Source organism: Callionymus lyra, chromosome 17 (genome assembly GCF_982586985.1).
Source record: "Callionymus lyra chromosome 17, fCalLyr1.hap1.1, whole genome shotgun sequence".
NCBI lineage: Eukaryota > Metazoa > Chordata > Actinopteri > Syngnathiformes > Callionymidae > Callionymus > Callionymus lyra.
The window spans coordinates 13,090,000-13,234,178 of NC_141834.1; the positions used below are offsets into that span (position 1 = coordinate 13,090,000).

The following is a 144,179-nucleotide window of genomic DNA, read 5'->3' on the forward strand; positions in this document are numbered from 1 at the left end:
GTCGCAAACTAGCGACAAAAATATTGCGGATGCAAGTCATTTAAATGATTCTTTTGACAAAAAAGACTCAAAGTAGAGCCGCTGCTCTTCCACACCAAGAGAAGCTGAAACATATTTGTACTTTTGAACAATGTTGTAAACAGTGAAGATGTTTATCTCTGCAGGAATTCCTCCACGTTTGACTGGTTTAAGATATGCAAACATGCCTGCATGAGTCGTTCAAACTCCATTTTAAAACGTGAACAAACTCCAGGATTAGTTGTTTTGTTAAAGAGACGACTCATGTTGCGAGATCAGAGGTGTTAATGCGAGTGTTTGGTTTACTAATCTCTGCATTGAATCCAAGTATCTCGCAACCCAGACTTGATGGCGCTTTGGCACGACATGTTTTAAGACTGCAGTTAGCAAAGAAAACACGTCCAAGAAAACACATTAATCAAGCGAACGCTGAGTCTGTCGTCTTCAACCAGCATGACTACGAAAAGTCCTCGAACTTCTTGGAGTCGTAACTCATATCACTGATAGGTGGACACTTTACGACCATGTTACGCAATTGTAACGCTACACGAAATATCACTTATGTCTTTCATCGTCATTTTTTTGTTTGGACTACTACAATTCTGATGAAGTTTTCTGTTAGATAAATTCACCTCAATTAACTGAGAGGAAGTATCCCTTTCAAAATAAAATAATTTCCGAAAAGGATTTTCTATATTACTATGACTTATGATTCGTTAATTTCATACTGAATGAAGCTACAGTTGAGGTCAACACAGAAGTAAATTTTATGATTTCAATGTATAAGTACAGTGACCTTGAGTGTCCAGAGAGGCACCTTAAAATAAATGCATTATTATTATTAGCATGTATAGCATGTAGCCCACAGACTTGACGGTATATGGAGGATTCCTTCTATGGATTTGAACGAGAGTCGACAAGGTCGATGGAATTTAAAAAACCTCTAATTTGCTCACCGACATGGAAAAAGAGTCTCTGCTACTGTGGACTGAACTGCCTGAATATAAACTTGCTTCTTTTGGTTTAAAAAATAAATTAAACACTTGAGTTATTTAACTTTTATATTCCCACTTTACTGTACCACCTTGTTTTATTGTATTTTAATCATCTAATTGTATTTATTTAATTAATTTTCTTCACCACATGCAATTATTGTGTTGTTTTTACAATACTGACAATTCATGTTCAATTGTTTCTGATATGACAATGAAATAAATGACAATGACAATGAATTTAAACAATTTCCTGAAGGAGACCTCCTGAGGGATCAATAAAGTTTTACCTTACCTTAAATATGACTTATGTTTTTTATCTTTAAACAGATATTATAATTGTGGTTATACATGGGCTGTGGCAATCATATTGAGAAATAATACCTCATAGAAACATGTAGAAAAAACCCACTATGAACTAGTTCATTTCTGTTGCGATCCAATTATGACCTATGAACTATGAAGGATTGAATTGGGGAACTGAACTTTGAACTAGTTCCGATCGAAAGTAAACAATACATCTTTAGTATACTGGTTGAATAATTCAGAGTTATAGCCCCACCTACTGGTGACCGAACCCAACGTGGTCGTCGCTAAAGAACGCAGAACTTATTTTTTTTTTTTTTCGACTAGTCATTGCAGATTTTTACAAATATATTTATATATGTTGTGTTGTTCATGATGGAACTCATCGCACACTTCCAGACAGAATTAACCACAACTCAACAGAGACGCGTCCGGTGGAACCAAGTTCATTTATTTTTCCATTTAAGTGTGTTTTAGTCTTGACTCAGACACGTCTAAACCGTCTGCAGGTGTGAGTGGTTGTTGACGTGCCTTCATATCATCCACAGTGACTCAGAAAAAGTCCACCTGTTGTTACATAAAGTGTGGCGATGAATCAAAATTCAATGTATCCAACATGACAGGGGAACATGAAAATTAGAAAGAGGACCATCGTTTGACTGTACAATGCTTAGGTGCACCTGTATTTGTCCAGTACTTCAAGGTACTCCAGTGTGTTATCTAATGTTGTTACCCCTCCAACAATGACACACACACCTCTGGTCCTGCCTGAACACGCTCGTCTTCTCTCGCAGCCAAACAACTCATGTGTGGGTTTGGAAGTGTTTTTGAAAAAAAAAAAGCTTAAATGGTGTATTCAATTTCAACGGTGTGTGTGTGTGTGTGTGTGTGCGTGGGATTAAGGAGAGTGACAGAGAAATATATATTGGCCTCGGGTGGAGAAGTGTTTAGTTTGACAGCTTTACTGACCTTTAACTCTTTTTTAGGAGCGATAAAGCACATTTAGAACACAGAGTTTCTGTACATTTTTACGAGTGTGTGTGTGAGGAAGTGTGTTGCAGGATGTACTGTAGGTTGGTTGTGATGTGCAGAGGTGCTGAGGGAAGATGGGGAAACAGCTGTTCGGGGAGCCTCTTCTTGCATTGGCAAACATTTTCTAAGCATTTCTGCTTATGAGTACTTTTTAAAAAACTTTATTGCTCCTCAGGACGACTTGATTTATTGAAGGTGTTGCTCAGCATCTTTACGAGATTGAATTAAGCTTTTATTGTTATGACGGTGATCAAAGGCGAAACATCTGGAGTCTACTAAAGTGGAGCATCCTTCACTTCAGGAGCCTGACCTTGTTTTTTTGGATACTTTGGTGAACGTGTCTGAGAAGATGTTTCTGGTCCACAGTTGACGACGTAAAAACACAAGTTAACTCATACAGTAGTGTAAAGTATAAAGCATTTTTATATTTATTAGTTCACAAAACTTTAGAACCAGGCAAGAAAAACAGAAAATATTGATACACTTAAATATTGAGATATTTTTTCCATGATATTGCATCGATATCCAAAACCCCTGTAATGAGATTTTGTCTTTATCATAGTTTTTTATTGGTTTATATTCCGATAAAGTGTATGGAAGATAAAACATTTTGAATTCTTACCAAATATAAAATGCTTTTTTTGTTTTTGTTTGTGTGTGTTGCAATTCAACTTCTGTCTGCTAGATGGCAGCAGTTATTACAACCTTACGCAGCTAAAGGAACAATGAAATCCGGGGAGGTCCTGGAGATGACTGAGGACGAGAGGATACAGATCGGTTGAGCAGCTCTTAAAGCTGATGTTTGGACATATTTTGGTTTCAAAACAAATTAAAGCAGTTACGAATTTCATGAGTCATGTAGTCAGTAAGATTAAAGTACTTTGGGAAAATACTACAAATATATCCTTGAGTATCACAATATATCTTAATCTTATCCCTGTAATGTGATATTTATCGTATCGCCTAAAACAAAACATATCCAGAATTTAAGGAATTAGCATTAGCAATTGTTTGTTCAAACTAAATCTGCTCAAGTGCTGCAAATGTTTTTTTAACGACATAAGGATTAGGAAAACATTACACAAAAATGAATGGAGTTTTAGAGAAAACAGTAACAATATTAGTTTTGTTGGAAACCATCGAGGGAGCATCTTGTACGTATTAAAAAATAAATTAAAATAAACACATAAAGAACAAGATTTACACTGTAAAATTAGGAGAAAAGTATACGTTCAAGTTAAATAAAAGCTTAATGGAAAAAAAAACTAAATTATATCAGAAAATAAATACAATTTATTTATTTATTTTCCTTTCCAGCTTATGTTTTATAGCGTTTTAACGAATAATATATAATAATATATTGAGAAACAAACTCTCTGCATTAAGTTGATGTGTTTAACTAAATGACTACATTACCTACTAAACAGATGGATGAAGGCTTTAAACATAGAAGCTCGTTCATAGTGGACCCACGGCTTCTGTAAGCGATACGGTGAACTATGTCGCCATCTAGTGGTGGATCCTTACTCTTGAGAGTATGAGTTAAAGTGGAAAAACGGAGCATAAATGTAAAACTTGAAAAAAGACGTCATTAAAATTTGAATTTTGCACTTAATATGTTCCAATGATGAATTTTATTTTTGATGCATGTTAAGTTAATATTTGACTCAACATTTTGGAAATTCTTTGGTACTTTTGAGAACAAGATGTTTAGGATTGAATCACCGTCCTCGGCCTCAGTCACCTTGTTGTTGTTTTTTAAGTTGGCACGTGAGAAATGTCGTGCGTGACAATTAAAAAAAAACGAGTCCGACCTGCTGCGACACACTTAGAAATACAATGACAAGCTTGTTCTTACACGCCGTCTAAAAACAACATGCTTGAGCAGAGATGTCACTCTTGTCATACGAGAAGAGATGTGTTGCTACAAAGACAGTCACTCATCAGTCAGACGGTGACAAGTGAGAACAGAGGGTTTGACTCATCGGGTCATCGAGGCCGTTCAACAACTATTATCCTTCTCTCTGATCAAAACTCCTATTATTTTTTTAATTTAAGTCAAATTTTATAAGTTAAATCCTCATAATCATTATAAATAAATGGACTACACAGTAGAAAAACTGATTTACAAAAGCAATAGATTTTGCATCTTTGAAAGCTCAAAACTATTTAAGAAAAGGAAAAAAAGAAATGTAAAAAAAAAAGATTAAAATACGTAAACGACAATAAACTGAACCATATATTTTATTTGTTTAATGGCAGAATATTTGAATAGAAAACGAGAAAGAAAATCGTTTTTGATGAATGATAAAAAACGAATTAATAAACAAAAATTTCACCGTCAAATAAATAATACAAATGATCAAACTATTACTAACTAAAAAAATAAATGGATGATAAAATTATATTATTAAGATTAAAACAAACAATTATTAAATACCAACTATCCCAAGTACTTTATTTTAATACAGGAAAAAAGGAAACTATTGAATTTAAAAATAAAAAATATATATACAACGATAAAAAAACTAATATTAAAAAACAACTATCCCAAATATTTTATCTTCAATTGCAGAAAGAAAACATTTATTTTAATTGATTTTATAATCAATACAACTATCCTAAATAAATAATAATAAAAACTATTAATTCACCACAACTATCCCCAATGTTTTCTTTTCAAAGCAGGAAAAACTGTTAAAAACTATCCCAAAAAATCATAGAAACTATGATCCAAATAAATAAAAAATGACAAAAAATAATAATAAATAATGATAAAAATGATAAACTATCCCAGATAAATTAATGATAAAAAAAACAAATAATGCACAATAATGAAAACCTCATAATCATTATGAATAAATGTACTACACAATAGAAAAATTGATTTACAAAAGCAATAGATTTTTCATCTTTGAAAGCTCAAAACTATTTAGGAAAATGTAAAAATGTAAATGTAAAAAAAAGATTAAAATACGTAAACGACAATAAACTGACCCATATATTTGATTTGTTTAATGGCAGAATTATTGAATAGAAAATGAGAAAGAAAATCGTTTTTAGAAATGATAAAAAACGAATTAATAAACAAAAATTTCGCAATCAAATAAATAATACAAATGATCAAACTATTACTAACTAAAAAAATAAATGGATGATAAAATTATATTATTAAGATTAAAACAAACAATTGTTAAATACCAGCTATACCAAGTACTTTCTTTTAATACAGGAAAAAAGGAAACTATTGAATTTAAAAATAAAATAAATGAATACAATGATAAAAAACTATTAAAAAACAACTATCCCAAATATTTTATCTTCAATTGCAGAAAGAAAACATTTATTTTAATTGATTTTATAATCAATACAACTATCCTAAATAAATAATAATAAAAACTATTAATTCACCTCAACTATCCCCAATGTTTTCTTTTCAAAGCAGGAACAACTTTTAAAAACTATCCCAAAAAATCATAGAAATCATATAAATTATGATCCAAATAAATAGAAAATGACAAAAAATAATAAATAATGATAAAAATGATAAACTATCCCAGATAAATTAATGATAAAAAAAACAAATAATGCACAATAATGAAAACCTCATAATCATTATGAATAAATGGACTACACAATAGAAAAACTGATTTATAAAAGCAATAGATTTTGCATCTTTGAAAGCTCAAAACTATTTAGGAAAATGTAAAAATGTAAATGTAAAAAAAAGATTAAAATACGGAAACGACAATAAACTGACCCATATATTTGATTTGTTTAATGGTAGAATTATTGAATAAAAATGAGAAAGAAAATCGCTTTTAGAAATGATAAAAAACGAATTAATAAACAAAAATGTCGCCATCAAATAAATAATACAAACGATCAAACTATTACTAACCAAAAAAATAAATGGATGATAAAATTGTATTATTAAGATTAAAACAACAATTGTTAAATACCAACTATACCAAGTACTTTCTTTTAATACAGGAAAAAAGGAAACTATTGAATTTAAAAATAAAATAAATTAATACAATGATAAAAAACTAATATTAAAAAACAACTATCCCAAATATTTTATCTTCAATTGCAGAAAGAAAACATTTATTTTAATTTATTTTATAATCAATACAACTATCCTAAATAAATAATAATAAAAACTATTAATTCACCACAACTATCCCCAATGTTTTCCTTTCAAAGCAGGAAAAACTGTTAAAAACTATCCCAAAAAATCATAGAAATTATGATCCAAATAAATGAAAAAATGACAAAAAATAATAATAAATAATGATAAAAATGATAAACTATCCCAGATAAATTAATGATAAAAACAAAACAAATAATGCACAATAATGAAAACCTCATAATCATTATACAACACAATAGAAAAACTGATTTACAAAAGCAATAGATTTTGCATCTTTGAAAGCTCAAAACTATTTAGGAAAATGTAAATAAAAACCAGATGTTTGGCTCAAAACTATTTAAGAAAATGTCAAGAAAAACCGGATGTTTGTCCTCAAGTCTTCAGGGTGACTAGAGGAGTTTCTGCATCCGTGACTCTCCCTCCTGACTCCTTAATCCGGCTTGATCGATGTCGGCCTCCCGACACCTCGCATGATTTATCAGCGGCTTCATCCAGTCGAAACGACTGGGTTTTTTTTTTTTGGCATCAACAATTTGGGGGGTCATTGAGCGAGACGGAGATGCACAAGTCATTTTTTTTTAATGTTGAATATAAGAACATTCCGCCAGCAGAGTCCGACCCACACCTGACACACATCCTGGTGGATAAACAGAAGGACAATCTCTGAAAGTTTACATTCTCAAAAAAAAAAAAGGAAAATTCTACATCTAAACGCCCCAAATTTTTCTCCACTCGTATCCGTTGTTAAAAGCTGAATAACTGACATTCAAAGCTCGATCTATCCTCTAGTTTAAGGCCCACTTTATTGCTGTTTTATTTAGCATATGGCGACACAACTTTAACCACGGAGAGCGTCTTCTAACAGCATATCGACACATCACCTGTTCTAGAGATGCAGTTTAGATATGAAAGTGCAAAGAGTTTTCACAATTTTTTAAACATGTCTTAAGTTGTTTTGTGTCTTTTTACAGCTGATATTCAATTGAATGACCTAAAAACTCAAGAACACATCATAGTTTTTGTCAATAGATGTAAGATATTGGAGGCAGAGACTGATCCATCAGGAAAAACCTAATCGACTTTGATGAATGTTATGGGAGTTGTTGCAGTGCATTGTGGGAGTTTAGTATGAGTGACAGGAAGGTAACTGATAATGAAGAGACATTCTTTTGCTATAGCCTTGAATTTGTCATGTGTTAAAGCAGCACTAAGTAAGATTTAAAAGATTGTTTTGAGGGTCGGAACTGCAATGTCGTGAAGCCTCCGTTGCAACATGTGAAGTAGTTTTGTTGCGTTTTCTCTTTTCTCTTTATCTGGCAACTTCAAAAAGTCTCTCTCTCGGTACTTTATATGACTTCATCGTCTCTGACCCACTGCTGTAAAAGTTCAGCGGTCATGTGACCAGGGAGGTCGTCCAGACAAAGTTATGTAGAGAAAATAATATTTAAGTCTACATAGTGCTGCTTTAACGAAGAATATCGTACAACAACTTTACGTAGAAGACTGAATTTTACACTTTGTTTTCCAATCATGTTGTTTTAGTAGTCGTGTGACTGTACGACCTTGTTATTTACAAACGTAAGCGTAGTAAATCGGAATAAATCCATTCAGACATTCGTAACGATAATGACAAATCGGGAGTTGTGTGCGTAACTGAAGCCCTTTTTTCTCTCGTCGTGTTAAACATCGCATTCGCGCGACGCCGTAACGTGGAGCTGATTTCGAGGAGCTCTTTGACTTTGATCGCAGGGGGTTCATTGTGAAAACGGCACGGCGGCGGCGACGGCGAAGCGTGTTTATCCAGCGGAAAAAAAAACATCCCACGAGTGCTTTTGAAATGCAAATCCAGACACGGAACAGAAGGACCTGCGAAGACCCGACGAGACCTGAGAGCTGAACGGATCTAATTCAGGCTTACAGCGCGATTGTAGTTTCTGAACCGAAGAAGAAGAAGAAGAAGAAGAAGAAGAAGAAGAAGAAGAAGAAGAAGAAGAAGCAGGAAACATCTGAGCTGCTTAACATTCTAGGAAAAAAAAAAAAACTCTTGCTACGACACCTGCATGCAAACATCTGTCCTCCAGGCAGCAAATTAAGGCGAGTGTGAAGGAGATTGTTTTACTTTCACGTTGAAAACTGACTTTCAGGTAAAAGAGGTTTTTGACTCGAGGGATGATATTTGTGCATAGGCTTGAATCAGTCACTGCCAATGAATATGGACCTATTTTTTAAAAGTATAAAAACAAGATGAAACCGTATTTGTTCCGATAATATATTAACTCTAAGTGTTGTGCCGAACTCCTGAGTGACCAAAAGAAAATTGTGAAAGAAAAAAAAAGATTAAAATATGTAAACGACCATAAACGTACCCATATATTTTATTTTTTTAATGGCAGAATTATTGAATAAAAAAATGAGAAAGAAAATCGTTTTTAGAAATGATAAAAAACGAATTAATAAACATATTTCGCCATCAAATAAATAATACAAATGATCAAACTATTAATAACTAAATAAATAAATGGTTGATAAAAATAATAAAACTATCCCAAATAAATAAAGATTAAAACAGGAAACTTTTAAAACAGGAAAAGAGGAAACTGTTGAATTAAAAAATAAAATAAATAAATAAATAAAAGGATAAAAAAATAATATTAAAAAACAACTATCCCAAATATTTTATATTCAATTGCAGAAAGAAAACATTTATTTTAGAATTAGTAAAACTATCCCAAATAAATAAAGATTAAAACAAACAATTATTAAATACCAACTATCCCTAGTACTTTCTTTTAATAAAGGAAAAAAGGAAACTATTGAATTTAAAAAATAAAATAAATAAATAAATAAATACAATGATAAAAACTACTATTAAAAAACAACTATCCCAAATATGTTATCTTCAATTGCAGAAAGAGAACATTTATTTTAATTTATTTTAGAATTAATAAAACGATCCCAAATAAATAAATAATAATAAAAACTATTAATTCACCACAACTATCCTCAATGTTTTCTTTTCAAAGCAGGAAAAACTGTTAAAAACTATCCCAAAAAAATCATAGAAATGATGATCCAAATAAATAAAATCATAAAAATGATAAACTATCCCAGATAAATGAATAATAAAAAAAAAAAACTAATGCACAATGAAAACACAAAAAATATCCCAAATATTGTACTTTGAATTGCAGATAAAATATTTTTTATGTGTTGACGTTAAATCTGGACATTCGTTTGTATTTTGCTGATGAATTTATACAAACTATCTGAAGTAATGACGTCATCCTGGTAAAAAGAAGGTAAATAAGTGAAGTCATATCATGATGAAATAATCTAGTGACATTATTATATAGTAACTAGTTTATTCTTCCGTCTCAAGCTAGTGTTTGGATTTGTTCGCGCACGTCTGGATCGTCACCCTCCGCGGCGGCGCCTCCTCGATGATCCGATTGGCCACGAGATCCTGAAGCTGCAAAGCTCCGCCCCCGAAAAAGCAGAACGCCGGACACACGGGCGCCGAACAGTCCAGGTGACCCTCCCAGATGAGGCGCAGCGAGTGGGCGTCGTAGAACGTGACGCGTCCTCGGTCGCAGTCCAGACAGACGCCGAGCCGCGGCGGCAGAAGCGCCGTGTGATGCTTCGCGCCGTGACTCTGAGTGTCCCCGAGTTTGTGTCCGTGTGGGATCAGGATCTTCCCCATGCCCATGGTCAGGAGGCAGAGGACCGGGGCGTCCTGGCCGTCCTCCGCCTCGCTGTCGTGGCCGCTGTCGGGGTCACAGCTGAGCGGGAATCAAACAAAATATATTAAGAAATTAGCTGCTCTTATACTTTGTCAGGTTAGTTAATCTGACTTTTACTTAAACAAAGAATAGAAATCAGATCTGGTTTAAAGTATTGCAATAGTTTTCATGTCTTAACAAGAAGGATCTGTCTCGCCTACAGTTTATACAGAACTCTGCAGTGAGAATTCTGAGCCGCTCTAGTAGAAGAACTCACATTTCTCCGATCCTTAAAACTCTTCACTGGCTTCCAGTTTCTTTCAGGATCAACTTTAAAATTCTGGTTCTTACTTTCAGATCTATTCATGGTCAGGCTCCTCCTTACATCACTGATCTGATCCAGCCTTACACCCCAGCTCGGGCTCTGAGGTCTGTGGATCAGAATCTACTGATGGTTCCTGAACACGGTTCAGGACCAGAGGAGAGAAATCTTTTCAGGCTGTTGCTCCTAAGCTTTGGAACGATCTTCCTCTCTCTTTGCGCTTGATGGATCTACTGACTCCTTTAAGAAACATCTTAAGACCTTTTTATTTGTTCAGGCTTTTCCTTGATTTTCTGGAACTCCTGTTGTGTTATCAGTTTTATCTTGATTTTTAAAGTATATACTTTATTGAGTATTGTTTTTGATTTTTTAAGCGCTTTGTGACCCTGGTCTGGAAAAGCGCTATATAAATAAAAATTACTTACTAACTTATGTTTTACTTGTATACAGGTGAGAACAATACAGAGTTTACATGTCTGTCTGATCTTCATCCCAGTTTCACAAGTCGATATTTGTCTAACTTTGAAAGTTTCACCAAAAACCAAACTTGGATGAGTTATTATCCTGAAGGTCAAAGTGGCGTTTACTCTGTCAAGAGGCCAGTTCCTGGTAAAAAGATCCTCACATTCCTTTTTTTCACACATGCAGTGATAAAAACACCAGCAGTGATATAATTATAGTCAGAATAAGAAACGAATATTGTCAGTGTTTTAAACACAACATGGGAATGTGTTTTGGTATCAGTACAGAATAAAAGAATGAAATAAGATAACGCACAAAAAAGCAAAAGAAAAACAGAAACGAGCAAAGAGGAATCCATTCTGTGATTACATGTAAATTCAATAAACATAAGGAATTTCCTGTTGTACTGCTTTGTAATAAATGCCATTTTAAATGTATATTAAATCTTTAAAATACAGATTTTCTCTTATTTTTATATTTCTTCATTTTTTTTTACAATTTTGGTTATTTGAAAAATATAAATGTTTCATTTTCTGGTTCATGTTTTTGGCCTGTGTGTAAATTAAACAGTTACGGGTAGTTATAGAAGAAACAAGCAAAACTAAAAGGTTACATTTTGAGTCAAACTAGAAACTTGTGAGAACGTCAGAGGAAGGAAGTCTGTACGTACCGAGGGCTGGCCATGTCCTGGGGGATGTGAAACCACTCCTGGAGTTTGACCTCCTGCCCGACACCCACCTGCACCAGAACCAGAAATATCACTTACTGGTTCCACCACTGAGAAAATAACTCAAAAACGTATGTACGCATTTGAAGCAAGTATCGGATATTTTGTTGGTGTATGTAATACCATTACTTTAATCCACTAGTTTGTGTTGCTGTGAGTTATGGAAACCTACTGCCCCCTACTGTCCCATTCAGCTCATTGCCGTCGTTGATATTTAAAATAAATTATATTATTGAATCAACATTTTGCAAAAAATAAAATAAATCTCAACATGATATAAGAGCCGCTTGGCAGAGGTCTGCTCTCTCTTCGTGCTTTTTCGGTTTGACATTTTCTATATCGTTTATGTAATAAATGTGTTTTTTTTCCTGTTGTTTTCTGTAATGCAATTATTTCCTATTGTATGTTTTTTTTAACGAATGTATTATTCATTAGACATGATAAAAATAATAATAATATTTGTTATGATGAAAAGAGAAACAGTGTAAAAAAAATATAAAATGAAAAATCTTATATTTTCTTTTGGTAAGTGTGAATGCATAGACATAAAACGAACAAATATAAAGTTTGTTTTATTGTTATTTTTTAGAAATATTACTATTTAACTCTACAAATTTGGTAGAATCTGTAGATTTTGTCCATTAAATGTCTTTCATTTCTTTGGATAATTGGTTGTAAAATGGAAAATAACTTTAAATATTGCAGTTTTTAACCACGTTTTTAATATTATTTTCTTATTTTGTCCCTTTTTAGCGCTTTATCCCGGGGTCGGGGTCAAGAGTAGACTGGAGCCTATCCCAGTATCATAGGGCGAGAGGCAGGGGACACCCTGGACAGGACGCCAATCTTTTTTTTTTTAAATTCCAGTTCTGGTCCAAAACTCCTCACCTTGACCAGATAGGACCCGGTCTCCACCGAGCACACCCAGTAGTGCCGGCCTTGACTGACGGCCACGTCCCCCACGATGAGGTCGGAGGTCAGGTGGCAGCTGGTGAGCATGCGGTCGGCGGTCTGCAGCAGCGACAGACCGGGAACACTGCGGGCGTAGGTCAGGCCTTTACCCAGAGCCACCCTGTCGGCGTGGAGACCCCAACGAGAGTCCAGGGAGAAGCTCAGCACTGTCGGGGGGAGAGAGAGAGAGAGACCCGGACACGGCACGACACAGAGGTGAAGCAGTTTCTCTTGGAAGACTTCGGAGTGAGGGAGGAAAAGAAGGAGAGAAATGACCGCATGGGAACAAAAACTAGAGTCATTTCTTTGAAAAGGCTTCTTATCATCGTCATGGCAACAAGGAAGATGCAGAACAGACCTGGACCAACACAGAGTCAGGGGTGAGACTGGAGTCAGGAAGAAAAGAAAAAAAAGGAGGTGTTGAAGGTCAAATAAGAGATGGGGATGGAGGAGATCAGAGGGTGGAGAAGGAGAAGAAAGAGATGAAGATTATTTAACATTGAACATACAAAGACATGACTTTAGTAGAAAAAGGTTCTCAAGTTAGTTTTTTCGTTTTTTTTTTGTACGGTGGCTGAGAAGTTCAAAACAAATTATAAATATTGTATTTTTGAGTTTATGAATTAGTTTTGTACTTCACAGTCACACAATAATGGTTAAAACAACTTTAAAATGTGTTGAAAGTAATGTTGGAAAGTGGTTCCCAAAGAGGTCTGAGCGCCCTCCAGAGGCGACGCGTTGCAATGACAAGAGAGGGGCGCCAGAATTTTAGTATTTCTACTAATATTTGGCGTCTAAATTTATCATGATTCAATGATATTATTACTTATTCTCTCAATTTTGATGTGTCTTTGAACGCATCACCGTTGACTCACTCGCATCGTTCTTTCGTAAAAATGTAAAAACTTGTGAAAGTTTTTGAAATTATTTAGTTAGTAAAAAGAAAAGTAATTAGGGGTGTAGTGGAAGAAAATATCGATAAACTTAAATATTGCTGTTTTATTTTTTTCACAATTCCGTATTAATATCCAACAGCTCCGTATTGATTGTTTTTATGGCTCATATTTTAATAAGGATTGTATAAAGTAAAATAATTTGTTTTTAAAAATTTCCAATTGCGAATATTCACCACATTTTCCTTTTTTTTGTTGCAATAAAACTTCAGGCCGCTAGATGGCAGCAGACTTTACATCCTACGCAGCTAAATGAACAATGAGATCTTGGCCACGACTGAGGACGAGAGGATACAGTCGACTCCAGCATCTTTTAAAGCTGATCTTTTCACATATTTTAGTCAATATATATCGTTTGTTCCTTCAGAATCGCAATACATCATGAAATATCCTGATACTTATCGTATCCACAGATTATTGCCAATACACACCCTCAGTATTTGTACTTCATATTTAGAAAATTTGTGTTGAAAAGTTATTTTTATGTGCCAAAAATGTTGTTAAGACGATGAAATTGAATCATCTCGAGTATTTCGTCAACGAATGAGACACGAGATCATGGGACGCCTCACCTGGCGCGGGAGGCGTGTGCAGGTAAACCTCTTCGCTGTAATCCCCGAAGCCGGCCTTGTTGCAGCCCCGGACCCTCAGCACGTACACGCTGTCCATCTGCAGCTGCTCCACCACCGCGTTGGTGCCCTTCACCTCGTTCATGCGCTGCCACGACAGCGAGGCATTGGGGGACCTGGTGCCGCCCCACATGGCGCCGGTCGCCCCCGTGCGGCGCTGGTACTCCACGGAGAAATGCCACGCCGGAGCCGAGTCCTGAGGCAGGCGCCAGCACAGGAAGAGCTGGTCGTACGCTAGCGTCTTCTGGGTGTCGATGACGGGGGCCAGAGGGGCTGGAAATGAAAACATGAAGGTCAGAAAGATAAAGAGTTCTTATTTAAAGGCGGCCATGTTGGACTCACCTTGTATGAACTCCACGTTCTTAATCACTTTTATCTCTTTGGTGGCGTCGAGGTGGAAGTGTCTGAAGGACGTGTCGGCCGAGAGCGAGAAGCACTGAAGGTGTTCGATGGCTTTCGTTAACCTGCAGGTAAACGACTTTAAGAAAAATGAATCAAAAAAGCTCCTGGACTTTAACCTTTCACCTGTTGTGAGTGACTCGGGCCGCCTGGACGAAACAGGGTTGATCCGTCTCCTTGAGCAGCTCTTGAGTGAACACCATCAGACCCGCCTGCTCCATTAGACCCCGTCTCTCCGACACCTGAGCGGTCAGGAGGTCCCCCCGCTTGGAGCGCGTCCCCTCCAGGGCCACGGCCATGGCCCCCTGGCGCTCGGACACGGACGCCCCGAGCTCCCGTATGCAGCGGGTCAGCTGCTGGAGGGCGACCGAGCTGTTCGCCTGCAGCACAAGAAAATCAAAGTTAAAACTAGTGAATTCAAAGTGTAATCGAACCTATTCTGACTATGGAGGAGGAAACTTTAAGCCAGATTTAGGGACAAGACCCTCATATTGTTGGGGTATTATGGGGCTACTATTGTTTCAAAACATGCCTGCAAAGTATTACGAATTTGTAGCTGCACCGAGGCTAATCCGCCATCTGCTGGTGGGACTACATCATCGCAGTAAGTAACACATTTGTAAATCGAGCAACACATTCGTAAATCAAGTAATGCATTAGTAAACCGATTTACACATTTTAAAATCAAGTAACACATTTGTAAATCAAGTAATTCATTATTAATCGATGTATACATTTTTAAATCAAGTAACGCATTTGTAAATGAAGTGACACATTTGTAAATCAAGTAATACATTGGTTAATCGATTAACACGTTTTTAAATCAAGTAACACATTTGTAAATTAAGTAACACATTTGTAAATCGAGTAGCACATTTGTAAATTAAGTAACACATTTGTAAATTAAGTAGCACATTTGTAAATCGAGTAATGCATTAGTTAATCGACACATTTTTAAATCGAGCAACACGTTTGTTGTTCAAGGAGAACTCTATGTAAATCGAGTGATGCATTTTTAAATTGGATGAAGCACTTTTAAATCAAGTGACACATTTGCAAAGCAAGTAATGCATTACTAATTCAAGTAACACATTTGTTAATCGAGTTAAACATTTTTAAGTCAGGTTACAAATTCGTAAATCAAATAATGCGTTATTAATTAAAGTAAACCATTTGTAAATCGAGTGAAACATTTAAAAATCAGGTCACACATTTGTAAATCGAATAATGCATTATTAATTCAAGTAATGCATTTGTAAATCAAGTAAAACAATTGAAAAATCCGGGGACGCATTTGTAAATCACACGTTTATAAATTGAGTTACACATTTTTTAATTGAGTTAGAATTTATGAATCGAGTTAGGCATTTGTAAATCAAGGTACAGACAAAGTAACATATTTGTAAAACCGTTCACACTTTTTTGACTGTTTTGAATGCATACAATATCAAAACGTTTAAAAACAAAGTATAAAAATGGCAGGAATTACAGCAAAATACTTCTACAGCAGTTACTACAAAAATGATGAAAGTGAAACATATTAAAACACAAGAAAAAAGTTCCTGGATTACAAAACTACTACAAACCTCCATTTGTTTTATTGCGGCCTCCAACTGAGTGATTTGGTTCTGTATTGTCTCCTGATTGGCCAGAATGAAGTTGACCTCCTTGTTGAGAGTTTCCTGAAGAAAAGCAAAATCACATCATGAGCATCTTTACATGAACCCACTGTCGTCGTCTCACCTTCAAAGTCTGGTACGCTTGTGCTACAGGCAGGACTTTGTGTCCGTGGTGGAGGCGCCGGAGTTTACAGAGCGCACACAGCAGCTTCTGACAGTTGTAGCAGAACCACTGCATCTTCTCCTGCTCGTGCTCCGTGCACGTGAGCACCTGAGGAGGTCCAGGTGATTAAGTATCACATTTGTAAATCAAGTCTCACATTTGTAAATAAAGTAATGCAGTAATAAATGGATGTATGCATTTCTAAATCAAGTAACACATTTGTAAATCAATGAATGCATTAGTAAATCGATTTACACAAATTTAAATCGAGTAACACATTTGTAAATCAAGTAATGCATTTAAAGCGATTTACACATTTTTTTAATCAAGTAACACATTTGTAAATTGAGTAACGTATTTGTAAATCAAGTGATGCATTTGTAAATCGATTCACACATTTATAAATTGAGTAACGAATTTGTAAATCAAGTGATGCATTTGTAAATCGATTCACACATTTATAAATTGAGTAACGAATTTGTAAATCAAGTGATGCATTTGTAAATCAATTCACACATTTATAAATTGAGTAACGAATTTGTAAATCAACTAATGCATTTGTAAATCGATTTACACGTTTTTAAATCGAGTAACCCATTTGTAAATCAAGTAATGCAGTTAAATCGATTTACACATTTTTAAATCAACTAATACATTTGTAAATTGTTTTAAACATTTATAAATCAAATATTGCTTGAGTAAAATGGATGAAGCATTTCCAAATTGAGGGACACATTTGTAAATCGGGTGATGCATTTTCGAATCAAGTGAAGCATTTGTAAATGCTGAGTGGAGCCCGGAGGTGTAACTCGCTGCTGCGAACCTTAGGCCGGAAGTTGTTGGTGGGCAGGATGTGTTCGTGCTGGGCTCTCGGGGTTCCCCACGGGTGGTACAGTTTGAAACACTCGTTGCAGAAGTTGGACTTGCAGTCGGCGCAACCTTTCGTCGCCTCCAGAGCTTGGGGGGGTTTGCAGAAGCTGCAGGTGATGGCGATGCTGCCCAGACTGAGAGTGTGTCGGTACCTGCAGGAGTCATCCATGCAAGAATAACATGAAACACGAGATTAATATTTAAAGACGAGACGACCGATCTTTTCTGATGCTGCTTTGACCCATTTTGCTTTTCAGGTTCTGACCCAGATACAACAAACATCAATGGAGAGGGAAAGATACAAAACATTTGCTTCTGTAATTTCTTCATTATTGGCTAAGATAACATAAAACATAACTTTATTCTTCAGACATTGGAGTCATTTGAAAAGAAAAACTACAAAATAAATCAAAATAGGAGCAGAAATGTAGCATTTAAGCTAGTTTATTGTGATTTAATTCACATAAAAGTGTATAATTATAGATAGAACCTATATTTCTTGTCACTTTTTGATCGTTGATCCAGCAAATATTTGTATAAACAATTATTAAGGCAAAAAAAAAAAGAGTCTAGAGCATACTTGGGCAAAGTTTGGCCCGTAAAAAGTTTGAGGCAGTATTTTTTTTTTTTAATCATTACCAGTTTAACGCTATTTCAAATATAATTTCTAATTAAAAAAAATCTTTATCTTAAAATGACTGAATAAATCAGTTTGTTTTATTATTATTGTGTTACTAACTGTGTTATTTCACCTATCTTTAGTCTATTACCTCGATAACCCCCCACAGAATACAAACTGTCTCCTTGTCGAATTTAATTAAAAGTTTTAAGCTCAATTTTTAAGAGGCCAAAATGTAAACACAACTCTATATTCTAATTGTATTTATTTTTGTGTCTAAACAAGAAGGATCTGTCTCGCCTGCAGTTAATACAAAACTCTGCAGCGAGAATTCTGAGCCGCTCTAGTAGATGAACTCACATTTCCCCCGATCCTTAAAACTCTTCTTTATTGGCTAATTTTTATCCCAAACTTTTTTTGTGCTTTAGATACAAAGCACATAAGTTACAACTCCTGAGCCTCCCGCAGTTTTATGTCATTCATTCAGGCATCAGTTCTTGGACGTGCCATTAATAATCTATGATCAACCAATCCATAGTTATGTCGTAGTTCTTTGAATTACTGGTGAATGAGAAGTGATTTCAAGCCTGTCAGTTTCAGATTCAACTGATGTATTTGAGTGTGTTGCATGGTCACCGCTCCACGATGCGCTCCAGGGTCAGGTTCCGAAGACAGTCCGACAAGCCTCGCTCGCCGAGCTCCACGTCGCGCCGACAGGAAGGACACGGGAACATCATGGGGGGAGGGGCGTCTTTCCGCCGCCGCCCTGGACACGTCCCGCAGGCTGATGGACGGCAGGTGAACAGGTAAAATACGTTTGGTTAAAGGTGTGTCAGAGACAGTTTTTAATAAGTCATGAGAATGTGCCGGACTGTCATGAGTCAGCAGGAACATCTGAGGAACTGAAGGATCATCAGGAGGTTGAGCTGGCACGCTTCCAACGCAGATGTGTTTCACACCTGCATTACTTCATAGATACTAGAACGTCAAAGATTATCTCTAAACTCAAGTATGACTTTTTATTTGATTTGACCCTAATTTAGACAAAGTTACTCGATTAAACTAATCATCCTGTACATGGTTTGCATTAGAACTTATAACAATACGATTCAAAATTCTTCGGTACATTTTGAACGTTTTTGAATTTCAGTGAATTCTTGTTACTGTTCTTTCTTAAGATTTAAATAATGTGAATTAAAATACGTCAAAAACGTCAGCTGGGATTTTGCCGGATCTCGAGGGATTTCGTCGTAACTTCAGCTGCGGAGGATATAATGTCTGCTGCCATCTAGCGGATGGAAGTTCAATTGCAACACAAAAACTGACAAACACAGTGAATATTTGCTGTTCTTTATAAATTATGTAATTATTTGATTCACACACACTTTATTTAAATATAAAACATGAAAAAACTATGATAAAAAATATAAAGTGGTTTAAAAAAAAAATTGATACAGTGATGTTTATCGTGAAAACTAAATTAATAAATATCAAGGTCGATTTTTCATTTATTTATCCTAATATTATAGAAATTAAAAACATTAATACATTACCAGTGTTATCACAGTATAGTGCAAAATATCAGTATCCTAAAATATCACAATAGTTTTTTCATATATATACTGTATGTGTATGTATATATATACCTGATCGATTAATGTTGTTTTTTACTTGCAAATCACATTTTATTTTCATCATAGTTCTATTATGGTTTATATTTCAATAACTTGTGTATCAAATTAGATTATTTGATTATTTTATCTATTTATATACACTTTACATACAGTACATGCAAATATTCATGATGTTTGTTCATATATGTGTTGCAATTAAAGTCCTGGCCTCTAGACGGCATCACTCATTATGACTTCTGCAGCTAGGAGAAGATGAAATCCTGGCAGGCACTGAGGACAAGAGGATACAGTGACTCCAGTTCCTTTAAAGCTGTTGTTTGGACATATTTTGGTTTCAAAACAAATGAAAGCAGTTACGACTTCATCAAGAGCCATGTGGTCTGTAAATATTGCAACACCAGAGTCAAGTACTCGACAATACTACACATATATACAGTATCACAATATATGGTATCGTGGCCCCTGTATCATGTATCATATCACCAGATTCTTGTCAAAACACACCCCTCGTAAAAGTGATCAACCATCTGCTCACCTGTTCTGAGGACTCTGTCCAGGTGGTCGGGGGTCCTGGGCGAGGGGCGCCGCGGCTGTCGGGGGGAGCGCGTGTTCGGCGTGGACGCCGGCGAGTGCGGCTCGGGGGGCAGATCCGGGGGCGGGTACCCCTTCTGCACCAGCACCTCGGCCGCACACAGCAGACACACACTGTGCAGGCAGGGCAGGAGGACGGGCTGCTTCACCATCTCGTCGCACACCTGGCAGAGCAGCTCGCGCTCCATGCTCTTCATGTTGCTCTGAGGGGGGAAACCAACAAAAAAAAATCCAGGAGTGAATTCGACAATGACTCAGACTGAGTCACTGGAGTTGGTCAATTGTTGCTACGTTTACAGAGGTGTAGGAGGAAACTACAGTGCTGCTCTTCTATACAGGAGAAAGAAAATAACTACGAATTAAATCAGGGTTATTTGTTTAATGGAAGCAGCATCCCGTTTCTATGACAACGCTCATCATCCGGTCCTTATGAAGGCCCACATACATCTTGCTAACAAATAGCTGATAAGAAATACCAACTAATTTTATTTTATTTATTTAATTGAACGTCTGTCCTTCGTTTTTAGTCTATATATCTAAAATGAAAGGTATCCTTCTATGGATGTTCGTTTTGGTGCTAAGAATAACAAAGTACTTTGATGCTTTATGGTATTATTGCGTTACATTTTTGAGAAATATGTGTAGAAATACTCACGCTAATGCGAACCAACGCGTCCATGATGGAGGTGAAGGTTTGAAGCTCGGCTTCTGCCATATTGTTACGATGCTATTCTGTTGTTGTTTTTTTTACTTTATAAAAGAGGCTTACGTTCGTGGAATAGGTGTCGGTCCAGGTAGGCCTGGATGTTCTCACCGGAGAGATGCTCGGAGGATGGAGATGCTGCGCACACGCTTCCTCTGTCTCTCTCGCCGAGGACTAAACAGGAAGGAGGAGGGGGCAAAACAGCAATTTAATAATGATTTATTTACAAAATATATATATATCATCGTCGCATATATATTTTTATTTTATTGTTTGCTCTAATAAAAACAAATGTATATATTGTTTTGCTAATATAACTTCCCCGAATTAATTTCCGGTTAAGCTCATTTTGCGTCATATTCTAATAGAAAGGTTTCAATATTTCCAATTTTGGAATATACATTTTTTCCCATTATTTTCTATTGTTAAGTGATTAAGATAAGATACAACAAATAAACATTTAGCAGGTGTTCACTCAATAACGCTCCGTGTCCGGAACGTTTGTTTCAATACGCTCTCGCTCCGGTCACATTTACACAGCACACACTATGCGCGGTTGTTGTAGCAACCGTCGAGCGGAGACTTTTTTTTCTTGCGCTAGCTGCTGATTTTCCAACTCAATATATGTTTGATAATGTTAGTTTTGTAACTGCGATCCTAGAGCTAAGAGGAACAATCGCGTGGAGGTTTTATAGTTGAGTTCCTGGGTGAGTGGATGTGTTTAGTTCAGCATCATGTCTGCGGTCAACAGTCTGGTTCCTGCTCGGTTCCTCACTATCATCGCTCATCTTGTCATCGTCATCACAATCTTCTGGTCCAGGGTAAGAAACGATCTACACATAGTATTTGTAAAAAAAAAAACTGTACTGTTCTGTAATTGTTACCTTGTACCTGAGACGTATGTATTTTCTTTAAAAAATAGTTTGTTTTGTTTTTATTTCCCTTCAGGAAAACAATGTAAAAGCCAGCTTACCTCTGGAGTTCACACAGTCGCAATATGAAAACGAAGACAGGAAGTAAGTGAGACAAGAGGGTACATTTAAAAAAAAAAATAATATTGATATTAATGTTCTTTTGTTTGTTTTATTTCAGACTGGTGGTTGCCTTGGCCATCACTTTGGGTCTCTTTGCTGTGGAGTTGGCAGGTTTCTTTTCAGGAGTGTCCATGTTCAACAGCAGCCAAAGTCTTCTCTGTATCCTTTAATGCAGACCTGGGCAAAGTGTATACATAGTCATATAGAAAGTCCTGTAATAGCAGACTAAATATATCATCTGGTATTTTTATGTTACAACACCATCTTATGTTTTATTTTTTTTCCTTTTTCTATGTAGTTCTTTTTCCTCCATTTTTTTTTAGTAAATTGAAGACATTTTTGGCTAAGCACGCATAATAATTAATATAATTGTCATTTACAAAACAATTGAGCGTATTTTTTTTTTTAGTTTCATGGTATAATGACATGTATTATGTTTTCCAGTTTCTTTCTTTTTTTTGTTCCTTCTTTCTACACAGTATGTAACGTGGCCTCTGAGAAATATTAATTGCCCACCAATGGTTTAATACAGTAACTGTTTGAAACTTCAATAAGGGTAACAAAAACAAAAATATATTTTAACCTTAGTTTTATTTATTCTTACCCAGTATTAATATAAAAAAAAGTTTAGATTTTCAACTGAGAAAAATCTCTAAACTTAGGAAAATAATGTCATAACACAATCTGGAGCTTGTAATCCATGCACTTGTGTCTTCTCGTCTGGACTATTGTAACAGTTTGTTTTCATGTCTTAACGAGAAGGATCTGTCTCGCCTGCAGTTTATACAAAACTCTGCAGAGAAAGTTCTGACCCGCTCTAGTAGAAGAACTCACATTTCCCCCGATCCTTAAAACTCTTCACTGGCTGCCGATCAACTTTAAAATTCTGGTTCTTATTTTCAGATCTATTCATGGTCAGACTCCTCCTTACATCAGTGATCTGACCAGCCTTACACCCCAGCTCGGGCTCTGAGGTCTGTAGATCAGAATCTACTGATGGTTCCTGAACATGGTTCAGGACCAGAGGAGAGAAATCCTTCCCGGCTGTTGCTGCTAAGCTTTGGAACGATCTTCCTCTGTGTTTGATGATCTACTGACTCCTTCAACACACATCTTAAGACATTCTTAATTTTGCTCTTCCCTGATTTTCTGGGACTTTTGTTTGTTAAAGTGCTTCGTGACCCTGGTCTAGAAAGGGGCTTTACTTACTTACTTACTTAATATTTGACATTTAAACAATGCACTAAAAATCAATTTTTTTGTGATTGATTCATTTTATATTGTGTCTTTTAATTTGATTTAATGTAAATATTAGTGATTATTTATTGTTCCATGACTGAGAATCCACAATAGCCACAGGAGCACACGCCAGTGCAGCAGTAGCTTTGCTTTTCTTTCTGTTTGAGCTGTGGGACTGCTACATCTACTGGTGGATACTCGCCTTCTGCAGGTCAGTGTTTTGTGCATCACAGGTTCAACGAGTGTTTTTCCCTGACCACGCTTTCACTCAGCATTGGCGGTCCACTGCAGCGCCTCTGTCTCCTTGTCTTTTTTTGTGTTTGAGAAGTGGGAGTGCTGGACTTATTGGGTTATTTTTGCCTTCTGCAGGTTGGTGTGTGACTGTGAACAGGAAGTGGAGATGTAAATCAACTTTTAGCACCTGTTTTGACCATTTTATTGTTTGTGTCTCCCCAGTGCACTCCCTGCCTTTGTGGAGATTCTGCTGTTTATTGCCGTTTTTGGACTGAAGAGGAAGCCGCTGTGATTTTAAAAAAAACAGCCAGAATTCTTTGGTCATTTTGTGCTTTTAATATTTAAATGTGAACATATTTTCTTACATTGATGTAATAAAAAAAATATATTTTTTTTCTGTTGTTTACTTTCTCTAAAATCATTTGCGAAATAAGAACAAGGTATTTAGGGTGACAAGGAAACCGGAAATAGAAAACTTTCCACTTGAAATCAAGACTTATCATTTCAGGAAACCCACACCTGCTTATGTTATAAACACAAAAGAAGAATTCTACGTGCAACTTATTTTTTATTTTTTAATGTTAAACGTTATAAGTGAGCGCTTAAAATAATAGTATTGATCACTTCCTTTCACAGACCACTCCTCCGCGTGTTACCTCTTTTTAGTTCCGTGCGGATGTTGCTGCTTTGAGTTCCTTCACTCGCGTAATATTTTCCGTGATCATCCTTTTTTCAAATTTGCAACTTTGTATTTAAAATCCACAAAAAGACTATAAATCATGGGTAAGTCAAACTTTTGTTGCTTTAAAAAAAATGTGGCTTTTAGCGTAATGTTGCACGAAACGCTAACCGGTAGCATAACATTGCTATTTAGCAAACATTGCTAAATAATAAAGCTATGATGTCTTAATAACACTAGTTAAATTGCGATTCGTGGTTTTAGATGCATTTTTAGTTAATGTGTCATTTAGTTCAAAGTGGCTGGTGACGTGTGCCGGCTAGCTTTAAGCTAACGTTAGCATCGCTTCAGCTGACGTGTCGTTTTACTGTAAAAGTGACTAAGAAACACTTCGTTAAAACTAACTTTTCCACGTCACGTTGAATTTTGCGTTGAGAATTTAAGTGAATATAATCTGCTAGTCGTTTTTTTTTCATACTGGTTGCTAAAATCAATTGCTCAAAATATACATTTTAACCTGTGTATGTTACTTGTGTCACAACTTAAAATAAATGAAATCTCCGCACTTCCTGTTTATTTAAATGCAAGTAAATGTATTTATTATTGTGTTTGTTCTTCTCTCTGTAGCTGCGAACACCGGTACATCTCTGGTTCTCTCCAGCCTTCTGTCTGTGCTGGTATTCGCTGGAATGCAGATGTTCAGCAAACAGCTGGGATCCTCGGAGTGGCTCACAATCTTAGGAGGTTTTCTTGGATCCATTCTTTTCATCTGCTCTCTGACCGTATCCTTCCTGTACGAAGACACAACACAACCCGCTAGATCGGGTGGAAATCTTGGAATAAATCTATCAAAGATTGTCCTCCCGACAATCTTTTTGCGTAGGGTTTAAGTCACGTTATGTACGATACAACGGTGTTTGTAGTTTTTAATGATTTTTAACAAGATTATACAGCAAAAGAATGCTATGAATGATAACGTGCGTCAGAGGTGTAGATCGTAATCTACCAGTACATCACAAAAGTAGCTCAGGTAGATGAAAAGACCTGGAAATAAACAAGAAAAAACTTAAAGGGATAGTTCAATCTCAATTAAATTTCACTCATTTTCTACTTTCCCTAGTGTCAACTAAGGGTTGGGATTATTTTCAGTGTCTACACTGGGAGTGTTTCCTGTCTGTTTAGCATGTTGGCCTTTTCGCTTCCGCTACAAACAAGCTTAAAAAGTAGACTTATTTGCGTTTTTTTCAACTGTTTCCAATGTCAAGGCTTCAGTACAAGATGGACGTTACAGACGAGCACCATGGAGATGGTTTTAATATGAAGAAAATGGAGGCCCATTTTTGATCGTCAAAAAAGAACAGATTACTCTGAAAATAATCCCAACCGTTAGTCGGCATGAGAGTAGAATATCAGAATCAGAATCAGAATCCTTTATTTGTCCCGCCAGGGGAAATTCGGTTCAACAACAGCCAGAGCAATATACCAAGAAAATAAAACACCCAGAAATAAAAATAATAAAAAGAAAAAGAAAGAAAATCTAAATAGAATAGAATATAAATCTGCACTATATTATATATTCACAATCATATTTACAAAAATAACAAGAAAGGTGCAGTTAAATATTTATCTTGGTGTGTTTTTGTTGTGGAGTCTGATGGCAGCAGGGAGGAAAGACCTGCGGTACCTCTCCCTCACACACCGGGGATGGAGCATCCTATCACTGATGGAGCTCCTCAAAGCCCTCAGTGTGTGCTGGAGAGGGTGAGATAAGTTCTTCCTCATGGAGCCCAGCTTGCTCTGTAGCCTCCTCCCAGACACTTCCTCCACAGGATCCAGTGGGCGATCTTATGATTTATCAAGAGATGGTATAGATGTGATGTTTGTTTACTCAAACTTACCAAATACTCTCACCATCAAAATGGATGTTTTCCCACCTTAACGTTTCCCACAGGCTTTTAATAACATGGAAAACCTATTTTTCGGAAAGGGATTCCAGGCCAAGATCTTTCCTGAAGGTAGGTGGATGACCGACGCCGCCAAACCTGTCGAGACTTGCCGTCTCTTAATGTACGGTTCTCTCTCTCTCTTAATGTCCAGTTCTGCTGTGTCTGTGCCTGTCACTGTTCGCCTCTGGTCTGGTCCACCGTGTCTGTGTCACAACATGGTGAGTAATCTCAGTAGTTCTGGATTAAAAACCCCAAAATATACTTATTTATCTGTCTTTTCTTCCCATCCAGCCTGATCTTCTCGCTGTTCGCTCTGTACTACATCAACAAAGTGTCGGCGGCGCTGTACCAGACCGCGGCCCCGGCGGCGGCACCGGCCAAAGCTACCGGCAAAGGCAAAAGGAAGAACTAAACGGATCGGTGACTGATGGACATGATTTCACCTCCAAAATTGCAATAATCTGGTGCCACAAATTGTGTGCTACAAACTGTGTAACAATGAAGGTAAAAATGTGTTGCACAACCTTCTACACAAACAGCTGTCAGTCAACATTCCACGTTACTGTTCTCGAGCCACTCGTGTTGAGATTAAAACACACATACAACTTGTTTGTGTGTTTAGCGACTGAAATGTTGCCATTTTTTTTTTCTAATTAAACTCTGGAAAATGATTGTTGTGGGTCTTCTGTGTGTCACAAGATTGTTGCCACCGGGTTGTGTACTACAATGTACGTCCTGTTCAGGGTGTGTACAGTTGACTCAGCAGACTCTCCTCAGCTAAGAACAGGAATCTGGAGATGTTGGGGTTAATCCCAGCGAAAGCGTTGGAGGAAAAGGTGTGGTAAGAGCTGGCAGACGGCCAAGTCAAGCAGCCAGACCTTCTCAGATGAAGACATGTTTGAGGTTCATATCTGCCTGATTAAAGCTCAATAAAAAAAAGCCCATGTTCGATCATTCTAATCCTTTTTAATAACACAATTACAAATAAAAAGTGGTATGTTTTTATATTATCTAAGAATTATTAAACTGCAAAGAGGTTTGGTTATAACGGAAATGTAACGTGTCATGTGTGTTAATAATAGTTTCATATTTGTTAATTTTTCCACTGTATGTTTATATTGTTGAAGAACCTAAATACATAACTTGTTTAAAAAAGGAAGTTAAACTAGATCATATTTCTGCCCTTTTACTGCATTGACAATATATTTCTTACAGACATTATTAGTAATACAAGCATAATTATCTTGTTTGATACTTACAAACCCCTTAATTATGTTGTTATAACTTGGGACTTTATTATTATTTAGTGGCAGCATATATTTTGTAAAGCACGCAGTATAACTATAATAATAAAATGTAATAGTAAACAAGGATGATGATGATCTAGTTTGTTTTAATAAACTGATAAGATGTCAAATTTGAACAGGAATGATTTAATGTTGTGTAAACATGTTGCGTTGTGTATTATATCGTACAATATTATGAGATACAAACTGAATGTGTGTTTTGAAATGATTTTTTTCAAATGCATACTCGTATGTGAGGGGATGTTATGTTATACAAACAAATATTGTCTTAACAACATATTCAAACAAGGTAAGTAAGTCATTTTTATTTGTATAGAGCTTTTCCAGACCAGGGCCACAAAAAAACGCTTAAACAATCAAAACAATACTCAATAAAGTATATACTTTAAAGGGCAAGATAAAACTGATAACACAACAGGAGTAAGGTAAATAATTTGTTCAAATAGGACGTACTATTGTGTATATAATGTAACCTTATTTTCTTCACTCAATGTATACAACTTTTTTTTCTACATAAAAATGTTCTTAGCTATCCTGACGATTTTTATATGTTCGACTGATTCTTTTTATTGGCTTGCACCTATTGGGGTCCATCACAACTAGATTCCTTTGGGAGGAAACCCGAGTGCCCAGAGGAAACTCACAAAATCTCTAATATAAATTATTCAGTTGTTTATTTAAAGATATTCTACGCATGTGATGAACAAAAATCCTTTTGTAATTCACACTTAAACAGTGTTCCAGACTGAATAATGGTCAATAATCTACTCATTTTCTCATGTAGTTGTAATAAGTCCTCCATAAAAGTGATATTATCAGTAATGTTTTCATCCGTTAATGTTGCTACAACACAACTATATCTATGGACACAAGAATATTTGACGCACGTCCAGCAGGCTTGGCTGCGGCTGACGTCATGTTTGCTTTCGGTTTGCGCCTCTTCGCCTCCGTCCGCGTCCCACCCAACCCTCTGGGCGTTTCCCCCCCATTTCGAAGTCGAAAAAACCCTGGAAATAAACTCCGACCAGCCCTCGCCCTCCTTCACTGCCTCTCCCAGCTACCGTCCTCCTCACTTCTCCGCGTAAGTACATCCATTTTTACCCGATTCTCCAACGCGATTCGAGCGTAAATGGTTGTTTTTTTTTTGCGTAAAGTTTCTACAACTTCAACAAAATTTTCATGCGGTTTTTAACAAACTTAAAAACGCGGATGTTCTTGACTCTGACATGTCGTGGCGAGCATCCGAGGTGTGGATGTTTATTTTTAGATTAAGTTAAAGTGAATTTGGTGTTAAGATTTTTAAAATCTACAAAGAACTATTTACGCAACATTTCTTGCAATTGTATTCACGGAAGAATCTACGTAGAGATAAGGATGTCTGACTCTATCGTGTGGAATTCTTCTGCGGGTGCCAGAGAAGACCAACACCCTGATCCTCCTGAGAGGGTTTTTCTTTTCTTTTTTTTCTTCCTTTCTTTCACAAGAGGTGGTCCCACTGCATAGAGCTCATATTTGCTCAACATAGTCAGTCCAGGTGAAGACATGTTTTTCTTTTGTGTTTTTTTGTTTACATTCTTTTCTGTGGATTCTTGTCTTTCAGCGACTCTATCTCTTCCCTCCAGCAGCCATGACTGAGCTCGAGAAATGCATGGAACACTTGATCATCATCTTCCACCGATACACCGATGGAGATGGGAAGACCATGGGGAAGAAGCAGCTCAAAAAACTCCTGGAGACTGAACTCCCCAATTTCTCAAAAGTAAAAATTCTTTTTTTTTAAACTGTATTGTGAAATCCAAACGTGGAATTGAATCTAAAACAACAGAAACGCCCAACCCAGAATTCCTGATGACCTTATCTCAGAGAAGATGAGAAAATCAATTCTCCCAGCATTACTCCTGTCATCTCAAGCAATGCTATTTAAAGTAATTACACTTAAATGTACTTATTATCGTTATGAAGATAATACATATACGGTTATTATTATTTAATACATATATTACAAGTAGTTTGTCAATTACTAACTTTAAAAAAAAAGTGGATCTTGATCCATCCAGAGACGACAATCATTTTCATTTGTTTATACGAGTTTATATCAAATCAATGGATGTTTAATGTGAATAAATAAGAGTAACAAGAGGTGTTATCGTGCATCGAGTAAGATGAAATATAATACAACATATTTTAATGATGATATGAAAAAATTCATTTAATTATATTTAAAATATTGCAGCTTATAAAAAACATACTTGATTGATTTAACTTATTATTTTAAATTTAACGAAATAAATTATTCAAATTGGGATTTGACACAGTAATGCACAGACAGAGGTCAATGTCAGTACTAAAATAAATGTATTATTTATATAATTATTATTAAAAAATGATTTATGACTTAGAATTCATAAACTTATTAAACCATTTGTTAGAATTCAGCATAAAGTGTTTGATTTATAAAACAAACAAAATGTTTAACCCTTGTGTTATCTCAGGGTCAAGGTGACCCGAAGCCCCGAAACGACTTCCACCACCGCATATGTATTTATATAAGCCAGGGAGGTCATTCACCTTGACCCTGAGACAACACCAGGGATACCACAAACACATTTATTTCCTGGCCTTCTGTTCCCCTTGACCCTGAGTTAACACAGGGGTTAAATGACCCCCAAAACATTCCTATATCATGTGTTTCCTCCTCTCAGACGCAGAAGAACCCTCACCTGGTGGACTGCCTCATGAAAGACCTGGACGCCAACAAGGACGACAGGTTGGACTTTGAGGAATTTCTGCCTCTAGTGGCCGGTCTGTCGATGGCCTGCGAGAAGTGTTACACCAAGAAGAACACCAAACATTAGATTTTTATGTTGCCAGTTTGTTTATAATAATGTAGCACAACCGTGCACCAGTAAAAAATATTAACAGAACTCATTTTTTGTCTTTTTTTTAATGTTTTCTTGTAAAACTGTTGAACGCCTGCATCCATTCAATTAGCTCTGACATTAAAGGGGCAAAACATAGGTTAAATATTCGGTTTCTGGCGACCCCGTGTGTCAGAAAAGTGTAACTGCAATGCCATAAAATCTGTATCGATCCCTTGAAAAATGCATTTGTTTCTAAAATGAGATAAAGGCTCTTGTCGTTCTTAGTACTTTATTTAAAAAACATTCGCTACCTCTATTGTACAGTGACAGTACAATCTACTGTGAGAGTCATGAATATTTAAAATAAAACGATCATTACGATCATCTTTACATAAAAAAAACACTGCCATCTAGTGGTTGGAGGCCATTACTTAGTATGACATTTTATTTATATCTTTTCATCGAATAGTTTGATACATAACGTGTTGCAGCTTTACATATTAAACGTAAAAAACAGAAATGGGTAGGCTAGGGTTAAAGGTGGGGTAGATGTTCTTCAAAACCTTGTGAGCAAGCTACATTTTCCAGAGCTGGAATCAGTTTGGACGCTCTTCAGATAAAAATTCTGAAATCGACTGTTTCAAATAAACGTAAGAGAGTTCTCTGAGAAATACCTCTGAACATCTGAGACGTATCATCTCGTATATCTGTCTTCTCTCTGGACCCGGGTCAACATCTCTGATGCCCTCTTAAATAGTCCAATATGCGTGGAAAGAAAAAAACTGGGTCGAACATTTTTTTAAATCAGGTCTTTTGTCTTTGGGTTTTGTGGGAGGAAACCGGTGCACTCACAGGAAAGTTTTCGTTGGCGTGGACCCTCCCTGTGAAGGACAGATACATCGAACAAAAAGCGTTGAACCAGGTTTCCTGCCCGCGGCGATCGCTCCGTATCGGAGTCGCTGCAGCTATTGTTTCAGATTCCCAGGTCAGGAAACCACAGGAGTGAGTTCACGGATCAAACCTTCACTGGAGTTTCTCTCTGACCTCATGAGGTCATCGATAGTTGACCCCTAGCGTGTGGAATAAAATTTGTGGAGTGAAGTTTGAGAACCAACGTGTGTGAGAAAGTACTTTGCAGCACGAGGAAAACATACACTGACTTCAAATTATTAAATGAATAAATTAAAAATATATAGTGTATAGAAAACGATGTATTGCTGCTATTGACCACGAGATGGCAGGATTGCCCTTTTAAACAATACTGTAGTAGTTTTTTTTAAACTATTAAATGTTGCTCATGGGCAGGAACTAATAACGGAGAAAGTGTTTCTAAATTGCGTATATTTTCTTCCCATTTTTCAGCATTTTTTAATTTATAGTTAAATATTTAATACATAGTTAAGGTCGACGATTAATATATTTGATGCCTTTTATTTTTATTTTCTTTAAGGTATCCATAAATATTTTATGTATTAATGGTCTATATTTAGTTAATCAAAACTGTGACTTTTAAATTGATTTTATTTGAATTTAGTTTTAGCTTCAGCTTCAGTTCTGTTGTGATTTACAATTCTACCACTAGATGTCTCTAGATGTTTAATTCTTTTCAAATGAATTACCTTTTAATAAAAATGCAAATTCCATGAAAATTAAGTACAAAAATGCATGAACAAACAACACGATTTGCTTAAAGAAACTTCTCTTTTTATAATTAATGCTTTAATCTTAACATATTTTCTGGAACAGGACGAACCTGCCGCAACAGTTTGAGTGTGGACAGAAGGAAACCAAAGCTCGAACACTCGCTGTCAGGAAGTGAAAAGACTTTTTAAGTAGCATCACACAATCCTGCGTCTCTGGTTCTTTCCCTCCTGCAGAGAGAAGGTGATCAGTGTAAACAATATGGTTGTGTGCGTGTGCGCGTGTGTGTGTGTGTGCGCGCGGAAAAAAGGTATTTCCGAGGGAGGTAAAAATGTGTTGTTATGTAACAACAACAAGAGGCGCGTCACGTGTTTAGGAAGTTTATTCTTTAGAATTCACAGAATTATAAATTATCTTTACTCCAGTTATTATTATGCTTCTGTCATATACTTTTTGACTTTTAACGAATGTCTTTTATAGATTTTTTAAATTAACATGAACGGATAGCGGTCACTCCTGCGCATGCGCGTTGCACGATCATCGTGATACACTTAACTTCCGTCTTTTTGTGTTAAAACTTAGTATTTTTTTGGACGCTTAAATAAACTTAAGTTTAGTTGATCAAGACTTTATTTGGATATCAACTTAATAACAAATACTTATAGACATCACCGGACACACACATGTACACACACCAGAGAAAACACTCTTACAGACATATACACATATATAAACACACACTTACAGACATTCAAACACATTTAGAAGAACCCCCCACACACATGCACAAACACACACACAAAAAAAACACTCTTACACACATACACATTTACAGATATACAAAAACGTCTACAGACACAAACGCACACAACAACACACACACTACAATAATACCCACACTTGCATACACAACCACACCCATATTTTCATACACTAACAAACTTGAATACACACGCACAGTTACAAAAATGGCCACACAGACTTTCAAACCAAACACTAATATGGACACACACACTTACAGACCTACAGACCCTCAGACACAAATACACACGCTTATAGACTACAAACGTACTCACAAAAGTGGCGCACAAACCCACACACTTACATACACCACACAGCCACTACCAAACAATCACACTTAAGAGCACACACACTCGCATTACAGACCTACACACACACACTAACAAACAATCACACCTATAAGCAGACACACACATGACAAACACACACTCACAAAAGACACACACACACACGCTTGCATACATACACACACACACTAACAAACAATCACACCTATAAGCAGACACACACATGACAGACACACACTCACAAAAGACACACACACGCTTGCATACATACACACACACACTAACAAACAATCACACCTATAAGCAGACACACACATGACAGACACACACACACGCTTGCATACACACACACACTCTAACAAACAACCACACCTATAAGCAGACACACACATGACAGACACAAACACACATGCAAACTTATAGACTACACACACACTCACAAAAGACACACACACACGCTTGCATACACACACACACACACACACTAACAAACAACCACACCTATAAGCAGACACACACATGACAGACACAAACACACATGCAAACTTATAGACTACACACACACTCACAAAAGACACACACACACGCTTGCATACACACACACACACACACTAACAAACAACCACACCTATAAGCAGACACACACATGACAGACACAAACACACATGCAAACTTATAGACTACACACACACTCACAAAAGACACACACACACACGCTGGCACACATACACACACACTCTAAAAACAAACAACCACACCTATAAGCAGACACACACATGACAGACACAAACACAAACATACAGTTCCCACACACTCATAGAAATACTCTCACTTATTAACACAGGTACACATGAACACACACACACTTGAAGACACAGACACACTTTTAGACGCACATTCATAAAGGCATGCTGGAACACATCCTTTTTTTTAGACACACACCTGTAGTCACACACTTCCTTAACGTCACACACACACATTCAAAAATCATGTATAGCGACGCACAAACTCACACACAGAGACATTTTTAAACTGATGAAAGTATTTAAACGTTTGTAAAACTTCACTTTATCATGATTTACAAATATGACGTAAAAAGGTGTTTGAGGTATCCCTTGTCGATTCTCATCCTCTTCGAATCCGGTAACAAAAGGAGGTTTAAATAATTTGGGCACTTTCACTGTGAACTTGATCCTCCACACACTCTCAGAACAGCCTGTCCGGGTCAAGCCTGCCCAATAATTCAAAACCTGACTCACTCGGGGAGACCGTGAGTCACAGGCTGGTGCCTTTATAAAGGAAAGTTCCTCCAGAGACTCAGACATTCCGACCTCACAGGAGACGAATCAAACCGGATCCTGAGGTGAGTCCTGAAGAGATCCGAACTGAGATGTGTTGCTACTTAAATAAGTTCGAGTTTTAGCTAAAAAGTCGCTAATGTAGCCGAGCAGCCTGTGATTACGTAACACTGTTGTCTTTCCGTAGCAACCAAACATTCTGCAGAAAAAATGGCTCGTCTGGATCAAATCATCACCAGCCTGGCGGACATTTTCATCGAGTACTCGGGCGAGGAGGGCAAGAAGTGCCAGCTGGATAAAGAAGAGCTGAAGAAGTTGTTCGAGAAAGAGATTCAGAGCCCAGAGCTTCAGGTACTATGGTGGCCGAGAAGTGCCAAATTATAATTTCCTTGTAAAGGACTACAGATGGAAACTAGCATCGTGCTACATCTGGTGCAGCCATCTTTTTAATGTAACTGCACATTTGTCCTTTTTAAATAAATAAACTAAACATTTGCAAACTCTGAAACCCCTGTACAAAACTCTGATACAAATTTACAAACTTTGAAAGACATTTACAAAAGTCTGGAACACATTTACAAACTCTGGAACACATTTACAAACTCTGAAACACATTTACAAACTCTGAAACACATTTACAAACTCTGAAACACATGTACAAACTCTGAAACACATTTACAAACTCTGAAACACATTTACAAACTCTGAAACACATTTACAAACTCTGAAACACATTTACAAACTCTGGAACACATTTACAAACTCTGAAACACATTTACAAACTCTGAAACACATTTACAAACTCTGAAACACATGTACAAACTCTGAAACACATTTACAAACTCTGAAACACATTTACAAACTCTGAAACACATTTACAAACTCTGAAACACATTTACAAACTCTGAAACACATGTACAAACTCTGAAACACATGTACAAACTCTGAAACACATTTGCAAACTCTGAAACACATTTACAAACTCTGAAACACATGTACAAACTCTGAAAAACATGTACAAACTCTGAAACACATGTACAAACTCTGAAACACATTTGCAAACTCTGAAACACATTTACAAACTCTGGAACACATGTACAAACTCTGAAACACATGTACAAACTCTGAAACACATGTACAAACTCTGAAACACATTTACAAACTCTGGAACACATGTACAAACTCTGAAACACATGTACAAACTTTGAAACACATTTACAAACTCTGGAACACATTTACAAACTCTGGAACACGTTTACAAACCCTGAAACACATTTACAAACTCTGAAACACATTTACAAACTCTGGAACACATTTACAAACTCTGAAACACATGTACAAACTCTGAAACACATTTACAAACTCTGAAACACATGTACAAACTCTGAAACACATTTACAAACTCTGGAACACATTTACAAACTCTGAAACACATGTACAAACTCTGAAACACATGTACAAACTCTGAAACACATTTACAAACTTTGAAACACATTTACAAACTCTGGAACACATTTACAAACTCTGAAACACATGTACAAACTCTGAAACACATGTACAAACTTTAAACACATTAAAAAACTGTGAAACACATTTGCAAACTCTAACACATTTACAAAACTCTGAAACACATTTTAAAACTGTGAAACACATTTACAAACTCTTAAATTCATTCACAAAACTCCGAAACACATTTACAAACTCTGAAACATATTTGCAAAACTCTGAAACACATTTAAAAACTCTGAAACACATTTACAAACTCTGAAACACATTTACAAACTCTAAAACACATTTACAAACTCTGAAACATATTTGCAAAACTCTGAAACACATTTAAAAACTCTGATACACATTTACAAACTCTGAAACACATTTACAAACTCTAAAACACATTTACAAACTCTGAAACATATTTACAAACTCTGAAACACATTTAAAAACACTTAAACATATTTGCAAAACTCAGAAACGCATTTATAAAAATCTGTGATTTACAATTTCCTGAATTAAAATGACGATTCCCTGAAACAAATTTACAGAAAAATCTGTTACAGGAATTTGACAACAGTTTGTAATTGTTTTGGCCTTTGGGTCACCGTGACCCTGAGATAACACAAGGGTTAAGAAGAGCTTAAACAATATTTTCTTTTCAGGGCAAGATCGACATCCAGGACGTGGAGGAGGCGATGAACGAGATGGACAAGAACCACGACGGTCAGATCAACTTCCGAGAGTTCTGCCGAGCCGTGTGCTTGATGTCCAAATGTTACTACCAGAAGAAGACCGGCAAGGAAGGCAAGAAATGCAAGAAGGTGGAGGAGAAAGAGTGACACTCGAGCTCCTCCACATACTTTTGTATGAGTCGGTCTGGATGAAAAAAAGGGTTTCAATAGACTTTCCGGTTTTCAGGAGGGATGGTGGGTACATTTTTTAGTAAGACCTTGTAGTTGATTTGGGATTGCCGTGCGAGTTAAATCTTAGCTGAGGTTTCTTCAAGACCATTTTGAAGCTCAACAAGCTTCTTGGTACGTTGCTGTGTTGGGGCGCTACGAATGTCCTGCTGTGACAACATTGTATTAATAAAGTTGTATTTTGAACATGTGGCCAATTGATTGCTTGTGTTGCTATGGAACAGCGAGACGTATAGTGTCATGGTTTTTTCCGGAGTAGATACACCCTTGAAAATTTTTCAGGGACCAAGAAACGTAACACAATTTTTTTTTTTTTGTTCCAAACTGTGAGAAACAAACTGACCTTACAATCTTATTGGATTGAAATAAAGAGAAAGAAAGAGGTATACAGTGTATGTGAGGTAAATAATTCGCTAATGAATTGAACTCATTGAGTTTTCGGACTATGGTTGAAAACACCATGCAGGAAACGCGTTCATTCCAACAGGTTGCATCTCGCTAACTAGCTTAATCTTCTCCTTACGCTGAACTTCCACGGCGGCTAACAGTTGCTAATCGGTCCTGCCGGTAATGGCCCCGGGTCCAAAGTAACCGTACGTAACCAGGGACCAACACCACCGCGCAATAAATGTTGTTCTTCTCGTCCCGATTGCGGTTTAACGAAATGGTCGATTGACTTGATTTTTATGGCCAAAATGACGCTGTGAGTGACATCTTGTTAGGAAGCATTTATGAAGTATAAAGAATTCTAAAACTCGCTTCCTGTCGACGTTGAGTGCGATCATTGCTATATTATTAGATTAGATATTTTGTAACACAACAGAGAAATGTTTGCGAACCTTATCGCCAGAGACAACAGATCGGCTAGTTTGTAATTCAGCTTTAGGGTCGGTTTAACGATCTCTTACAAAAAGTCTGTGGAAAAGCAGAAGAAACTGACCATTAACACCTTTTTGAAGGTAAATACAAATAACCAAAAAATGTACTAGCATTGGTATCCAGTACTGAAATTTAAAAATCATGACAACATAGTTCCAAAATTAAGGGAAAGAAAAAGTATTCTGATGTATGTTAACTGCATGTTTTCAAGTTATAATCTGAAAATCTCTATCATGGTATATCGTTACCCTGATATAAAACCGTCCATAGCGTGATAGAAGATTTGGATTTGGTTTGGAATGTAGCATTAAGGTTGGATCAATGCTCGTCTACAAACCTATAGTACCTAGTAGTCATAGTAGTAGTACAATTTGTCACAGCGAAATAGGTTGCAGTAGTAATCATAAAGTAGCTGTAGTCATACAGTAAGATATAGATAGATAGATAGATAGATAGATAGATAGATAGATAGATAGATAGATAGATAGATAGATAGATAGACAAAAGTCGTAGTGGTCATAGCGATAGTGGTAATAGTACTATAAAAAAAAGGAGTTGCAACAAAATAAAAAGCAGTAGTTGTAGTAATACTAACACAATAAGTTGAAACAAACGTAGTAGTAGTGGTGGTGGTAAAATAATAATCAGAAGAAAAATAACAAAAGTAATTGAAATTGTAGTAAGTAAGTAAGTAAGTAAATTATTTTTATTTATATAGCGCTATTCCAGACCAGGGTCACAAAGCGCTTAAACAATAAAAACAATATTGAATAAAAATATATACTTTAAAGGTCAAGATAAAACTGAGAACACAACAGGAGTTCCAGAAAATCAAGGAAAAGCCTGAACAAATAAAAACGTCTTAAGACAGTAGTTTACCTTACCTTACCTTAGTAGTAGTAGAGGTAGAAGAATCAATAATAGTACTAACAACATAGTGAAAACTGTAGTAAAAGTAGTGGTAGGAGAAGAGTCTTGTAGTAGTAGTACTAGCAAAAGAATAAGTTGTAGAATCAAAAGTAGTACTAACGATTATAACAGCTATAGTAGTGACAAATAAAGCAGTCATACTAGTATCAGAACTGGTTAAATTGAGAGTTAACACTCATGTTTCTTTAACGCAGAGACTCCTGTGAGATAACATCAAAACGAAGAATTCTCAATTTTAAGGAAACCTGTTTTCCTCTCTTTAAGTTTGAAATAAAGCGTTGAACTGACCCTCAAGCTGAATTCCACAGCTGTGACAAACATGCTCAAGAACCTGATCGTTAACTTCTGGACACCTTTTAAAAGGGAGTTTTCCTCCAGAGCAGGACTTCATCCTGACTCTGCTGCACACGGAGGTGATCTCTGAGCTCCACCCTGAGGTGAGTGATGACCAACCGTTCATTTTTAACATCAGAAAACTGACGCCGATGCTTCCCTCAGAAAAAAAAATAATGGCCAACCGTCTGGAAGAGGCTCTCTCCACCATCGTGGACATTTTCATCGATTACTCCGACAACGAGGGGAAGAAGTTCCTGCTGGACTCCGAGGAGCTGAGGCAGCTGCTGGAGAAGGAGGTCCAGTCCGAGTGGATTAAGGTATTTGTCCGTCAGACTCTGGCTCCACGACAACTTACTCACTCGCTCTTGTTTTGATTTTTTTAGGCAGTAATCGGTGGAGACTTCATGAGGGACGTGATGGCCACTGTGGACGAGAGCAACGATGGTCAGGTTTCCTTCAAGGAGTTCTTCATCGCTCTCGGGATGTTGGGCCGAGTTGTCTTCCGCGATAAGGTCAAGACTAGCCATCAAGAGTAGCTGACTGTGTTTCTTTTTTACGTCGGAAACTCAATAAAACATGTTATTTGGAAAAATTGTGTGTTTTTGTTCTCAGTGTGTTGTTGTCTGGTTAGATTGAACAATGGCATCGGCGGTGTGTGTTGGTAACAATCTGGCGAAACAATTACAGGGGTACCGATACAATATATCGTGATACTGTAGTAACAGTGATATATGTGTAGTATTGTCGAGTACTAGACTCTGGTGTTGCAGAATTTACAGACCACATGACTCTTGACGAAGTCGTAACTGCTTTTTAAATTATTTTTAAAACCAAAATATGTCAAAAAAATCAGCTTTAAAATCTGTTGGAGTCAACTGTATCCTCTCGTTCTCAGTCATTGCCAGGAAATGCACTGAATATTTGCATGTTAACTATAGATTAAAAATAAATAAAAGTAGAATTATTTTAATTATAAACACACTCATTGAAATGTAAAACATACAAGGAGTCCAATGTATCCTCTCATCCTCAGTCATCGCAAGGGGTTCATTGATTTATGGGCAAGGAAGTTTAAATGCAGGACAAAAAATTAACAAACAGTGAATATTTGTATGTTAATTGTAAATAAAAAACAATAAGGGCTCGGTATCGATTTTTGTTTTTTGTGGCACCGGGCAGGGTTTTATTGTATATTTTGCAGGGAAACACAAAAATAAACGCTGTAAATAATAATATTGTACATTCCCTAAATATCAGCCCTAATTCATTGAGACCAAAAAATGTATGCCATCGTAGACGATTACCAACAACACGCTCAAGATTGACGGGGAAAGGGGTTTTATGAGGCGATTCAGTCAATGACCCTCTATTTCTATTTCTATTTCTATTTCTTCGATCTGTCGTCAGGTCCGTGTGCTTTGTTTCCCCTATTTTGAACAAATAAATGTTTTTTTTAACATGTCTGCGTCCGAGACGTGTTACAGAAGTGTTTGGAGGTTGAACTAATTCAATCTACAAAAGAGATGACGGACGTGAGTTCCACCCTCTGAACAAAGGTCACGCCTCACTGTTGTGATTGACAGATGGCTCAACATGAAAGGGCGATTGACTTCCAGCACTGACTTATATTTACCTGTACTGCAGCTATTAATAAATAATATGTAGCTATAAACTTTTAAAAAACGGAAATAAATAACATTTAATCAAAAACCGTTATGGTTCAAAATAAGGGACCAGCTGATGATTGAATGGATTTTCTTTGACAAGACACAAGAAATATTACTAAAATATGAGATTTTAGAAATATGTGAGCAAACATAGACTTCTTTTTTTAAATACAGAGAAATAACTTCTGGGTTTATATCTAAATGATTAAGTAACTTTGTGGTGATGCACTTCTTACAATAAAGATTTGTAAAAGATTTGCAACACAACATTTAACAATCCTAAATAAGTTATTTAATTAGCATTATCGGTCAATATCTTTAAGAGTAGTTTACATTTTTACTCACAGACTACACACTTTGAGACTCTTCGTTGATTTGCTAAATAAAATGAAGATCACACTCTTGTATATTCACCTTAAATCCAACTAAAATGTATCTGTTTCTTTCACGTAATGATGATCCTATAATCTTAGCTTTAATCCCTTGAACTGGCAGAACTGGTTCTTCTAGGCCGGTCAAAAATATCTTGTGTAAAATGCAAATATTTGGTATTTCTAGTTTCACTTTTGGACCTTTTAACAATAAACTCAAATTCACCATATCGTGTCTTTTGCTTCTTTTATTTATTAAAAAACAATTGCATTTCCTTTTTCTTTAACGGGGGGTTTGTAGCGTTTGCGTTTTTATTGACCCCCTGGAGCTACCGTAGGGGTAGTAAATATTGCAGACTGACTTTTTATTATTATTTGCGCATGTGTAGACTAGTCCGTCCACTGGTGGGTCTTCTCTCTTCTCCAACGTACACATTACAAACAAAAAAGTTTTCTGTGAGGGTTTTCCACTAAATGTCTGTTGAAATTTGTAAATATTTTTAGTCTTTTTGCCATAAAACAAGTGTTTTAATTCACTTCATTCGTGTTTCTCTTTTGAATGGAGGGTTTAGTTAGGCGTGGCTCTTTACAACAACAAAAAAGCTGTTCTCTGTCGTCATCTAGTGGCACAACAAAGTATTGCTGACATGACAACCCATACTTAGAAGTTGTTGAGCAACATTTGTTGACACACACGTGGTGTCTCAGAGGGTTTTCTCTCTTCAAGACTGATCAAGATTAACTTGTTGCACAAATTTGATATTAATCTTTTTTTTTTGTTTCCTGCTTAAACCTCAACAAGTTCATTCGTTTTCCTCTAAGACTGAGTAGGTAAGTAAGTCATTTATACCCAATAAAATATATACTTAAAAGGTCAAGATAACACCGAGACAAACACAGGAGTCTCGGAGAATCAAGGAAAAGCCTGCACGAATAAAAGTGTCTTGAGATGTTTCTTGAAGGATCCAGTAGATCCATCAAACACAGAGGAAGATTTTTCTCCTCTGGTCCGGAAGCGTGTTCAGGATCCATCAGTAGATTCTGATCCACAGACCTCAGAGCCCGAGCTGGGGTGTAAGGATGGATCAGATCACTGATGACCATCAATAGATCTAAAAGTAAGAACAAGAATTTTAAAGTTGATCCTGAAAGAAACTGGAAGCCAGTGAAGAGTTTTAAGGATCGGAGAAATGTGAGTTCTTCTACTAGAGCGGGTCAGAATTCTCGCTGCAGAGTTTTGTATCTACTGCAGGCGAGACAGATCCTTCTTGTTAAGACATGAAAATAAACTGTTACAATATTCCAGACGAGAAGAAACAAACGTATGGATTACAAGCTCCTGATCATGTAGTGACACGTTTTCCTACACGTGTACACATGGGTGTTTAGTTATTTGGTCAGTTTACTGATACATTTTCTACAAGTTAAATTGGATTGATTTTATCTTTGCTCTTAAATATAATGCAAAAAAAAAGAAGGGGTCAAAGAACCTCCAGAGCCGCGACATCACGTAAGGGACCGTCTGCCAATTATTTTCAATGACAAAAATGTAATATTGAAAAATTATAAGAATAATATAAGACGAAAATGTTTCAAACTTATATCAGTAATTAGTAACGTTACTATGATATCATTTTAGTTAATGTTTTTCCAAGGATAATTATAAATGCAATATTCCATAAACATTTTGTAATAACTCAATAGTTACAACTACGATGAGCACCACGTGTATTTCACTTAAATAAAACTTCCATATCATGTTACTATATGCCTGACTTTTTCAAATTCTCCATGAAATATTGTAAATCTATATTTTCACGTAATATTAGATCAATATATTTGTAATAACTCGTTAAATACAACTCCGATGGGCACCAAACATATGTCACTTGTTTTTTTTTATCTATAAGAGGAATTTTTTAACGCATCCAGAAATCACCCTGTAAGTTTTAATTGACATTTGTGGCCACAAAAAGTGCTAAAAAAATTCCACCCCCTCCCCCCAGTAAGTGTTCATTTTTTTTAGACCATTATGTTTACAGAAAACCCCAAAAAATGCAGCTGAACAACATATTCTGTTGAAGGATCTAAAGATTCCGTGCCTTTAACAAACAACAGAACAAAGGACACAAAAATGAACAGAAAAGGGGCGGAGCTATGACTACCAAAAATTGTGGTTTAGTTGTAAAGTGACACCCTTCTCGTGCAAGTGGGGAACCACTTGAAAATGTCCTCATATTCCTCATAAATTATCTCTGATCTGTTCCCTTTTTGCAAGGTTTTTATTTTGTAAATACAGCATTTTTCAACACATTTTATACATATTTTCAGAAATATAATTATTTGAATCGCCTTGATTAGTGGAAGGTTCCGACAATTGCTTCGGTGCGACATTAAACATGAAAAATAAAATCCTAAATGTAAATTAAAAACACAGTTTCTACGTTTTACATTGAAGATAACAGAATTTTCTATTTATATACTGATCCAGGATCAGTCATCTTAAACGTAAAAACTGTATTTTTAATTAGGTTTGAGGTTTTATTTTACATGTTTAAAGTTGCACAAAAGCAATTGTTGGAACCTTCCACTGACAATGGCAATAAAGATAACTCGTCTTTAAAAAAAACAGAATGCAAATGAGTATATACAGCAAACACAATATAAACCTGTCATCACGTGCGTGAAACTCACATACCATCCATTTTAGTTAGTCTGATAATTACAGGGTCTTGTGTGTAGACATGAGAAAGAGAAGAATTTTTTTTATAGGTTTCCTGAAGCAGGTTGTGCAGGTTAGAGCTTTAAAAAATAAAGGAGACACAACATCAAACAAGGGAATGAAATTTGAATCTGAATTGTTTTTACAAAATATACGTTTAGCTGAGCTCGTCAAAGAAGACCTTCACAGGGAATGTTGTTTTTTACTTTACTTTACAACTAAAAGTCGTTTTAAGTTGTTTTTAGTCAACAAAGTGGTTTCCCAAGATGCCTTTGTGGTCATTTTGTCGATGGGGGGGGATTTCTATCAGCACTTTATACGGTTGGTGTCAGAAGTAGGATAACCGGTGTCGACAGTTTTCTCTTCACATGAAAAAAAATAATTCTATATCCACCATGGGAAGGAAATGCGAATATTTTTCTTTTAATGGGGCATTCTTTAAAAATGATGTTGCCAGGTTAGCCTATTATCATCATTGGTTGCCATGTCCTGATAGTCCCCCTAAAAAATATACACATGTAATCGATCATGAACAATTAATATATTGAATTTTATGTAAAAGGTAGTTGTATTTTATGTACTGTTTTATATATTATTTTATCGAATTTTATTCAACATATTTGATTTGTATTATATATATTTTTATTATAGTTGATAATGTTAGTGTCAACACCACAAAAATATACTATAACCATGTTCCGGTTCTGGTTTGGGTCTGGTAATAATTATAGATGTATGTGTGTGTATACATACCATCCAGAGTACTTTTTTTTTTAAATTGTATTTGCCGTCTAAATTAAATAACAACTGAGGTAATTATTCCTTAAATGTTTTGAAATGAGTGAGTTCGGGATGAGCTGATCCGCTCTTTGAAAGATGATACTTGAGTCCAAAGAAAAAGTACAATATTATTTCGCCTGAGGAGGTAAATATTTCACGTCTTACATCATAGACGTGTCGTTGGAAAAAAAAAAAACGTTTTCCAAAGAAGTGGCTGATGCAGGTCTTGTTTTTTCTGAAGCTTAACAAAAGGTTGGATCTCACATGGTTGACTACACTAGATCCAAACCAGTCAGTACCGTGTGATCATTAAAAGCTGTTTGATAACGTTGTTTGTTTTGGAGTGACATGGCTGTGTGTGTGAAGAGAGCTCCAGCACCAAAATGTCACATTAAAAAAAAAAAAACCCATCCAGGGTGTGGCTCAGTCCAGTCACCAACTATGACTCACACGACCAACGAGTCCCGTGTTCTGTTCATTGAATTCAGTCTTTAGCTGCGAATATATTCTACGACTGGACGATGGTTTTTAATGTTCATCGAAGAAGAAATGAAACTAGGAACTCTCCTAACTTGTCTGGAGTTACATAACTGGAGCCAAAAGTGACATCATAGCACCAGAAAAAAACTCTTTGTTGTGGTCTCTCGAAAAAACGGCATCTTCACTCGACCTTATCTCCCACAATCACAGTGTTTGAGAAAAAGTCCCAATCAAAAAATGTTTCATCACACTTTTTCTGCATCCGAAGCCAGTCCGACCAATAGGGGAAGTGGGGAGGGGACTCGGAGAACCTTAAAAACCCACCCTGTCTTCACTCGGCATCTCACTTTTCTTCAAGTTCAACATCCAGACGTCGACCTCGAACCGCAGTGAGTGAACACTTTTTGTCGTGAATCGTTTGACTTCTTATTCCTCACGATTTCTTTCTGCTCACTTTCTTGCAGCCACAATGAATCAGGAAAAGGATTTAGTGTACAACTTGGTCAAAAAGGAACACGATCTCTTCCGACATTACGCGGGATCCGATGGAATGATCAGCAGAATGGAGTTCGCTGAGATGATGCGCAAAGAGATGGTGAGTGATTTTGGTGAATGAAAAAGAAAGTGAGTCATCGCTGATGCTCTTTGTTTGTTTGCAGCCAAACCTGCCTGCGAATCTGTTCCAGCAGCTGGACCGCGACGACAGCGGCGCCATCGATATCCTGGAGTTTGCATCCTTCATCGCAAGTGTTGTTGGGTTCACCTTTAAATAAAAGTTGGATGGCAAACACAAGAGTGGTGTTCTTGTTTTTTGTTTTTTTTTTGTACACAGACAGCAGCTTGAGAATGACTCACAGACTCCACAGGAAGTGGTTTCATTACACAAAAATGTGGCTGTAAAGCATTAGTTCTTCCATAACAATTGTTTATTTACGGTTTGTTTTGATATATTCCTTTCATTAAAAAAAAAAAATGTTAATGAAATCATGTAGAATTAATCTTTATATTATTTAAACAATCTGATATCATATATACTGTATATTCCAAAAATCAATCGCACTCTTGTCACTAGACGTAATATTTGCGTTTCTATATCCAATATAGGTTTCGTATCAATTCCTGTAATCTTTTCTTTCTTTTCTTTTATCTTTTGTTTATTTAACCATTCTCCAAAACGTGATGTGTTTGTTTAAAGTATTTCATTAAAAAAAAAGAGTCAACAGTCAAACCTTGAGTAAACATCACAAGACTTTTTTTAATTTGACTTATATTTTCATATTTTAAAATTCTCTGATTTGTATTTATTTCTTTTAGTTTTTTTCTTTGCATAGGATCATTTAATGGGGACTCGTGCATCTGAAGCACGGATGTGGTGGATGATGTATTCTAGGGTGTAGTTCTGTGTACACACTTAGAACAAATACAATAACCTTTGCTTTACCTAACTTTACTTGACTTTTAGTCTCGCTGCTGTTCCCAACACACAACACGCCAGTTAGTCATGTGGAAGCTGCAGAAATTTGATAATATTTTAGATCGATATGCAAATTAGTTTGTAAAATGTTAAGTTCGCTCATGATGCAACAGCCCCACCTTCTGGAAGTCAGAAGTATTGTCCTTCAAAATAAATATACACACAGATATATACACAACAAATTGTCACGTGTACATATATAAATGTCGAAAATTAATTGGCGAATTGAAAAACTATATAGAAAAAACGGGAATTCGTAGGTTTATTTTTTAAGTTTTCAGGGGATTTTTGTTCTTCTCAGATAATTTAAATACATGTTTGGAATATATATAATTATTTTTTTTTATGTTATCTTTTTGGTCATCCTTTGATCGGGTCTGTTATAAGTACACACAAAACTACATTTAAAAGAGTTTATATATCTTAAAAAAAAACAGGGCATATTTTAAGACAGGAAAACGGTGAATGTTATGAAATAAATGTGAGCGTTCTCCATCTCCTAACGGGTGGTAAAGATGCTTTTGTCAGCTTTAGGAAATAGGTTAGGTTAGGTTAGGTAGAACTTTATTGATCCCTAAATATGACAACACGATAACAATAAAGTAAATAATATTTAAGTTGTATATATAAAAGTATTTTTGGAAAGAGTATGGCTTCAACCTCTGTTCAGAGCAGGAAACTACACACAAAAATGTAAAAGTAAGTTTCTTGTTATAAGTGTCATGAGCAGTTACAAGTGACTCTGTGTTTATGACTACATGTCACTTTTGTCTATATATTACAAAGTTACGTTATTTAGATGTAACGGTCAAAAATAGGCTTGTATTGGCAAGAATCTGTTTATACGATACGTATAAAGATACAGGGGCAATGATACGATATATAGTGATACTGTAGTAACAAGGATGTATTTGTAGTATTGTCGAGTACTTGACTCTGGTGTTGCAGAAATTACAGACCTAATGACTCTTGACGAAGTCGTAACTTCTTTCTTTTGTTTTGAAACCAAAACATTTTCAAAAATCAGCTTTAAAAGCTGCTGGAGTCGAATGTATCCTCTTGTCCTCAGTCCTTGCCAGGATTTTACAGGAAGTTCGATTGTAATGCAAAAATGCAGTGAATATTTGCATGTTAACTATAGATTTAAAAAAAAAGTAGAATTATTTTAAACTCACTTCAATAAAATGTAAAACATAAAAGAACTATGGTAAAGAAAAATAATCTATACAGTATCGCAGATAAATATTGTGATGTATTGCCATATAGATATTATGAACACCCCTAATCAGAAGTGAATATACTTGTAAAGTACTTTTTCTGTGGTGCAAACTAAAAAAGTAAAAAAAATAGCTGTTATCAGTGGAGGTACTGTATGCTTTTTAAAGAAACAAAACAAAAAATTCAACATCAGAGGTGTATGAAATTTAAGTAAAGATTAAGCCTACTTTTACAATTCCTTATTTAGCTCCAAGAGCAACTAACGTAATGACTCACAACTCTCCTGACTCACTCACATGTTTCAAATGCTAAAGTCTTCCTCTCCAGTAAGTCCCTCGTCATGCAGTTCTGAAGTTATTACTATGACCTAATAATGGGCTTCACCCCCCTCCAGCCGGCTCTAATCATGACCAGCTTTGTTTATACAACGAGTCCTTTGGAGTTGGAGACTTCCGGGATTGACGACACACAGTGAAAAACCCTGATTTTTGACCAATCACAGCAGAGTGGGCGTGGTTATGGTAGACAAGATTTCATCTGCATAAAAAAATGAAGCATTTTCAGTCTGTAAGGCTTAAGTAAATATTTAAATGAAAAGGGAGTTTACAAAAACGGACACATACTGATGATACTATAGTCAAACATCTATTTAAGAAACACCTGAATCCACACGTTATTGCTTTTTCATATTATAAATAAAAGCAAATTTACACTCACATTCTTCAGTTATACATATATCAGTTTCGTAGTGTTGTGGAAAAACTCTGTATTTTAACTACTAGGAAAACATTCTCTTTTTTTAAATTAATTATCAACTTTATCCTCGTTCTACTTTTTGGGGCGAGTCTGTTTCTTATTGGTACGCGGTCACGGACCAGAGGAAAGGAAGAGGTAATCGACATGGAATGCAGCCCAGCGGCAGCAACTCGACAGTCCTCGGCCGCACTCGTGTTCTCTCGGGCGCGCGCGTGTGTGTGTGTGTGTGTGTGTGTCTCGGGTCAGTTTCTCTAGCTAGCCGAGCTGATTAGCCTTTAGCTAATGTTCTCGGGACGCTCGTCCTCCTCCCGGACCGGACGCTAAAAAGAAGTCATGGCGGACCTCGAGGGGAGCTGCTCGTCGGCCCCGCCACTCGGCCCGCAGTCCTCGTGCAGCAACGGGTCCGGCAGCGGCGACGTGACGCCGGTCACCGGCTGCCCGGCGGCGGCGGCGACGGGGACCACCGACGACACCGACACCACCGTCACCACCGTCACCTCGGGCCCTCGCCTGGTCCGGATCGTCAAGTCGGACTCGGGCTATGGCTTCAACGTCCGCGGGCAAGTGAGCGAAGGCGGGCAGCTGCGGAGCATCCACGGGCAGCTGTACGCGCCGCTGCAGCATGTGAGCGCCGTGCTCCCGGGGGGAGCCGCGGACCGAGCCGGGATATCGAAGGGAGACCGGATACTGGAAGTGTGAGTGACTGACGGTTGCTTGTTTGTGCAGCAGCAGCAGCAACAGGGGCGCGATTAAAAAACGTCCAGAAATCGATGTATCGCGATATATATTCCTGTGTCCAGATCGATGTTTGACGTCACTGGGTCCATTTGTTTCCCTCCAAAAAATAGTTAGTATTCGTTAAAATCTGTTTTTTTTTTTAGCATATTTTTAAAAAACATTTTTCAATATAAAACCTTCCGGTATTTCGATATTTTCATTTCAATACAATACAATACAAAAAAAAAGGTTATTATAAGTTAGTAAGTAAGTAAGTTATTTATATTTATAGAGCGCTTTCTAAGACCAGGGTCACAAAGCGCTTAAACAATCAAAACAATACTCAATAAAATATATACTACTAATAATAATAATCTCTATTTATATAGCGCCTTTCTAAATAGTACTAATCTTAAGTTTAATAATTCAGCTTTAATACATTTCCTCTCCGAACAAGTGCAAAAGAACACTTGCTAGCAAGTGACCAATCAAGTACTGTTTTTGTCTCGTCAGTTTTTGTTTAGGTACCGAAAAGTTTTTAGATTTTTGCTCGGTGCCACAAAAGAACCAAAGTTCGATTACTGAGCCCTAATTGTTTTTTATTTACAATTAACATGCAAATATTCACTGTGTTTGTTCATTTTTTGTGTTGCATTTAAACTTCCTTGCCTATAGACAAATGAACCCCTTTGCGATGACTAAGGATGAGAGGATACATTGGACTCCTTTTATGTTTTACATTTCAATGAGTGTGTTTTAAAATAAAAATAATTCTACTTTTATTTATTTTTTTAATCTATGGTTAATCTCTGCATTTTTGCATTACAATCCAACTTCCTGTGAAATCCTGGCAATGACTGAGTACAAGAGGATACACTTGAGCTTTTTAAAGCCAATTTTTGAAAATGTTTTGGTTTCAAAACAAATGAAAGCAGTTACGACTTCGCCAAGAGTCGTCTGGTCTGTAAATTCTGCAACACCAGAGTCAACAGTATTATATATCGTATTGTATATCATCGTGTCGTGATACGTATCGTAATCGCCATCTTCTCGCCAATACAGCCCTAGTCAGTACCATCGTTTAGGAAGGTCTGAAAATGAAGGTCTGTGACCCATGAATGAGGGGTTTGTGTTGGACAGAGAGGATCCAAGAGATCATTCGTCAGTCAAGTCACACAAAAATCTAATGTCCCCCCCCCAAAAAAAAATAAATAAGAAAATTGAGTAGAAAACTAGTGTTCTAGTGTTTAATTTGAGACCAAAGTGCTGCATAAACACGCCGATCGTCTTCAGGTCTGTGGCTTCACCACGTTAGTATGCAGGAGGATGTGTTAGGCTCTGTTGCTATGGAGAGGAACATGCAGCGATGCAGCCCAGCATCACTGTTGACACTCCAGTCTGTGTTTGTGGAGGGATGCAGGGAGAAAAAAAAAAGGGTGGATGCCGTCACTTCATTTCTGATTGGATTTGCTCTCATAAAAATCCCAATCCCATTGGCCGGGATTCTCAATGGATGGCCCGCGGTAACCTGGCAGTTTGTTGTTGACCCCATTATAACATAACGCTGCATTTATTTGTAACGTATATATATATATACCCTCAACAACTCCAGGGCCATCGTTGATGGAGACCGTGAGCACGGAAGTCCAACGTTCAATGGTGCACTTCCTCCATTGAAATCAGATCGTGTGCATCATAAATAAGTGGAGCAGGAGCCGACACACCAGCTTATCCATCATGGGATCAATATTTCTCAGCAGGGGTGTGTATTGGCAAGAATCTAGTCATACGATACGATTCATGGGATGCTGTAGGGTCGACTTCTTGCTTAATTTAACACAAAACGTTCAAATTTGATCTCCTTTTTTAGAGTAAAAAAGCAATACTTTTCTTATTTCCAAACATTGTTGTTGATTCTTACCTACACAAACAACAGTGATGGCGACCAGCAGATAAAAAAATAAATATTTACAAAAATCTACTTTGAGTTATAAATAGGGATGTGAACTCGATACGATTCTTATCACGATACAGGGACAAGGGTACGATGTGTAGAAATCTATAGGGGTGCTATAGGAACAATGACATGTATCACATATATTTGTATTATTTCCCAAGTATTGCAGAACTTACATACCACACAACACTTGACAAAATCGTAACTGCTTTCATTTGTTTTGAAAGCAAAGTATGTCCAAAATACAGCTGTAAAAAAAGCTGCTGGGGTCGAATGTATCCTCTCGTCCTCAGCCGGGATCTCACAGGATTCCATTGTTCTAGCGTGCATCGGTTCCATTGTAACACCAAAATAAACAAACACACTGAGTATTTCCATGTTAGTTATTAATTTAAAAAATATATTATTATTTTATTTTATACATACTTTATTGAATTATACATGAAATATGATAAATGGAATACTTCCAAAGATGAGCTTCAGAAGCTGCTTTAGTTGACTGTATCCTCTTGTCCTCAGCCGGGATCTCACAGGATTTCATTGTTCCAGCGTGCATAAGTTCCATTGCAACACAAAAATGAACAAACACACTGAATATTTCCATGTTAGTTATTAATTAAAAAAATATATTTTATTTTATACAAACTTTATTGAATTATACATGAAATATGATAAAATAAAAATGTTTTGAAACCAAATACTTCCAAACATCAGCTCTAAAAGCTGCTGTCGTGGACTGTATCCTCTTGTCCTCAGTCATCGCCGGGATCTCATGGGATTTTAAGTGTTCCTTCAGCTCCTGACGACATAATGACCGCTGCCATCTATCGGCAGGAAGTTTAATTGCGACACAAAAATGAATATGTGAATGTTAATTGTAAATGAAAAACATTGTATTATTGTATTTTATACACTCTTTATTGAAATATCTAAAAGAAGAATGATTGAAAATGTAATATTATTGGAAAGCCAAGAAAAAAATGATCTACTGCTGTTGAATATCGATACATTATCGTGGAAAAAACATATAATATATGTTTATATATTATTATTTGATATATTAATATATATGTTTTTCTCACACCCCTACTAATGAAGACTTAACAGTCCGCACTATGAACGTTCAATGGTGCATTTCCTCCATTGAAATGAGATCATGTGCATCATATATAAGTGGAGCCGACACACCAGCTTATCGTTCACTGAATCAATACTTCTCAGCGCTGGTACACACTTACTCCTGCTCTTACCCTCGTGCCGCAACAAACCTCTTCACCTCTTTACTACTTTGGATTTAAAGCCGCATAAGTCCGTCGTCGCTCGTAGATGCTGCCGATTGACATTAACGATCCCCTTTGCAGGTATAAACCAAACAAGGAAACATGACACATCAGAAAAAACGCCTCCTAAAAACTGTTTATCATTTTCCAATGTGCTGAGGCGGCAGGTGCAAAGGCCTGTACATCAGGTGCTTATTATGTAGTCATAAGGCGGCCCAGCTGCTGGAGTGCTTACTCTGAGCTTCTGCCAGGACCTTCTTGAACATCTGCAACCATTTTTACTGCCTTTCGCAAACCAGGGGAAGACGTTCTCCATGTGTTTGTATCTCGGGTGGGTAAATAAGTTTCTCAAAATGGACCAAACAAGAGGAAGATTAAAGAAGAGGGAGAATAAGTTGCACATGAGAGAACATTGTTTTTTGATTTAAAAAGAAAATGGGAACAAAGATGAATATGAAAAACTTAAGGTTAAGAAGAGTAGCATGAGTAAAAAGTACTGGATGATAGTGGAGTTTGACTTGTAAATACTTTTTTTCATCAGTTAGGGATCTGAAAAAACTTTGATATATCACGATATTTTTTGTCATGATACTCTATATACCAAACAGCACTGATAATTATTTTCCATTAAGAAAAATATATTTGGCTTTTATTTTCATCATTTCTAATTGGTGGTGTGTGAAATTAAACTCAGATTTTTCTAACTTCTGCGCTATAACAATGAAATCCCCCGAGATCCTGGTGATGACTGAGGACGAGAGGATACAGTCAACTCTGCCATCTTTTAAAGTTGATGTCTTGACATATGACTGAGGACGAGAGCATACAGTCAACTCTGGTCTGGAAAAGCGCTATATAAATAAAAATGACTTACTTACTTACTCTACCATCTTTTAAAGTTGATGTCTTGACATATGACTGAGGACGAGAGGATACAGTCAACTCTACCATCTTTTAAAGTTGATGTCTTGACATATTTTTGTTTCAAAACAAATGAAAGCAGTTACGATTAATAATAATATAAAATAAATATATTGTTGTATCTAGTGTCTACAGAATCACAATATATCCTATCGTTGCGGCTGTATCGTGATATATATTCATATACATATTCTAGCTAACACACCACGAAATAATTAGTGTAAAAAACAGTGTCACTATGTTGTTATTTTTGTATTTTCATAAATTAGATTATTAATTATTAAATTATATAAAAATATATTATTTTTCTAAATAAACTTCTAAATACAGGCTTAATTGCAAATTCTGCAAAGCCAGAGTCAAATACTTGGACAATACTACAAATATATTGTTGTATCTAGTGTATAGCAATATGTCTCAATACATGTATTGTTGCCCCTGTATATGATTTTCGTTATCCTGACTTTATTTTATCTTTATTTTGGATATTTTGCAATTACATCTAAAAAAATGTTCGTCATTTTAGTGCACTTGGCTCGTAACCACTGTCTTTAAAAAATAAAACAAAAACAAGCAACTTCTCGAAGACCCTCGATTAAGAAATACTATTGAAACACCTTTTTTTTTAAAGCTGCAAGTGTATCTAAAAGTAGCCTCGTATCCAGGACAGCAGCCCTGATTTAAAGAAGTGACCTTTAGTTCTGTACAGCAACACTTAAATGAGGTCTGGCTGGAACAAAAGACAAGAGGAGAAAGAGAATATTTCAGCAGGACAGCTCATGTGGAGAAACTTAAGGCCAGAAAGAGGAAAAAAGGGCAACTAATGGGGTTCAAGGATGTGTTACTGAGGACGGGCTGAACAAGGAATAGTGTAAAAAGTGTTTCAGGTGGAGACGTGTGACCCGCTACTGCGACCTCGCATGAATATGATTTATCGAATACAATCTTGGAAAGTTACACTGTGTAAAATGTGCTTCCGTTGCCTTGACACGGTAAACACAGTATCTTCTCCAAACATCCAGGGAATGTAAAAATGGAACATTTGCTAAATGAATGCATAACAAAGGTTATTTTTACAGTTATTTTTTATGTTTTCGACTCAGAGTTTCTCTGCTAAAAATGGACAAAACCATTAATACCTAAGAATAGGTTTTAGCTCATGAATAAGGAGTAAAATTGCTGGGCAATCTGCATTAAAATCCATTTAAATAAGACTAAAGTTAACATTTTCGATGACGCTAGGCGGTCTACATCGTGTTTTTAGCAATATTAACAATCAATTATTATCAATTATCAATTTATTTATTAAAAATGACATGTATGGCTATTATATTCAACTGTAGGGCTGCACGATATTGGAAATAAGTGCGATATTGGTATCTTGAAAGTGCGATATCGATATTAATGCAATATTTTTTTCCTTTCGTTAATTTCTGCGCTTCTTTTCCGACATGATCCGACATGACGAATGAGAAAATATCACTTGTCGCTCAGTTACGCAGGAAACCGATGCAAGTCCCGCGGAACTGAGCGACATCAGAGAGGAGCCGCCGGCGCGTCGCGATATCAACAATTCAACAATAAATCCCACCTCTTTGTAGACGCACACATAACCGTTTCTAAATGACCTGACGCTAACAACTTAGCTTGTTAGCATACGGCGAAGACGGACAGGTTTGCACTTCTTTGGAAGTTCACGATTTTATAAGAACGTTGAAAACAACTGAGATGAGATAAAACGTACTTTCAATATACGTGACACTGATTTGTTAAGGTGCGCATTTAAGAAATGCTTGATTTATACAATAAAAACACATTGCACATGTTTTCGATATGCATATCGCATGTGGCAATATCGCAATATTTATATTTTTTGGATATATCGTGCAGCCTTATTCAAGTGTAATATTTCAAAAGCCATTTTTTAAGTGGAATTCTTCAGTTCATTTTTTTACTTCTCTCGCAGCTGCCGCTTCAAAGGCGTTATCATTTTTGGATCTACTTAAAAAAGCGTTCATCTGTCAAATTGAATAAAAAGAAAAACAACATGTTATGTAATCTAACAGAGGCAGTTGTTCTGGTGTTGAATACCAATGAATATGTAGAAGAAAACCCCGAGTGAACCGCGGTGTCCTCACAGTCCATTAACAATCGCTGCTCATTTAATCTCGTTTCAATGCAAGAAGCTGCATATTGAGATTGATTCTGTTTGATTTTCACCCTCGCTGCACAGCTGGAAACTACTCACACATTTGTTAGACGTGGGATTCTTGTTTTAAGTGTCATGAGTAGTTGCGAGCGACGCCTTCAGCGCCGCAGCTTCTTTGGTAATGAGTTCACGACACGTTTCTATGAAGCGTCTCCATCGAAATAAACCTCAATTATAAACCAGTAGAATAATTGTTTTTTTGATTTCAATGTTGATGTAATATGAGTCATTCTTGATCGATTTAAAATGTGACACGATATATTGTGATACTGTAGTAACAAGGATATATTTGTAGTATTGTCGAGTACTTGACTCTGGTTTCGCAGAATTTTCAGACCACATGACTCTTGACGAAGTCGTAACTGCTTTCATGTGTTTTGAAACCAAAATATGTCCAAACGTTGCTTTAAAAGCTGCTGCACAGTCGACTGTATCCTCTCGTCCTCAGTCTATGGCGTAATCCAATGACTTTTGCCACCCGGAGGTTTTAATTGCAACTCAAAAATGAACAAATTCTCTGAAAATTTGCATGTTAATTGTAAGTAGAAAATATAATTTATTTTATTTTATATACACTTAATTGAAATTTAAAACCATAAATTAACTATGATACAAATAAAATATGATTTTAAAGCAAACAAATGCATAAATAAAATTGGGAAAAAATGAATAAATCAATGAAGTGCTGTTATACTGTATATTGATGCAGTATAATAAAAATAAACATGATATTTAAGTCTATCGATACTTTCTCACAGCCCTAGTCACTGGTTTATATAATTTTTTTAAACTATTGTTTTCCGGGAAGCAAACAAAAAAAAAATAAAATCAATGAAATATTTAGATATTGAACGGAGGAAGTCTGGTGTTTATGGAGATTTAATATGTAAACAAAATATTAAACGTCATCAAAAAAGGGTTTGAAATCTAATTTTTAGAATTCCTTATCTTGTTACATAAAAGCAAATTCTTCGATAATACTTTCATAGTTCTACTTCGGGCTGGGGGGTTCTTCTAGGCACTCCAGTTTCCTCCCTCAGTCCAAAGACATGCTGAAATGAAATGAAGGCTCTGCATTGGCTGTTGTTGTGATTTTTGTTTTACTTTTTTTTTTTTAAGAAATTGACCTTTTTATGTATTTAGATGCATCTTAAGTTTATCAGGGAATATTTAAGATGGATTAAAATAGGGATTTGTTTTATACTGTGACTTAAATAGGCATTAATACTTGTGTTATCATAGGGACAAGATGACCCGAAGGCCCGAAAACAAATGTAATTGTTTGATCCCTTGTGTTGCTTTTGGGTGATGATCGACCTCCACCACTGCATATCTATTTATGGAAGCTGGGTAGGGTTGTTGAACTTGACCAAGAGACAACACGGGGGATAAAAAAAATGACTTGTTTTTAGGCCTTTCGGGTCACTATGACCCTGAGCTAACGCAAGGGTTAAAAAAAATGACATGACTTCAACAAAGTCCTTTTACTGACCGTGCTCTGTGTCTCCGCATCACCATAGTAACGGCGTGAACGTGGAGGGAGCGACGCACAAGCAGGTGGTGGACCTGATCCGGGCGGGCGAGATGGAGCTGGCCCTGGCCGTGCTGTCGGTCCCGCCCCAGGAGGCGGACTGCCTGGACCCGGGAGACGACGGCTCGGCCCAGTCCTGCTACGACTACTCCGACAAGCAGGCCGTCCCCATCTCCGTGCCCAGCTACAAACACACCGAGCTCAACCAGGAGAAGTTCGTGGTGGGTCCCTGAACGCATCTTCAAGTCTCGTTTTTCATTCGCCGGTTTATCATCACAAGCGTGTGACCCGTAGGTGTACAACGTCTACATGGCGGGCCGACAGCTGTGCTCCAAGAGATACAGAGAGTTTGTCATCCTGCACCAGAACCTGAAGAGAGAGTTTGCGAACTACACATTCCCGAAGCTGCCGGGGAAGTGGCCGTTTTCCCTGTCGGAGCAGCAGCTCGACGCTCGACGCCGAGGATTGGAAGAGTATCTGGAGAAAGGTGAGAAGAAAAAACAGTTGAATAATGTCTGTTTTGAAAGGTTGAATTGGTTTTTCTTGTTTTTTAATCACTCAATTAAATCCATCTAATATTTTTTTAAATAAATGATTTCTTTTGACACGTAACGTTTGATTTTTCTAATTTCAATTCTTTAATAATTAATTATTTAAATTCAATATTTTAGGCCGATCATGTGACCGATTGTCTCACTCGATCGAAGTAGCTTGGTTCTCTTTCGGTATTGTCTGCTCCCATTGTTAAATAAGCATTTGTGTATTCAATTTAAAATGTTACGAATAACACAAGTTGAATTTTTATGGATTATGATGCATTATTTTATTAAATGGAGATCAGTAGGTGGCGCTCTCTGTTTCGAAAATGACAATGAAATTGTTTAAAACGAAAAGATAATGGACCAGAAGTCGCCTCTATGTACATATTTAACAATTAAACAAAATCTCTTTCTTTATATAAATGTATTTAAAGTATTTATATTTTACTGTGAGTTTCTCTGTAAACCGAGCTACAGAAATATTATTTAGAAAACATTTTAATTATTTTTTTAATTTATAAAATTTCCTTTTTTTTAAGGGACAATAAAGACTAAACTTCAATATTTCAATGTGACTTATGTAAAAATGATTACAAATTATTCAAGTATTCAAGTATTGGAAATAATAATTAAATACATTTCAAGTGCACTTCAGGGGAAGAACTTGCAGTAAAAACTGAAAATGTATAACAAGGACGTCTCAGCAAAACGCCAGCTAAAGGGAAAATACAATCCCATGACTGTGTATGAGAGGATACAGTTTGTAAAGCTGATGTTTGGATATATTTTGGTTTCAAAACGAATGAAAGCCGTTATGACTTCGTCATGAGTCATGTGGTCTGTGAATTCCGCAACACCAGAGTCAAGTAGTCGGCAAAACTACAAATATATACTTGTTCCTACAGTATCACTATCAAAAAAATCAAATGAGATTAAAGTCCACGTTGATACGGTGACCTTTATTGGTGCTAATGTTTAATGTAAGATAGGATTTTGTGGATGTCAACAATAATACAGAGACTTTCATTATGATTTAAACTGACGTTGATTTAAAGGAATTTGATACTAAAGATGGTTAAGAGTGTTGAAATATATTTATATATGGTAATATATATAATATGTTGAACTCAGACTTCCCTGTGTCGTATTATTTCTTGTCTTTGAATTCTGGAAGTATTCACTCACATCTGTTCTCGTGCAGTTTGCTCCGTGCGAGTCATCGGAGAAAGTGACATCATGCAGGAGTTCCTGTCCGAGTCCGACGAGGTAAGAACAGCTGACCCGCCTTGTGGTCCTTGAACTCACCTCGTCCGTTGCGGATCTAGAACTACAACGGGGTGTCGGATGTGGAGCTGAGAATAGCGATGCCCGACAAAACCACGCTGACGGTCAGAGTCCGCAAGAACTCCACGACCGACCAGGTGTACCAGGTGAGCCCCGACGCTCTTCCGGCGCCCCTGCAGATGTTTGACCGCTGCCTCGTCTCCTCCAGGCGGTGGTGGTGAAGCTGGGCATGGACAGCATCACGGCCAGTTACTTCGCCCTCTTCGAGGTCATCAACCACACCTTCTGTGAGTCAGCTCGGTCTCGCCCTTCCGGGAAGTTGAAAATCAGATGTTCGAAAAGAAATGATTCATTCGAGAGTAAAAGTTTCCGTGAACATGTCAGTAATTCCATCTGATTTGGTTTATTTACGACTATTATGTGAAAGAAAAGAGAACGAAAGCTCTTCATGAATATTAATACACAGATACATCAACATCACTGTATTTATTTTTATTTTTTAAGCACATTTTTATGGTTTATATTTTAATAGACAGTGTTTAAAATATTATATTTTTTTATTGACAATTTACAGTTTATGGAGTTTTATTTTTGTGTTACTTTAAAACTGGGCACTAGATGGCGGCAGTCAGTTCCTCCTTCGCAGCTAAGGGAACAATAACATCCGGGCGATGACTGAGGACAAGGGGATACAGTCGACTGTACCGCAGCTTTTAAAGCAGATGTTTGGATTGTTTTGGTTTCAAAATAGATATAATCAGTTACGACTTCGTCAAGAGTCATGTGGTCTGTAAATTCTGCAACACCAGAGTCAAGTACTCGACAATACTACGAATATATACTTGTTACTACTGTATCATAATATATCGCACCGTTTTGCCTGTAATTATCACCATATTCTAGACAATACACTATTATTCATGAGTCATTTCTCTTTCCTTCTTAGTGCGCAAACTTGCTCCCAACGAGTTCCCGCACAAGCTCTACATCCAGAACTACACCTCGGCGATCCCTGGTACGTGTCTCACGCTCCGCAAGTGGCTCTTCACCACGGAGGAGGAGATCCTGCTCAATGACAACCAGCTGGCCGTCAACTACTTCTTCCATCAGGTGAGTGTGAACACGAACAGCTCCGAGCTCTCGTCCTCCGTCCTCACGCGTCCGTCCTCTCAGGCGCTGGAGGACGTGAAGAAAGGTTCCATAAAAGCCGAGCAGAAATCCTACCAGCTGCAGAAGTTGGCTGAGCAGAAGAAGATGTCCATGGTGAGTGCAAGTGTGTCTCACAGGTGTTTAACCTGCAACCTTTTTTGAAAGTAGTAATGGATTATGAAAATTTGAGATCAGTAGGTGGCGCTCTCCGTTCAAAAAAGACAATGAAATTGTTTAAAACCAAAAGATAATGGACCAGAAGTCGCTTCTTTGTGAATATTAAACAAGTGTAATTATATTTCTTTATTTATATAGATTTATTTAAAGTATTTATATTTAACTGTTAGTTTCTCTTTAAACAGAGCTACAGAAATAACATTAAGAAACCATTTAAATTATATTTTAATGTATAAAATGTCCTTTTATAAATACAATAAATACTAAACTTTAATATTTTAATGTGACTCATATTAGAGGCTCGGTAGGTGGGTTATAAAATTAAATTGAAGTAGTTTCAACTAAAAATAATGGACCAGAAATACTGTCTAATGGCCTGTTAAAAAAATATTTTAAATATTTTAATCTTGGCGTGACATTATAATTGTTTAAAATATTTTCTTTAAAGTATTTATATTTTTGGGGGAATTTCTCTGTAAAAAAGTGCTACAGAATTGAAATTTGCAACCAATTAAAATAATTAATTATTATCAAAAGAAGAAGGAAATACTCCTTAAATATTTTAATTAATTATTTCCATGTAACTGTTAATGAAAAAGTTATTTATGAAAAAAATAAGGCATAAAAATGTAACTATTTATAAGTATTGAAATTGTATAAACAACAAAAAAACGTATGTCTTTGAGTCAAGGGCCTGCATGTGGCTCAGGTCTGTTCTATTGATAGAGAAAAAAAAACTTTAAATGAAAATAAAATTAAAACTCCAATCTAATTATAAGAAGACTCATGCATCAACGTTGATTTTATATTCGTTTATTCTTTCTTCATTGGGAACATTTGAATTGTCCCAGCAGAAAGTGCATAAGAAAAATAGAATAAGTAAGTAAGTAAGTAATATTTATTTATATAGCGCTTTTCGAGACCAGGGTCACAAAGCGCTTAAACAATCAAAACAATACTCAAAAAAGTACACACTTTAAAGATCACGATAATACTGAGAACAACACAGGAGTTCGAGAAATTCAAGGAAAAGCCTGAACAAATAAAAACGTCTTAAGATGTTTCTTAAAGGAGTCAGTAGATCCATCAAGCGCAAAGAGAGAGGAAGATCGTTCCAAAGCTTAGGAGCAACAGCCTGAAAAGATTTCTCTCCTCTGGTCCTGAGCCGTGTGCGTGGAACCATAAGTAGATTCTGATCCACAGACCTCAGAGCCCGAGCTGGGGTGTAAGGCTGGATCAGATCAGTGATGTAAGGATAAGACTATAATAGCAAAAACAATCATAAATATAACAACAACAGTAAACAGTTCAACACACACGTGGCTGGAGAGAGTAAAAAAACTAATACAACAGTGTATATAAACATGTTTGTGTTGCCAGTACCTGAACATGCTGCGAGGCTGCGAGGGCTACAACGAGATCATCTTCCCTCACTGCTCGTGTGACTCCCGGCGTAAAGGCCACGTGGTCACGGCCATCAGCATCCATCACTTCAAGCTGCACGCCTGCACGGAGGAGGGGACGCTGGAGGTTCGTCCTCTTCGGGTTCTTCGGCGCCCCCCCCTGGTACTCAACTAGAATGTGTTTCCTCCAGAACCAAGTCATCGCGTTCGAGTGGGCGGAGATGCAGAGGTGGGACACGGACGAGGAGGGGATGGCCTTCTGCTTCGAATATGCAAGAGGAGAGAAGAAGCCTCGCTGGGTCAAGATCTTCACTCCTTATGTGAGTGTTGACCTTCAGTTACATTATAGAGTATCTACATGAAGAGTTTAAACTAATGATGATGATCTTCTTATTTAGCTCTGTTTTTGTCCTCTGTTCTTATTCACTAGTTTTTAAAATAATCATAATTATTGTAATATATATAATGTATACAAGGGATACCACAAACACATTTGTTTTCAGGGCATCGGTTCACCTTGAGCCTGAGATAACAAAAGGGTTAAATTGATTTAGTATTGATTTTACTACGACTACTCCATTCACTTGTTCTTCTTTCTTTATAAATTACGTTATTAGACAAACATGTTAATTTATTCTTGTCTCTTATATTAATAGTTGTTTTCACTTTAAACCTTAATGTTTCACATGAATATTGTGTATATGAATGTGTTTTTTTTGTTAAAATTAGAAGCATTTATTTTTAGAAGAAACTATTTTTATCAAAAGTTTTACATTTTATAACGTTGGATATGTTATTTATTGTGTGTTTATCTTCTCTTTTTTTATCATTATCTTTAGAAATGTACTTCTCCTCAAACTATATAAAGTATTTAAATATATATCTATTTTACCACATTAATTATCTGTACTGTCTCTACTGTGTTTCTCTTTATTGTGTTTTACAAGTTTAAATTTTATATTATGACACACATGTTTCCTTATCTAACTTTTTTATTCATTATATTATTGACGTTTGTGTTAAATATTCATATAAAAATATTTCACAACAAAACATTCATTTTAATCTTGTACTTTATCGATACTCAAGACAGGGAAGAGGTTTCTTGGCTTCTTAAAGGAGGGGTAGGTGTTCCTAAAACGACGTGATTATTAAAATCGTCAAATTATTGGACAGTGTCAGGAAAGGTGTTTGTTCCACACGTGACACACTTCCTTACTTGTAAAGTATGACATGGATTTTATGAAATACATGAGTTTGTTTTTTAAACGTGTTCTTTTATTCCTCTCTTCGTTTCTCTCTGTAGTTCAACTACATGCACGAGTGCTTCGAGAGGGTCTTCTGCGAGCTCAAGTGGAGGAAGGAGGTAAGAATTATCTTCACAGCGCCCCCCACAGGTCAGTAACGGCTCTGCACAAACAGGTGGAGGAGGAGGCCACGGACAAGGACAACAAGAACTGCAGTAAAGACGGTATGTGTGGCAAGGTAAGGCTCTGCCTGCCTCTGTCTTTGTCGCCGTAACAACGCCCCAATGTGTGCGTCTGTGTTCTGAGTGTCGTCGTTTTTTTTTTGTGTGTGTCGCAGAATATTTTCCTGCTGCTGAGACACAGAAGGGCTGGAGACACACCGGACGAGAGATCGTTACCTCTTAACTTCACGTCGCCCTCGGCCTCTCAGCTCAGCTCGCTCCTCATCTAGCCTCTTGACAAGCTTCTGCCGACGAACAAAAACACAAGAAAACAAACACCAGAACTCTCTGATCCAGAGCGGGACAAACGTAGCAGAACTCATGGATCCATGCATTCGTTTAAGGGACGACGAAGAGGTTTGAGTTTTTTTTCTTTTGCTGTATAAAGGCAGCTGCCTCTCATTGACTTTACACGACATGCTGTATATTGTGTTCTCTGACCATAAAACTCTCACATGTGGATTTTCTGAAGCTTTTTATTGTTCAACACAATATGGATCCACCGACAAAAATAACTTATTTGATTTAACCCTCCATCCATGGTCTTGAAAAGACCACGTTTGTGTCTGATTTAAGTTTGTTTTTAGCCAAACAAACTGTTAAAAAATGACATTGAATTATTTGTTTAATCAACGATGAATGATGTGTTCAAGGACACCGTTCACCTGAAGCACTGAATCTGTCTCCTGGTGATACTATATGACGCACTTTACTCGCCAGTATTTACTCCCAAACAAATGAAGATTATACTGTAAATGCAAGTCAATCTCCCGCCAGCAGGGGTCGCGCTGCTGCTGCAGTCTCTCGCTCTTTTTTGGAAGGAAAAAAAAAACGCTTGAGAAAGAACAAAAATTCATTCAAAGCTGTTTGAAAAAGGGTGTTTTTTTTTTTTTTTTTAAATGTGTATTTATTTCTCTACACACGTCTTTATTGATATTTGATTTCTGTGTCGCTCATTCAATCCTTTCACACTTTTTCAAGGTTGAGTTTTTTTCTTTCATTCTTTGTTTTCGACTCAAACGCTGCAGGTTCCGTGGGTTGAGATTGAAGGTACTGAGTGTAAAGTGTTGAAGGTTGGTCCGGCTGCTGTGCTGCGTCTCGTCGATAGACCGGCGTTGACGGATGAGCGTTCACTCCTCCTCCTCCTCCCTCCCCCTCTCTTTCTCTCCCTCCTTTCTCTCTCTCCCTCTCTCTTGTTCCTTCCAGTATTTATTTCAAGGCGGATTCCACATCCGTGTTAAACCTTCATCCAGCTGCGCTTCAGTGTCACATCCTCTCGGGACAGTTTTCAGTCGCTTTACTGTAATAAATTGTAACATATTCTTTTAAATAAACCGATTTATTGATGCATTTCTTTGTGTCGTGTGTGTGTGTGTGTGTGTGTGTGTGTGTGTGTGTGTGTGTGTGTGTGTGTGTGTGTGTGTGTGTGTGTGTGTGTGTGTGTGTGTGTGTGTGTGTGTGTGTGTGTGTGTGTGTGTGTGTGTGTGTGTGTGTGTGTGTGTGTGTGTGTGTGTGTGTGTGTGTCTGGAGAAACTGATGATCTTTCTACTTCACCACAACAAATATCTGTGTTGTTCTGACATCACTGTTATCACTGGCAAGTAAAGCTGGAAGTTTGGTTCTTCCTGCTCAGGTTCAGCTTCTCTTAATGAGATCAGGGAGACAATCACGCAGCAGGCGGATCCACATCGACCCACACCAGAGTCCCAGAGCTCGGATTAACCAGCAGTGACTTTCAATGACTCACGACTTCACCTCCAACCACTTGGAGTCGAAGTTTAAAAAGATTAAAAATGATTTATTACCGTTACGTGTTGCAGCTTTATTTTAGTTTCTCAACTTTAATTTGTTCATTCGTTGTTGAGGTACTCTTAATCTTTTAAATAAAAATGTTCTATTGTGACTTTTGTGTCAATAAGTAAGTAAGTAAGTAATATTTATTTATATAGCGCTTTTCCAGACCAGGGTCACAAAGCGCTTAAACAATCAAAACAATACTCAAAAAAGCATATACTTTAAAGATCAAGATACTACTGAGAACAACACAGGAGTTCCAAAAAAACAAAGAAAAAGCCTGAACAAATAGAAACAATGAGGACAGAAGGAATGAAAAAAAGCCCTAATTTGATTTGAAAATAAAATACGGGAAACTCTATTTATACCATTTTTTTTGTAAGTACAAGAGGGAACTATATTTAAAAGTAATATTCCATGTTTTTTTAATTCAAATGTCAATGTTCTAGTATGAATTTGAATATCTTAAATGTACGAACAAAACAATATGAGAATAAAATATATATAAATATATTTTCCTTTTGTTCCCATTTTAAGGAACACAAAGTGTTCGAAGATCGTTCATAGTTGTGGAGAAAGAAATAGAAAAAAAGGTAAGAAAACAAAAATATGTAGAGAAGAAGGTAAAAATTTCAAAATGAGAATTTGATAGTTATATAAATTTAGTTTATCGTTATTTTTCTTTTTATTCTCAATTTACATCAATACATTTACGCATCAATACATGCCAAAGGTTTGAAACACATGTCAAAACGATCTTTAAAAAGCAGCAGAAAAATGTCTTCTTGATGTTTAGTGGTTTTAAAAGTCAAAAGGGTTTGAAAAAAACTACATTCAAATCCTTTAATGTCACCCGAGTGACATCTGCAATTCAAGTTTATGTTTAGAAATCTAAAAAATAATGGGTTAAATTGTCCCTAAACCTGTTGCTATGAAAGTGGAGTTTTTTCTCCAGTTGTTTTTTAACTTTAAATCGTATTAAGAAACCTTGAATTTGAATTTATTTCAATTAAACTTGGCTTAAAATTAATTTCTCTGACTTGTTAATATTTTTCAGATGTTTCAACTTTAGCGTTTGTTAGTACAGATTGCAAAATAAAAGAGTTTAAATATACTTGTCTCATAAACGCACCATATAATCGATCGCTCATAAAAGCACCTACAGTCACTTTCCTCGACTAAGTTGGTGAGAACACACCTTTAATTTGCTCTCCTTTAAAGATTCCTCTTCCTTCTTCTCATCTTGCATCCCCCCTTCCCACCTCACTCTCCTCTCCACCTCCCTTCATCTCTCCATCACTCGAACACCTGACGATGACGCCTGAGGCTCCAACACACATTGACGAAGACCCTCCGCGGCCATTAAAATCTTCGGCCCACTTCACTGCATCTGCTCGCATCAATCGATGATATGAATAAAAAGAGAGAGCGCTCGCTTCGCTCCTGATAAGATGGGAACATAAATAATGATTCTTCTTCCACCTCCTGCCAAGAGGAGTCGCCCCTGGACTGCTGAGTCCGAGGGCCTCGTCCCCGTCTACTTTCTCATTAATGAGTAATCCGTTTAAAAACCCTTATTGTCCTCGGCTGCCTCCTCAGCATGTTTCCTTTCACTCCGAGTCATGTTCCCTCCCTCGTTCTCCTTCTTTCTTCTCCTCTTTTATGACCACGCTTCATTACCACCACTGCCCTCTCCGTCGGCCCTCGTCCTCCCGGCAGCCTGTTAAAGTTCCATTAAAGGAGCCGATGTTGCCTCAGAGATGAGACTCTTTTATTTTGTCTCCCAAGTTCAGCTGCAGTTTTTCTGAGCCAGATTGATGAGGCGAAGGATTTTCACTCGTGTGCATATAGTTATAGGTTAACACGATTCAGCAGACGCCCACTCTTCTTTTTTTCTGCAGTGTGCAGGTTTTTTTTTTTTTTTTGACAAGCCTTCTAGAAATACTTTGACTACTTGGTATGACCTGGATTCAGCAATCGAAAGAAGCAAAAAATATATAGTTTCTCTCGGTCTTGGAGGTCAAAGGTGGGGTAGATATTCTTCAAAATGTTTTTCGATTCAATAGTCCTTTCATAGGCGCCTTAATCTAGTTAGCATTTGAGTGCTAACTTCGGTAATCTTGGTTTAAAGACGTGTTTTTTAGGATAAAAGTCCTGGAGTCTTAAGAGCTCAAACTAAAATCATCAAAACCCTCCATCCTGGTTCTGCTTGGTCGCCCAGAAGGTACTATGAGGAGGCTCGGGTGGGGGTTCCCAAAAACCATTATCGTGTGACCTAGGACCCCCTTTGAAATACCCCCTTTTTTGACCATTTTTCTTTTAGCTATTAAGCCATACTTGAAGTGTCGCCTCATACTCTTGATGGCTATGAAATCTTATTTTTTTAGTAGCAGAATATTCCAGGGCAGATGCTCCTTTATCTTCTCAGGAAACTGTCCATGTCGTGCTTAGCTAGCTACAAGCTACTCGGTTACGAACCTGGTTGACCCGTAAACTTGAGATCCAAGATCAAGGATTGTTGTTGTTCAGTGTAAAAGGTTAAAAAAAAAAGCATTTTATTTTATATTAGGTCAAATTATATTCACTACCATTCTATTACAAAAAAGATTCTAGGCGCCCCCTGGCGGCCAGTTCTTTGAAAACCTCTGGTCTAAGGCCATTAGTGTTTCCAGTGCCTCTATTCATATATTTGAAGATTTGTCAAATCGCTGCTGTTAAAAAAGTTTAATAAAAAATGTTGCCACCTGTTACGGCATTAAGCTAATAACGGTATTTCAAAAGCTCAAAAATGCACCAAATTATTCAGCTAAAATATATTTGCAATTGTATTCCGTTTAAAATAGTGTGTTTAAATGAGCAGGTTAGTGGAGGATTGTGTTCTTTTACTTGTTTCTGGTTTAAATATTGGTTTGGTGACAATAAAAAAAAATTGGTTTCAATTTTGATGTTTTCTTCCGACACTGGTTTCTAGAGCTTGGATTGTTCACCGATCCATAGCATTAGCATTGTATCCTCCACTAACAAAATAGCTGCAAAACATAGTTTAAAACTTTTTGGGGGGGAATTGATGGTAGGACGAAGAATATTTAGCTTGTTTAAATGTGGTCATGTTCTGAAAGTGGATCTCTGGACCAGTTTGGTTTTTTTAACCACTTTCTGTAACTTTTTGGGCACATTAAATATTCATACTTTGCTTTTTCAAATGCTGAAAAAGCTATCCTGGTTTATAGAGACAGTAAATGTAGGGCAACTTATTTTTTTTCCTTTTTTTAAATTAAAGAATATTTGCAATTTCTACTTTAATGATAAATCACCGACGCTTCCTTATGACCACCGTTTATTAGAAATGATAGAAACTCTGACATGCAAGTTTTGGATCCAATGCTATAATAGTCATGCTTCCCACTGGGTTGAAAAAATGCTTTTTTCCAACAGCATTCACTTTTGAAACAGTGATGTAAAATAAATCCGGCTTTAAGGGGTTAAACACACCCTTAGTCAAACGATTAACTGATCGAAGCTCAAACTAGGAGAATGGATTGTTCGTCTGACTCGATCAAAATTGTGCTTCCAGCGTGTTTTTTTCCGATGCTTCTCTCAGAGGAAGTCTTTGGACAAGGCTTCTCCGAAGTTGGGGGCGGCCATCATGATGGCGATGGTGCAGACGATGTTGAAGACGCTGAACCCCACGAAACACAGGCGGTCGACGACGGCGGCGGCGAACTGCCACTGCTCCACGACGCTGAGCTGCCGGTCCTGCTCGCGGACGCGCTCCACCAGGAACTGGACCTCGGCCAGCAGAGCCTGCAGCTGGTTGTCGACGGCGACGCCTCGGAGCAGACCGGAGTGAGCGTTGGCGACGTTGGCCCGACCGGCCCCGGCCACGGAGTCCACGCCGCTGGGCCCCGAAGACGTCGTGGCCGCGTCCGACTCCGGGGAAATCGGAGCCTCCGGCGCCGGGCTTCCGAATTTCGCCGCGGATACGATATGATGGTCTGGTGTGTCCGAACCTCCCGCCGCTCCCCCTTCCCCGTCTCCCCCAAACTGTCCACCGCTGCCTCTTCTGAAACCGATCCTGCTCCTCTGAGACGGATCCAAGTCCACGGTGGTCTGGAAGCCCATGTACGGAAGGTGGCCGTTGACTTGAGCGGAACTGGGAAGGGTTTTGGAGTTCCCTCCGGGGTGCATGGGGTGACTGAGCTGAGCCAGGCTGGCGTGCAGGTAGGTGAAACTTTGGGGGAGGATGGACGGTACCGGGGTGTGTATGGAGGTGGTGGTGGCGGTGGTGGTGGGAGACGACAGCGTCTTGCTCTGGGAGTCCACCTGACTGTTGGTGTGGTCTCCTCCGTCTCCGGGACGTTTCATCCGCAGGAACCAAGGAACCCACTGGAGCAGGACCAGGTTCACCTGTCGGAAGATGTAGGTTTGAATACAGTGGTCCCTCGTTTATCGGGGGGTTACGTTCTAAACCAATGCTGTGTCTCAAATCGCATACTTCTCTTAGTATACTAGAAGTTAGTATGCATCAGGATAGTGTACATACTAACTAGTACGCAAATTCTCCACAGATAGTATGTCTCAAATCAAACACTGCTGCTACACACTAACCAGAAATTAAGCGACAGCTTCTTCTTCTGCTTCTATTTAACGATGTTGCAACCAGCTGTTTGAACGCTATCGCCAGGAGTTTTGCAACTTTAAAATAAAGAAATAAAGAAAAAATATGAGAATCAAAATATTTGCGAAATATTTAAGCTGGTATCAGCACCGAAGACGTGTCATCCTCCTACTGCTGCTGAAAATACACCTGTACATATATGAATATATATATATGCATATATATGACGTAACTTCTCTTTACAACGTCACTAAGATGGCAGCAGTTTAGGGTGGTTAGTGTCCATCGATCTATACTCAGTTTTGTGGGCGTGTTAGTACGCCAATTTAATGTGCGTGGCGCACTAAATTTCGCATACTAAGAATTGAGACGCACTTACGCACTAAAAATACTAACTTTGAGTACGCAAGTATGCGATTTGAGACACAGCACAATTTTAGTAAAGTAGTGACCAGTAGTTTTCACATGATTTCATTGAAAAATATTAGAACTTCTATATGAAGTGGCATCTCTTTGAACAACCCTCTCAGTAACAATGACCTGCACAGCGCTTATAGTGCTTTGCCGCCCAGTCAATCGTAGCCATCGATCACTTTTGACATGGCAACATGGACCTATATTTTAAATAGAGTATCTCAAGGACCATTTAGCTACACTAAATAGATATGTTTGTAGTAGGGAATCATGGGAGTTAAATGTTTTGTTGGCACCATAAGTTAGATAGGTGCGGTAATTAGCAAGTCCCACTACGTTTTGTGTTACCTTTTAACACCTTTTGTGTTACCTTTCTCTGCTCTTCAAGAAGATAGAATTAAAGTCAAAAGGTTTTGATCCAAAACTTGGACACTGTCCTGTGTCTTCAGCCTGCCTGACCCTGCAACCGACCTCATCTTCTGTTCTGTATCCCTGCAATGCAAACACCTGAAACCTCCCAAAAAAACATTTTGTCGATTTCATAAAGCATTTTTCGGAGGATTAGACCGCAGCACAAATTAGGATTTAATTGTTAGAACAGTGTAATTACTTTAAAAAATAAAATGAACTGAACTGAACATTGCCATGGAAACTGGAGCGGATTTTTTATATTTCTGGTGTTTAAAATAAATGATTTCGATTTTATTTATTTGCCATTAACTTATACAAATGTTCACAGCATCTTTTTATTTTTGGTTTTGCAATGAAACCTCCTAGCCACTAAATGGCAGCGGTCTTTACATCCAAATGACCTACAAAATCCCGCAAGATCACGATGATGACTGAGGACGAGAGGATACAGTCGACCCCAGCAGCTTTTAAAGCTGATGTTTGGACATATTTTGGTTTCAAAACAAATGAAAGCAGTTACGACTTCGTCAAGAGTCATGTGGTCTGTAAATACTGCAACACCAGAGTCAAGTACTCGACAATAATACGCATATATCCTTGTTACTACAGTATCACGATATATTGTATTGTTGACCCTGGATCGTGATATGCATCGTATTGCCATATTGTTGTCAATACACACCCCTAGTTATGAGGGTTTTTCTCTTCCTTGAAGCTCTAAAAACTGCTTCCGACATTATGGAAATAAATGCAACTGCCATCTCCGACCCACTTCCGAGAAGCCGTTAAGCAGTCGTATTGTGATCACGCCGATTAGCGCAATGTTATGTATCAAAAAGGACCTTAAAATATTCATATTTTTGAGCATAGACTGTTCCAAATAACTTTCATCAGAAGAAAAAGTTAAAATTATTGCTGCTGTGTTGCATCACAACATATGTCGATGATTCATCAACAGATTCAAGTGCGTCATCGCTTCCCTCCTCTCGACACGGATCCCACAACAAGCCCCGCGAGGTCATCAAGAAGGCGGTCGTGACGAGAGAGAAAACCCACCCAGCGAGGGATGTGTCCGTTGTTGGGGTTGTGGTGATGGAACTGGAGCACGAGGACCGTGGCCACCACCGACATCCCCACGATCACCATGGTGCTGGCGAAGTACTGGCCAATCAGAGGCACCGAGTCCGAAGTGGCGGGCATGATCTCCGCCACCATCAGCATGAAGACGGTCAGCGAGAGCAGCACCGTGATGCCTGGAAGCGAGTCGCAGAAAAAAAAAGGATGTTTATGCAACAGCAGAGACGGAGAACGCTTAGTATTCCGTGCTCGCCGTCTCTCCTCACTCATCCGTCTTTGGTGACACTTCAAAAAAAAGCTCATTTAGTTTCTCGTCTTTCCCCCAAATCTACCCTTTCTCTGTCTATTATTCTCTCCATCGCCGGCTGATTCCCTTTACCATCGCGATGACAAAGTGTCGCTTTCAGTTCTTCTTTTCTTTTTTTTGTTCAGATCCTCACCTAAACTGATCTTCTCTCCGGAGTTTGCCGGCAGAAGAAAGACCAGCAGGGTCATGGAGGACAGGAGGACGCAGGGGATGAGGAGATTGAGGGCGTAGAAGAGGGTCCTCCTCCGTAGGGTCACTATGAACGTGACGTCCGGGTACGGCTCGGCGCAGCAGTCGTAGAAGACCTCGTGGCGGTCGCCAGGGACCTCTGGAGGGTCGACGGAGGGTTTTTGCAGAAGAAAACATGTTCAAGCGTCGACGTTTCAAACTTGCTTGACTAGAACTTCTTTGTCAGCGTTTTTTAAATGCCACAAGTATGTGTGAGTAGAGAGTTGTTGTTTTATTAATTTATTCTTGTGTTATCTCTGGGTCAAGGTGTCCCGAAAACAAATGTGTTTGTGGTATCCCCTTGTATTGTCTCTGGCTCAAAATGAACGACCTGCACCACTGCATATGTATTTATGGAAGCCAGGGAGGTCGATCACTTTCACAAAGGGACAACACAAGGGATAGCCCAAACACATTTGTTTTTCAGGGCTTCTGGGCAGTTTGACCCAGAGATAACACAATGATGTCGGTGGTAATTTACAGATTTTAATATGTGTTCATGGAACGTTTCATGTGTGCAGAAGATGTTTTATTCGTCTTTTTAATATTTTGCCACACAGAGAAATGTTGTTTCTTTAATGAAGATGTCAATTTTTGCCAAACAATCAAAATTTGAATTTAAAATAAAATGTGCAAATGGATGCTGGAGATGTGGGTAGTTTAAAAGAAATCACATTTTCATGGGTGCTGGACAGGATTTAATTTTTTTCCAACCACATTATTAAGAAAAAACGACTTTTTTAATCTGAAAAATGTGTAAATTATTAATGAGTTTTAGCACAAGGTTTTTACATATGCAGGAGTTATTTTCATTGCTTTTGTCCCACACAATTAGGAAAATGGTGTCACAACACGATCTGGAGCTTATCATCCATGTGTTTGTTTCTTCTCGTTTAGACTATTGTAACAGTTTATTTTCGTGTCCAAACAAGAAGGATCTTTCCCGCCTGCAGTTGATCCAAAACTCTGCAGAAAGAATTCTGACCCGCTCTAGTAGGAGAACTCACATTTCCCCCGATCCTTAAAACTCTTCACTTATTATGAATTTAAGTGTGAGATTATGTTACATATATTCAAGAAAGGTTTTAATACATGTTTGTCCATCAGTTTAATATACAGTATATAGAAGAGAGAGTTAATTCAGTTAATAATGAATTTAAAACCGGTGCCCATAACTAGTACTTTGGAAACCTAGGATATGATGGTTCTAATCGGTGCAAATGTTCAATGAAAAACATGAAGTCAGGCCTTTCTCACCCAGCAAGTCCCACTCTCCGTTGGTCATGTAGCCCGACACGTCCGCCTCCTTCATCTGGATGTCCAACATCCAACCGTCGAACGTCCAGGAGCCGAACTTGAGCTCACATCGCTGGATGTCGAACGGGAACCACCTCACGTCGACGTGGCAGGAGCTGACGAAGATTCCTGAGGAATAAAAACCTTAGAGGCCTGAGGTTTTTTTTGTCCGAGTTCGTTCGGGTCTTACCTGGAGGCAGATACTCACAGAAGCCGCTGGAGTTCACGAGGACGTTGGTCTTAAACGTGGCGTCAAACTTGTCGTGAGCACTGGCATAGGAAGTCGTTCTGTGAGTTAGTTTTTTGGAGAATGTGTTTGATGGACAAGCACCTGTTGTAGAGCAGGATGTCGGGGGTCCACACTTGATCCGAAGTGAAGCGAAGGTTCTTGACGCCGGGGTACTCCGACTGGTTCCACTGCAGGTAGTGGTCGTACCACTGCTGGGAGAGAAGAACCAGTGTTTCTACTCTGAACCTGAAGCATGATCTTCATGATGGGGATCCAAGGATTCCTTTTAAAAGTGGAACGATCGAAGGGAAAACTATCATTTCATCGGGAATTCTTACCATCTGTAGCCAGGCGTTGGTGGTGAGAATCTGATTCTTTTCATCCTTTAACAAGAGAAACACTGTTAAGTGTTAAGATACTGGTTTTCGTGTTGGCGTGTCACACCGACCACGTCCATGACCTGCATCAGGGTGAAGGAGAACTGGACCGTGAGGGCCTGGGAGTCGTTGGCCACGGGCCTCTCCATGGGGTTGTAGTCCCGGAGCAGTTCCCGCAGCAGGAAGCGCTGATGTGGGCCCTGCAGTGATTCTAGGTTTTAGAGAGAAGATCAATATCCACATGAGATCCACTACAGTTCCCGGATGTCGTTTATTTCACTCTATAATTGATGCCTGCGGATTTTGGCTGGTGTCGCCTCAGTATTCGCCAAATGTGATTAATCAGGCGACGGTTATTCTTCCGGTTATTAGTGGTGCGGGAGAATTGTTCGCCAAGATTCCGACCTCCGTGCGGTGTTGAGCTCCGAATTAATAGAAATATTGATCAATTCTGCACTCAGGAAAGCCTTTATGGAGAGCGCAGACCTCTGCCAAGCAGCTCATTTCCACCAATATTGTGTTTTGTTTTACTCTTTATCACCCTATCTAGATAATGAAACACCATTTTAGCATTTGAAGCATGACTCATAGAAAATTAGTTAAATCAAACAGAAACTCATCACACAACATTCTGCAAAAAATCATTTAATCCAGATGGTTATCCTTTACATGGAAAACAGTTTCTTATCCAAATTTTTTTTTCAGTTATATGTGAACATCTGTCTGTTAGCATGTATAAATATATCTCATAGCATTCTTAACCCTTGTGATATATCAGGGTCAAGATGACCCTAAAGCCGAAAACCTTGACCTAGAGACAACACAAGGCATACAAAGAACACATTTGATTACAGGCCTTTGGGTTAACTGTTTTACTCTTTCTTTAGATTCGTGACAACAGTTGACATTTACTTTAAGATGAGAATTTCTTGATTGATTGATTGATTAGAACTATTCTTTCCCGAAGGAGATCTCCTGAGGAACCAATAAAGTTTTACCTTACCTTACCTTTGTCTTATTACTTATGGATGATTCTTTTATACTTTGTTATGTATTGAGGAAGCATTTCAAGGGGGTTTTTGGTTTGGTGACCCGATGATCTCACCTACTGTTGGCTCCATCTTGGAGCCCCTTTTAGGTTTGACACCGTATTCAGAAGTGGGTGGAATGTAGGGCTAGGTATTGATCAAAAATGTTCGATGCTTGCACCGAAACCAGTGCCTACTGGTTCCTGAAGAAACGTCATCAATAAGCTAATCTATAAATCACTTCACTGCAGACGAACGCCGCCACCATCTTTTTAATCACAGTTATAATGTGTAGATCTAAAAGTGAACCCGTCTGTAAACTAGATCAACCTCTGGGCACCGACACCGAAAAGACGAAGCATGTTTCAATACTCTGTACTAGCAAAGCATTTTCGGTCGACGCCTCCAAAGAACCGGAGTTCGTTACCCAGCCCTAGTGGAATGGTTTGTAAATTCAATTTTGGTCAGAGCTTTATTTGGGCTGTCCAATTAAAGCAAGAGCTGAGCTAAAAGGCAAAAGTCTGATTACAAATTAATGGTAACGACTAAAAGGCTACAGTTGTAGGTTAGTCATCCATTTGAGACTCAAACCATTGAGATCTTACTACCTGTTCTTTTTAATGTGCAATTAATTCACCAACTAGATTTGACTCTTCAATGTCTTATAGATAATTTTATGAACGTACTTCAATTACATTTCTTTTCTCCTCGTAACAGATTCCTACTTAAATGGAAATTGAACTCTGCCTTGCGTGAACTGCTGAAGGCGATGATGATGATATGTGGTGAGCGGGGGCAGGAGAGGACAGCCGATGCCTCGGATTCTAATCAATTGCATCGGTGATTGATCGCCGGGGAGGCGGCGGGAGTCTTTGCGCTCTCATAAAAAACGCCAGGAAATAGTGGAACCGTTAAACACAAGAGCACGAGGAGAGAGACGCACAACAGCACTCACTGCGATGAGAATTGGGGGGACGCTTCGATTTGCTCTTGATTCATTCTTCAGCAGGCAATTACTATATCTATCTATCTATCTATCTATCTATCTATCTATCTATCTATCTATCTATCTATCTATCTATCTATCTATCTATCTATCTATCTATCTATCTATCTATCTATCTATCTATCTATCTATCTATCTATCTATCTATCTATCTATCTATCTATCTATCTATCTATCTATCTATCTATCTATCTATCTATCGTATCTATCTATTCCATCCATCCATCCATCCATCCATCCATCCATCCATCCATCCATCCATCCATCCATCCATCCATCCATCCATCCATCCATCCATCCATCCATCCATCCATCCATCCATCCAGAAATGTATCTATCTTCCGATCCATCCATCCATCCATCCATCCATCCATCCATCCATCCATCCATCCATCCATCCATCCATCCATCCATCCATCCATCCATCCATCCATCCATCCATCCATCCATCCATCCATCCATCCATCCATCCATCCATCCATCCATCCATCCATCCATCCATCCATCCATCCATCCATCCATCCATCCATCCATCCATCCATCCATCCATCCATCCATCCATCCATCCATCCATCCATCCATCCATCCATCCATCCATCCATCCATCCATCCATCCATCCATCCATCCATCCATCCATCCATCCATCCATAAATCCATCCATCCATCCATCCATCTGTCTATCTAATCAGGAAAGTAGCTCAATCAATCCAGATGCAGTGGGAATGTGCTGACATCTGTTTTGTTTACCTTTCACTGCATCAAACAACATGTTCTCTGTGGCTCCGAAACTACAACTTTATGGAACACATGCACACGAGCAACACATCCAAAGTAAACTCACCGTGGAAGAAAAGCGTCTCCAGGAGCAGAAGCCACAGACTCGGAGCCCTCCTCATGCTGCATCCCTCTGTGGCACACTGGGGGGAGACCCACAGTGTGGAAGAGTAGGTTTGGAAGAGAGAAAAAAAAAGGAAAAAAAAAAGAGGAGGAAGTAGCGGAGGAGAGTGGAGGGTGGGAGAGATGCAGAGGAGCAAATGCTGGAGGAGCTGTTATCTGCGGGCGATCCCCACCAACAGCTGAGAATCAACCTTCATGCTTCATCACACTTGGATTCCTTCAGCTCAGCTCCTTATGCATGTGTGGGCAAAAAAAAAAAAAAGTTGGACATTGTTACATGTAAACTGTTTGGATGTCTACATGCTGCTTTATTTTGTATTATTGACTCAACTGTACAAACATAAACTTTGATCGACTCCTATGAGATAATGTTCATTCCATATTCATCTGTGCCTTAAATTGTTTTCCTTTTTTTTTTCCTTAAACTGCATGCTTGTTGGCTTTTAATAAACCTTTTTTTCAGTCTCAATTTATTTTTTATTTTCTTCAGCATGTCCACAGCAATAAACAATAATAAACAACAATAATAAAAAAAAACCATTTGAATACAAAGAATGCTACAGATGCCAATTTTAGCATTTTATTTTCCATTCATTGCATATTATATGTGTGTGTTACTTAAGTCGATCGTATATTGTGCAGTAGAGATTGTGGAAATTTGACATGATTCTTTTCCTCCAGTGCTGTCATGAGATTGTTTCTCGAGTTTTCCCTTCTCTATTTTTTGTGCTCTTAACCTTGTCATCCTTACCAGGAATTTTCCCTTCTCTATTTTTTGTGCTCTCAACCTTGTCATCCTTACCAGGAATTTAAAGAAATATCATGTCATGAATATTGTGTAACAGCAACATACTGTAAGTTGAATTGTCAGACATGTAAGTTATGAAGCACAAATGAACCAAATATAATAAATCTTACGTGATATATGTTCACTGCTGTTCATTTTTGAATTAAAACTCTAACCAAGACAGGCTAAATATATACATTATAAATTCTGAAATAACGCATTGGACTTAAAATGTTTCCCCATTTGTGAGATTTATCATCGTCGTTTCTATAAAACACGCACACAGTAATGGTTTAGTCACTGAGTTACAGGTTTATATAGCTTCGTGTGTGAAAATCAAAAGAAAAGGAAAGAAACGCTGACACTCACTGGACAAGCAAGGTTAGTGCAAGAACATGTCTGATGATTTCGGAATATATGTAGCCAGTACAAATATGTCATCATTGTGCATTTCTATTTCAGTCAAATACGTCCTGAAAATATAGTTTACAGCTGAAATTCAATTATTTATTTTTTTTATTATTACATATTTGTAACGTAAATATTTATTATTTACATTCATTCTCAATACGTTTAACTTAACTTTTTGTTATGTTGTTTTCTCTTAAATTACACAATATATTGCAGTAAATCATTATTTTTTATTTTATCTCATGCGTCATCACATATTTTTCTAAATATATTTCCATTCCTATAATCATCATTATTTATTTTAGTTGATTTCATTTCCTTTTTCCTGTTCGTGTGTTTCTCGTACGTTACATTTTTATAAAAACACATTGAATTAATTTTACATTCAAATTAATTATTTATTTTACAACTAAATTTAGGACTGAAATAAAATGTGAACTGTTTCTTGTCTTTTAAATACTTTTTTTTAATGGAAAATATCAGATTGACTGATCAAGGAAATAACGTATATTACACAGAATAAAATACGTTCGTAATAGTATTATTATTTAGTAGTAAATATTGGATTAGGTTTAACGATATAAACATGCGACGGTCTTGCTCGCTCGGTCGCAGGAGAGTGACGTCACAGTTCATTTACCAGTTTGATTGTTCCTGTGTCCGCATTTTGAAAATCGCACAGAAACAGTCGCCTGGAAACAGAGGCACTGCATAAAAGGTAAATGTTGTGAAAATGGCGGTTATTATCTTGCATTTATTTGTTGTGTGTCTCGTTGAGATATGTGATAGGACATTAAGTGGGACGATGGGAGAAATGCTGCAGAGACAGTGCTGCTGCCGGAGGAGCTAACATGCTAACATTAGGTGGAGTAGATGCTCATGAGAAGATGTTTATTTTAATGTTGTTCAGTGTTTTTATAAGTCGTGTCTTATATCGACAAACCTACGTCTGTTCATGCATGGCGTGTAAGAGGAGGAGTTAAGTTCGCGATCTGAAAACTGAGTGAAGACTGAGATACTCTGAAGTGAAATTTATTTAAAGCATTTGTTTAGATCATATTGTGTTATATACTGTATATATATTGTGTTTCGTGGTCAGTAGAATATTAGTGCCCGAGTGGAAGTATCAAAAATATGTCACAAGCTGTAACATGATTTTTAGTAAATATTATTCATATTAATTGATTTTGTGATTGACAAATATACTTATTACTTAAAACATACGTCTTAACATATTTCACACACTTGTTGCCGTCATGTGTTTTTGAATTTATATTAGTTGATTGTCTGGAACTCCTGTTGTGTTATCAGTTTTATCTTGATCTTTAAATATATACTTTATTGAATATTGTTTTGATTGTTTAAGCGCTTTGTGACCCTGGTCTGAAAAAGCGCTATACAAATAAAAATTACTTAATTACTTAGATTTTTTATAAATATCCCTCACAAGTGTGTAGTTGAATAATGTTGATTTAAGTGTCTTAAGTGTCTGGACCTCTATTGTACTTATCAGTATGTGTCTGTTTCTACAAAACTCTCTTTTTCATTGAAATATTGACATTGAAATCACTGTCATTTGAAATGTATGAGTAATTCAGGAGAGTTTGAGTTTGACATTAGTTCCCCTTCAACCGTCCAAATAGGATCTAATTTCGTTTTTCTGAATCTTGTTCCGATTCATCTCTGTCCACTTTTCTGCTGCTGTGTAGTTTCTGCCAAGTACAGGTTATAATCATAATCTACATACAAACAATTGTATATTCTCTACAAGAATATAATTTGTATTATTTTGTTTTAAAAAGGTGCTTGATATAAACAATCAATTGAGTTTTAAGATAAAGATGAATCAAATTGTAATGGAGCGTCTGGGTAGTGTTCCTGAGAGAGACAAACACTTTCCAAGTTAATTATTTATGTCCTTATCCTTGAAATAAATAATATTTATATAATTCATTCATTCATTGACTACCGCTTTGTCCCGGGGTCAGGGTCGCGGGAGCCTATCCCAGAGTCATCGGGCGAGAGGCAGGGGACACCCTGGACAGGACGCCAGTCTGTCGCAGGGCACACAAAGACATACTACCAGCATCACGCTCTCATACCTATGGACAATTTCCCCAAATTATATATATATATAACAAAAAGATCTACGGTATATAGAATATATTATATAAAATAATAATCCTAAAACTATGTATGCAATAAATAAATTCAAACCCGTTTTAATTGCAATGTTTTAAATTTCAATTTTGAAATGTAAACATTATAAAAGCGGCAACTACTTTTCATTTCACAATCTGGAAACGTCACACAAATATCGTTTTACTAAGGAGGGGACTTTCCTCCAAACAGAAACTGATGTGATAACAAAAAACACCTTCAACCTTTGCGATAAAGATTATGATTGTCAGTTCATAACTAGAAATATCAGAAACATCATGATGAAGTTAAGACTTTTATCTCTATGTTGTCTTTTCATTTTATAGTATGTCGTTTTAACTGTGTATTTGTTTTTGATTGTTAAAGCATAATTTAAGACACGGATAAATATGGAATGAACATTACATTTCCATTACTTACTATTATTTGTTGATCGTTGCTCATCCAGCGTGTTCTCTAACGAACGCACTTTCCACACTTTTCTGCCAATCACGGCGTCGCTCTGAGTCACGTGACCACCGCTGTCGTAAGGAAAACGAAACTCCCAAATCCTTTTCCCTTTTCCTTCTCGTGCACTATTTAAAAAAAAAAAAAAAAAGAAGCGTGACAGTCGTTTTCATTCTCCAGACAGGTGTCGACCATTGTCCACGTGAAACTATATCAACCTCAACTTTAGGAGCAGACAGTTTAGACGCTGTTTAACAGTTTTCAGTTTGCGTTTTTAGCTAAATGCGTTTTATTCTTTTTTGTTTTACACTAATAACGTCGTTAATTCCTTTCTTTTTAAACTCTCTTTATTTGACTACAAGTAAGGTAAGATAAAGTTTAAATTTTTTTTTTTTTAACGTTGATGTGCAGTCGAATGTGTGGAATGCGAGGACAAGGCTTGATTCATGCGTTTACATCCGCCTGCTGTGGTCCCTGCATCACAAGAGTCAAGAGGAGTCACTTCCCCAAGTGTGGCCCCTGTGGCTCTGTTCCGTCCTGTCGTCCTCCATTACAGTGATGCACCAACAGCCCAGTGTTAGGAGCTGGAGTGTGACAGATCAGTAATGCTGGAGGAGACGAAACCCGAGCCAGTATTGAGTGTAATGTTGTCAGTCTCACTGCGGCTGACATTATTGCATGTTGTCAGAAATGACACTTGATTCTGAATCAATGTTGTTGGGAGGATAGAATATTCCTGACCCCCATGTTTTTAATTCTCTTCTATGAGTTGTTTTATTAATGTTTTCAATCAAGAAGTTACCTTAAAAAAAAAAAGTCTTCAACACTGATATCAATTTTCCTTCCTCAGTTTTATTCGTATCCTCAACGATTCAAAAGGTCAGAAAAGGAATTTAAATCTTCATCGAGGCTTTGAATTATTAATGAATGTCCTTTTACCCTGGGATTAAGTTTCGGTGCGATTATAGACACACCCGTCTGGGTCTTACTGAGGATTTTTCAATGCGCTTTGTTTTATTCCTTTTGTACACGTTTCCAGGATTAAAATGTAACGGAGTATAATCCATTCTTTTGCAGGGTTTCCACTGATCCTTTAGACCTTGTGTTATGTCAAGGTCAAGGGATACCACAAGGGTTTAAAAGTCCAATTAAATTCATCAGTCTAAAAATAAGGCCGTAAAGTGTATATAATCTACTGACCAATATTTGTATTCATGGCTGAACTTTTAACAGGCGATGTATACGAGGCACACTGTATTTTGTGAAGGACATTTTTAAATAATCTTGATCAATGGGAGTTAAGGAAAGTTGTTCAGTTGTTAAAAAGTAATTTAAGAATAGATATGGAATATAAATTGTGTCGTTAAAGTGTGTGTTTTGTTTGTTTTATTCAATTTTGGTGGATTGTCGAGTTGGTCTTAAGTTGAATTTTAACTGGTATTTAACCGTTGTGTTACCTCAAGGTCAAGGTGACCCGGAGGCCCTAAAACAAATGTGATTGAGGTATCCCTTGTGTTGTCTCTGGGTCGAGGTGAACTTGTTTTCAGGGCTTTCAGGGTCACCTTGAACCTGAGATAACACAAGGGTTAAACTAAAAGTCTTGAATTAAATTGACTTAAGGTCTAGGAACCCTTTTTTTAAATGTAAGTTGTTCTTCTCTGTCACAGGCTGTTTTCAACTGAACTGGACTTTAGGTTTATCGGATGCTGCTGAAGGATCAACAGAAGAAGCTGCAGAGCGAGCTCATTGTGTCCCCCTTTTCCTAAACCCCTGCGCTATGAGCAGAGGTAGAGGGACACTTAAAGACCACTTTTCCCAGCAGCCACCACCCCACTACCAATCCAGGGCCTACAACCAAACAGAGCCAACTGCACCTTTTCCTAGACCTCCTCAGCCCCCCTTTCCAAATTACCACAGCTCAACCCGACCTTTGCAGCCCGCTAATCCCTCTCTCCTCTCTTCTGCCCCGCCTTTCCCACACATCCACAGAGGACCCCATCACCAGGATCCTTATCAAAACCAGAATCAAGGATCTTTGAGCTCCTTCCACTACCAGCAGATACAGTTCCTCACAGGACAATCGTCGGAGGCTCCTCAGTTCCGAGGGAGCCATCTCAGAGGTGGAGGTTCAGGTGCCGGTTCCCCCTACAGTACATATCCGAACCGGGGAAGAGGGTTCTACAGCCAGGACTCGAGTTATGCTCGACCTCGAAACAGCAGTTCGAGTCCTCGACATCTGAACCAGAGCGATTACAGTCACTACAACCGACAATGGAACCACCAAGTGAGAGATCTTTCTGAGAGCTTTCATCATTTGTCTCTTCAGAACAAAACCTTTTCAAGAGAAGACAGGCCATCAAAGGTCTCCATCAGCCTCACACCTGACATTCAGGAACTTGTTCATAGAAACTTGGCTGTTCTCAAACCGGACGAGAAGGTTTCCGCGAAGTCGTTGGCCAGAAAACTGCACCTGCCCAAAAAGATCGTCAACAAAGCACTTTACTCTTTGGAAAGTCTACAAAGGGCCTCAAGGCAGGGTCTTACTCCTCCTGAGTGGACTGTATATAAAGAACTGGTACATGAAGTTGTCGGTACCGAACCAATCAAACGAGCTGAAGTCAAGGTTGAACCCAAAGCTTTTGATCTGAATGAAAAAGGGCAAGAGGATTCTGACAAAGAATCCAGCTTCTCTGACTGCATCTCCTGCGAGTCATCCGACTCTGAAGACTCCACATCATCCACAGAAGATCCCAACGAGGAGGAGCATCAAGTAAACGGTCCAATGATGACGACTCAAAAAGAGCTGCTTCTGCAGTACCTCCTGACATCGAAAGGGGCCACCTCCATCATGATCGCCAAAAATATGGGGCTTAAAAGTTCCAAGCAGGTGAACCCCACCTTGTACGCACTGGAGAAGCAGGGCGAAGTGACCAGGAACTCTGAGGTCCAGCCCTACACGTGGCAGCTCTCAGACCACCGCAGAGAGAAGATGCAGAGGAATATAAAAGCATCGCAGAGCAATCCGGAGGTGGCTGGAAGTGTGTCAGGAATGCCTGGTTCCCTCACTCCATCGTGGATTCTGGAAAAAAATGATTTTGTACCGGTATGTCTTTGCACTTCTTCTGATTCTCTCTGTCACGACTGACTCTTCTTCACCACCTACAGCCTCAACTTGCCGTCCAGCGGCAGTCTTCTCCTGCAGGTCAAGTGGAGGAGGCCAGCGAAGGACAGTGGGCCAACGATGAAATCCCAGAGTTCCTGAACGCCATCCGGAAAGAGACGGACGCGGCGAGGATGAAGATGAACGACGGCAACGCCATCGGAACCGTGGCCGTGTCGCTGGCCGCTCCTCCGCCTCAGAACCTTTGGGCCAAACTGCAAGAAGTGAGACTCAAGAACCCAGTGAGCGGCCTCATGGAGTACGCTCAGTATCTGGGACACAACTGCGAATTTCTACTGCTGGATCAGATGGGACCTTCTCATGACCCCAGGTTAGAAACATTGAGATCCCATTCATCTGATTGTGAAAGTTGTCTGTAGGCTATGAAACATTTCCACTTTGTATTATTTTTTAAATAATCTAGAACAAGAAACGTATGACCTTAAACCACAAAAAAAATCTTAATCTTATATTTTATTGTGACCAAAATCTTGTTAACAGTGCATTTCTATTGAAGTTCAAACAAGTGTTTGGGGAATTACCTGCTTGAGACCTTGGCTCCTGTTAAACTTGGGAGAACATAAATCGTTTTCATATGGAATTATGCTTTTTTTCGAAAGAAGATTTTCTTGTCGTCTACACAGGGGGGCTTAATGAAACCATATGACTGGTTTCATGGGCCAAATAAGTGTTTACATGATTAATAAAACCTGGACAAAAACAAGTCTAATAACAACATAACAACACGGATGATAAATCTAATCTTTAATATGTTATTTGACTCTATATTACTAGCATATACATTTTATTTAGACGTTCTTGTAATGAAACATGCCAATTGTTCATTTATCTCTTTTTACCTTTTAAGGGACAGGAAATAAAACGATATTCTGATTTCCTGAACATGTTGATACGTTTACTGTATGGACAAAAAAATATATAGACCACAGATAAAAAGAAAGCCGTTTTACATTGTCTTTTTCAAAAACATTTCTACTTGGGTTTTGTTTGACAGTATCAAAATCATATTTTAGTTAATGAACATTTTGTTAAAAGGTCAGTGATAATTCTACGTTTTACTTTTTAGTTTAAGTATAACTAACCGTTCCATGTAAACTATAATTTTATTGTCTCCTTTTAAACTCTGTGATTGTATATACACCATTGGATATGTTGTTTGTTTAAATGTTTACTCTGTCGTCTCAGTAAATCAGTAGTTACTCACTTCAAACTCGGTGTAAAAACAAAGCGGAGCAAACAAAGACGTACGATGTTGCCTTCAAAACATATTCCAGATGAACGTTTCATCATGAATCATGCAGCGACAACCTTCTGCACCTCATCTGTAGCTCGTTCTTTTCCCATCTCAGGTTCCGCATGCAGGTGTTGCTCAACAGAAGGACGTTCCCTGCAGCAGAAGCTTCCAGCAAGAAGGTGGCGAAGAAGGACGCTGCCGCGGCGACATTGAGGGTTCTGATAGAGGAGATGCAGGGCCCGGGGGACGAGGGGACCCCGGCCAATGCAGACACGGTCATAGACATGCTGCCAGACTCGAGTGTAAGTCAGTATCTTATAACCTTTATGAACTATTTAAAGTATCAATGTGTAACTCTTGAGCTTCTTTTCCGCATTCCCAGGGTCCAGCTGAGAGTGTTGGTGGGATCTTTGGACAAGGCAACGTGGAAGGGATGGAAACGAGCGAAGAGACGAAGCCACCGCTGTCCCGGTCGCTGCCCGGAGGAAAGAACCCGGTTTCTGTCCTGATGGAGTACAGTCAACGCAGCGGGAACGCCATCGAATTCATCATCACCGGCCAAGCAGGCCCGCCACATGACCCAAGGTTACTCACTGAGTCTTTCTGTTCGGTTTCTGACGAGAGTTCACCATTTAACCTTAAAGGATCCAGTTAATGGGGGCATTAAAGCGTCGTCAGTCAGCTGAGAGACAGTGTGTTCTATCATGTCTCATGGTCTTTAAATCTATTGTTCCATACGACCTCTTGAATCCTCAACCACAATCTATCTGACGGCGTATCAGCAAAATCAAAACTGGTGAATGGATTTCAAGGAAACTTTTCAGGAAATACTGATATATGAACATCATTTCTGGTAGTTTTTTCAATAAACATCTGGTTCCGGTCGTAAAATATCGTGAATGACTATCCTTCACCATCGGTTAAGTTCTTATTGGAAGTGTGTGTTTAATGGTTGACATCCATAATCTCTGTTCCTTATCTTATGTTCAACGCTGGCGTCTTTTAAAAGTCACCGTATCGACGTGAACATTGATCTACTAACAAACATCTGCCAGGAACATGACTTGACATGACTTTAGCTCTACTAGTTATTTATGAGTTATATTATAAAATATCTAATTTTATAGAAGGAATTCCAAAAACAAAACATGTAAAAAATCTAAATACGTTTTATTTCACTGCTGGTTATTATTAGTTTTATTATATATTATAGTATTATTATTATTATTTATATATATATTATATTTGTAAAGATTTTAAACTTAATTCTGTATAAATTATTTCTTTAGATTTTGTAGATAAAGAAAACCAAAATATTGTCAGACTATGTTGAGATGTTTTGAAAATCAGTGTTTTAAGATATGTGTGTTGTATGTGTGTGTGTTACAGATCTGATTTGCATCTCAACAAAACAGTGTTGTGTATGTGTGTGTAATTGATGAGTTTACCTTCACCTCCTAAGCATGGAGGATTTAGCAGCAGCTGCTTCAGACACGACACAAATAGAAAGTCCCTGTGGCGGCTCTGTCCACCGTTAATGTGTGTCGAGCTCCCGTGTGAAAAGCCTTTATGTGTAGCGAGTGATAAATTGAGGAAACGCTTCTGTTTTTGGCTCCAGGTTCATGTACAGAGTGAAGGTTGGAGAGAGTTTGTTTGCCGAGGCCTCGGCTCCGAGCAAGAAGGCGGCTCGCCAGCTGGCGGCGGAAGAGGCGGTCAAAGAGCTGATGGCCGACGGAAGATTGCAGCTCAACAAGGTGAGGAACCAAACGCCTGACGAAGTTTTCCTCGTCGCTTCTAAACGGTCTTTCTCCGTGGTCCAGCCCCAGTTGCCTCTGGGCACCAGTGATGGCGACGGTTCTGGGACCAACTGCCCCTCGTTGCCCCCCCTGACGGCTGACGAGCTGCGGGCGGCGCATGAGGCCGGGGTCGGGGATCTCATCAATCACTTGAACAACAACGCAGTTTCTGGCCTCCTGGAGTACGCCAGAGCTCGAGGCTTCGCCGCCGAGATCCGCCTGGTTGGACAGTCTGGTCCAGCTCATGAACCCAAGTATGTGTTCTCTGCTGTGTTCTTTGGGTAATACTACGGTGACTTCATCGCAGAGTAATACTAGGTTGACTCACGGAGTAATACTATGGTAAATCACGTAATAATACAAAGCTTTCTCGCGCAAAAGTACTACGTTTACTCGCAGAGTAATACTGCATTGACTGAAGCGGAGTAATAATACGATGAATCATGGAGTAATAATAGAGTAAATCGCGTAGTAATAATACAGTGAATCGCAGAGTAATAATACAGTGAATCCGGAGTAATAATACAGTGAATCGTGGAGTAGTAATACAGTGAATCGTGGAGTAATAATACAGTGAATCATGGAGCAATAACACGGTGAATCGCGGAGTAATAATATTGTGAATCGCGGAGTAATAATAAGGTGAATCATGAAGTAATAATACAGTGAATCGCGGAGTAATAATACAGTGAATCGCGGAGTAATAATACAGTGAATCATGGAGTAATAATACAGTGAACCGCAGAGTAATAATAAGGTGAATCGCAGAAGTAATGCTACTGTGAATCACAGTAGTAACACTACGGTTGATCATGTAGTAATACTGCAGTGACTAGTGGAGTAATACTTCTGTGAGTCGTTAAGTAATACTATTGTAAGTCACAGAGTAATACTACTGTGAGTCGCGGAGTAACACTACAGTCAATTGCGGAGTAATACTGCGGTGACTAGTAGAGTAATACGTCTGTGAGTCGTAAAGTAATACGTCTGTGAGTCGTAAAGTAATACGTCTGTGAGTCCCGAAGTAATACTACTGTGACTCACACAGTAATAATAATTCATGGTTTGCTGTCATTTGTAACTAACGTTTTTAAATATTTTTGAGCGCTGTATACCACGCAAAATTGGTTAATAAAATTGAGGGGTGCGCCTTATAATCTGAAAAATGGTAAATAAAGTTCTGTGATTTATCTTATGTTGGGTATAATTTAGCACCTATTTGAAGTAAGTTCCCTGATAACTACTAGAAGGGCTTTGCTGTGATGGGATTAGGAAGAGGTTGAATGGAGATAGAACCCTCTAAGAGTTATATATCGAACTGCATGTAACCGGTGACACACAAAATCTAGACCCTTTTTCGCTACATGTTTAACTTAAGGTCACTGAATTCAAACAGAGGGATGTATATTTGTAATTATTTTGTTTTTCACATGAATGTTTGCGTGTAATTTGTTTTAAAAAAAAATGGATACAGTGCTGTTGAATATTTATACGACAATATTAAATTATATTGGTATTTTCTGACACTCATTTTAAATACTAAACACGTATAAGCAGCTTTTATTTTCAGTTGAGTTCATCATGTTTGTTCTTCAGGTTCACCTACCAAGCCAAGCTCGGCGGGCGATGGTTCCCCCCCGTCTCGGCGGCCAACAAGAAGCAGGGGAAACAGGAAGCTGCTGACGCCGCTCTCCGCGTTCTGATCGGAGAAGCCGAGCGAGCGGCTCGTACCGGGGAGCTCATCCCAGCTGAGGTTTGGACAAGATAAGACGTTGTTACCTTTGTCAACACGTATCGGCTCTCGTGCCGAACCTTCTTTCAAAGCTTCTTTTCTTCCACTCGAAGAGTCTGAAAATCCTCTGATGCTTTTTATATGACCATGAAGTCTGTGTTGGGCGTCAGTGAATGGACGGTCTATCAGCTTTTAGGATGATTGAATAGACTTATGAGCCTCCAGGGAGCTGGACTGGAGTGATGCATTTACAAGGCTCACTTCAGAAATGGCTCATAAAAGCAGATTCAAGTTGATGCAATGGATGCAGCAGTGATGCACTAAATGTAGTAGTATCTGCAGGAGTATCTGCCGACATGTCCACGAGTGTAATCCTACTTCATGCTCCTGCTGTGACGGTGTCTGAGCCTCTAATGGATTATTTAAGAACGTTAAATACTAATGTCTCAAAATACCTTAAAGTCACCTTAATATTACTGCCTATCTAAATCTAAAGTTCCAAATGAAAGCTCAATATTAAGCCATTAAACTATTTAGTTATCAAGTATTTTTCCATCAATTAATCAATATCTAGGAGAAGAATTCTCTACAGACGAAAGAGGCAACTTGTTTCCTATTACCTAGTTATTAAGTTTAATGTCAACACACAAATAAAAATGAATAAATAACTTAAATAAACCTTTTCTCAACATTAATTAAGTGAGGAAAACATAAAATGACCTTTAACTTTATGTTGTAATTATGTTTAGCATTTTCTTTTGGTTGGGGCACTTTAATATTTACAAGCAAAATGCTTTAGTATATGTTATGGCCATAATAATTAACTTTAATATTTAATTATTCAAACATTCCGTGTATGGATTGTCATTAATTAAATAACATTTGTGAATGCTCCAGGCGGAAAGAACATTTAATTATTTTTTTTATGTAGTATTTTGTGCTTAACTGCTACTTAGTTAATGCTTCTGGTCTTAACTTGGATTCTTTTTTAAACCCTCGTCTCTCATCAAGACTTTTACAACGATGGTAAAATGACAAACAACATCTTAAATCCATTTCCTCAGGAATAAAAAAAACTTCTATTGGATCATCCTTAACACCTGTGTTTTCTTCAGCTCCCAGTGAGTGGCAGCACCTTGCACGACCAGATCGCCATGTTGAGTCACCAGCGCTTCAACGCCCTGACCACGAGGATCCAGCACAGCCTTCTGGGCCGCAAGATCCTCGCCACCGTCGTCATGAGGAGGGGCGAAGGCCTGGGCACCGTCGTCAGCCTGGGAACTGGTAAATGAACATCGGCTTTACATTAAAGATGGAATGAAAACTGCGAAATTGGGACCATATAGATGTTCCAACTCTCAAAATAACCCTCTGAGTAACGGTGACCTGAACAATCCCTTGAATGCTTTGCCGCCCAGCCAACCAATCGCAGCTTTTGGTCGCTTTTCAACATGGCAATATCAGCTGCCAATAAATAGAGCAGTGTCTAGAAAGGCATCATGGGAGCTCACTGTTTTGTTGTCACCATAAGTAAGGTCTCCTACTAACAGTGTGATCAAGGACTTTTGTTATTCCATCCTGCAGCGTGTCACAATATTCTTTACCCTTCAGTTCTGTGTACGAAAATAAAATCCTTGTTTTTGTTTCCAGGGAACCGCTGTGTAAAAGGGGAAGAGCTGAGCCTTAAAGGGGAGACGGTGAACGACTGTCACGCTGAAATCATCTCCAGGAGGGGATTCGTCCGGTACAAACGGATCTTGTTTCCTTCGCCTCACATTTTTTTTTTCCCACCTTCCCCGCTCCGAAAATATCCGCTTTCATGTCCCCGGACTGTGTCTTCGGGACGTCTGTTAAAAGTCGAACTCTCCTTTGATCTCAGGTTTCTGTACAGCGAGCTCCTCAAGCACTACGAGGGCTCGGAAGAGAGTATTTTCCAGCCGGCGGCGGAACAAGAAAGGCTGTGCATCAAACCCGACATCACCTTTCACCTCTACATCAGGTGAGAGCTGCGTTTTTTTTTTTTTTGAGTCAGACGGTGTCGATAGTGGTGTGTTTTCGCCTCTTGACAGCACCGCCCCCTGCGGAGACGGCGCTCTGTTCGACAAGTCGTGCAGCGAGTCGGGCGACACTCTGGACGGACACCAGCCTCTGTTCGAGAACACCAAGCAGGGGAAACTTCGAACCAAAGTGGAGAACGGTAACGGCTACTAGAGCAACACAAGGTGACGACGTTGTTTTTTTTCCGCACGACCTTTAACCTCTCCCCCGTGTGCATGCCCCAGGTGAAGGCACAATCCCCGTAGAGTCCAGCGCCATCGTGCCCACCTGGGACGGCATCCAGCACGGCGAGAGGCTACGGACGATGAGCTGCAGCGACAAGATTCTCCGCTGGAACGTGCTGGGACTGCAGGGGGCGCTGCTCACTCACTTCATTCACCCCATCTACCTGAAGTCCATCACACTCGGTAAAGTATTTCAAGCATATGAACATGAATCTACTTTGATTTTTACTTAAGTGAGTCCAGAATTGTTTTGACGTTGAGTTTTTCTCAACAATTATCTTCTGTTCCATCTCATCTCATATTTTTTATTATTATTTTCCCTCTCAGGCTATCTGTACAGCCACGGTCACCTGACCAGAGCCGTGTGCTGCAGGCTGGCCCGGGACAACGAGAACTTCTCGCAGTCGCTGCCCACACCCTTCATGCTCAATCACCCCGAGGTAACTAGTAAAAAAAAAAAACACTTCAGCAACATCACATGGAAAGCATCAAAAGGCGGGATCTAGGTCACGCTGCATTAATGCGTCCGGGGTTGAGTCGGAAAAAATTGTGTCTGTTGTGTCGATGTTTACTTGTTTCATGTTAGTCAGCAGAATGTGCTGACTCAGCAATATATGTTTAAAAGGGATGATAAAGGGACATAGAACGGGAGTATTACAAAATAAAAATAGAGAAGTCCTAAGTAAAACTAGAAAATGTGCATTTCCAGAAGAAAATTCAGCGTGAACGCTGACTCTGCTGAATCTGTAAACATCCCATAATAGAATTGAATCTAGCAAAAGCGGATTTAGTAGTAAAAGTAGAAGAAGTGGAATTAGTAGCAAATGTAGAAGTAGTAGAAATTTAAAAGTAGTAATGGATTTAGTAGTAAAAATTAGAAGTAGTAGTGGAATAAGTAGTTAAAGTACAAGTAGTAGAACATTTTAAAGTAGTAGTTGAATTAGTAGTAAAAGTAGAAGTAGTAGGTCAAAGTAAAAGTAGTAGTGGAAGTAGTAGTAAAAGAAAAAGTAGTAGTGGAATAAGTAGTAAAAGTAAAAGTAGTAGTGGAATAAGGAGTAGAAGTAGTAGTGGAATTAGTAGTAAAAGTAGAAGTTGTAGGTCAAAGTAGTAGTGGAATTAGTAGTAAAAGTAGAAGTAGTAGGTCAAAGTGGAAAGAGTTGAAACATGAATTGGAGATTTTCCCCATCGAAATGAATGGGAGAAAAAAGGGTAGAAAAAGAGGGTGGAAGAGATAAAGGAGAGCTAGAACATAGCCCGCATTTCGGGAACAAGCTGAATTGTTCAAAGTTTGAACGATTCAGATAAGATTTATGTGAGGAGAAGCGGCACAAAGTTAAGGTCTGAAGAAGAATCAGGATCTCAATACTGTAAATGTACCAGCATTCACACAGTAAAGGATCACATTACTACACACTCAAGGTTGCGACTGATCTTTGAAGAGGAGGCGTTTACACTTTGACTTGATTCGATGCAGGTTGGCCGAGTGAGCGTGTACGACTCCACACGACACACGGGCAAGACCAAAGAGTCCAGCGTGAACTGGTCTCTGCCGGACCAGCAGAGCGTGGAGGTACTGGACGGGACCAAAGGCAAACTAGACGGGTATGTAGCCGGGTTCAATCCCACGTCACTTTGGCGGGTCTGCTGGGTATTTACTGGTGGTGTGAGAATATATATATATTAAGATACTGATAAATCGGCACTATTTTTTTCACCACACTGTATAGATTTTTTATCTATTTATATATTCGTAGTAATTTCATTTTTGTGTGGCAATTAAACTTCCAGCCACTAGATGGCAGCAGTCATTACGTCGTCAACAGCTGCGGTCTAGGAAATCATCAGCGATCCATTTGCAAATGTGCTTTGTTTTCCTCAGTTAAGAGAAAAACATTCACTCTGCAGTTGTGAGTTTGTGTTGTGTAGCGTAATAAAAATCTTTGTCCTGCAAAACAAAGGCTACCAGTAATCCACCAGGTTAATACTTGTGTGAAGTTTCTACTTATTGTATATAATGGAAGAAAAAAATACTCTTTATTGATAATGTATTGTCTCTTCGTGTCTCAAAGCATCGATTATGTGTTAGATTGAGGATAACTTTTATTTTTGCAAATATTCACAGCACTCTACTGTATTTGATTTTTTTAAATTTATATATATATATATGGCTTTCAAAGCATTTTTTATCTTAGTTATTTTATGGTCTCTATTTCACGTGTGTAACATATATATATTTTTGAAAATATTCATAGTACTTGTTCATTTTTGTGTTGCAACTAAACTTCCAGCCACTAGATGGCAGCAGTTATTACATCCTCCGCAGCTAAAGGAACTCTCAATACACAGATAAATAAATAAATCTACGTAAAGCTAAGCTAATGGATCGATGATTTCCCAGATCGTGTTATGTACTCGTACTATGTTCCTTTTTGTCCGAATCGTCATAGCCCATTGCATGTATTTACAGAGCCCGCGGATTTCCGCGATCGTGTACTGAAAGCCACAATCATGAAGCAACAAAACGGTAATGACTGAGAACGAGAGGATACAGGGACTCCAGCAGCTTTTACAGCTGATGTTTGGACATATTTGGGTTTGAAAACGAATGAAAGCAGTTACGACTTTTTCAAGAGTCGTTTGGTCTGTAAATTCTGTAACACCAGAGTCAAGTACTCGAAAATACTACACACAAAAGTTTGGGCACGATTTTCATTTATAAATCATTGGTTGTTTCTATTCAGCGCACTTTACACAAGGAGATGCTTAATGGAAGAGTAATGCGTAAAAAGCCTTTTCTCTGCACACGCCACAAACGGGGTCGCTTGAGGAATGCTAAAGCACAGTTGGACAAGCCAGCTTCATTTTGGAATAAGGTGCTGTGGACTGATGAAACTAAAATAGAGTTATTTGGGCATAACCAGGGTCGTTATGCATGGCCGTAAAAGGACACAGCATTCCAAGAAAAGAACTTGCTGCCTACAGTAAAATTTGGTGGTGGTTCCATCATGCTGCATGTGTGGCCAGTGCAGGGACGGGAGTCTTGTTAAAGTTGAGGGGCGCATGGATTCCTCTCAATATCAGCAGATTCTGGAGAACAATGTCCAGGAATCAGTAACAAAGTTGAAGTGCCGCCGGGGCTGGATCTTTCAACAAGACAATGATCCTAAACACTGCTCAAGATCTACTAAGCATTCATGCAGAGGAACAAGTATAACGTTCTGGAATGATCTCAGTCCCCAGACCTGAATATTATTGAAAATTTATGGTGTGATTTAAAGTGGGCGGTCCATGCTCGGAAACCATCAAACCTGACTGAACTGGAGAGGATCTGTAAAGAAGAATGGTCCAAAATACCTTCCATCAGAATCCAGACCCTAATTGGAAGCTATAGGAAGCGTTTAGAGGCTGTTATTCCTGAAGAAGGAGGATGCACAAAACATTGAGTAATTTTCCTTTCGTGATGCCTAAACTTATGCACATGGCTAATTTTGTTTAAATAATTCTTGCACACCTTCTGTAAATCATATAAACTTTATTTAGTTTGTCTATAAGATGTATTTAACTGGAATTTTTAATCCAAACAACCAATCATTTATAAAGGAAAATCATGAAAATGTACAGGGGTGCCCAAACTTTTTCATACTACTGTATATACTACAGTGTCACAATATATCGTATCATTTACCCCTGTATCATAGTACGTATTATATCACCAGATTCTTGTCAATCGCACCCCTAGTAAATTACCCATGATGCAATGCTGCTAGCGTGTTCAGATGGGCACGGGTGGCGCAGTATGTTGTATTGATGCTTTGCTATCCGTCTCCAGTCGTACCTACTGTCCGACTCAGACGTGCCGCGATTATCTTCCCTCCAGGAACAAACTGGCCGTGTCCCGCGTGTCCAAGTCCAACCTGTTCCATCTGTTCCGCTGCCTGTGCCAGCGGTGCGGCCGCGCCGACCTCCTGTCGCTGCCGTCCTACGCCCAGGCCAAGCTGTCGGCCGCCTCCTTCCAGCTGGCCAAGCACAACTTCTTCCAGGCCCTCAGCGTCCTGGGCTACGGCGCCTGGATCAGCAAACCCCTGGAGGAGAAGAGCTTCGAGGAGCTGGCGCTCGTCGACGCCCGGCTGCCCTCGGGCTTCATCGGCAACAACGGGAGCGCGGCGGAGGTGAAGCAGGAGGAGATGTAGAGGAGCGCCATCATGTTTAGGAATATGCAAAAAAAAAGCACAAGGTTGATTTTTGTTTTCGAAGGACACTCTACAGAGGTCAAAGGTTATGGTTGTAAAGAAAGAGGTCGCTGTTAAAAGTTATTTAAATAGACATTTTATACTAGTTCGAGATTTTTAATTCTAACTCCTGCCAATTACTTCCGTGTTCGTTTCCCTCTCCGTGCGCTCCTCGTCTATGTTAGCGCTCGTGTACATGCAGAAGCTTCCACTAGAGGGCAGAGTCCAGGCTTCAAGCTTGCAACAGCGGTTCCCATGGCAACGCTCATTTTCTGTCGGAAGTCCCGGTGATCGCGGGGGATCGATCGGTCTTGATTGACGGACCTGCGATTACCGATCGGAACTTTTTTTTTATACCCATAATTCATTTTAAAATCGCTTTCTGATCGTCGAGGTCTGCTTTATGTTCGATGACGAGTTTTAAATTTTAGTTTTGTTTTATCTCATGATTACATCTGATCGTTGTTTGTTTGGTTTTTTTGGACAAATCTAAGAATTTAATGGTTGTTATGAGTCATAAAACAACACCTTAGTTTGACCGAAACACTCATGAAGCTTCCCGTCGCCTTTGTTGTGTTAATCTTGCCTTAACCTGCTGAGTCCTTATTTATCTTCTTTTTTTCTTCTTCATATATATATATATATATAAATATATATATATATATATATATATCACAGAATATTTCCAGCAGAGATAAAATTCCAATCATACTCTCTCAAACGTGTGTTCGTCAGTTTGTGTATGAGTTCATTGTAATCGTTTTTACAACAAAGTTTTAATTAAACTGTGAGAAAATCCACTTTTCTTATATTTTTGATGCTTTTTTGTGATGCTTGGGAAGTTCAATCGATCAGACCGTTTCCTTCTTTACATCAGAATAAGTACAAACTTCTATACCTAAGATTCGTGTAAAATGTTTTTCAAATCAGAGAAAAAGCCCGCTTATTGCAACGCTCTACTTGACCAGCAGATGGAGACACAACCACAGACTCTTGTATTTTAATCATAGACTTACTGAGTCGATGGTAGAGCTTTATCAATGGCTTTGATCGATAAAAGGAATCGATCGGATTAGAGCAGAGGGAGGCAACATCCAAATACTGGGAGTGATGTGAGCAAAACAATTAAAGGAAATAAAAACAATTGACAACACTGTAAGAAAAAAACAACTAAATCTTGATGATTATATATTGACAATGTTTTTATATGTATCAATAAAGAGGTAAATATTCACGTGAGGGCCAAATAGATTGATGGATAAACGTTATTGATCCCTCTAGAGATCAATAAAGAAATTGTTTTTCCAGCACGCATCAACACAGACGACAGATTCATAAAACAAGAATCATCTTTTCACTCCAGAATTATAAAGTCTAAAAGCACGATGAACGAATGAGTCCCTGAGTCTATTAGTGTTGCATCATGGGAGGAGCATTCGTGACTGTCATCCATGATGGACAGTAGTTTTCCCGCCATGTCATTGTACGTGGCCTTCAAATCTTTTAGATACTTGTACTTCACTAAAGAACGAATAAATACTTCATAAATGTATGAAAAACGAAATCACGATCATTATAAACGTCAGGCAACCTCCGAAAAAAGGAGGAAAATGAATAAAACTTGAGTGTAATTTGATGGGAGACCAAAGAGTTATGAGGGGAAATATTAACTCAATATAATTCAATGTTAAATGCAAGTTATTTAAAATGTTTTTTATTAATATTTTGTCTGATTGTAACTGAGTTCAACGACGGATTTATACTTTCATAAAAATGAGGAAAGATTTGTCGTTGGCTATGAAGCTAAAGTGATTATTTTAATTTAATTCTAAATAATTGTGTGTATTAGTGGATCTGTGTTTTCTCTAGAGTCTGTTTAGATGAAATAAATGACTCCAGTCAGCAGCAGTGACATAACCCTTGACATTTGAGACGTTGTTTTGTGTACTATTTCTAATGAAAACGTGTTCTCTCTCCGTCGAAGCTAATGACGGCTGAAACGTATTAGCAAACATCTGTCTCGATCGGTGTAGGGTCTCAACGGGGGAGACGTTGCCGTCCAACGATTTTAAATGTTGTACGACAGGGTTGAGCCGTGATCGGTTTAAAGCGACGTCGGCCGTCAAACTGTATCTCATGATCACCAAACGGCCAATTCACAAGCAATGATCCGCTGCAGCGATTACACAAAAATGAAAGACGCTAACGGAGCTTTTTTTTTTTATGTTTCATTTTCATCCGTGACACTCGGCGAGTGATGCTGAGGAAGGACTAATGGAGAGCAGGAGGGATGAAGCACGGAGACCGTGTGGACAGAAGCAGTTTGATATTAGTCCTCACTCGAGGAGCTTAAATGATCCAATCAATGAGCTCCGGAGGAAAGAGATGAGGAACGAGTGTTGGACGGCTGAGCGAGCGACCAACGTCTCAGAGAGAAGATGCTGGAAAACAAAAGTGAGAGGAAACCTGATGAAAAGAATCATGTGGTTGCCTTGAAAATCACTCCACGGTTATTAACTCTCGTTTTTTCCTCGCCGGCTCTTTTTGTGCGTTTTCCTTTACGTTCTTGACTCTTCCTGCTGAGGACCCCGGCTCCATCGCCAACACTATTTAATTTATTTGCTTTTTTTTGGCACTAAGATAACCTTACGATCCAGATTACAGATTTAGCAACTTTTTACATTTGTTTTATAATGTATAATTTTTAATCAAATGGTTAACCTGCTAGCTTAGCTAGTCAAAGACATTACTAGCTGCTTTCTTTCTAAGGTCAACTTACCACCTGTACCATATAATATAAAGAAACTGTTTAGATTGTTATTGTTTTTTTCAAATGTTTACCTTTAAGCAGAATGTTGCACTTGCTAGCTTAGCTAGTCAGTAACAGTGCGATGTGTATTCATTCTCCGGTGAAATGTACCACCCCGTAACATACAAAGATACTATTTAAAATGTTTTCTTTTACTTTTTTAAACTGTCAACTTTTAAACCAAATGGTATACTTGCTAGCTTAGCTAGTTGATAACAGTGCTAGCTACAGTCATTCTCAAGTAATATTTACCACGTTTTAACATATAACATAAAGAAACATTTTCATTTATTTATTTTTCTACTGTAAACTTTTAAACTGAATGGTATACTTGCTAGCTTAGCTAGTTGATAACCGAGCTAGCTGTAGTCATTCTCCAGTTAAATGTATCACCCAGTGACATATAACATAAACGTTTGAATTTATCTATATATAGATATATATTTTAACTGTAAACTTTTAAACTGAATGGTATACTTGCTTGCTTAGCTAGTTGATAACCGAGCTAGCTGTAGTCATTCTCCAGTGAAATGTACCACCCCATAACATAGAACATAAACGTTTGAATTTATATCTATATAGATATATATAGATATATACTTCAGCTGTAAACTTTTAAACCAAATGGTATACTTGCTAGCTTAGCTAGTCAATATCCGAGCTAGCTGCAGTTATTCTCAAGTTAAATGCATCACCTCGTAACACAAGATAGATAAAGAAACTCTTCTTATTGTTGAAGGTTTTTTAAACTGTATACTTTTAAACCGAATGGTATACTTGCTAGCTTAGCTAGCCGATAATAGTGCTAGCTGCAGTCAATCTAGAGTGAAATATACAACCTACTTACGCAAAATAGACAGAAATGTAAAATTGTTGCCTTTTTTTCCCAACTTTTTTTTCCTTTTTAAGAACAAGATTGTATACTTACTAGCTTATCTGGTCGATAACAGTGCTAGCTGCAGTCATTTTCAAGTAAAATGAACAATCAGCTACAGAAAAATAGACGGAGAAGATTGTATACTTGCTAGCTTAGCTAGTCAACAACAGAGCTACCTACAGTCATTCAAGGTGACATTCACCACCCTGTAACACACTGTCAAAATAATATATATTTAAAACTATAATGAAAAGTAAAATAAGGAAAGTTATAAACTGAGCTGCATACTTGCTAGCATAGCTAGTCCATGACGGAGTTAGCTGCTATTTTTTCTGAGGAGAAATTTAAATATATATATTTTTTTTAACCATAATGAAAAGTGAAAGAAATTATACAATGAATGCTACACTTGCTAGCCTAGCTAGTCAATCACGGTAAAATTGACTACCCCGTAACACATGACGGATAAGGAAAATCTTTGTTTTGTTTTAATACTTCAAGGAAACGTGAAGCACATTTCAAACTAGTTAACCCATCCAGGCAATAAAAGTGTGCGCTACAGTATTTTTCAGGGGAACTTTATAATCCGTAACACATGATGATTAAGGAAGTAGTTCATTTATTTAACCTTTAATCTTTGTACGAGATGATTAGATGTAACACAACAACAGAAAGTAAGTGGGAAAATTGACTTTAAGATTATGCTTTTACCACAATATTAATTAAATAAATACATGTATATGAGCTGTTTTTTTTACTCTCCTACACGTCATACCTGCTCAGACCTCGAGCTCCACTCCCTTGACTTACCAGTCTGTCAAGATGAATGTGTGAAGCTTCGCCAACTTTAATCACGTTATTCAACTAATTGATTTGGCCTGAAGCTTCCATGAATGATAGATGTGTCATGTAATAATGCGGAGCTTATTAATGATTTCTTTTTTCTTTTTTTTTTAGATTAAAATATTTGATATATGTCACTTTTAGTGTTGTTTATATTGAAATTGTTCTCTTGCGCGGCACCGTAAAACAAAATGGCTGAAGGCTAATAAGCGCTTCATGGTGTCGCTGCAGGAATATTTTAAAGTTAATTTAAGATTTCATAAATGTGGAGGAAGTCGAGGAGGAATGAGTTTAGTTAAGATATTCAAGGAATAGTCTGTCGTTCATAATTGTCAATAAAAATCGAGGTACATCAAGTACATCAGGAGACATTAAGGTAAGTTTTTTTTTTTACTTTTAAACTTATAAAATAATAAATATGAAAGAAGGTGTTATGTTTGCAATGTTTAGCTACTAATTAAACCACAAAAAATAGTCAACATTATAGCATTATTGAAATAAAGAAGGAAAAATCGCTAAGCTAGGCTTAGCTATCATGAGCTAACATAGTTAACATTGAAGTTAAACAGAAATTGAATTTCAAATAATTTGACTGTTAGCAAATATTGGATATATTTTAAATAAAGCAGTGACGCACAACCAGACACAACATCACCATGAGAACACAAAACTGGCCAAACACACAAAAAAGAACGGATCAGCTTCACTTATCGGAAACACAAACACGGAAGCACAAATGTTTTGATCCATCAAACAAGGATATAATTCAACCTGACATTTACGGTGCGTTCGAAACCCAGAACAACAAGTGTGTTAAAAGCAAAGAGTGACACACAAGGATGTGTACTTGAGTTGAGTGACGGGCGACAGCTGAGCAGAACATTTGGCTTTGGACTTAGAAAGTTTGTCTCTGAACCTCTTCAAGTATTGACACACAGGTGCAGGTGACATAATAACACACTAATAGTTGTTTTAGAATATGAATAAATGAATGTATTCTTGTGGAAATCGCAGCAGGTCGATGACGGCGTGAGAAATAATTTAGGAAACACTTTGAAACATGTTGACGTGAAAAGAGTCGCTGCTGACTCGTCGTTTCCTCTGAGTCCAGAGGCGGCTGACGGAGGGCGACTGAAGGCGACTGAAGGCGACTGAAGCCACGGACACGCCGTTCTCAAGCGTCAGGATCCACTTAGACTCGCTGCTGACGCCATGAAACTGTCCGTCGGTAAAAAAAATCTTCACACACTCGCCAGGTGAGGAGAAGTTAAGCAGCTGACAGTTTTCTGCACTTTTGACTGTGAGTTTAAGGTTTAACTTCAGGTAAACGAGTTGATATGTCATTCAATAAAGAAATTAAAAAGTATATATTACAAAAATAATTGTATAAATAAAATACAAAAATCAGGAATACTGTATATATATATAAAGGTTAATAAAAAAAGGTAAATAAATCATAAATTAATAAAGGTTCATCCAGCATTATTTTAAATAATCTCACATTTATGCCTGTATATAGTTGTTTATTAAAGTCGCTCTGGGTAGTTTTGTGTACATTAATATTTTTGTACTGAAATAACTTGTGATGACACATCAACTTAAAACTAGTTGAATGACTCCGTGTTACCGTGTATGTTTTGATGAAGTTCAGTATATAATGCAAAGTTATGGAGAAAGAGCTGAGCCAAAAGGCAAAGCTAACAAAGAAACAGTTGGTCTTTGTTTAGACTCTTACGTGGGATTATAAGATTTGGTTCACGACTAACATAACAAGGTCTAGGTGTTTTGAAATATGTTTGAACTGTTCTTCTTTTTAGAAGCTTCATCAACCAGGAGAGGCTCGGAGTAGAACCACTGGCTGCTAAACCTGTGATTTGGTGACAGATTAAAAAGCCATAAATGGATATTAAATGAAATTTATAGTAATGTAGTTCATTACAATCTTAATATAGATCCAGAAGAAGCTTTAAGGGAGTAGAAAAGAGGTTCAGGATATGAAATATCTGCAAAGCAAACATTGTAAGAAAGTTTATCCATGTATTGCTTTTGATTGTTTAAGTGCTTTGTGACCCTGGTCTAGAAAGGCACTTTACAAATAACTGTTACTTACTTACTAATTTTCCAGGAAGGAAGATTTTAAAAGAAAAAAAGAGCAAAAAACGAGGATAACAGTAAAAAATACCATGTTTCGGAGTGAGATTGTGCGCTAAGGGTGCAGCATGTATAAAGTTAAATCACCCAGACGAGCTCTACGACGCATCAAACTCGATGATGGACCATAAATGTAGTGTTTATAGATCCTAGATGACTCTCGCAGCAGTTTGCTGAGTAGAAACTCTGCTGCACATCATCTTTAGGCTCCACTAATGCGATCGGAGCCATTATGCTACAGCGAAGCGTCGTAGTTCGGCGGTTAATACACGTCTGATGGAGCGAGAACGTGTCCAGTCTGTTGGTCCAGTAGCTTCGTAATGCACTTAGTCATCACTTTTCTCATACTTAGCGTGAATGTGATCCACAGGTGGACAAGATCCACTTTCTTTGACCCAGCTATTGAGCTGCGCTTCCGCTTGTGTGTTGTGGGTTTTAGAGTGGACGCTAACGGACTTCTACAGTGCTGAGCCGGCAGAATTCACGCCAGACATTGTTTGGTTTATGACACCAGTTCCTGAGAAACATTATCCACGTCACTTTTCCGACGAGGGCCTCGAACTTTTGGGTCGACGTGGATCACAGTTATATTTATTAATTACTCACAAGACTTATTACACTATTTATTTGATTTACATTCATCCAATAAGAAGCTGTATTAGGGTCTTAAAATGACATAAAAAGACATGTTTTAAAATCATAGATTTCTCTTGCTGCAGTTATAAACAGTTTATAACGTTTTAATACACAATGTTAAATGTTTTAATGCACATAAAATATGTTTATTCTTCACATATATATATATATATATAGTGCCATATTTTGTTAATAATAAGGATTTTCGAAATAGAAACATCCAGGGGGAAATAATATTATAACAAAATATATTTAAATACATTTAAAAGTTATGAAAATACACTTCTTTAAATGGCTATTGGGTAAAAAATACAATCATAAATGTGTATATCAGTAAGGAAATATTTGTAACCTGGATATCTCTGTTTCCAAACACTTAATTATTAACTAATAATGGCACTGTCGGTATTTCACATTTGTTGTTTGTATAAATACTGTATATATGTTCATAAATATATGACAAAGACACCAAATAATTGTGAAACGTCTTATTACTATAAAAAGCTTGTTACAATAATAAGAAATCTCCCCTGCAGTTGATACAAAACTCTGCCGCAAGAATTCCGACCCGCTCTAGTAGAAGAACTCACATTTCTCCGATCCTTAAAACTCTTCACTGTCTTCCAGTTTCTTTCAGGATCAATTTTAAAATTCTGGTTCTTACTTTCAGATCTATTCATGGTCAGGCTCCTCCTTACATCAGTGATCTGATCCAGCCTTACACCTCAGCTCGGGCTCTGAGGTCTGTGGATCAGAATCTGCTGATGGTTCCTGAACACGGTTCAGGACCAGAGGAGAGAAATCCTTCCAGGCTGTTGCTCCTAAGCTTTGGAACGATCTTCCTCTGTGTTTGATGATCTACTGACTCCTTCAAGAAACATCTTAAGAACTTTTTATTCGTGCAGACTTTTCCTAGATTTTCAGGGACTCCTGTGTTTGTCTCTATGTTGTCTTGATCTTTTTAAGTTTATACTTTAGCTGGTATATTTTTCAAATGTTAAATCGCTTTGTGACCCTGGTCTAGAAAGGCACTTTACAAATAACCTTAACTTACTGACTGAAACAAAATGAGAAAAAAAGAATGTAGTCGTGATGTTATTGTTACATATGCTGGTGCGCAGCAGTGCAGCAGCTTCTCCGGCTCTTATTTACTTGTTTCTTAGTGACTGGAATGACACACGAGGGCCATTTATACACAAGCATGTGGCCCACATTATACACCTTTCATCGAGTCCCTTTCAACCAAATGCATTCACGTCTGAACCCTGACCTGGTTTCCTCTCATTAAAACATCTCGGAATATCTAGCTAATTGGGACTATTGAATTAAAAAAAGTAGGACATAATTAGTGGTTAACACATGTACGCTTGAGGTAGAATTGTTTTTTTAAGAAGCTGACAAAGGTGTTTTTAAATCAGGTATCGCAATAACTATAATTAGTTTAATGACTATTATTATTTATAGTCGAGCTTTGTCAGGCCGTAAACCACATTTTGTTGTGGCAACTCAACTCGCAACTAAAAAAAAACAATGAATGATCATGTGGCAATTACCAGTCAGCATAACAGAAGGTGTTAAAATAGTTTGTTTGTTTATGTATTTTGAGTACACTCTGTTTTTTTTTATCAAGTTGTTTGTCTTCATTATTATTGTTAAAAATAACATAACAAGATTATATTAAAATGTTTAACAAAATGTTTTTAGATAGTCTTATTATTATTGTTAAGATGTAAACAAATGCACTTTATTTGTGTCATTTTATTTACTTTATTTTTATAAACAGAAAGCGAAACATATTCACTCAAATTAAAAAAAGAAGAACATGTGAATAGAATATCTCAACTATTCCTTTATTTTTTACCTGTTGACATTGATAACATTGAAAAATAAAGGAGCGGAAAGTATAAATTAAAGTAATAAAATCTAGCTAAATATGCAAATATATCATTCTGAAGTATTTTTATTTTAATCAGGCACTTTCACACTGAAACATTTATTTTTTCTTGAATGTTATTGAGGCGCACTTTGGGGGAAAAAAAAACACAAAAAAGACACAAAGAAGACACAAAAAAGACACAAAGCAGGAAAGAAAACCACATTAAATGGCGAAAATGAAGAGGAAACACGGTTCAAAACAAATAAAAATGGAGTTACTTTTAGATGTATAGAATAAAAAATAAATGTAGAAATGTAATATTTTAATGCTCTATTCAACACAATCTTCCCAGTGCTTGTGTGTTACTCTAGCGTGTCTTTGTGCGACACTACTTTTAATTCATCCTCTCTCAGTCTGCCTCCATCTAGTGCATATTTATTTATAATTTCCTAGCATTAATGCACTCGGGTGAAAGGAAAAGAAAACAGGTGGACAGTGCAATAGCCATTCCTCTTCATTATTCCTGAATAAATTCTCTTATTCACCTTCTTTTCTTCTAGTTTTCTTCGCAGTGGAAGTCCGTTCGTGGACTCCGGGGCAGAAATGTGTGCTAACCTTTTCATTCAATGGAGCCATCATTCCTCCTCCCTGTCACTCTCTCCCGCTTTCTTTTCACTGAGCACTCCATCTTTCTCGGCTGCCCTCTAACCTCCTTTGCACAATATTAAGACTTTTTGCTGAAGGATATACAGTGCAGCAGGACCAGCGTTTCTATTTCCCGTCAGGTCTAATGTCCCCCTCGGCTCTTTAGCGGCCCTTTTTTCCAATCACTCTGCTTCCCCAGTATTTCACGTTTTGTTTGGTGTTTCCCTTCTTCCTGAGGCCCAAACACTATAATCATGCCTTTTAATTATCCTTTCAATTATTTCTCTGCTTCTGTTTGTAAAGGCTGAGTGGAAAAAAATAGTCAGATTTCATGTTGAGGAAATAAAAAGTGGTGAATATACGACCAGGAATGAAACTTGCCGGGAAACACCTAGACATTAATTTTTCAACAGCATTGTGTGAAAGTGGAGCGACAGGCGATCCTCGCTCGTGTTATGATGACGATCGCTCGCATGTGGGGCGCGGAGTTTCTAATCTACTCCCCGATAGTTCCCGTGAACGCATCAAACAAATGCTGACTCGGCAATAAGGGGGTGTAACTGACCCTCGACCTCCACGTTTTTTAAACTAAACTAATGTCAATCTTTCCTGACTTCCTCACATGTTTCAAATGTTAAAGTCTTTCTCTCCAAGTCGCAGTAAGTCCCTCATCATGACCATGTTTTGAACTTTATAAATTTGTCTGAAATCTCTGCGAACAAGAGGTTACGAGAGCGGAGTCCATTATGACTTGATAATGGCTTCACTCCTCCTCCAGCCAGCTCTAATTACGCCCTGCTTTATTTATACAACGAGTCCCTTAGGGGAAGGAGACATCCGGGATTAACGAGGCGAGATAACAAAACCTCGATCATTGACCAATCACAGCAGAGTGGGCGTGGTTATGGCAAACAAGATTGAATCTTGAATCTTCAGTGGGCGGGGCTTAAGATCATTTTCTAATGTAAATATTTAAATGAAAAGAGAATTTTGTACAAACAGCCAAATGCTGATGATACAATAGAGTCCCACATCTATTTAAGACACACTTAAATCAACACATATAACATCCCTCTTTATCTATGTGGCTTAAAAATACTAGAACATGTCATATTTGCTATTGCAGGCCATCTGGTTTCATGGAAAACATCATTCAGGAAAGCAGAAATGAAATTTTAAATGACATTTTGTAGCTTTTAAATGTTGTATATTAACAAATAAAGGCTCTTCAATCTTAAAGTTAATGGGTAAACTAGACTATCCTACTTCCAACACCACGTAGAGTGGATAATTCCTTTTCCCTGATCTTCTGCAAGAAAAATAAAGGTGTGCGAACACTTTGGAGCTCAGAAGACTCAGAAGCCTAAATCTTGTGCTAATAATGTTTCATATAATTCCACGAAAAACCCCTCAAAACAATCAATGATGCCGATCCTACACCAACTTACTTTTGTCCTGCTGTTCCTTCAGTTGTAAAGTACAAAAGGACAGAATGGCTTTCCTGAAATATCTAGTCATTGTTGCGGAATGTACTGAACATGTTTCTGGCACGACTCGCTGCCAAAATAGTTAAATTGCCACCGAACAAAACACAATGTTCTCCAGACTCTCTGCCACAAACCTAATGCTAATTAATTTACAAAACATTAGAAAACCTTAAGTGTATTGTGTGAATACAATTAGATTTTTTTTATTCTTATTCACAATTAGCACAAAAATATTCACGTCTTTTGTTCATTTTTATGTTAATTCAATGTATGAGCCACTAGAACAATGAATCGCTGCGAGATTGCGGCGATGACTGAGGACAAGAGGATACAGTCGACTCTTTTCAAGCTGATGTTTGGACACATTTTGGTTTCAACAACAAATTAAACAAGTTACAACTTTTTCAACCTGAGTCAAGTACTCGGACAATACTGCAAATATATCCTCGGTTCCCAAAGTATCTGAGTATATCGTATCGCCATTCAAGTGTGTGTTTTTCAGCAAGGAGAGATTTAAAATAAAGACATGAATTAATAAGGAAAATCTGTCCTTCATTAGTTGGCTGGTGGTCCGTCAGAGACATGGAGCTGCTTCTTCTACGAGTATAAAGAGGTAAGAACCATCATTTCTATCTGAGAACACACCTTATGAAAGTTTATACCCATCATCAAGATATTGTATTACGGTACAAATGAGACTTTGTTACAATCCCGCCGTCTTGTTGTCGTTCCCGAGATTTCACGATATTATTTGTTTTCGCTCGGCTGATGAAAAAGACTTTCATTCCCCCCCGAAGAAAATGCTTTTCTTTATGAGGAGCGCAGGAACCTTATTCCTCAGCGTCGGCTGCATCCACGCGGCCGTTATTGATGCCTCTCAGGTTGCATAATCTCAGGACGGACCGACCTGCGATCGGGGAAATATTTTAATCCCCCGGTCACTCCATTCTTCAGGCACACTCATCCGATTACGGGCGCTTATGACACTTACATAAGCCCATAATACTTGACTAATTCAGGATGAGTCGTCTCATTATGTTGACTTGGATTCATTATTTAACAAGAGGCGCTTTGCTGCATCAGAGTCCGAACCATTAATCATTTGAGGGTTCTGTGTGGCATTTTATAAATGAGTAAAATCAGGCCTTTTTTCTTTTTTTTTCGCGTGGGCCCAACGCTCTTTTCATCATTTACTCACGTCGCAATCACATCGCCACGGTAACAGGCTGATGATTATGAGTTGTTGTTTTTTTTATTATTAAAATGAAAAAATGTTTTGCTTGTAATTCAGGGGAAATCCCTGGCAATCTGAGGTTATAATGTAAAGTATTGAAACGGCTTTAACTGTTGCAGAGCAGTATGGAATTTTTAAGCTTACCCTACAACCAAACTCAGTCACGTTTTTAGACAACGTAGAGTTACTAAAGATTCTGTTTAAAAACGTTTCCTGGGAGAATTCTAGGTGCTTTTAAGTGACAGCGCAACCTAGTGGTGGGAGGCCATAACCTTGGGTCATTTATTCATTCATTCATTGTCTACCGCTTTATCCCTGGGTTCCGGGGAGTCTGGAGCCTATCCCAGTATCATAGGGCGAGAGGCAGGGGGACACCCTGGACAGGACACCAGTCTGTCGGAGGACAAAGAAAGTAGCGCGGTCGCTAACACAGCAATAAGGTTGCTGGTTCAATTCCAAGTCCGAGACAACCTTTCTGTGTGGAGTTTGTATGTTCTCCCCCGTGTTGCATGGGTTTACTCCGGGCACTCCGGTTTCCTCCCACAGTCCAAAAACATACAGTTGAGGTTGATTGAGAACTTTGGGAAATCGTCCGTAGGTATGAGAGCGTGTGTCACGATTTTGAAATGCATTGTGGGATGTGTAATGTATTTTAGTAGATCTAAAGATACAAAGCGTTTAAGATTCAAAGCGTTTATTGTCATGAAATTCTTCCTTTGTACCACCAACAAAAGTGCACAGTATAAACATGTAATATACATATAATGTACTTTTACTTCTTTCAAATGTATATATATATTTACGCATGTATATATATATATATATATATATATATATATATATATATACATGCGTAAATATATATATACATGGTCTGGAAAAGCGCTATATAAATAAATATTACTTACTTACTTACTTACTTACATGCGTAAATATATAAATAAATATATATATATACATTTGAAAGAAGTAAAAGTACATTATATGTATATTAGGAATGTGATAAATCATATAAGATCGTTTGGAGAAATTTAAGTTAATGTTAATAACACAGGCAAATGTGTTTTTTAAAAAGAAAATTATTTCGTTCTCCTTCAAGTATGTTCTTCCAATTAATTCCAAACTATATTTTACATACTTAAGGATAAACACGTTTTTGTTCAACAATAGAGTCAACAGGCATCATGTGGCCCCCAAAAATAAATATAAATAGTAAAAAAAAAGTGTTTAAATACAAATAGGTACTTAAGATACCTTTTCAATATTTAATAGTAAATATTGACCTTGTTACTGTCACTAGTTAAACAGATGATGACTAAGAAACATGGTGTAAGGTTCATGTGTTGTGTCTGTGAGAAAACAAACACTATCATTGTAAAAAAAAAAAGAAAAAAGAAGAATTTCATTGGCAGGTTCAACCCACCAGCGCTGACACCTGTTCCGAGCGTTTATTCGGCATTTTCTGCTCCATCCAATGGGAAGAAGCGGCGGAGAGTCTGGAGGCGGAGAGAAGAGAAGTTGGAGGAGAGAGTGAGAGACAGAGACGGAAGGACGCGGAGCCGAGAGGAGTGAGTGGAAGTCGGCGTTGGACACAAAAAAAAAAAAATCACGGCTCGCCCCCTTCTTTCTTTTTTTTCCTCCTCCAGCCTCTAACGATGCGACTCGCGCGGACGCGGAGCCACAGGTCGCGGATGATTCGACGAGAGCTCGCGGACTCTGACGGATCCATCCATCGATCCCAGTGATCGGAGAGAGAAAACCATCTGACGCCTTTTTGGGGGATCAACCTGTGGAAGGGGTGAACCTGTGTGATCGGAGGAGGAGGAGAGGATGAGGAGGATGATGATGGGATGGCCGTGACAACATGAAAAAGAAAAAGTCTGCTTTTTTTTTTTTGTAAAAATCGGATCCAGTGATCGAAGACACTCACCAGGGGGTGAGAGAGAGAGAGAGAGAGAGAGAGAGAGAGAGAGAGGTGGGTACCCACAAGGGAGGTGTCTTGTTATGTCACTCTATGAATAATAATAATAATAATAAAAAAGTAGGTTATAGTTTGTGGACTGTTCAAGTGCGGCCAGTTAACACCTCTGAGAATGACTGACATGTGAATCTGATCCTGGAGGATCCACGCAAAATAGAATTTGCTCGGGTGTAAAGCTGTGGGATTGACACCTCCTGGCGTAACACAGTTAACATTTTATTGCATCTATTGCTGGAAGCACTGGGCGATATGAAGCCAGTGGTGGGGGGGAATCCAGATCAGCAACTTACTCAAACGTGTCTCCGTATTTTCCCCAATTATAGCTACTTTTTTCCTCACCCTGTTGCCTCTTTTTCGTCAGGCGGCGTCCCTTTCTTATTCGTAACAACTTCCCCAATTAGCCGGGCTTCCTCCTTCACGCATCACTCTCTGACCATTACTTATCTTGTGTGCTTTCGCAGATAGGCTTGCGGTTTCCGAGTCCTAAAAAAACCATGGAGCCTCCTGCCTCTCTAAGCATGGCTCTGCTGGCGGGCAGCGAGGAGGACGACCAGCGCTTCCTCCTTCCCTTGAGTGGTATCTCCCTTCCGACCACAGCTGGGAGCCAGCCAGGAGCCAACCACTCCAACCACACGGCGGCGGGGTCAAGTTTGAGCCGACTTAATGGAAGCAACCCGTCCCCGTCGCCCGCCACGCCCAACCTGCCGCCGGGGTCGCTCCCCAAGTTACCCCCGTCCTCCGCCGCCGCCGCCGGGATCCCGCCTCCGCCCATCCCCAACGCCCTGCACCCCACCAGCACGCCTCTGTCCTCCTGCTTGGGGTCCCAGCACAGCCTGAGCGGCGAGAGCTCGCCCGTCTACAACGCCCTCTTCTACTCCTCCCACTCGCCTTCCATGGACCGGGACCGGGATCGGGAGAGAGGCTGCAAACACAGGCAGGCCAGCCCTCTGGTCCACCGGCGGGACAGCAACCCCTTTACGGAGATCGCCATGAGCTCCTGCAAGTACACCGGCGGCGTCATGAAACCTTTAAGTCGCCTCAGCGCCTCCCGCAGAAACCTTATCGAATCAGACAGCAGCAGCGAAACCAAAGAGGGCGGCGTCTCGGCGGTGAGCGGGACGGCGGCGGCGGCGACCGGCGGTCAGCAGCGGGAGGTTCCCCTCACCTCCCTGGTGGCCCCGTCTACCAATCAACCCCCGATTCAGAGTCCTCCGGAGATCGTCATTTCGTCCAAAGAAGACTCGCCGTACCCCAGGGCAGGATATGACATCACGGATTCCACGTCCAACCAGATGTCCATCTACCACCAGAACCACGCGCTGGTGGAGAGCAGGCGGGCCAACTCCGGACGGGGCAGCAGCCAAGGGGTCGGGTCGGTGGGCAGCGGGGCCCGGGGGAGCACCTGCAAGGCCTCCAAACGGAAGAACCAAAACATCGGGTACAAACTGGGCCACCGAAGGGCTCTGTTCGAGAAGAGGAAACGCCTAAGTGACTACGCCCTTATCTTCGGAATGTTTGGCATCGTCGTCATGGTTATCGAGACCGAGCTGTCATGGGGCGTGTACACCAAGGTGAGTCCGAACCCTTCGTTCGTTTCATTGTTGTGGTTGGGGGGGGGAAAAATGCGATTCTGCGAAAAAGATGATTGAATAGAAAAAAAAGGCGTTTCATTGTACGATTGAAGAACCGCACCCAAGTACCGGCCTCGGCCAAGGTTGGTACCGTTTGATTGACATCCAGAAGTTCATAAGGTGGTGGCACTGTACCAACATACCTGGGCGAATACACCTGGTTTCACGTCATCATTAGAACATTATGACCTTGTTTTTAGTGAGTCGTCACAATTTTTCTATTTCTTAAGAGCATTTTGAGTTAAAACTTAAGATGATGAAACTGACGATCTGGAGGTTGTTTCGCCTGCGGGACCCCAACGTCAACACGCAACTCAATGAAACATACACTGTTTAAAGCAAACAGAACAACAAACGATGTACAATATGAACATATATTTATAGTATTATTTTAAATTGGCAATACAAAACTACGATAAATTTAATTCTCTATATAAGTGTGCCATATTTTAAGTAAAAGTCGAAATTTTGGTTACAATTTATTCTCTACTTTAGGGAACAAAAAACACACGCAAAAAACGTAAGGAAATAAACTTCTTTCTCAGTTGTACATGATACATTTCGGAGTTTTATTAGGACTTTTTTAGGGCTGCGTCGATACAGTTAAGGGGCTACATGTGGCCCCCTAACCGTGCTTTGAAGCTAAGGCTGGAAATCGACGGAAAATGTTCGATACTACGATACTTTTTTTCGACACCGATTTTATTGACGTTAGACACGTTACTAACAAACATAAAAACAACAATACACATAGTACACATTTTCAGCTTTGGTCAATTTCCACTTCAAGTTGTTTTGTTACATAAATAAAAGTATTTCCAGTGCAAAACAATACTTACAAAACGAACAACTACAGAAGCTTTTTTTGTTTGGTGCCACAATAGAACCCGAAAGTTCGTCAACCTGAGCCTTCAATAACGTAAAGTAAGAGAGAGAGCGAGAGAGAGAGAGAGAGTAAATACATGTTCATTACACAAAGGAAACTGCATAACGTGACACTTGATGGATGTTGACAGGAGAATTACTAGAGAGTACATCGTGTCATTTCAATAAATCCAATCAGAAAAATAAAAAGCTATTCATCTTCTCGTCTACCTCGCGTGGCAATAAAACACAGCGTGAGGTGAATATGTGTTTATTATTTTCGCTGATCTGGCAACACTTTCCCAAACATTACAGCAGCGGTTTATTGGTCTCGTAGGGAAGACGCTCCGGCGGAAGCTGAGACGAGTTTAAAAAACAGCTAAGATGCAAATCAAAGCGGGATCAGCAGGTAATGTGATCATATTAAGATGGTTAAAGGTGGTTAGAATTAAGGTAAGCGTCGCTCATTCTGACGCTAATACGTTGAAGGCGCAGCAGTTATTTGCGGGACGATGTCAGAGTGACCGGCGTTTGCACATATATTTTTGTAGTAAAAGTCTAAATTTTGGTTACAATTTATTCTCTGCTTTAGGGAACAAAAAACACACACAAAAAAACGTAAGGAAATAAACTTCTTACTCAGTTGTACATGAGATTTATTAGGACCCGTTTATGGCTGCGTCGATACAGTTAAGGGGCTACATGTGACCCCTTAACCGTGCACTGGAGCTAAGGCTGGAAATCGACGGAAAATGTTCGATACTACGATATTTTTTTTTTCGCCACCAATTTTATTGATGTTAGACACATTAATAACAAACATAAAAACAACAATACACATAGTACGAATCTTGAGTTAACATTTTTAGCTTTGGTCAATTTCCACTTCAAGTTGTTTTGTTAAATAAATAAGTATTCCAGTGCAAAACATTACTTGCAAATCAAAGTGATGGTTAAAGGTGGTTAGAATTAAGGTAAGCGTCGCTCATTCTGACACTAATACGTTGAAGGCACAGCAGTTATTTTCGGGACGAGGTCAGAGTGACCTGAGTTGCACATCTTTGGCACGAGAACCTGATGTTTTTTCAGGCTGATTCGCACCAGTTTTCGTTTCCCTTTGACTCGATACAAGCCTCATTTCTCTCCAAGCATTAGAGAAACATATATTCGACATTTAAGAGACCTCTGGTCCATATAATCGCTCACTTTCTGATCTAGATTGTCAAATAGGAAAGCTAAAACGCGCTATAGTGTCTAAAATACAATTTTCATGTTGCTATCTAAAAGTCGGAGCGTTACTGGATTAGAGGCACTCTAGTCCATTACTTTGAATCCAAAAGTTGGATCTTAAGTATCTTTGATGTCTGATGTTTCCTGATGATGGTGTTACGAAGGGAGAGTCGGCGTCTGCTCTCTCCAGCCACGGTTGCGAAGAAGGGGGTTGAGAAGTGACCAGGCCTGACAGTCGCTGCTTCTGGGTGATGTAATGCAACATTGCAGATTATTCGGGAGGAGCCCAGGATCTCATCTGTCTCTGTGGCTCAGCGTATAACAAGATGAATCGCTCGCTGGCAGCTGTTGCTGGTTTACGCCTTATTGTCTGATTGTGTTTTGTCCACCTTGTGCCGCACGAATTGGAAACTTGCGTCCTCGATTGAACTTGGGCTTTAACTCGTCACATTTCTCAAGTCATTGTGTAGTTTTGTGCCAAGTGTGCGTACAGGAAGTGGCTCCGTACTACTTAAGATGTCACATCTTAAACTGTAGCAAGAGAAAGTGCTTTAGAAGTGGATTTAAACACAAGTAACAACCTCGAAATGGACACAATAAGAAATTATAAACAGTATTTCAAGTATTTTATTCCTCTAACAATATATCAATTATATTCTGACTATTGTATAACTTAATATTAATTTTATTTGAATATTAATCATAGAATCACTGTTGACAAAACATTATCAAACACTTTTCTTCAAAATGTATTTTAGTAAATCCTTAGAAAGAATAAAATAAAATCCTAGAAACAACAATAATGTAAAATTGTATATTATTTTTGATAAATTGCGGTATTGATTTGTCGCTGCCAATAGTATTATGAACAGAAGTGTGTATAAACAAGAATCTGGTGATACAATACAGGGGCAACGATCAGCTATAAAAGCTGCTGGAGTCCCTGTATCCTCTAGTCCCCAGTCATCTTGACTCTGGTCTTTCAGATTTTACAGACCACATGACTCTTGACGAAGTCGTAAATTCTTTCATTTGTTTTCAAATCAAAGTATGTCCAAACATCAGCTTTAAAAGCTGCTGGAATCGACTGTATCCTCTCGCCCTCAGTCATCGCCACGTTCTCAAAGGATTATAAAGTTCCTTTAGCTTAAGAGAAGGTAATGACTGAGGCCATCTAGTGGCGGGAAGCTTAATTGCAACCCAAAAATATTTGCCTTTTAATTGTACATTTTTATTTTATTTTAACGCAAAGTTAATTGAAGTATAATATACATATAATTTACTTAAATATTGATACAGCTGTTGTTGCCAATATGTCGATATGTCAATGTCACTGGAGTCGACTGTATCATCTTGACCTCAGTCATCACTAGGAGCTTGCAGGATTTTAATGTTCCTTTAGCCACGGGGTAGCGTATTGGCCATCTAGTGGCCGGAAGTTAAATTGCAACACAAAAATTAACAAATGCTGTCGATAATTTCCTACAACTCTAGTTGAGACCAAAAAACAATAACAATAACTTTGAAAAAAAATATTATTAGGTTTTATATAATAAATGAGTTTTAGTGAATATTATGATAAATAAATTGACTCTGGTGTTGCAGTATTTACAGACCACATGACTCTTGAAGAAGTCGTAACTGCTTTCATTTGTTTTCAAACCAAAATATGTACAAACATCAGCTTTAAAAGCTGCTGGAGTTGACTGTATCCTCTCGTCCTCAGTCATCACAAGGAGCTTGCAGGATTTTATTGTTCCTTTAGCTGCGGGGGACGTAATCACTGCTGCCATCTAGTAGCCCGGAAGTTAAATTGCAACACAAAAATGAACAAATGCTGTCAATAATTTCTTGTTAATTGTAAATAAAATAAATTTGATTTTATATACACTTAAGGTAAAACTTTATTGATCCCTCAGGAGGTCTCCTTCGGGAAATTGTTTAATTCTTAATTCAAATATAAACCATAAAATAATGTGGTCGAAAATAATATATGATTTTTAAGCAAAAATAATATATATATAATAAATATAATTCTAAGAAAAAAGATGATTAAACCCTTGTGCAGCTAAAAATTGCAAAAGGAATAAACGGTTATGACATTTAACTGGGAAATTCTAATTAATTTTCCTTTCAGTTCAGCGTTCTTATTCGATAGATCCGTCTTATGTGGAAAAAAAATCTCTGCGTTTTCTTCCTCATTTGTCTTACGGTCCAACAAAATGTGGAGCCGGGCCGCCCTTTGAAATCATCCTCGTTTTCATCCCTTGAATGGAAATCCATGTCATTCCTCCTTCAAGAAGATGGTCGACACTTTTGTAATCCTCCCCTTTTTTTTTTTTTCTTCTTTTCTCTCTCTTCTCCTTTCAACTCCGAGCCCGCCTCTTTATCTGCGTTCCTTTCTTTCATTTTTTTTTCTTCCACACTTTCTCTCTGCCCGTCTCCTCCTCGGCTCTTCCAGTGGGTGTCAAACCGGGGGAGTGTGATCGGAAGAGAGAAGCAGCTGGGCGAGAAATGAAAGGCTGTAGAAGGGAGATGGAAAAAAAAAAAAAAAAAAAAAAATGAAGGCGATAAACAGACCCGATTTAGGTTGTTAGCGGTTTTTGAATCAGGTAACATGTCCCCCGTCAATAAAAAAACATATGAGAATAGACTCGTTTCCTGGCCTTTGTACGCATGCTCATGTAGTTGTGGGAGAAAGGGGTCAAAGTTCGACCGGCGATGGCATTGTTGTGTGAGCGACGACGGAGCTTCAGCCAGAATTCATTTTTTCAAAAAAAGCTGCCAAGTGATTTTTCTCTTTCTGGTACAAGTGCAGATTTGGTTGGACTCCAGCAGACACTGGAGTTTCCATCAGACAGTTCAAGCCCTCACTTAGATAATTGAGGTGCGAGGAGTCCTGCTGCAAGAAGAAAAAATATGGATGAAAAAGATAAGGGAGTGGGAGGTGGGAGAACGGCAGGGAGACATTAAGAGCTGCTCTCTCGGTGGTTGTTATCGGCTGGATTTATTCCCCCTCTTCTTCATTCATTCCCTCCCGAGACCCTCGGATACTAAATATCATAGTTGGACCTCTTGATAACTATATCCGGCAGACGCTCGGGTCCAGCTGGTCTTTCTGGCTACCCCAAGAATAGCCCCGAAATAATAAGTCTGGAACTGAAACGAGTGGGGGTCTAATGCCCGGTGTTGGGGAGGATCAATGGAGTTAACACACGAGGACGTTCTCTGAATGTTAATGTTGTTTATTCGGTTCGTCTCCGACAACGACGGCTTTTCTCTGCGTCCGACATGTTTTTCAAGTCACTACGTTTTAAACGTTTGATAAGAACGTCGTTGCCGTCCTTGGTCTTGTTCTGCAAAAACACAAAACAAAATAAAAGATAAGTAATGTTCGCCACAGCTTCTCATTCTGATCACATTTCTACTCCACGCTGACATTTTCGGTCTATTTATAGACGATATATATTTGGGAATATACTTGCGAGGCCGGCGCTGCCAGATAAATAGAGAACCTCACTATCAGTCCCAAAGGTCATATATAATCATACATGATAATTAAATCTACAACCTTCCAGGCCAAGTGTGAGCAATTAAATTTCCTGAGGGGGCCGTCGAGATGACAGAAGGACAGGATGACGACAAAAGACTTTCAGTTGTTCAATATTTCAACGTAAATAACAAGAATAAACAATGAAAAACGTAAAAGCTGTGCATCAGATGAACAACAATTAACAGATTAATACAAAAATAAAAAACTGTCTTGTTATTTAAAAGCTCAATATAAACCAGAAATTATCTTTGAAAAAATCATATTAAAATATATATTTAAACATCATTTCTGAGGGTCAAGAACTGCTTTTATTTGTTTTATAGTCCACTGTATCCTCTCGTCCTCAGTCATCACTGGAATTATATATTGCTCCTTTACCTGCGGGGGATGGAATCACTGCTGCCACCTAGAGGCCTGGAAGTTAAATTGCAACACAAAAATATAATGCTGGCGATAATTTCTTATTTATTGTAAATAAAAAAGATTTGATTTTATACACACTTAAATAAAAAAAAACATAAAATAACATGGTCAAAAATTAAAAAATAAATCTTTTATTAATATTAAATGTAGTGTCAATTTCGATACGGTATCGTAATTTTTTTAAATATATTGAATATAGTGTAATATAGTTTTAAATATAAGAAATACTCACCAAAAGCACACGCGAGAATATGTAAAAAAACAATAACAATAACTTTGAAAAAAATATTATTAGGTTTGATATAATAAATTAATTTGAGTTAATATTATGAGGAATACATTGTAATCTGGTGTTGCAAAATGTACAGAACACATGACTCTTGAAGAAGTGGTAACTGCTTTCATTTGTTTTGAAACCAAAATATTTCCAAATATCAGCTTTAAAAGCTGCTGGAGTCTATTGTATCCTCTCGTCCTCAGTCATCACAGGGATCTTGCAGGATTTTATTGTTCCTCTAGCTGCGGGAGACGTAATCACCGCTGCCATCTAGTGTCCGGAAGTTAAATTGCAACACAAAAATGAACAAATGCTGTCATAATTTCATATTAATTGTAAATAAAAAAGATTTGATTTTATATACACTTCATTAAAATATAAACCATAAAATAACATGGTAAAAAAATAATAATAATAATAATATTAAATGTAGTGTTCAATATCGATACAGTATATGTTTATAAAATCTATATATTTAATATAGTGTAATATAGCTTTAAATATAAGAAATATTCACCAAAAGCTCACCTGAGAATATGTTAAAAAAAAAAACACAAAAAAAACAAACAATAACTTAATAAAATTATTATTAGATTTGATATAATAAGTTGGTTTTAGTAAATAGTATGATAAATAAATTGACTCTGGTGTTGCAGAATTTACAGACCACATGACTCTTGACGAAAGTCGTAACTGCTTTCATTTGTTTTAAAACCAAAATATGTCCAAACATCAGCTTCAAAAGCTGCTGGAGTCCACTGTATCCTCTCGTCCTCAGTCATAGCCAAGAAGTTCAATTGCAACACAAAAAAGCTGTAAATATTTGCATGTTAATTATAAATATAACAATTTAATTATTTCATTGTGTACACATTTTATTAAAAGATAAGCCATAAGCAAACAATGCTTAAAAAATATATAATTGAAAAGCACCAAAAAACAAATACAGTGCAGCTGAACATCGATACAGTATGATAACAAAAATCTATGCACCCGTATTTTCTTTAAACCCCTAATATATAGTACAAAATATCAGTGTTATCATGGAAATACATTTTAAAAGAGTCTTTCCCGTAGAAGCCTTTGTGTCTCTGACCTGGTCTGTTGTTAACGGGTAATAACCACGACTGTAGGTGTATCAGGATGAAATCTAACGTTTATGATTATGATCTTTGCTGAAGACCTGGCGCTGATTAAACACTATTATTGCAAATTAAATGTCTGTCAAACTGATAGTCATGTTTGATAGACGAGTCTTTGGCCCCCAGGTTGGCCCCTTTATTGTAAAACAGAGAGCAAAACTACTTGTTTATTTAACAGACAATATATCTTTTATTTATTTATATATATATTATTGATCTCTTTCTCATGGTTCTTCTCTTTAAGAAGGCATGACCAAAGTCTCGCACAGGGCCCTTATTTGGCCCTTATTTCAATCCCATATGGTCCATACTAACCGTCAATACATTTTTAATTAGTTCCCTGTCAGATTTTCAACCAGCAGATCTATATTTCACATATTTTCCTCATGAATTTCTGATGTAAAAGTCAATTTTTACATCTAAAATTTTACATTTAACGGACTTAGACTGACTTTCCAAAGAAGGGATTTTGTCCTTTTGTGTGAAATAAATGATAGAAAATGTTCTGTATTTTTGTCTTAATCTGCCAAATAATACAATAGTACTAAGTAAATATTTGATGGTTTCTTACCACATTATAATTTTACAATATACAACAAATATATATTGTGTTGCCTTTAGTATAATCATCCATTATTTATGACTAATAATACTAAAAAATATATAAATATTAATTTATTTTTTAATGTTAAATTGTTTTCTTCTATTTTGTTTCTAAACTGTTGCTCAACCACAAAATAATCTGTAATTGTAATAATAATCTTATCTTCAATACTTAGTTAAAACTACTTTTGATGAATTTTAAGTGTGTAATTTGATGTTTAAGATGTTTAATTAAAACCAAAGATGATGAAATGATAAAAACTATAAGTTGCATAATCTTGACTGACTTTTTATTTGACCCTGAGCTATATAAAGCAACGTAATGACTCTCTAGTAACACCTGAAACCATTCATGAAATGTAATTTAACTTGAATTTTCTCCGTCAGAACAATAAAAGAAGACAAAGGATTGTTTACAACACGGCCAGCTTGGTGTTTATATTTAACTCCATGTTTACGACGACTACTTCAAATGCTAACAACACAAAAACATTTTCATGGGATTCTATTATTGACTTTATTAGCGGCAGCAGAGGAGGGAGGTCCGACATGCGTCTCTATCTTAGAATAACCGAGACCCCGGGACACCTGGGAGCTCGCGGCCGCTCTGGGATCAATAGATCATTTCGTCACGTCCACCTGCTGCGGAGGCTTGTGAGGGAATCCTCGGCCGCCTGTCAGTGAAACACTTGATGGTCCAGAGATGTTTCATGTGTGATGGAGAGAGAATGATGTGTTTCTCACTTCGAGCCAAGACTCCTCATGATTTCACGCTTAAGCAACATCGTGCTTTACCTTCCATTTGCATGGAGCCTCATTTTTAAAATATATATTCTAAATGTTTGTTTGCCAAAATGAAGGAATTAATGTTACATTTATATTGTTGAACAAGTGAAATTAATGCAAGTGTGTACTTTATTAACAAAAATGAAAAAAAAAGAAGCTGAAGATTTATCGCAAAATGTGCAAAAAGCACAAAAGTTGCAAGAAGAAATACATTAAATATAGTATATTTAAGTCAATAGATTTTAAATGGTATAATTGTAATTGGATTTTAATAGTAAATAATAAAAATATATACATATATATATAAACCACAAAGAATGAAGGCTAAATATAAAAAATACATCATTTTAAATAAACAAAATTTAAAAATTTAAGGCTGTTAACCCTGAAAAACACAGACATTTTTTAAATATTTTAAAAAAATTATAATTTAAGTTTAATTTAATTGTAAATAAAAATATATTAATTTAATTGTTTACACTCTTAATTGAAATATAAACCACAAATAAATAATGCTCAATGTAAAATGTTATTTGAAAAAAAGTAAAAATAATAATAATGTTAATAAATTGATACATTGCTCTTAAATATCGGCACAGTTTAAAAAATCATCGCCATGAACCGATGTATTGATATTTTCCCACTTTTATATTTTTACATCATTATAAGCGGCACAAACAGAAACATTTATAAATATTCAAAACGTTATAATTTTACTTGAATTTTAATTTTAAATAAAAATGATTTTATATACACTTTATTATAATATTAAGCATTACCAGAAATATTCTTAATACAATATATATGATGTATTCTTCTGTTGTTTTTTTTTTTATTTCTTTAGCTACACTCTTACTCACTTATTATACTTCACAATGGAAAAACGACAAAATGTTTAACCAGACAATATTTACTTATCTTAAAAAAAAAACACTTGTTCAGTGTTATTACATATTTTCCTGATGCGATAAAATGTACTTTTGTGGGTGTTTTTTGTATCAGCTTCGGAAAAAATAATGAATACGATGAAGTTGTTAAGTTGAAAAATCTCTATTATGAAGTACTATCCTAAAAAAAGTATGTAAATCATGTTTTTTTTGTGGGAAACCATGGACAAAATGTAAATATATATGTTTTTATGATATATTTTTAAGGGTAATTCATATAATTACTATAATAATAATAATACTTTGTCATCATTTCATGGGCAGGGACAACGAGCTCGACTCAAACTAGTCTTTATTGACATTCGTGATCGACGGTTGTTTGCCTTCGTGATGTCGTACTAACGTCAATATTTTATTAAGGATCTCCAGGTGTGTCGAGCCATTTGTTCTTCGGGCGACAGACTTTAGATTCGTCACCGCATGGGGTGAAAGTAGGATTACACCACCTCGGTCTCGCCGTCCGTGACATTTTCTGAAGACATTTACGGGGGAGACCTTTCAGGACCCTTCTTCCTGTCCCACTTTCAGTAGCCGGGGGGTTCTCCCCCCCATCACACGGAGCAAGGGCTTCAATCGGGAATTGAACTCACTTCTGTCGCCCGGATTCTCTTAAGTCAGCCTCTTTCTCCGCCTCATCTTCTCCGTCTCTCGCTGCGTCTTCATCTTCTTCCACGTCTTCCCGGGGACGTGAAGTCCCGAAGGTCTCCAGCATAACAGGTGCTGATGTGCTCTTTTCTGTCAGACCTCTATGGCAACACAATCAGAGTGTGTGTCGAGGGTGTGTGTGTCGAGGGTGTGTGTGTCGAGGGTGTGCCCCGACTTCCTCCGGCGTAAACATTCAACCTCCTCCATCATCATCAGTGTGTCGTCTTCATGAATGCACCTGTGTATATATGTGTGTGTCTGTAGTAGTTTAAAAAAAACACAGAGTGTGTTTTGTGTAGCAATATGTTGTGCGTTGATAATCAAATGTTAGTGAGTCTGCATGCGCTTCCATTCTGGTTGGATGACGGTCACCCGTCGCCCCGTTTCCCCCGGAGACTGGAACGCAAGACGGGGAAAACCGTGACAGCGTCGCCCGAGGCGAACTCATTACAACACTCGCACACACAGACTCACACGAGCGCACACGCATCTACTTAATACTCAGGACCTGTTTTTTTTCAAGTGTCTTATCACGGGATCTGTTGGAGATTCTTCAGAAGGAGAGCGACCTTTGAACATGCAAGCATCGGCCTATGGGCCACATCTGGCCTTTGATGTAGTGACATACGGTCAGAAAAGATGTGTTCATCAGTATTCAACAGCTGTATCAATCAGAAGTAAATTATATATACTGTATATTATACTTCAGGGAACTTTGCTTTAAAATAAAAATAAAAAACTTTTTTATTTACAATTAACACACAAATATATGTGTGTTGCAATAAAACTTCCCGCCATTAGATGGCAGCAGTTGAAGGAACTTTGAAATCCTGTGCGAACGTGGCGATGACTGAGGACGAGAGGATACAGTCGACTCCAGCAGCTGATGTTTGGACATATTTTGGTTTGAAAACAAATGAAAGCAGTTAAGACTTCGTCAAGAGTCATCATGTGGTCTGTAAATTCTGCAACACCAGAGTCAAGTACTCGACAATACTACAAAGATCCCCAAGATAACTGGGTATGAGAGGATACAGTCGACTCCAGCAGCTTTAAAAGCTGATGTTTGGACATATTTTGGTTTGAAAACAAATGAAAGCAGTTACGACTTCGTCAAGAGTCATCATGTGGTCTGTAAATTCTGCAACACCAGAGTCAAGTACTCGACAATACTACAAAGATCCCCAAGATAACTGGGTATGAGAGGATACAGTCGACTCCAGCAGCTTTAAAAGCTGATGTTTGGACATATTTTGGTTTGAAAACAAATGAAAGCAGTTACGACTCCGTCAAGAGTCATTTGGTCTTTAAATACTTCAACACCAGAGTCAAGTATTCGACAATACTACAAAGATCCCCAAGATGACTGGGGACGAGAGGATACAGTCGACTCTAGCTGCTTTTAAAGCTTAAGTTTGGACATATTTTGGTTTCAAAACAAATTAAAACAGTATTTATATATATCACAATATATCATATCGTTGTCCTTGTATCGTAACGAAAGATTCTTGCCAATACACAACGCTAATTAGCACTATTAGCAAAATGCTATACCCGTTTAGCATCTACACTCATGTACTTATCCCCCAAGAGATATAGACAGGAAATGCAAGGATCAAATGTTTTTAAGCCTTTTTTCCGTCTTTCAATCTAATCTGAAAATTCTCTCCGGGCAGTTCCAAAATGGACGAGAAACTTTCACTCACAACTTCTTCACAGGCAATTGGAAGCGACGACTCTCCCATAAGCCTCGGCAATAAGCCGTCCTCATAATCAACCGTGTAATGTTTAATCAGAAAAAAAAAAGACACGGTTGTAGAATCCTGGATTTTTTTTAAGTGGATTTGATGGTTCGTTCCTCCAAATAAATCCAGTCCATCATCCTCCTGACAGACAGAGCGACAGCATAAAGTCATCAGCTCACAGCGTGGAAATAAAAGATGGTCAACGGGGGGGAAAAGTTAGCCAGACCAAAGCTGAAATCACGTTTTCTGCTCACTAGTGAGATGTTGTGTGTTTAAGAAAAGAGTGTCCGCCACATTCCAAAGCGGCGTTTTTCTCATTAGTACAACAGAGTAAGCTTCGCTTTGCCGCTCGTTTGCCTTCGCTGAGTACAAATGAGATGTTAGCGGTCGAGTCCTCGACAGCGGGAAATAAAGACCAAAGGCAGCCGAGGCTTTGGGCGAGGTGAGCGAAGACATCCGCCCGAGCGGAATGGTGTCGTGCAATGGCCCGTGAACGCCGCGATATAAGCATCAAATGAACGTCTTCGCCGGTTCCTTCGCTTCCGTCGGTTGACAGTGAGTGAGCGAAGACATGTTGCTTTAACGCTTCACCGTCAGCGGAGGAAAGAGCCCCAGCGTGTTATGGTTAAACCCAGCTAGATGTAAATAGATGCGTCAACACTCCATTTTCCCAGATTGTCAATATATATTCATGAACCTAAAAATGCGATGCAGATTATGCTTAATAACTGCCACGAAGGCAGCGCTTCACTGGAAGTCCGGAGTCAATCCGAAAGCGCCTCATCCAGCGGCGCCGGAGATCACTTGTAAGTAAATTAAAAGAAAGTGGGTCAAATGTAGGCGTGAACTGAAGTCGGAATAGGATGGAGAGAATGTTTATCTGACAGGAAGACCTGAGGGATGTTTTCTGGGGTCGTCCAGCTACTATGACTGTAGTACAGGCCAAAAGTTTGGACTCGTTGAAGAAACTAGTCTATAAGACGTGTTTTCAGTTTTTCATATGTGTTTGTTATAATTCCACATGTGTTCATTCATAGTTTTGATAATAATTTACAATTTAAATTGAATGAAAGAGCGTTTTAAAACTTTTGGCCTGTACTGTATATACACACAAACCAGTATTAACATCCATCTATGGACAGTTTATCAATGAACCTCTGCATCTTTTTCAACTGTTGGAGGAAACCAGAGTTTCTGGAGGAAACCCTGAAAGCATGGATAGAATAAAACAAACTCATTATGATAGAAGCGAACATTCAACCTTCTTGACTAAACCTACAAACAACCAAAATATTGGAATATATTACAACTAAAATATTGGATTACAATACAACCAAACTATTGTATTACATTATAACCAACCTATTGTGTAACATTACAAACAAACTATTGTATAACATTACAAACAAACAATTTGATTACATTACAACCAAACTATTGGATTACATTACAAACAAACTATTGGATTACATTATAACCAAACTATTGGATTACATTACAACTCAAATATTGGATTACATTACATAATATTGGATTACATTACAACCAAACTTTTGGATTACATTGCCACCAAAATATTTGATTACATTACCAACAAAATATTTGATTACATTACAAAATATTGGATTACTTTACAACCAAACTATTGGATTAAATTACAGATATTGGATTACATTACAAATATTGGATTATATTACAAATATTGGATTGCATTACCAACAAACTAGTTGTTCAGGCTTTTCCTTGAATTTCTCGAACTCCTGTGTTGTTCTCAGTATTATCTTGATCTTTAAAGTATGTACTTTTTTGAGTATTGTTTTGATTGTTTAAGCGCTTTGTGACCCTGGTCTCGAAAAGCGCTATATAAATAAATATTACTTACTTACTATTACTTACTTACTATTGGATTACATTATAAAACATCGGATTACATTACAACCAAACTTTTGGATTACATTGCCACCAAAATATTTGATTACATTACCAACAAAATATTTGATTACATTACAAAATATTGGATTACTTTACAACCAAACTATTGGATTAAATTACAGATATTGGATTACATTACAAATATTGGATTATATTACAAATATTGGATTACATTACCAACAAACTATTGGATTACATTACAAAACATCGGATTACATTACCACCAAACTGTTGGAATACATTACAAAATATCGGATTACATTACCACAAAACTATTGGATTACATTAGAAAATATTGGATTACATTACAACTAAACTATTGGATTACATTGCAAATATTGGATTACATTACAAATATTTGATTACATAAATATTAGATTATATCACTTTGCCAAACTCTTTGAAATCCCTTCAGTGCAAATTTAAAAAGGTTCGTCAAAACACTACAACAAATTATTTTACAAACTTCTGGTTGTTAACTTGCTAATTTCATTAATTTTCAGTCATTTTTTAATTAAATGAAGGCGTTACATTTAACATTTTTTCTAAAACCATTTGACCTTCAGATGTGAAAATCAATTTTCGAAGGCCATGTACAAGTAAGAGTTTCATTGGAAGACATGAAAAGATCTTTTTGATGAATGGCGGGGCCTGCTGTTGAAATCCGACGTGCAGGATTGCATGAAGTGGCCGGCGAGCATGTGGATCGAATCTCTACTCGATTTTAAAGCGAAAATTTCGCACAAACTACTTCTCTCACATTGCACAACACCATCGGCACCTCCTCAGACGCCAATTAACGTCCAGGCAATATAGTGTTTTCGTCGCTAAGAGCGAAAAAATACTGCTAAATTGCAGGATCACCTTCAATACCCTAAAACTCGATGAAAGAAATCGAAACTATTGTTACTGACTCTGTTTCTAGGCCTCACTTTTAAAACAATCTCCAGGTACCAGATAGCCTGTGTGTGTTTTCGTCTCTTTTAGCTTTTCTTAGATCCTGGTTCTTAAAAATGCTCCGGTCCTCAGACTTTCTCTCGGTGTGAAAATCACAATTTCCCGGATTTATTGTTGCCTTTTGTAAAGGAAACACAATCTCAGCATCTGTGAATAAAGAGAGATACATAAACACATTATTTGGACAACAAATAACAAGTGGTGACAACTGACAACGTTATCTTCAAACTATTGTAGAGATGAAGATGATTTTACTTCGTAAGATTATATTTTTTACAAAGTGATAACCATATGGAAATGTAATGCGTCACAATTGTAGATTTTTTCTTGTATTTACTTCCAAAAAAAGAAGTTGTTATACTATTTATAGCTGCCAGTCTGTCTCAACAATATGTGTTAACTCGTAACAACACGTCTGTTTTGTGTTGTGTTGTTGTCAAGTACCAACTCTCACTTCAGAGCCAAGTACTTCCCTTTCAAATATCGAGGGCAAGTCAAGGATATCAGGGATTTATTTGAGTATTAGTTCGACAAATTAAAAAGTTAACACCCCAAATTTGAACGTTAAGCAGCTTATAATGCATTTATTTTTCGTTTTTTTTATTATTAAGTCAGCACAATGATCTGATAATAATAGTTGAGGTCAACCATATATTGGTTAAGATACATTTATTTATTTTTATTTTTAGCAACCCTTTTTTTTATATACATCTGGTACTTTCTAAAGGAGCTGTTTCTGATATGAAGAAGTTTTTTAATTAGAGTTAGCTTCTAATCCTAGCGGCTTCTAACTGTTTTTCGAAAATAAATCCTCTTGTCGAGGCTTCAATACAAGAGGGACGTTACGTTTTGAGATGTTTTTAAGTTTATCTTTCTGGACGAAAATGAAGACAACAAAGCTCCAGTCGTTACATTAAAATGGTAATGCATTTTGGAACTGAAAATAATCCCCAAACTGTAGTCACCACGAGGGTGAGTATACATTAGAATTTTGGGTGAACTATCACTTTCAAATATTCAGGTTCTGGATAGTCATCCCAGTGCTTCTCTTAACTAGTCATTCCCTAAAATGTACCACGTTAACTGACTTACTCTTCTCATTCCTCATGATCTGATTGGTCCTCCTGACACATCGAGTAAACTTTCATTAACCTCACGTAACGATCCCACCGGTGATACCATTTGCAGAGCACGACGAACATTTCCTTCAGAAGAATAAACAAGCATGGTTTAATGGAATGCGAATACGAGATGCACACATTGAGAATCAATTACCTCTTCTGAAATCGGGGGATCGCAAAACTTTCTCTGGTGAAAAAAAAAAAATCCCTTAAGTACTTCGAGTCGAGGTCGGATGATGTGAACAAATCCTCTGGTTTCAAATATGAATGCAACGATGGACTTTAAACGCTGACTGAGTGAATCAGGTGTCCGCGAGGATGAGGAGGTACTTGTAGTGACGTAAAGGGACACAAATGATACGAAGGTAATTAACTTGACTCAATAACAAGGTGACACCTCAACGGTCGGAAGCGCCTTGACCCTCCTGCGTCGTCTCAATTTGCCTTCCTCTTGAAAGCAAGTGTTAATTACTCCTCTTACGTCCTCTTACTTTGATTGCTCTATTAACTCCTGCCTGGTCTCTCTCCACTTTTTATATCGTGGCACCGCACGCTTGTAAAGAGACTCCTGTGCTCGGCTTCAACAAACACAAATACTAATGACTATCTCACAGTACGGTCATAACTAAATCCATACTGAGTCGATGGTTTTACTGTATGTAGACCCTGTTTGGACAAAAAACCTTATAGTACACGTTAGCTGTGTCAGTAAGCCTTTGCAATATCACCAAGATCTTATATTGATCCAAGGCCGAGCACTCTGTTAACCCATCTCCGACCCGTCCCTAGAAATCTCAATGGGTATAGGAATAGTATTGGGGTGGCTCAGCCATTTGCGATGCCTTAAGCGCCCCAAGATACTTTTAACAAGTTGAGTCCTGATGAATCCGGTGATCAAGTTTGTTTCCCAAGCTTTTATCTTGGATGTGCTATCCCTGTTAAACCAACCCAGAGGATTTGGCAATGCCGATCCAAGTGGTTTATTGTGGTGGGTCGAAGTTGGCAGTTCCAACTCAATGAAGTACCAGGCGTTCCTTCTGTAGGTTCCAGGAATAAATAAAGAAAACAATTAGAAATGGCCTCTCTCTTGTTTGGTACCGGGACTGGTGGTTGCCTTAGAGCAAAAGACCCTTTAGCTTTTACACCAATGTCAGGTGGCAGGTACGATATTTTCCGCACTATGAGGCGCACAGGATTATAAGGCACACCTTCAATGAATGGCCTATTTGATGACATGTTGGCGTATGACTGGTTATGTGCGCAGCAGAGTGATTTTGCGCTAAAAAACAATGTTTTGAGTGTACAACAACCAAGACACACTCGCTTAAACCGGTGGCAGTAATCTCACTCCATAGACGTCCGCCATGACGTGACATGCGTCGTAAATCCCACCAGGTAATGTTTATATATAAGGCGCTCCGGATTAAAAGGCGCACTGTCGTTTTTTTAGAAAATTAAAGGCTTTTAAGTGCGCCTTATAGTGCGGAAAATACGATACCTTAACAAAGGGACCACCGAACACATACCGAAGTATGAGCTGTCAAACCTCTATAAACTGTTTTTACGCCACAACCTCATCCCTGTATGTCCTGAACTCTCCACTTAAAGAGCATCCACGAAGCTTTACATCGACATACCCTGAAAACACATCACTAGACAAAGATCTTGATCAATACCCTTCTATGCCTTTTAGCTCAGCTCTTGCTTTTACTTTTACACAAGACGCCCGGATACAAACCCCCATCAGGCTAAAACGGATTATCCATTCAGACAGAACTGAAAACACTTCCATACCAGGGGTTTGCAACTCATCTCCTATATATAGAATCATCCGTTTATTCATTTACTTGTGACACGTAGGGTGTTGCGTTGACGTGTTTGGGGGGTGGCAGTTCAGAATAAAAATTTGGGAACCAACGCAATAACCATTTAACATTTCCCCAATGGGAACCATGGGCACCAAAATAAAATAAAAACGCTCCACTATCCCTGAGAAACAGCTGTGAAAGTTGATCCGACAGATCCTTTAATATTATACAAACGTGTACTTATTCTAGACGTTAGGAACAAGAAAAGTATGAAATGTACCTGCCACGCACTGCTGCTTCTTCCACTTTTATGTTACTGTAAAGGTCAGCCAAGACTACTCTTCCCTTCCTTCTTTTGCCAGGAATGAATCCACATTATTCCAAAAATGTATTCCCACACTAAGTATATCTTTGTCTCTTTCTCCATCTCGGCGAACCCTGGAGTACTCGCTCGCTCTCAGATGTTGCCAGGATACTTGTGTGCGTTGAAGGGGGTTAAGAAAGCCACTGAAGTGCTATGATTGGAAAATCCCAGGCCTATTGATTATTAGCACTGTGAACTCAGACAGGCAGAAGATTTAAAGCTCGGCTGCTAAAGGGTATTGACAGACGGAATACTTTCTGTTTTAGTAAATGTTAGTTTTTCTTGTCCACCAGAGGCTTGGAGGGTGGGTCGGCGGGGGGGCGGACTCTGGTTTCTCACGATCAAACTTTCTTTTTAGTTCATGAATGCTGTGATTCTGTTTGTATTTCCATCGATGATTTCTGAAAGTGTCTCTACCTTTTCCGCAGACTTCCATGTACTCTCTGGCTCTCAAGTGTCTGATCAGCCTGTCCACAGTCATCCTGCTCGGCCTCATCATAGCCTACCACGCGCGGGAGGTTCAGGTAAACAGACCTTTTTTTTTTTATACCTTCATGAGTCATACGGTTTCACCTGTAGGTCCATATCAGTGATGCAACAGCCTTTGAAACGTTGCTAACGCTCGCAGAGCAGAGGAGATAGAAAATAATCTTACGGTCTTTTTGGTTAGCATTTATGCTAAATAGTAGCACAACATCGTAGCGTTTAAAGAGTCACCATTGTTACGATCAGAACCATTAAAATAAGATAATGTAATTCAAGAATCTGAATAAAATGTCCTCGTTCGAGGTCTCTTCTTGTAGACAAAGTTAGCTCTTGGGTCGTAAGCCGACCTTCACCATATTTATCTGTTGTAAAATATTTGTATTCTACGCAGAAAATTTCGACCAGATGTAGAAAAAAACCTTTATTTTGAAAACTTTGTGTGTGTTTTAAAAAATGCTGCGGCTAAAATGAAGAAGCTACCAACGCTAATTCAAAAATGCTAAATATGTATTTGACTGTAGCCTAAAAAGTGAATTCAACTTCTAGATTTTTAAAAGTTTAAACTGAACCTATGATGTTAATCAACTTCCTGTTTTGTGTTATAACATCAGATTCGTCTCGTTAAAAAATAAAATTAGCTACTAGCATAATCTGGCTAATGCATAGCAATACATTTTTCTAGTATAACTACAAATACACAAGTTTAAAATATAAATTAGGTGATTGTTATTAAGCAATTTATATATTTTTATATATATATATATTTATAAATAGGATTTACATACAGCACGTTCCTGCGTCGAGATACATCCGTAGCTAACACAGCGTAGCATGCTAGTTCACTTTTAGATCCTTCCTCTCTTTCATGGGTAAACTCCTATCTTATCCTAAAACGACTGCTCGTCTTAAACCACTTAATCCACCGGCCGGCCATCTTGCTTTATAGTTCCATCAGCCTCTGACAGCCCGACTATGATGGAGCGACGATGGGGGTGTTCTCCAGCCAGAGCGTGTTCACTCTCGGTTGTGACGGTGTAATCAGAGTTCTGGAGCGACCGCTGATCCAGATTGATTGATGCTTCCTGTTGGTGATTGTTCTGTTGAGTCAGCGGGAACATGGCCCTTCGGTGATTCATTGGCCCCACGTCTTTGAGATATGAAATGATTAGAGAAGAAAAAAAAAACATGTGCAACCAGAAAATTGAATTCAAATTTTGCAGACATAGATTCTCGTTCTAAAAAAATTAATAATCTGTCGCTTCTAAATCCTTTAAATTACTTATTATTATTACACATAGTTATTAGGGTTTGCTCCACCATTTATTACATTAGACCAAGAGTATCTCATAATTGTATCAGATTTTTCTTTCTTCTCCTAATTTTAACCTAAAGTAAACCGCTTTTTTTTAAACCACGGAACAGTTTATTATCGTCATTAAAATTAATTAACAATAAAAATAAATCAAATAGACTTTGTGTTTCACTAGTTTATATGTTTATTTCTTAAGTAAACGCTAATGTTGCTTCAGAATAAGTCTTTGTTTCTGGAATAAAACACATTTCAGACAGTAATAATCAATACAACAGACATTATATAAAATATATTTTCACTGTAACAAATGCTTTAGGGGCCCATACCAGTCATCAGACCAGGGGTTGGGGACCACTGTGGTAGAAAACCATGAACACGACGATCTCTGTTGGTCATGATTTACTTTGAAAATAATTTTGTATTAGTATTTTAAGGAGTAAGTTGTAGGTATTTTAAGCTTTTGTGGGTCTTAAGTTTGACGTGTGTGTGTGTGTGTTGTATGTGTGTGCGTGCGTGTTGGTGTGTGTGTGTGTATAGAACTCAACGTGTTAAAATGTACACAAAGAACTGCATTACAGACTTTAAAGCTAATTGGAGAACGTATTCATTAAAGTGGCATAATTCAGTTTTTTTAAAGAACCAAACCAGTCGACCATGAAACAGTGTTGAATTATAAAGTCATGAACTCACCAGACACGCTGCTACAAATGTGTCTCGCAGATTGTCTTGTTATCTGTGTAAAGATAACAGAGGCTCATGGTGATTATCTTTGTTGGAACACGATGTTCAAGTTCATCACGACTCTTAACTGATAACCTGACGGTCACATGATGTCATCACGATGGTCACATGATGTCATTACGATGGTCACATGATGTCATCACAATGGTCACCTGATGTCATCACGATGGTCACATGATGTCATCACGATGGTCACATGATGTCATCACGATGGTCACATGATGTCATCACGATGGTCACATGATGTCATCACGATGGTCACATGATGTCATCACGATGGTCACATGATGTCATTACGATGGTCACATGATGTCATTACGATGGTCACATGATGTCATCACGATGGTCACATGATGTCATTACGATGGTCACATGATGTCATCACGATGGTCACATGATGTCATCACGATGGTCACATGATGTCATTACGATGGTCACATGATGTCATCACGATGGTCACATGATGTCATCAAGATGGTCACATGATGTCATCACGATGGTCACCTGATGTCATCACGATGGTCACATGATGTCATCACGATGGTCACATGATGTCATCAAGATGGTCACATAGGGCCACCAAACCTTTGGTGTGTCTCAAATCGCATTCTAGCGTACTCAGTTAGTTAGTATTTTTAGTGCGTAAGTGCGTCTCAATTCTTAGTATGAGTAATTTAGTGCACCATGCACACTAAATTGGCGTACTAAAACGCCTACAAAACTGAGAATGGTTCGATGGACACTAACCACCCTAAACGGCAGCCATCTTAATGACGTTTTAAACGGAAGTTACGTCATATATATATGCATATATATAAATATACTTACAGGTGTATTATTTTCCGCAGCAGTAGAAGGATGACACGTCTTCGGTGCTGATACCAGCTTAAATATCTCACGATTATTTAGATTCTCATATTTTTTCTTTATTTCTTCTTCCAAACTTGCAAAACGTGCTGCCAGCAGGTGGCGATAGAGTTCCAACAGCTGGTTGCAAGATCGTTAAATAGAAGTAGAAGAAGAAGCTGTTGAGTCATTTCCTGTTAGTGCGTAGCAGCAGTGTTTGATTTTAGAAGTACTATGTGTTGAGCATTTGCGTACTAGTTAGTATGCACACTATCCTGATGCATACTAACTTCTAGTATACTATGAGAAATATGCGATTTGAGACACAGCACTGACTTCTAATGTAACTCTACTAATAAATTGGTAAATATCTTTGTTTGAAGACCTCTTATATCATTTGTTATGGGTATTCTTTTGATATTCTTCATTGTACTTTCATATCATGTTTTTTTTATAAAAATTAAATATTACACAATTTATTTTATGGCATCATAACATGTTTTCTTTTTTAAAATTGTTATTTAAAAATTAAAATATATGAAATATACAATTGTTTTTCTTAGAAATATTTACATTTAATGAGTATTAACAATGAAATACAATCAAACTGAGACTAAAGCGTATTTAAAAATGTGCTTTTAGTTTAATCCTTTCAACTTTCCCCTTCATATTAAACGCTTTATTTCTCCTTCTTCTGAGCTTGACGGCCCCCGTATACAAGTCCATAACGTGGCCCCCGAATGAAATGAAGTGCCGACCCCTGATGTAATCTCTAATGGTGAAGCCATCGAGCTGTGAAGCTCAACCATGAGTTGACTATTATATGAGTCTATGATGAAATCTGTTGGCAACTCATCTTCAAACATTTTTCTTCTCCTCCCATATCAGTTTGAAAGCAGCCATAAGACCCTGACGCGCCCATCACTCAATAACCAGAGTGGAAGTGTTGGGTCCATTGAGCATAAAAAAAAAACCGTAGAGAGAATCTTGATTAAAAATGGTGGCTCATCTTCCTAATGGATGTTCACGTCTTGTGTAATATACAGCGTCTTATTTGTGTTTTTGAACGTGCGCTTTTTCCATAATGTGATTTGGCCGTCGACTCAGGAACTACTGGAACTGATCCCGGCTTTACTTTGGCAAGAAGCAGCCGTCTTACAGTTTAAATGCAAGTTCTTATCAATAATTATTGGGGTTCACGGTGGCCTCGCAGGTTTTGTCTCCAGCTCGGGACAAACCTTTTCATGTGGATTCTTTGTTTTGGTTCCGGTGTTTGCGTGGGTTTACTCCGGGCACTCAGGTTTTCCTCCCACATCAGAAAACATGATTGAGTACTTACTCTTAATGGTCCGTAGGTGTGAGTGTTTGCACAAAAGCTTGTTTGCCTCTTTGTAACCTGGAACCTGTTCAGGGTGTCCCACGTCTCTCGCCCTAGGGAGCTGGGATAGGCCCCCATGATGCTGATAAGGGAATAAGCGCTATAAATGGATTTATTATACTTTTGCATTTCACACATTTATGCTGATAAATTCATTTTTAAATTGACATTTTTTAACATTTAAGAGCCTTAATTTTTACTCGTATATCTGTAGTTTAATCTTTGCCACGTATTTTTTTTAATTATTATATAGATTTTATATCCTTAATATATAAAAAATATTATTTCATTCAAAAATGTCACTTTAGATTTTTTTTTTTTGTTCGCATTCATTTCTACGTATTTATTTAAACATTTTAAACTATAAAGATTTTAATTCTCAATATTTTATTTTATTTTTTCATTAAAAATGTTACTTAAAAATGCCTATTTTTGTTTTCCTTCATTTCTACTCTGTAGTTTCACCTACGTTTATTTTTTAATCATTATATAGATTTTTTTATCCTCGATATTTAATCATTTTTTTCTTACATTAAAAAATAGCTTTTTAAAATTTGCCTTAATTTATACATATTTAGTTTAAATCTTTGCTATGTATGTATGTATATATATATATATATATATATATATATATATATATATATATATATAATGAGTATTGGGTATTGGGTATGAGTAAATGGGTATTTTTATTTTCTTTCATTTCTACTTATATATCTGTAGTTTGTCTTTGCTATTTATATTTTTTAATCATCATATAGATTTTTATTGTCAATATATAATCTTTTTTATTTTATTAACAAAGGTCACTTAAAAACTTGATTTTTAAACTTGCTTTCCTCTCATTAAAAATGTCAATTTTTGCTCTTTTTTTTGTACATTTTAAAAGTAACTATATAAGTTTAAACCTGTCACAAGAGTTCCAGTATCTAATATGAGCCTTGAGGAACATTGTATCAACACAAAAACACCCATGTGACCTTCTGCTCTCACTTTTGTTTTGACTTCCACTTTTGTGACCGTCAAAACCTCCGATAAGATATTTGATATCTACAGGTCAAAATGTCCTGTCGAGGAAAAGATAAGAAAGAATTCTTCTGCTTTAAATGTGTGGATTTCATTCCAAACGATGTCCTGGACCATAATATATCAAACAAGCTTAATTATAGCAGAAATGCTTCTGTCTTTTCGAAACCACCTGTTAATGGCTTCTCGTCTCTTGGATCGATGCTAGGAGATTAAATACACGATTTTAATCAGTCCACTTCATTGGAAACCATTGGACGGAGCCATCTGTGGAGTCCGGACGCATCAGGTCGCCGTCACTCTGACCGGGTGACGTGGACCCTCGGGGGGCCTCAGCTGTGTGTCGGCTCCTGCTGATTACTGACCCCGGTCCTGAGAGGAAAATAAAAACTCGCTGCTCGGAAAAAAAATGCGAGGGGAAGGAACATTTGTCGTCGGTCGTTCTTCGAGCCTCGGAGCAAATCAAGATACGCCTCGCCTGCTCCGGGGGAGTCTGTTTCGCTGTTTGTCATTTAGCTAATATAATGCTCGCCGGGTCATTAACTCCCGGGGCTTTCATTTAAAGCCATTTGCGATCGATGCACATTGACTATTTATGGGAGGAATCCACCCGGTGAGAGCCCCCCGCCCGCCCGCCCGCACGCCCTGGCTCCAAACCAACCAACGTCTCTCCTTTAATCTTTCATTTCATCTGGTGGAGACTCTAGTTAGAGATGGTGATCCTGGGATCAATACCTTCATGGACACCTGCTCACTGTCACCACGGATGGACTTGTTACCGGGGAATTCTGTCGATTCACATTTCCATGTTCTTTCATTGATGAACGAATATCTTCCTCACGCGGACTTTCGACGTCGTCCGCCCACAGGCCACGCCGACTCTGACGCCACGAAGAAAATGATCCAGGGTTTTATAATCTCCCCGGGAAATAATTCCTTTTGATTAAAGTGGATTCTGCGGTTCCGGGGAAACCCCCTGTCGGAGGTGAAAGGGCTGAAGCGACGGCAGGTTTCTGGAGGAAAGAGATGATTAAACAGCGGTCGTCCACATGAGCCGATGTCATTTCGCTCACAGCTCTTAATGGACTTAAAATAGTCGTTTCACGTCGAGCCTTTTTTTTTACCGACTGTGAGTCGTTGTGTGTTAAAGATTGAACGAGATTATAAAAACATATTCGTCACATGAAGCCGCTGTGAACAATTGATGAGACGTGAATATTCAAGTGCAATTATACGTGAAGAAAACATGAGGTAGAAAAACATACCATTATCCATTAACGCATCAATATTTAGGTAGTTTGATGTTATTTTTCGTGTTACAAAGTTAAGTGACGATTAAAAGATTCAAATCATTCTAAAAATACTCAAAAGAAAAATGAATTCTTGTTTAGGATCCTATTTAAATAAAATGACAAAATAATAAAGTTAATAGAACAAAGTAAAACATGTTTAAATATATGGTTGTTTGTATTTTTAAAAAAAATAGTATACATAATGTACTATAATAGTAAATTTAACATTTACTTTTTTGTATTTTTGATATTTAATATATGATTTTTCTTTCATTAAATAAATGTCACATTACTTTTTTTTTTTTAATTTGCCTCAATTTCTACTCATACCTTTACTTTAATCTTTGCTTTGTAAGTAAGTAAGTAAGTAAGTAATATTTATTTATATAGCGCTTTTCCAGACCAGGGTCACAAAGCGCTTAAACAATCAAAACAATACTCAAAAAAGTATATACTTTAAAGATCAAGATATATATATATTTTCATCATTATATAGATTTATATACTTTTTGACATTTAGTAACCTTTTCCTTTATTCATTTTAATTTTTAATCATATCTTTAGTGTAATCTTTGCTATATATATTTTTTTTAACATTATTTAGATTTGTATACTGTATACTGATTCTTTTTTTTCTTTAATTAAAATTTTACTTTAAATTTCTTTTTAACTTATTTTTATTTGCCTTCATTTCAACTCATATATTTAGTTTGATCTTTGCTTTTTACATAATTTTATTATTTTTATCCTTGCTATAATTTTGCAAAAAATATTTTAATATATGTTGATTTGTATTAAAAAAAAGAGTAAAATAATTTAACCAAATTTGCAACTTAAATAGAAACAAAAAACAGAAAATACATATTTATTTTGAATATATTATTTATATTTTCCCCAAAAAAATATTGAAAATAGAAACTAATAAAATAATAAAGTATATATAAATAAGTCATATTTTTTAAGTAAACGCAACATCATTAGAAAAAGAAGCCAAAAATAACCAATAAAACATTATTTTATATTATTGTCAAATGTATATATAAAAAACAGTTTAGCCAATAAATAAAGATAACATTTTCTTTTAAAATACTTTATTTTTGTACTAGTTCAAGACTAACAAATGTTTGTACGCAAAAAGGTTAAATGAAAATGACAAATATAATCAAATTAAAAATATATATTTCAATTGTATCAGTTATTAGTGTTTGTTTTCCTCTGATTTAGTTGGACCTGTATTTTAAAAGATCACTGTGAGCGCATTATATTTTCTTATCTTTTTAAACTCAGAAAAGATTTTCACGTGTTATGATGTTCGTGTCCCGTTGACGGCGAAAACGCTATTTTGGTGGCAAAATTGTTTATCTGTTTCTGGCTCGGTCGCACACCAGCACACACAAAAACACACACACACACACACACAAACACACACACACACATGTGAAGTGATGCGGCTGAAAATAAAAGGCTTTGTTCAATGAAGATCTCTCTCTGTGATTATGACACGGCGGGAGCTTTTTGTACTGGACGCTACTACACACACACACACACACACACACACACACACACACACACACACACACACACACACACACACACACACACACACGTGTACATCCGTGCAAGTGGTTTATAGTCACTCAAGATCAAAATGATGGTATCAAGTTGAGCATCTCTCTCTCCTAAGCCTCATCCACCCTCACTGTGTATCTCCAGCTTCTTTCTCCATCCGCTTCTCCATCTTTATCAGATTAAATCTGTCTCTTCTTTTTTCTTTTTTCTTCTCCTCCGCTGAGCATCAATTCAATTCTGCCGTTGAGTTTGAGTCTCTCTGACTTCCCTCCTCCCTCGTTAGCCCACGTCCAACCTCTCGCCCTTTTTTTTTTCACCTCCTCGTCCTTCTTGTTCTCCGAGACGGAGACGACCAGTTCTCACCTGGAACAGAAAAGTGGTCTTTTAATCTTGACCCCTTTTATCTCACTCGGCATGTCTTCCAAACCCACGACATCCCCCTCTCTCTCTCTCTCTCTCACCCTCTTTCTCTCTCTCTTTCTGTCTGTCTCTCTCTCTCTCGCTTCTTCCTCTCCGTCTCTTTAATTGTGAGGATTCTGAGCGATTATTCTCAGCGTGAATCGAGGAGAAACCACCAATCTGCTCCACAGGCTTTTTCACGTCCGTAGCCATTAGAGCAACTATCACAGTTCTCGTGGAGCTTCTGATGAGCTCTTTATTGAAGAGAAGATAATTGTCTATTATGATTGCAAAAAATCATTGAGTGAGACCGGCGTGTCTTTAAAGGGATCTGCAGTGAAGGTCTTCAGGTGGTCATTTACTTAAGTGTCCGTGACATAACCCCGGGCTCGTGATGACGACAACAATCCGCCTCCTGGTCGCGCTTGTTCTCCGTGAGAGACGTGGTGTAGAGCTCTGAGCGGTTTTATCGTGATGATGGAAATCTTGAAACTTTAAAAAAAAGTTATAAAGACTTAAATGATTTTAGTGAATCACTGCAGCCAACGTGTGCACAATTACACATACACACTATTGACACATACATTTGAAACTAGGCGTGTAGGAAAATACTAATACACTTAAATATTGTGTATTTTTTTTCATGGCACTCGGATCAACAGCACTGTATCAATACTATTTACTGTATATAGTCTCTATATATACTATATATATATTTATACTGTATATACTGTATATATGGCATAGATAGATAGATAGATAGATAGATAGATAGATAGATAGATAGATAGATAGATAGATAGATAGATAGATACCATAAAAAATTATGATAAAAAAATTAAATATATATATATAGATATATACTGTATATATATTGCTTTTAAATTCAATAATGTGTATATATATATACAGTATATATATATAGATAATTTTTATGTTACAATCAAACTTCTGGCCACTAGATGGCAGCAGTATAATGACTGTCCTCTGCATCTAAAGTAACAACGAAATACCGCGAGGTAACTGAGGACAAGAGGATACAGTTGACTCCAGCAGCTTTTAAAGCTGATGTTTGGACATATTTTGGTTTCAAAACAAATGAAAGCAGTTACGACTTCGTCAAGAGTCATGTGGTCTGTAAATACTGCAACACCAGAGTCAAGTACTCGACAATACTACAAATATATCCTTGTTACTTCAGTATCACAATACATCACAATATATTGTATTGTTGCACCTGTATCGTAATTCGTATCGTATCATCATATTCTTGCCAATTTACACCCCTTTTAAAAACTTTTTTGAGTGTGTTTTTTATATAACGGATTATTCAGAGGGAAGTATATAAATTAATTCATTAAACATTTCAAAGTTTTATATTCCAACGCAAAGATACTTCACTTTTTTATTAGTGGGAACAAACAATTTTGCCAAATTTATAGTAGAAACAAACTAATTTATAATAGTTTTTTGGGTTTGAGATTATTTTTTTTTTAATAAATGAACCGGTGAAATTATTATGGGTACATTTGTTTTATTAAATTTTTTCAAAATTTTCTGGTTCTGAAAAGTACAAATATAATTTAAAAAAAACTTCTCCAGATAAGATAAGAAACATGAGATTATGGAAAATACATCCGATAAAATTGAAAGTAAAATAAAGTTTGGTGACAAACAAAGATAATGAAGTACTTCCTGTTACAGTTTGACATACATGTTGTTAGGCCACTGACCTTGACCTCATTTTGTCTCCTTTATTTTATCTAGTTTGCAATTATAACATCCTCCGTTCAAAGCTAACTCGCTTTTTGACGTTTATTTATTTTGTTTTGAGGCGCGATGGTTATCTCCTTCAGATTGTCAATCACAAGCACTTGAAAACCCGCCGAGGACTGTTTAGCATCTCAAACAAGACCCTCTTTGTGAACCGTGAAAACGCCGAGGATGAAAAAAAGGCAGATTCTCATTAATTCAAAGCTCCGTTACATAATCGTTCACACATTTGCATACTTGTCTCGCTGGCGGACATTCGTCAGCCGTCCAATGTAAACATATTAATTCATTAAACGGAGAGAAAATGTCCCTGAAAGATGATGTGTGGGAGGTTTTTTTTTTTTTTCCAAGCGGAGGATCAATGGCGGACGCCGGGAGAAATTAAGATCCGAGCCGGTCATCAGTCTGCGGGGAAATATTTAGCCTTCGGAGCAGAAATGTGAGCTAATAATAAAAAATATATTGTTTCTGAGCTGGAATTTACAGAAAGTCGCTGTAATGTTCTGGAGATCAGATCCACGGACTCGTCGCGACTGTTGGAGTCGCCGCCGTCTGGACGGATCCGTCGATAAAAGTAATGGACGAAGAGCGACTCGTCCCTCGGGGCGTGAATTAAACACTTTATATTTGGACTTTCATCCGTCAGTGAAGTTCAAGCACTTTGTTACTTCCTCCGCTGCTGAACAATCAATGAAAACCTGCTAGATATTGGCTATGACTGAGGATGAGAGGATACAGTCGACGATACAGCAGCTGATGTTTGGACATATTTTGGTTTTCAAAACAAATGAAAGCTGATTATGACAGATTAACCCTTATTTAAGCTCTGGGTCAAGGTGACCCTTAGGCCCGAAAACAAATGTGTTTGAGGTATCCCTTGTGTTGTCTCTATCTGTAAACTTGACCCAGAGATAACAAAAGGGATACCACAAACACATTTGTTTTTGGGCCTCAGGGTCACCTTGACCCAGAGACAACACAAGGGATACCTCAAAACACATTTGTTTTAGGTCCTTCAGGTTACCTTGAAGCAGAGACAAAACAAGGGATACCTCAAAAACATTTGTTTTTAGGCCTCAGGGTAACCTTGAACCAGAGACAACACAAGGGATACCTAAAACACATTTGATTTCAGGACTCAGGGTCACCTTGACCCAGAGACAACACAAGTATTAATTTAAAAAATATAAAGTGATATTCGTTAAACTTTTAATGCGTATAAGAAGTGACTACATATCAAATATTACTTCTAAAAAAAGTTTATTTAAAAATATATATTTTATAAAAAAAAAAGTCTCCAAACATTTACAAAAATAAAAATATATTCATAAAAATGTAGATTCATGTTTTCCTTTAAGTTAAAAGATTAAAAAATGTGTTTAAAATTGAGTCCAACAATATGTTTATCCAGTTGTATTTAAATGTTACTTAACATTGAATAAAAAGGTGCATAAAGTAATTAAATAAATCATATATATATATATATATATATATAAATATATAAATAATCTTGTCCAGTGACTTGTGATGGATCTCAGTGAAGGAGTCAGTCGGTCCTCGAGAGTTAAACCTCCAGCATGATTGGGGTCAGTGGGGTCAGTGGGGTCAGTGGGGTCAGTGGGGTCAGTGGGGTCAGCAGGTCCGTGTTCTGTGAGAAAACCTCTGACATTCCACGTGAAGCTTGTATGATCTCGTCCACGTCTGAGGATACACCTGAGGACACACCTGAGGACACACCTGAGGACACACCTGAGGACACACCTGAGGACACACCTGAGGACACACCTGAGGACACACCTGAGGACACACCTGAGCATCATCTCAGGACGGATTCTCAGCAGATTCACTTTTACTAAAGTGTTATTTGATGGAGACACGAAGGTCGTTGGTTTAACTCCACTGTCGTCACCATGGTAACAGTTTTTTTACATCAATGTTGCACTTTTAAGATTTTCTTTGTTCGTTTAGTAGCAAAACAGCAAAAAGTAAAAATTCTAAACTCGTCCTGGCCCTTGTATAGTCCAGGGGCCTCATGGGGCCAATCTTAGGCCCCCAATCAACATGATATTAAAATGTTAATTATGTATTTTTCTTAAAATAATTGTATTATATTTATATAATATTTAAATGGGGTTTTCTATACAAATCCTCATATTATTGATTTATTTTTCACATATGTATAAATATATACTGTATATATTTACACAAAAACAAATACATTTATACCATTTAAAAAAAAAAATCGAATAAAAATAATTGCTTCCTAACTTTATTAATACATTTATTTTCATGTATTTACTTTATTTTTTCTACAAATAAGAAATTGCGAAACTTTCTTTGCAATTTTTAGTTTCAATCAACAGAAAACTGTGGTTTATTGATAATTACGTTTTAATAAACAACAAATTATTGAATTTTAATAGTTAAAAAAAAAGTTTTTGCCGATCTTGTTTTTTGTGATGACACCGACCTTGAGCTGCTCCTTAAATCCTGATGATCTTGGTTTGGAGACTTGACCCAGAAAGGGTGAGAAGAGACACTTTTCACCATTTTTGGAAGAAGATCTCACCCGACATTTTCTACGAGCCCACGTTGTTTACTGAGGCTGTCGTGCCTGAAGAAAAAAATCTCTGTGTCAATGTCACCCGGAAACACCCAAAAACAAATATGTTTGAGGTATCCCTTCTGTTGTTGCTGGGTCAAGGTGACCCCAGGAGCCCAAAAAACAGATATATTTGAGGTATCCCTTGTGTTGTCTCTCAATCAAGGTGACCATGAGACCAAAAAAAACAAATATGTTCGAGGTATCCCTTGTGTTATCTCTGGGTCAAGGTGACCCCGGGAGAACCAAAAACAAATATGTTTAAGGTATCCCTTGTGTTGTCTCTGCGTCAGTGTGACCTGGAACCCCCCAAAAAACAAATATGTTTGAGGTATCCCTTGTGTTGTTGCTGGGTGAAGGTGACCCCGGGAGACCAAAAAACAAATATGTTTGAGGTATCCCTTGTGTTGTCTCTCAAACAAGGTGACCAAAAAAAACAAATATGTTCGAGGTATCCCTTGTGTTGTTGCTTGGTGAAGGTGACCCCGGGAGACCAAAAAACAAATATGTTTGAGGTATCCCTTGTGTTGTTGCTGGGTCAAGGTGACCCCGGGAGACCAAAAAACAAATATGTTTGAGGTATCCCTTGTGTTGTTGCTGGGTGAAGGTGACCCCGGGAGACCAAAAAACAAATATGTTTGAGGTATCCCTTGTGTTGTTGCTGGGTGAAGGTGACCCCGGGAGACCAAAAAACAAATATGTATGAGGTATCCCTTCTGTTGTTGCTGGGTCAAGGTGACCCCGGGAGACCAAAAAACAAATATGTTTGAGGTATCCCTTGTGTTGTTGCTGGGTGAAGGTGACCCCGGGAGACCAAAAAACAAATATGTTTGAGGTATCCCTTGTGTTGTTGCTGGGTCAAGGTGACCCCGGGAGACCAAAAAACAAATATGTTTGAGTTATCCCTTGGGTTGTTGCTGGGTCAAGGTGACCCCGGGAGACCAAAAAACAAATATGTTTGAGGTATCCCTTCTGTTGTTGCTGGGTCAAGGTGACCCCGGGAGACCAAAAAACAAATATGTTTGAGGTATCCCTTGTGTTGTTGCTGGGTGAAGGTGACCCCGGGAGACCAAAAAACAAATATGTTTGAGTTATCCCTTGTGTTGTTGCTGGGTCAAGGTGACCCCGGGAGACCAAAAAACAAATATGTTTGAGGTATCCCGTCTGTTGTTGCTGGGTCAAGGTGACCCCGGGAGACCAAAAAACAAATATGTTTGAGGTATCCCTTGTGTTGTTGCTGGGTGAAGGTGACCCCGGGAGACCAAAAAACAAATATCTTTGAGTTATCCCTTGTGTTGTTGCTGGGTCAAGGTGACCCCGGGAGACCAAAAAACAAATATGTTTGAGGTATCCTTTGTGTTATCTCTTGGTCAAGGTGACAGTCAAAGGGTCCCA

General features: G+C 37.8%; 10 protein-coding genes and 1 long non-coding RNA gene across 19 annotated transcripts in view; 9 read left to right on the plus strand and 2 right to left on the minus strand.

Annotated features, from left to right (window-relative positions):
- Window positions 1-9,305: 9,305 nt before the first annotated feature.
- On the minus strand, window positions 9,306-20,982 carry trim46a (tripartite motif containing 46a). 2 transcript variants are annotated; one of them, XM_087813185.1, is made up of 12 exons: window positions 20,815-20,982; window positions 20,104-20,362; window positions 18,571-18,718; window positions 17,269-17,467; window positions 16,407-16,553; window positions 16,250-16,345; window positions 14,790-15,043; window positions 14,607-14,728; window positions 14,208-14,537; window positions 12,620-13,068; window positions 11,675-11,742; window positions 9,306-10,280 (listed from the first exon to the last, which is right to left on the minus strand). In XM_087813185.1, exons 1-12 carry the CDS (start codon window positions 20,872-20,874, stop codon window positions 9,881-9,883), a joined length of 2,532 nt encoding a protein of 843 aa, XP_087669311.1. In that variant the 5' UTR covers window positions 20,875-20,982; the 3' UTR covers window positions 9,306-9,880. The 2 variants fall into 2 exon arrangements, with proteins under 2 accessions (XP_087669311.1, XP_087669312.1); XM_087813186.1 differs by having other exon boundaries at window positions 9,312-10,280; window positions 12,620-12,849.
- Window positions 20,983-21,455: 473 nt separating this feature from the next.
- On the plus strand, window positions 21,456-23,759 carry tmem107l (transmembrane protein 107 like). 2 transcript variants are annotated; one of them, XM_087812723.1, is made up of 5 exons: window positions 21,456-21,683; window positions 21,811-21,878; window positions 21,955-22,055; window positions 23,250-23,346; window positions 23,592-23,759. In XM_087812723.1, the coding sequence occupies exons 1-5, from the start codon at window positions 21,597-21,599 to the stop codon at window positions 23,659-23,661; spliced, it is 423 nt and encodes a 140-aa protein (XP_087668849.1). In that variant the 5' UTR covers window positions 21,456-21,596; the 3' UTR covers window positions 23,662-23,759. The 2 variants fall into 2 exon arrangements, with proteins under 2 accessions (XP_087668849.1, XP_087668848.1); XM_087812722.1 differs by lacking the exon at window positions 23,250-23,346 and adding an exon at window positions 23,408-23,504.
- A 265-nt stretch (window positions 23,760-24,024) lies between these two features.
- Window positions 24,025-26,665, plus strand: krtcap2 (keratinocyte associated protein 2). Its single transcript, XM_087812734.1, has 5 exons — window positions 24,025-24,152; window positions 24,676-24,830; window positions 26,000-26,063; window positions 26,146-26,212; window positions 26,286-26,665. The coding sequence occupies exons 1-5, from the start codon at window positions 24,149-24,151 to the stop codon at window positions 26,404-26,406; spliced, it is 411 nt and encodes a 136-aa protein (XP_087668860.1). The 5' UTR covers window positions 24,025-24,148; the 3' UTR covers window positions 26,407-26,665.
- A 1,578-nt stretch (window positions 26,666-28,243) lies between these two features.
- On the plus strand, window positions 28,244-30,225 carry LOC148062544 (protein S100-A11-like). Its single transcript, XM_087812460.1, has 3 exons — window positions 28,244-28,382; window positions 28,902-29,060; window positions 30,004-30,225. Exons 2-3 carry the CDS (start codon window positions 28,929-28,931, stop codon window positions 30,154-30,156), a joined length of 285 nt encoding a protein of 94 aa, XP_087668586.1. The 5' UTR covers window positions 28,244-28,382; window positions 28,902-28,928; the 3' UTR covers window positions 30,157-30,225.
- Window positions 30,226-34,102: 3,877 nt separating this feature from the next.
- LOC148062545 (protein S100-A6-like) lies at window positions 34,103-36,793 on the plus strand. The gene is made up of 3 exons (XM_087812772.1): window positions 34,103-34,254; window positions 34,377-34,540; window positions 36,346-36,793. The coding sequence occupies exons 2-3, from the start codon at window positions 34,400-34,402 to the stop codon at window positions 36,520-36,522; spliced, it is 318 nt and encodes a 105-aa protein (XP_087668898.1). The 5' UTR covers window positions 34,103-34,254; window positions 34,377-34,399; the 3' UTR covers window positions 36,523-36,793.
- Window positions 36,794-38,424: 1,631 nt separating this feature from the next.
- Window positions 38,425-39,284, plus strand: LOC148062546 (protein S100-A1-like). Its single transcript, XM_087779115.1, has 3 exons — window positions 38,425-38,849; window positions 38,911-39,065; window positions 39,132-39,284. Exons 2-3 carry the CDS (start codon window positions 38,922-38,924, stop codon window positions 39,282-39,284), a joined length of 297 nt encoding a protein of 98 aa, XP_087635241.1. The 5' UTR covers window positions 38,425-38,849; window positions 38,911-38,921.
- Window positions 39,285-45,021: 5,737 nt separating this feature from the next.
- On the plus strand, window positions 45,022-45,561 carry LOC148062547 (uncharacterized). The gene is made up of 3 exons (XR_015709193.1): window positions 45,022-45,157; window positions 45,233-45,363; window positions 45,428-45,561. It is a non-coding gene; the product is annotated as an uncharacterized LOC148062547 (long non-coding RNA).
- A 2,862-nt stretch (window positions 45,562-48,423) lies between these two features.
- Window positions 48,424-64,201, plus strand: snx27b (sorting nexin 27b). 2 transcript variants are annotated; one of them, XM_087778789.1, is made up of 13 exons: window positions 48,424-48,911; window positions 56,821-57,052; window positions 57,126-57,318; window positions 58,572-58,636; window positions 58,696-58,800; window positions 58,863-58,941; window positions 59,601-59,764; window positions 59,828-59,917; window positions 61,361-61,510; window positions 61,575-61,703; window positions 62,690-62,749; window positions 62,806-62,868; window positions 62,968-64,201. In XM_087778789.1, the coding sequence occupies exons 1-13, from the start codon at window positions 48,550-48,552 to the stop codon at window positions 63,079-63,081; spliced, it is 1,806 nt and encodes a 601-aa protein (XP_087634915.1). In that variant the 5' UTR covers window positions 48,424-48,549; the 3' UTR covers window positions 63,082-64,201. The 2 variants fall into 2 exon arrangements, with proteins under 2 accessions (XP_087634915.1, XP_087634916.1); XM_087778790.1 differs by having other exon boundaries at window positions 48,425-48,911; window positions 62,806-62,854.
- Window positions 64,202-68,003: 3,802 nt separating this feature from the next.
- LOC148062549 (neuronal acetylcholine receptor subunit alpha-7-like) lies at window positions 68,004-76,587 on the minus strand. 3 transcript variants are annotated; one of them, XM_087812097.1, is made up of 9 exons: window positions 76,479-76,587; window positions 73,674-73,813; window positions 73,564-73,608; window positions 73,328-73,434; window positions 73,187-73,266; window positions 72,958-73,125; window positions 71,606-71,800; window positions 71,145-71,341; window positions 68,004-69,052 (listed from the first exon to the last, which is right to left on the minus strand). In XM_087812097.1, exons 1-9 carry the CDS (start codon window positions 76,531-76,533, stop codon window positions 68,243-68,245), a joined length of 1,797 nt encoding a protein of 598 aa, XP_087668223.1. In that variant the 5' UTR covers window positions 76,534-76,587; the 3' UTR covers window positions 68,004-68,242. The 3 variants fall into 3 exon arrangements, with proteins under 3 accessions (XP_087668223.1, XP_087668222.1, XP_087668224.1); XM_087812096.1 differs by having other exon boundaries at window positions 73,328-73,437; XM_087812098.1 differs by having other exon boundaries at window positions 73,328-73,437; window positions 73,674-73,802; window positions 76,479-76,566.
- Window positions 76,588-78,352: 1,765 nt separating this feature from the next.
- adar (adenosine deaminase RNA specific) lies at window positions 78,353-95,578 on the plus strand. Of its 4 annotated transcripts, XM_087812094.1 has the most exons (17): window positions 78,353-78,450; window positions 82,007-83,442; window positions 83,505-83,830; window positions 84,870-85,056; window positions 85,137-85,339; window positions 86,373-86,508; window positions 86,575-86,804; window positions 88,147-88,303; window positions 89,398-89,566; window positions 89,933-90,026; window positions 90,162-90,281; window positions 90,352-90,479; window positions 90,565-90,747; window positions 90,892-91,004; window positions 92,039-92,166; window positions 93,032-93,088; window positions 94,442-95,578. In XM_087812094.1, exons 2-17 carry the CDS (start codon window positions 82,117-82,119, stop codon window positions 94,752-94,754), a joined length of 3,870 nt encoding a protein of 1,289 aa, XP_087668220.1. In that variant the 5' UTR covers window positions 78,353-78,450; window positions 82,007-82,116; the 3' UTR covers window positions 94,755-95,578. The 4 variants fall into 4 exon arrangements, with proteins under 4 accessions (XP_087668220.1, XP_087668221.1, XP_087668218.1 ...); XM_087812095.1 differs by lacking the exon at window positions 93,032-93,088 and having other exon boundaries at window positions 94,442-95,577; XM_087812092.1 differs by lacking the exon at window positions 93,032-93,088 and having other exon boundaries at window positions 86,373-86,804.
- Window positions 95,579-108,739: 13,161 nt separating this feature from the next.
- kcnn3 (potassium intermediate/small conductance calcium-activated channel, subfamily N, member 3) overlaps window positions 108,740-144,179 on the plus strand; it is an 83,261-nt gene continuing 47,821 nt past the window's right edge. Inside the window, exons 1-3 of the mRNA XM_087812632.1 lie at window positions 108,740-109,326; window positions 109,798-110,903; window positions 129,789-129,884. Coding sequence (XP_087668758.1) covers window positions 109,827-110,903; window positions 129,789-129,884 — 1,173 coding nt within the window. The 5' untranslated portion in view covers window positions 108,740-109,326; window positions 109,798-109,826. The remainder of the gene's footprint in view (window positions 109,327-109,797; window positions 110,904-129,788; window positions 129,885-144,179) is intronic.

Bases quoted from the DNA above. Each gene is read 5' to 3' on its own strand.
- trim46a (XM_087813185.1), bottom strand. From the start codon at position 20,874: ATGGCAGAAGCCGAGCTTCAAACCTTCACCTCCATCATGGACGCGTTG. The intron at 16,554-17,268 runs GTTCGCAGCAGC...GGACCTCCTCAG, and splicing joins CCAACAACTTCCGGCCTAAG to GTGCTCACGTGCACGGAGCA. The intron at 10,281-11,674 runs GTACGTACAGAC...ATTCCCGCTCAG, and splicing joins CAGGACATGGCCAGCCCTCG to CTGTGACCCCGACAGCGGCC.
- tmem107l (XM_087812723.1), top strand. From the start codon at position 21,597: ATGTCTGCGGTCAACAGTCTGGTTCCTGCTCGGTTCCTCACTATCATC. The intron at 21,684-21,810 runs GTAAGAAACGAT...ATTTCCCTTCAG, and splicing joins TCACAATCTTCTGGTCCAGG to GAAAACAATGTAAAAGCCAG. The intron at 21,879-21,954 runs GTAAGTGAGACA...GTTTTATTTCAG, and splicing joins TATGAAAACGAAGACAGGAA to ACTGGTGGTTGCCTTGGCCA.
- krtcap2 (XM_087812734.1), top strand. The intron at 24,831-25,999 runs GTATCCTTCCTG...CGTTTCCCACAG, and splicing joins TTTTCATCTGCTCTCTGACC to GCTTTTAATAACATGGAAAA. The intron at 26,064-26,145 runs GTAGGTGGATGA...CTTAATGTCCAG, and splicing joins GGCCAAGATCTTTCCTGAAG to TTCTGCTGTGTCTGTGCCTG.
- LOC148062544 (XM_087812460.1), top strand. From the start codon at position 28,929: ATGACTGAGCTCGAGAAATGCATGGAACACTTGATCATCATCTTCCAC. The intron at 29,061-30,003 runs GTAAAAATTCTT...TCCTCCTCTCAG, and splicing joins AACTCCCCAATTTCTCAAAA to ACGCAGAAGAACCCTCACCT.
- LOC148062545 (XM_087812772.1), top strand. From the start codon at position 34,400: ATGGCTCGTCTGGATCAAATCATCACCAGCCTGGCGGACATTTTCATC. The intron at 34,541-36,345 runs GTACTATGGTGG...TTTTCTTTTCAG, and splicing joins TTCAGAGCCCAGAGCTTCAG to GGCAAGATCGACATCCAGGA.
- LOC148062546 (XM_087779115.1), top strand. From the start codon at position 38,922: ATGGCCAACCGTCTGGAAGAGGCTCTCTCCACCATCGTGGACATTTTC. The intron at 39,066-39,131 runs GTATTTGTCCGT...TGATTTTTTTAG, and splicing joins TCCAGTCCGAGTGGATTAAG to GCAGTAATCGGTGGAGACTT.
- snx27b (XM_087778789.1), top strand. From the start codon at position 48,550: ATGGCGGACCTCGAGGGGAGCTGCTCGTCGGCCCCGCCACTCGGCCCG. The intron at 48,912-56,820 runs GTGAGTGACTGA...GCATCACCATAG, and splicing joins GGAGACCGGATACTGGAAGT to TAACGGCGTGAACGTGGAGG. The intron at 61,511-61,574 runs GTTCGTCCTCTT...TGTTTCCTCCAG, and splicing joins CGGAGGAGGGGACGCTGGAG to AACCAAGTCATCGCGTTCGA.
- LOC148062549 (XM_087812096.1), bottom strand. From the start codon at position 76,533: ATGAGGAGGGCTCCGAGTCTGTGGCTTCTGCTCCTGGAGACGCTTTTC. The intron at 73,126-73,186 runs GTAAGACCCGAA...TTTATTCCTCAG, and splicing joins CTGTGAGTATCTGCCTCCAG to GAATCTTCGTCAGCTCCTGC. The intron at 71,801-72,957 runs GTGAGAAAGGCC...TCGACCCTCCAG, and splicing joins CGGAGAGTGGGACTTGCTGG to AGGTCCCTGGCGACCGCCAC.
- adar (XM_087812092.1), top strand. From the start codon at position 82,117: ATGAGCAGAGGTAGAGGGACACTTAAAGACCACTTTTCCCAGCAGCCA. The intron at 89,567-89,932 runs GTAAATGAACAT...TTTTGTTTCCAG, and splicing joins CGTCGTCAGCCTGGGAACTG to GGAACCGCTGTGTAAAAGGG. The intron at 90,480-90,564 runs GTAACGGCTACT...TGCATGCCCCAG, and splicing joins TCGAACCAAAGTGGAGAACG to GTGAAGGCACAATCCCCGTA.